We start from the raw sequence: 106650 nt of genomic DNA on the forward strand, positions 1-106650 counted from the left end.
ATCAGGCGCCAGGAGTAACGGTTGAGGCCTCTTCATCAGGTGCCAGGAGTAACGGCTGAGGCCTCTTCATCAGGCGCCAGGAGTAACGGCTCAGGCCTCTTCATCAGGCGCCAGGAGTAACGGTTGAGGCCTCTTCATCAGGCGCCAGGAGTAACGGTTGAGGCCTCTTCATCAGGTGCCAGGAGTAACGGCTGAGGCCTCTTCATCAGGCGTCAGGAGTAACGGCTCAGGCCTCTTCATCAGGCGCCAGGAGTAACGGCTGAGGCCTCTTCATCAGGCGCCAGGAGTAACGGCTGAGGCCTCTTCATCAGGCGCCAGGAGTAACGGCTGAGGCCTCTTCATCAGGCGCCAGGAGTAACGGCTGAGGCCTCTTCATCAGGCGTCAGGAGTAACGGCTCAGGCCTCTTCATCAGGCGCCAGGAGTAACGGCTCAGGCCTCTTCATCAGGCGCCAGGAGTAACGGCTCAGGCCTCTTCATCAGGCGCCAGGAGTAACGGCTCAGGCCTCTTCATCAGGCGCCAGGAGTAACGGTTGAGGCCTCTTCATCAGGCGCCAGGAGTAACGGCTGAGGCCTCTTCATCAGGTGCCAGGAGTAACGGCTGAGGCCTCTTCATCAGGCGCCAGGAGTAACGGCTCAGGCCTCTTCATCAGGCGCCAGGAGTAACGGTTGAGGCCTCTTCATCAGGCGCCAGGAGTAACGGTTGAGGCCTCTTCATCAGGTGCCAGGAGTAACGGCTGAGGCCTCTTCATCAGGCGCGAGGAGTAACGGCTGAGGCCTCTTCATCAGGCGCCAGGAGTAACGGCTGAGGACCCTTCATCAGGCGCCAGGAGTAATGGCTGCGGCCTCTTCATCAGGTGCCAGGAGTAACGGCTGAGGACCCTTCATCAGGCGCGAGGAGTAACGGCTGAGGACCCTTCATCAGGTGCCAGGAGTAAGAAAGTATCTGAAGAAACACAAGAAGAGACGGCAGAATAAAGGGGCAAGAGAGGAGGCGGGAGACACTACAACTCCCAGCATGCCCTGCTTTCTGTCACATTGTGCTTCTGTGTCAGCCAGAAAATTCTATGTAAATACTTTTATGCCCAGAAATGTGGAGGGAGGGAAACCTCAGCCGCCATCACTTCTCCACACAGCACAAGCTCCTCCCCCAGGTCACATGGTCACCATACAGGTCCTGCATCCACCACTGTCTACTGCTGAGCTCCGCCCACTCACGTGACTGGTCACATGGTGATGACATCATCACAGGTCCTTCATTCATCCAGATTAGCAGCTGAGGATCAGACAGGAGGATACACGGCGGAGGAAGGAGGTGATTATTGCTGCTTCTAGTCACCGTCAGGAGTCACATACGACATATCCAGAGGACGTACAGCTCTGCCCTTCACCGCCCTCCTCACATCAAACCTCCGACACTTTCCCTCCTCAGTCCTGACGTGTCGCCCGATCACCGACCTCAGCGCCGACGATCTACACAATTATTTCATAGAGAATATTCACCGTATCCGAGAGGGAATGTCCTCCCCATCCCCCAATATCGCAGCTCCTCTTCCATCACTTTGTGTGAAGATGTGACCCGGCTCTTCGCATCTTTTCGCCCTACTACCTGCACCAGTAATAATAATAATCTTTTTATTTATATACAATTCAGACAATTTACAGACATCATCACTGTCCCCATTGGGGCTCACAATCTACATTCCCTATCAGTCTCTGGAGTGTGGGAGGAAACCCACAGAAACACGGGGAGAATATACAAACTCCTGGCAGATGTCGTCCTTGGTGGGATATGAACCCAGGACCCCAGCGCTGCGAGGCTGCAGTACTAACAACTGAGCCACCGTGCTGCCCTGTGACCCTATTCCCTCACATCTCCTTCAGTCTCTTTCCCCTGCTGTCACCACTCACCTAACTACATACTTAATCCTTCCCTCTCATCTGGAATCTTTTCCTCCTCATTTAAACACGCCAGCATACAGCCATTACTTAAAAAACTCTCCCTTGACCAGAACTGTGCTGCTAACTACAGACCGGTCTCTCTTCCCTTCATCTCTACACTCCTGGAACGCCTGATCCACTCCCGTCTAATCCGCTATCTCTCAGATAACTCTCTTCTTAACCCTTTACAATCCGGTTTCTACTGTTTACTCCCCACAGAAACTGCCCTCACTTTAAGGTACCATCACACTAAAGCCCCCGTCTCACATAGCAAGATCACTGCTGAGTCACGGTTTTTGTGACGCAACAGCGACCTCACCAGCGATGTCGCTATGTGAGACACTTTGCAGCGATCAGGCCCCTGCTGTGAGGTCGCTAATCGCTGCAGAGTGTTCTGGACCATTTTTTGGTCCTTGACCTCCCGCTGGTCAGCACACATCGCTATGAGTGACCAGCGGGACCAGCGATCAGGCTGGTAACCATGATAAACAGCGGGTTACTAGGGGCACATGCGCACTTAGTAACCCGCTGTTTATCATGGTTACCACTCTGCTATGGTGAGCGGTAACCTCCCGCTCACCGTAGCAGAGTGGTAGCCATGATAAACAGCGGGTTACTAAGTGAACATGTGCCCCTAGTAACCCGATGTTTATCATGGTTACCAGCCTGCTCCTGCTTCAGCAGCAGGCTGGTAACCAGGAGCAGGACATCGTGGAAAGATTCTTTCCACGATGTCGCTGCTCCCCTGATCGCTGGTGAGCTGGCAGGGATCGTTGTTGTGTCGCTATGTGGTCGCTGGTGAGATGTCAAACAGTCAGATCTTCCCAACGACGCAGCAACGATACGGCGACCCGTAGCGACCTGTATAACGATGTCGGCGGTCGTTGGGACCCTGTCACATAGCAGCTACTCTGACGATTCAGACCTCGATCAGCGACGACTTCTCAGTTCTGAGTCGCCAACGAGGTTGTTGGTAAGGTGTCAAACACACCGATGCATGCTACCCAGCGGGACCTCAACGATCAAAAAATGGTCCAGGCCATTTCGACACGACCAGTGATCTCACAGCAGGGGCCTGGTCGCTGCTACGTGTCAAACGAGATCGCTGCTGAGGTTGCTGTTGCGTCACAAAACTTGTGACTCAGCAGCGATCTCACTTAGTGTGACGGGGGCTTTAGTCTCTAACGATCTATTAACAGCTAAATCTAATGGTCCCTGCTCTCTGCTGATTCTCCTGGATCTCTGCAGCGTTCCACACTGTGGATCACCTGCTCCTCCTCACTATGCTCCACTCTATCTTGCTCAAGGACACTGCGCTCTCCTTATTCTCCTATCTCTCTGACTGCTCCTTCATTAATTTGATAATAATTAGTACTATAATTTGTTGCAAACAATGATTGGTTGTTTGTTAGATGTCACCTGATGATGATTTTTGGCCCGTATAAGGTACTCAGACCTTGTCTTAGAATCTGCAGTCACTTTGGCTTTGTTTAATATTTGACCAGAGTAACTTCTCTCTCAGTTAATGCAATAGAAAGTTTATTCACCAAAGAGAGGAGGAGATAGATTGCAACTTTTCAGATTCAAAGAGGCTTCATGGATTTTAACATTGATTAGTCGTACCCCGTATGGAATGAATATAAAAATTGATATGATGTATACACATCTATATATATAATCGTCTTATCCCGTCTGTCTGTGTGTCTGTCTGTCCAGGAAATCCCGCGTCGCTCATTGGTCCGGCAGCGGCCAATCAGCGCCGGGGGATTTCTAAAAAAAGATGGCGGCCGTTAGCGGCTCATCTGCGGGACGGAGCTGAGCGGCGATGCAGCCGGGAGATGACCAGCGCGAGGCGCTCATCTCCCGGCCGGCAACAGCAGAAGGAACCCGACCGCCGGACCCATCTGCGGGACGGAGATGCAGCCGGGAGATGAGCGGCGCTCGGCGCTCATCTCCCGGCCGGTAGCAGCGGAAGGACCGCCGGCGCCGCTGACCTCCATGCGGAAGGGAGGACCGGGGAGCGGCGCTGCGAGTCCGGATACTTCAGCTGCCAGCGCCCGCTCATGTCCCGGGTTCTCGCAGCGGAAGTATCCGCACAGGCAGCGCCGCTCCCCGGTCCTCACCAAGACGATTCGATGATTGGTGGCGGTCTTCGGACCCGACCAATCACTGATCTTAGCGCAAAACTTAAACACTATTGTGCTGATTGGTCGCCGACGCTGCCCGCGACCAATCACTGATTTGGGCGCCAAATTTAAATATCGGCCGCGACCAATCACCACAGCGGTGTTTAAATGTGGAGCCAAGATCGGTGATTGGTCGCGGCCGACATTTAAATTTGTCGCCCAAATCGGTGATTGGTCGTGGGCAGCGTCTGCGACCAATCAGCACAGTAGTGTTTAACTTTGGCCGCAAGATCAGTGATTGGTGCGGCACATTTAAATAGCGGCCGCGACTAATTGGACCCGCAGCGCCGCTCCCCGGTCCTCCCTTCACGCCCTAGCCGCATGGATGTCAGCGGCGCTGCCTGTGCGGATACTTCCGCTCCGAGAACCCGGGACATGAGCGGGCGCTCGGAGCAGAAGTATCCGGACCCGCAGCGCCTCTCCCCGGTCCTCCCTTCACACCCTAGCCGCTGATGTCCCCACAGTACCTGCATGGTGTTACAAAGGTCCGGACATTTGTGTTAAAAAACGCTGATTGGTCGCGGGATCTGCCCGCGACCAATCACCGATTTCGGCACCAAATTTAAATATCGTCCGCGACCATTCACCGATCTTGGCTCCACATTTAAACACCGCTGTACTGATTGGTCGCGGACGCTATTTAAATGTGCTGCCCAAATCGTTGATTGGTCGCGCACAGCGTCGGCGACCAATCAGCACAGCGGTGTTTAACTTTAGCGCCAAGATCACTGATTGGTCGGGTGCGGAGAGCGCGACCAATCAGCGAATCGTATTGGTGAGCGGGGAGCGGAATCGTATTAGTGAGGACTGGGGAGCGCCGCTGCCTGTGCGGCTACTTCCACTCCGAGAAGCCGGGAGATGAGCGACTGCTCGCAGCAGAAGTATCCGGACTCGCAGCGCCGCTCCCCGGTCCTCCCTTCACACCCTAGCCGCTGATGTCTCCACAGTATCCGCATGGTGTTACAAAGGTCCGGACATTTGTGTTAAAAATCGCTGATTGGTCGCAGGCGCTGCCCGCGACCAATCACCGATTTGGGCGCCAAATTCAAATATCGGCCGTGACCAATCAGCACAGCGGTGTTTAAATGTGGAGCCAAGATCGGTGATTGGTCGCGGCCGATATTTAAATTTGGCGCCCAAATCGGTGATTGGTCGCGGGCAGCGCCAGCGACCAATCAGCTTTTTTTCACACAAATGTCCGGACCTTTGTAACACTATGCGGATACTGTGGAGACATCAGCGGCTAGGGTGTGAAGGGAGGACCGGGGAGCGGCGCTGCGGGTCGGGATACTTCTGCTGCGAGCAGTCGCTCATCTCCCGGCTTCTCGGAGTGGAAGTATCCGCACAGGCAGCGGCGCTCCCCGTTCCTCACTAATACGATTCCGCTCCCCGCTCCTCACCAATACGATTCGCTGATTGGTCGCGCTCTCCGCACGAGACCAATCAGTGATCTTGGCGCTAAAGTTAAACACCGCTCTGCTGATTGGTCGCGGCCGCTGCCCGCGACCAATCACCGATTTGGGCGCCACATTTAAATAGCGGCCGCGACCAATCACAGATCTTAGCGCCACATTTAAACACTGCTGTGCTGATTGGTCACGGACGCTGACCGTGACCAATCACCGATTTGGGCGCCACATTTAAATAGCGGCCGCGACCAATCACCGATCTTGCCGCGACATTTAAACACTGCTGTGCTAATTGGTCGCGGACGCCAGCCGCGACCAATCAGCGAGCTTGGCGCCAAATTTAAACAACGCTCTGCTCATTGGTCGCGGACGCCAGACGCGTCCAATCAGCGAGATTGGCGCAAAATTTAAACAACGCTCTGCTGATTGATCGCGGTCGCTGGCCGAGATCAATCAGCAGTATTGGCGCCAAATTTAAACCTCACTCTGCTGATTGGTCGCCGGCCGCGACTAATCAGCGATTTTGGTGCCAAATTTAAACACGCTCTCCATTCCTCACTAACACGGTTCACTGATTGGTCACGGGCGGCGGCCGCGACCAATCAGCGATTTTGGCGCCAAATTTAAACACCGCTCTGCTGATTGGTCGCGGCCGCCATCCGCGACCAATCAGCCAGATTGGCGCCAAATTTAAACAACGCTCTGCTGATTGGTCGAGGCCGGCGACCGCGACCAATCAGCAGAGCGATGCAGAGCGGGGTTTAAATTTGGCCCCAAAGTCGCTGATTAGTCGCGGCTGACGGCCGCGACCAATCAGCAGAGCGTTGTTTAAATTTTGCGCCAAAATCGCTGATTGGTCGAGGCCGGCAACTGCGACCAATCAGCAAAGCGGTGTTTAAATTTGGCGGCAATATTGGTGATTGGTCGCGGGCGGCGGCCGCGACCAATCAGCGAACCGTGTTAGTGAGGACTGGAGAGCGTGTTTAAATTTGGCACCAAAATCACTGATTAGTCACGACCAATCAGCAGAGCGGTGTTTAAATTTGGCGCCAATACTGCTGATTGGTCGAGGCCGCCGGCCGCGACCAATCAATCAGCAGTATTGGCGCCAAATTTAAACACCGCTCTGCTGATTGGTCGCGGTTGCCGGCCTCGACCAATCATCGATTTTTGGCGCAAAATTTAAACACCGCTCTGCTAATTGCGCCCCGTCGGCCGCATACCTATTCTAGAATACCCGATGCATTAGAATCGGGCCACCATCTAGTTGATTTATAATACTGCTGAATATTTATTAGGTGCGGAGTAAATTCTTTTTCACTTCGTAACGTCATTTCCTCTTTGGTTACTATTTAAACAGCACCTCTAAGCGTCAGAACTATGGCATACTAAGATTAAGAACAATCTATCTTCGAAATGCGTCAGTGAGCCTGACCCTGATCTCACGCCTTTTTTAAATAATCACAGTGCCGTATGCACCTTTTTCCAATTTTTGACATTTGTACACTTTGTACTGCATCTATATCACTTACATTCATATTGAATTTATTATACTTCCGATCATTATTACTGCCCCTCTATACACTATGTGCCCTAATCGCTAACATGAAGATTTTATCCTTAACCCTCTGTACTATATTCACCTGGATTCCTCCTTCATACATAATAATAATAATCTTTATATAGCGCTAACATATTCCACATCGCTTTACATACATTATCGTCGCTGTCCCCATCGGGGCTCACAATCTAGATTCCCTATCAGTATGTCTTTGGAGTGTGGGAGGAAACCGGAGAACCCGGAGGAAACCCACGCAAACATGGGGAGAACATACAACATCCTTGCAGATGATGTCCTTGGTGGGATTTGAACCCAGGACCCCAGTGCTGCAAGGCTTCAGTGCTAACCACTGAGCCACCGTGTCGTACATCAGCAGCACCATAAAACCCATGTCTTTAGACAGTCCGATCACTTCACCTCGATAATCTGTCTCCCGTTCTCCCTTCCATGCACTCAGTAACACTTTGTATCTGTACTATACACACGCTGGCTGGTCACCGGCTCGTACAGCGAGATTTGCATGCGCTTACTTATTATATTGATATCCAGCCCGTACACGACAAGCACTTAACTGTGTTAAATAATTGTTTGGGGTTATAGGATGAAGAAATTATGACAGTTGTGAATGTAGACAGACTTGAAGGTATAAATTTTTTTGCTTAATTATGATACAGCTTTCCTGTACGTGTGTGTTTCCAGCTCCTGGATGATAACCATAGCATTTTTGTGAGGTTGGTGTCAGGGCTGTCTATTGATTTATCACTTTGAGTCAATAGCCTATGCGAGTGTGGCATGCGCCCATGTCGTGGAGTGAAGATATGCTGGCCACCAGTAGAGCCAGAGAGTGTGTGTGTCTAGGAATTAGAGGTTTCTGCGGGAATGTACTAATTGTTGAACTTGGTTGCTAGTGAAGAGGACAGGGATGAGGATTGTGAGCAGGTGATGGTCAGATAGTGGGAGGTTACATAAGGTATAGAGGCGGGTGAAGAAGAACAGTAGTGTATGTCCAGATGTGTGGGTGGTGGTGGTGAACTAATGTGTGAGACCAAAGGATGAAGCAAGTGACGAGTTTGGAGGCTGCCGACTGGTGGGTATCAATGGAAATGTTCAAATCAGCCATGATGATGATGGGCAAACTGTAGGAGCTAGGTGTAGAAGTGGTCGAAAAAGGGGGTTGTGGAGCCTGGGAAGATGAGGTATGAGGAGATGAGGTTGGAGAAGGAGAGTACACAGCTTGCTTGTGTTTTAGGAGACATCGGAGGTCTATGAGCAGGTCTGCAGATGACGTTAGTGGTGTGGGAGCACTGGAGATACAGGAGCTTCTCACAAAATTAGAATATGATCAAAAAGTGAATTTATTTCAGTTCTCCAATACAAAAAGTGAAACTCCTATATTATATAGAGTCATTACACACAGAGGGATCTATTATATAGAGTCATTACACACAGAGGGATCTATTATATAGAGTCATTACACACAGAGGGATCTATTATATAGAGTCATTACACACAGAGGGATCTATTATATAGTCATTACACACAGAGGGATCTATTATATAGAGTCATTACACACAGAGGGATCTATTATATAGAGTCATTACACACAGAGGGATCTATTATATAGAGTCATTACACACAGATCGATCTATTATATAGAGTCATTACACACAGAGGGATCTATTATATAGAGTCATTACACACAGAGGGATCTATTATAAAGAGTCATTACACGCAGAGGGATCTATTATATAGAGTCATTACACGCAGAGCGATCTATTATATAGAGTCATTACACACAGGGGGATCTATTATATAGAGTCATTACACACAGGGGGATCTATTATATAGAGTGTTTACACGCAGGGGGATCTATTATATAGAGTCATTACACGCAGAGCGATCTATTATAAAGAGTCATTACACGCAGAGCGATCTATTATAAAGAGTCATTACACGCAGAGCGATCTATTATAAAGAGTCATTACACGCAGAGGGATCTATTATATAGAGTCATTACACGCAGAGCGATCTATTATATAGAGTCATTACACACAGAGGGATCTATTATATAGAGTCATTACACACAGAGGGATCTATTATATAGAGTCATTACACACAGAGGGATCTATTATATAGAGTCATTACACACAGAGGGATCTATTATATAGAGTCATTACACACAGAGGGATCTATTATATAGTCATTACACACAGAGGGATCTATTATATAGAGTCATTACACACAGAGGGATCTATTATATAGAGTCATTACACACAGAGGGATCTATTATATAGAGTCATTACACACAGAGGGATCTATTATATAGAGTCATTACACACAGAGGGATCTATTATATGGAGTCATTACACACAGAGGGATCTATTATATGGAGTCATTACACACAGAGGGATCTATTATATGGAGTCATTACACACAGAGGGATCTATTATACGGAGTCATTACACACAGAGGGATCTATTATACGGAGTCATTACACACAGAGGGATCTATTATATGGAGTCATTACACACAGAGGGATCTATTATATGGAGTCATTACACACAGAGGGATCTATTATATAGAGTCATTACACGCAGAGGGATCTATTATATAGAGTCATTACACGCAGAGGGATCTATTATATAGAGTCATTACACGCAGAGGGATCTATTATATAGAGTCATTACACGCAGAGGGATCTATTATATAGAGTCATTACACGCAGAGGGATCTATTATATAGAGTCATTACACGCAGAGGGATCTATTATATAGAGTCATTACACGCAGAGGGATCTATTATATAGAGTCATTACACGCAGAGGGATCTATTATATAGAGTCATTACACGCAGAGGGATCTATTATATAGAGTCATTACACGCAGAGCGATCTATTATATAGAGTCATTACACGCAGAGCGATCTATTATATAGAGTCATTACACACAGAGGGGTATATTATATAGGGTCATTACACGCAGAGGGATCTATTATATAGAGTCATTACACGCAGAGGGATCTATTATATAGAGTCATTACACGCAGAGGGATCTATTATATAGGGTCATTACACACAGAGGGATCTATTATATAGGGTCATTACACACAGAGGGATCTATTATATAGAGTCATTACACACAGAGGGATCTATTTCACCTGATTATTTCTGTTAATGTTGATGATTATGGCTTACAGCCAATGAAAACACAGAAGTCATTATCTCAGTAAATTAGAATACTTTATAACAGCTTGAAAAATAATTTTAAAATCCGAAATGTCTGTTCAGTAAATGCCTCAATACTTGGTCGCGGCTCCTTTTGCATCAATTACTGCATCAATGCGGCAATGTGGCATGGAGGCGATCAGCCTGTGGCTGCTGAGGTGTTATGGAAGCCCAGGTGGCTTTGATAGCAGCCTTCAGCTCGTCTGCATTGTTGGGTCTGGTGTCTCTCATCTTCCTCTTGACAATACCCCATAGACTCTCTATAATAGATTCTCTATGGGGTTAAGGTCAGGCGAGTTTGCTGCCAATCAAGCACAGTGATACTGTTGTGTGTAAACCAGGTGTTGGTACTTTTGGCCGTGTGGACAGGGGCCAAGTCCTGCTGGAGAATGACATTTCCATCTCCATAAAGCTTGTCGGCAGAGGGAAGCATGAAGGGCTGTAAAATGTCCTGGTAGACGGCTGCGCTGACTTTGGTCTTGATAAAACACAGTGGACCTTTACCAGCAGATGACATGGCCCCCCAAACCATCACTGATTGTGGAGACTTCACACTAGACCTCCAGCAGCTTGGATTGTGGCCTCTCCACTCTTCCTCCAGACTCTGGGGGCTTGATTTCCAACTGAAATTCAGAATTTACTTTCATCTGAAAACAACACATTGGAGCACTGAGAACAGTCCAGGTCTTCTTCTCCTTGGCCCAGGTAAGACACTTCTGGCGTTGTCTATTGGTCATGAGTGGCTTGACACAAGGAATGCGACACTTGTAGCCCATGTCCTGGATACGTCTGTGTGTGGTGGCTCTTGAAGCAATGACTCCAGCAGCAGTCCACTCCTTGTGAATCTCCCCCAAATTGTTGAATGGCCTTTTCTTTACAATCCTTTCAAGGCTGTGGTTATCCCGGTTGCTTGTGCATCTTTTTCTACTTTATTTTTTCCTTCCACTCAACTCTCCATTAATATGCTTGGATACAGCACTCTGTGAACAGCCAGTTTCTGTAGCAATGACCTTTTGTGGTTTACCCTCCTTGTGGACTGCGTCAGTGACTGCCTTCTGGACATCTGTCAAGTCAGCAGTCTTCCCCATGATTGTGGAGCCTACTGAAACAGACTAAGGGACTTTTTTAAACACTTAGGAAGCCTTTGCAGGTGTTTTTTGTTAATTATTCTAATTTACTGAGATAATGACTTTTGTGTTTTCATTGGCTGTAAGCCATAATCATCAACATTAACAGAAATAAACACGTGAAATAGATCCCTCTGCGTGTAATGACTCTATATAATAGATCCCTCTGTGTGTAATGACTCTATATAATATAGGAGTTTCACTTTTTGTATTGAAGAACTGAAATAAATTAACTTTTTGATGATATTCTAATTTTGTGAGAAGCACCTTTACATGGGGGGCTGAGGGAGGTTAGCAGTGAGGGGGGCACTGGAGATACAGGGGGGGCTGTGGGAGGTTAGCAGTGTGGGGGGCACTGGAGATACATGGGGGCTGTGGGAGGTTAGCGGTGTGGGGGGCACTGGGGATACAGGGGGGCTGTGGGAGGTTAGCGGTGTGGGGGGCACTGGAGATACAGTGGGGCTGTGGAAGGTTAGAGGTGTGGGGGGCACTGGAGATACAGGGGGGCTGTGGGAGGTTAGCGGTGTGGGGAGCACTGGAGATACAGGGGGGCTGTGGGAGGTTAGTGGTGTGGGGGGCACTGGGGATACAGGGGGGCTGTGGGAGGTTAGTGGTGTGGGGGGCACTGGGAATACAGGGCGGCTGTGGGAGGTTAGTGGTGTGGGGGGCACTGGAGATACAGGGGGACTGTGGGAGGTTAGCGGTGTGGGGAGCACTGGAGATACATGGGGGCTGTGGGAGGTTAGCGGTGTGGGGGGCACTGGTGATACATGAGGGCTGTGGGCGGTTAGTGGTGTGGGGGGCACTGGAGATACAGGGGGGCTGTGGGAGGTTAGCTGTGTGGGGAGCACTGGAGATACATGGGGGCTGTGGGAGGTTAGTGGTGTGGGGAGCACTGGAAATACTTGGGGGCTGTGGGAGGTTAGCGGTGTGGGGGGCAATGAAGATACATGGGGGCACTAAGGTATTTGGAGTTTGAGAAGCTTTTCTTATGAAGCTTAGACAAAGACCTCTGGATTGCATTTGAAACACGTTGCTTTTTCTCCGTAATATACTCTGATTGGAATAGGTGATAACTTGCTGACATTCCACCATTGGGACACACCGAGCTGCAGAACAAAGAACCTTTTTTCCATTGGGATAGATCAGGAGTGCGTATGCCCGACCACCGCCCCATACATAATGTATTGGGCTGTCAATCATTGTGTTCTGCTTTTTTGGGCATCCCCATAGTGAATGATTGAAGTGGCAGATGGGTGTCTGACTTGCCTCATCATTTTGTAATAGGGCTAAAGGTTCCCTGATCTGCCAATTGGTGCGGGTCCCAGCGATCAGCAAGTCAACACATCTACTGATAGATGTAAACTTGTATGAGTAAAATACAAGTTTTGTGGAAAAAGATTCAGTAGAAACAATATTAATCTGTTTTTTAAGTTCCTGTTATAAATCTTTCTGCATCTTCAGAGTTGGAAATATTCCTCTTACCATGTGGTAAAGATGGAGAAACTGTTTTTCTCAATGCTCAGTAAGTGCGGGTCTGCATTTCTCACATGACCTGGTCTCCTGAGTGATCAGGATCCTCTGTTTTGTCATTTAGGTGTCTGCAGGACTAGATGCCTTTTTCTAGCTGTAGTTTTCTCATGTTTTTCAAATAGGATGGACGAGGATGGGAAGGCAATCGCCAAAAGATTATTAAGCTTCACCCTGGAGATCATCTACCTGCTGACCGGAGAGGTGAGCAATTCGATATTTCCTTTATAGTAGTGGCACTAGTGGGTCTCCCTACTGGTTCCTGCTGCAAGTACAAACAACTACCACTGGTTGTCAAATGAAGTAATAAAATGATCCGATGTGAAACTTGCGCTGGATTCGTAGGAGTGAAGAATAAAATGGAGAGAAGTGGGTGTAAAAATAATAAAATGATTGGAGAACCTGAAAAAATAAGTTAAAAAAACACAGTTTTATTCGTTGGGTTTAAAACAAATAGTCGGAAGATTAAAATATATATATATATATATATATATATATATATATATATATATATATATATATATATATATATATATATATATATATATATATATATATATATATATATATATATATATATATATATATATATGGTTGGGGAGTTAAAAATAATAACCGTTGGAGGTAAAAGGTTCTTATAAAGGTTACATACTTACTATTAGATAGAAGAAGAAAAAGATTTCCCTAGTAGCATATACATCATCTGTCTGGAAACTTCAGCTGGAGAAGAGTTCAGCGATGGGCAGAGAATGCGTCCTAGGTCCTACACTGTGAAGAGCGTCCTCTTCACAGGTCCACAATGCTTCAGTCATAACTGAATTCTTCAACAGCTTTTATATTTTAGAAAAACGCTTACCCAACCTAATATTACGTAAGCATGAAAATTCATAGGTTGTTGTCCAACATTCCAATCCCGTGACCGTGGCCAGCTATCACAGATAAGCAATGCCGGACAAGACCTGTTCACGGACCATTCTACCTCTGTCATAATGTTTACATATGATAAGAGTAAATCCTACAACGGGTTATAAATCAGAACAAGGTTTTCTTCCCAGACAGTATATTGTGTTAAGAAGCTATGTATCAGTGAGATACATTCACAGATAAAGTATACCTTAACAAAGAATATATAATACGAATATTTAATTAAAGGTTGGATACATCATAATGGGTTTCAGACAGCCACTTATATTTTTGGTACTACAATAAGCTTCTCCATCTTAAGCCATATGCCTGTAGTCTTATTTACAATTTTGTGCAATCGTCTGTCTCTGGTTCTAGCAAACATAGCGTATACAAAAGGCTAATTCCCTTCAGTAATAAAGATTAAACCTCAGACTGTTAGCAAACTTAAACTAAAGCTATGTTTTAACATGTCTGGACTAATGACCCCTAGTCTACTGAGGTAAGATACCTACAAATGCTGACATGTCTGGTTCCTATTTTATTTCAATATGGATTTGAAATATAAAATAGCCATTTTTCATGTTCATACTACAAGGAGTGGGCCAAAATCCCTGCTGCAGTGTGTGCAAACCTGGTCAAGAACTGCAGGAAACATCTGACCTCTGTTCAGAGATAGAGATAGATAGCGATGAGGAACATAGATAGAAATATGACAGTGTGATATACAATCAGTGCGTTGCATGTTTTTTTTTTATTGTTTATTGTACTGCTTTTTCCCTGCCCTTAGACTGTGACTATAACAGAGACATTCTTCACATTTAGAGGAAAAAGGATTCATACACCAACAACGAAGGGGATTCTTTACTGTAAGAGCAGTGAGCTCTCTACCAGAGGAACTTGTCATGATGAATTCAGTTCAGTAGGGTCCAGGATGTCTTTGTTGACTGTAGTAATATCACAAGTTATGGATCCTAGATTACCGGAGATTTGTTATAGATTTAGATTTTTAATGTAAGTTGTTTTAACCAATGGAGACCAGATGATGGGGGGAAATACGTGATTAACGAGATTGAGTCAGTAGGAGGATCCGAATCATGTCATGAGGTGCTGATGTAATTCTTCCACAATGTCAGTAAGGTAAGTGGAGATATCTCCAGGCCTAGTTTGTAGATTAATGAGGGGAGTTTGGGTGGAATGAGACAGAATATAATTCTCTAGAAAGGTCTATGTGACATTATATAGTGTACAGGGGGTACGGAAAGTATTCAGACCCCTTTAAATTTTTCACTCTTTGTTTCATTGCAGCCATTTGGTAAATTCTAAAAAGTTCATTTTCTTCTCATTGAAGTACACTCTGCACCCCATCTTGTCTGAAAAACCCCCCAGAAATGTAGACATTTTTGCAAATTTATTAAAAAGGAAAAACTGAAATATCACTTGGTCATAAGTATTCAGACCCTTTGCTCAGTGTTGAGTAGAAGCCCCCTTTTGAGCTAGTACAGCCATGAGTCTTCTTGTGAATGATGCAACAAGTTTTTCACACCTGGATTTGGGGATCCTCTGCCATTCTTCCTTGCAGATCCTCTCCAGTTCCGTCAGGTTGGATGGTGAACGTTGGTGGACGGCCATTTTCAGGTCTCTCCAGAGATGCTCAGTTGGGTTTAGGTCAGGCCTCTGGCTGGGCCAGTCAAGAATGGTCACAGAGTTGTTCTGAAGCCACTCCTTTTGTTATTTTAGCTGTGTGCTTAGGGTCATTGTCTTGTTGGAAGGTGAACCTTTGGCCAAGTCTGAGGTCCAGAGCACTCTGGAAGAGGTTTTCATCCAAGATATCTCTGTACTTGGCCGCATTTATGTTTCCTTCAATTGCAACCAGTCGTCCTGTCCCTGCAGCTGAAAAACACCCCCATAGCATGATGCTGCCACCACCATGTTTCACTGTTGGGATTGTATTGGGCAGGTGATGAGCAGTGCCTGGTTTTCTCCACACATCCACACATACCGCTTAGAATTATCACCAAAAAGTTCTAGCTTCGTCTCATCAGACCAGAGAATCTTATTTCTCTTAGTCTGAGTCCTTCGTGTGTTTTTGAGCAAACTCTATGCGGGCTTTCATATGTCTTGCACTGAGGAAAGGCTTCCGTCGGGCCACTCTGCCATAAAGGCCCGACTGGTGGAGGGCTGCAGTGATAGTTGACTTTGTGGAACTTTCTCCCATCTCCCTACTGCATCTCTGGAGCTCAGCCACAGTGATCTTGGGGTTCTTCTTTACCTCTCTCACCAAGGCTCTTCTCCCACGATTACTCAGTTTGGCTGGACGGCCAGGTCTAGGAAGACTTCTGGTGGTCCCAAACTTCTTCCACTTAAGGATTATGTAGGCCACTGTGCTCTTAGGAACCTTGAGTAATGCAGAAATTCTTTTGTAACCTTGGCCAGATCTGTGCCTTGCCACAATTCTGTCTCTGAGCTTCTTGGGCAGTTCCTTTGAGCTCATGATTCTCATTTGGTCTGACATGCACCGTGAGCTGTGAGGTCTTATATAGACAGGTCTGTGCCTTTCCAAATCAAGCCCTATCAGTTTAATTAAACACAGCTGGACTCCAATGAAGGAGTAGAACCATCTCAAGGAGGATCACAAGGAAATGGACAGCATGTGACTTAAATATGAGTGTCTGAGCAAAGGGTCTGAATACTTATGACCATGTGATATTTCAGTTTTTCTTTGTAAATAAATTTGCAAAAATTTCTACATTTGTTTTTTCAGTCAAGATGGGGTGCAGAATGGACTTTACTGAGAAAAAAATGAACTTTTTAGAATTTACCAAAATGGCTGCAATGAAACAAAGAGTGAAAAATTTAAAGGGGTCTGAATACTTTCCGTACCCACTGTATATAATGATATTTATCAGCGTCTCTCCATACACAGGATTACACAATAGTGAAGAAGACATCAGGTGACTGTGTGACTCCCAGCAGCCAAGAGTCAGGAGGGCGGAGCAGTAGGCGGTGCCCTATCACAGACCCGCCCCCGCACTCCCTGATACATGAGAGGAGCAAGAAGAAGATCCTAGAAGTCACCAACAAGATGATTGAGCTGCTGACCGGAGAGGTGACTGCTGGGAATGCTGGGATATTATACAGGACTGGCACTGGAGGATTCTGGGTAATGACGCTATCATTGTATGTGTCAGGTTCCTGTAAGGTGTCAGGACGTCACCGTCTATTTCTCCATGGAGGAGTGGGAGTATCTAGAAGGACACAAGGATCTGTACGAGGACATCATGATGGAGGACGACCGGCCCCGCACATCACAGGGTAAGAGGAGACATAAATACAGAAAAAGCTCTTTGAGACAAGGTAAGTTGGTCTTCGGGGGCGGTGCACATTACATGCTGGAGCTAAAAACCTGTAAAGCAAAATCCACATCGCAGAAACCTCTCACCAGACATTCAGCGGCTCAAGCCTGAATCTGTGCCAGTCAGGATAACGTCACATGCAAGGTTTCCACCCAGTGTGGGTTTCCACGAGGAATATCTACAGATAAATTATACATGGAATCCATGCGTTGTGTCACAATCAAATACAAATATACTTCTCATCATCACTGCGGCGTGACCCACGCCTAACACTGTGCCGGTCCTACTAACTGGAAAAGATGCCGGTGATGCTGGCAGGGCGGTGGTTCACACCAGTGTACCATCCCCTGATGACGCCGCTGAAGCGGTGAAACGTGTTGGGAGGACGTGTGGTATAATAACTATTGTCCTGTTCTACCACAAATGATGACACCCTGCGGTATCATCAAAGCAAATATATGTAAATGATCATATAAACAAAATGATTTACATAGATTAGGGACCATCTTTTAATACCCTTTTATGCATTTTAATGAAATAACAGAATAAAAGTTAAATTTTCTAGCCCTATAGAGAGGGATATTATATGGGGTTCTCCCCATTTGGTTAATAATTGGATCATAGGGCCGTCCGGCTGCTTCCATATTGCTTTTTCCCTTTATGAACAAACACCAAACCTGTAGATATTCCACAAATAAGGATAATAATTTTTTCATGGCTAGAAGAAACTGAAGTCACTAATTCCTTAGGTCAGGGGTGGGGAATCTGTTTTCTAAGGGCCATATTTATACCTTCCTTCACAGGCCGTACAAATTGTGCACTAACCACCCACAAAGTATGTCCTGACACTGGCACTGGTGTCAGGACGTAATCTTTCATTGCACGATCCTCAGCATTCGCTAGTGAACCCTGCGTGCCCCTGCTCACAGAGCAAGAAGAAATTAATGGGCTGGCAGCCGTCAAAATACAGTGGCCGGCTCAAGCACTGCGGTCCTCGGGAATCTGTCCGGGGACTGCACAAAAGTCATCGAGGGACATAAACGACCCGTGGGCCTGAGGTACCCCACCCCTGCCTTAGGTTAAAAGCACCAAATTTGTTGGTATTTGTTAAAAAGCTATTGTCACGGATGTGTCAGGGTTGTCAGACAGTCATACGGTGTCCGGCTGTAGAAGGTCGTTGCGTTTGGCCTTACAGACATCTCCCTGATACTTTTATTATACCTTTCTCTTTAAGACTCAGCGGTGATCCTCACCTAGCTTGTGGATTATACCTTTCCCTTTAGGACCCAGAGGTGATCCTCACCTTGCTTGTGGATTATACCTTTCCCTTTAGGACCCAGAGGTGATCCTCACCTTGCTTTGGGATTTTACCTTTTCCTTTAGGACCATGTGTTATCCTCACCTTTCTGCTGTTAATCAGCACTTCCTTTCTGTTTCCTAAAATACATCCTCAGAGAGTTGCTGGTGATAGCGTGTTACACCTATTCAAGCCTGGGATTCTAGTAGTCGACTAGAATTACTTTGGAGTTTCTTCATGGATTGTTGCCGTGCTTTCTCCAGTGTCATCTTGGAGCTAAGTGTATTCCCCTGTTTGTTTCCCCTGTATGTTCTTTAGTTTTTAGTGGGGCTGACTCAGTGTTCACCCCTCCCACTCCCTTCCTAGGGCCTAGCCTTAGGGTCTACTAGGGCTATGTATCCTGCTCGGCCATAGGTGCAGAACCTCTTTAGGGTCGATAGGGGAGTTAGGGTTTGTCGGTAGCTCTGTTTAAGGGTCTCCACTCTCCCCTATTTTTAGGGCTCCCTCCCTTTTTCCCGTTGTTAGTTTCTAGGTTCTTCCCATTCCGAGCTTGACAGCTATTGATCCTTTAGTATAGAATACATAGGTATAAACTCTGGCACAACAGGCATCTGCCCCAAAAACGATAGTTTATGGAATTTTTTTTAAATTTTAAGTCTAACATTGTAGTGTTATAAACAGGCTGTTGGTTACCACTTATAATCCCTCTAGCCATAGACATACAGTCATGGTCGAAAGTGTTGGCACCCTTGAAATTGTTCCAGAAAATGAAGTATTTCTCCCAGAAAATTATTCTAATTACACATGTTTTGTTATACACATGTTTATTTCCTTTGTGTATATGGGAACAGCACAAAAAAACAGAGGAAAAAAGGCTAATTGGACATAATTTCCCACACAACCCCAAAAATGAGCCGGAGAAAATTGTTGGCACCTTTCCAAAATTGTGGGTAAACAACTTTGTTTCAAGCTTGTGGTGCTCGTTCAGATTCACCTGTGGAAAGTAACAGGTGTGAGCAATATGGAAATTACACCTGACACCAGATAAAAACGGGAGAAGATTACTCAATCTTTGCATTGTGTGTCTGTGTGTGCCACACTAAGCATGAAGAACAGAAAGAGGAGAAGAGAACGGTCTGAGGACTTGAGAACCAAAATTGTTGACCAATATAAACAATCTCAATGTGACATGGATAAATCATTTGACAGGGTAGACAGGAGGTCCGAGGTCAAATACCAGGAGGGCTCGTAGTACAGAGGAGTAAGACAAAGGCGTGGTCAGGTAACAGTCCAGGGTCAAAAGCCAGAAGGGTATGTCAAGATATGGGAGTGAAACAAACGAATAATCGGAGACTAAGACCGGAGTCAGATACCTGATGTCAGAGAGTGTCTGACCTTCTGTCCTTCTCCAGCACAGTAACCTGCCATCACTGTTACAGTTCACACTGCTATAGTCGTGAGAAAGTATTTATAAACTAAACTACTTTTCTGTAAACCTCTCCATGAATGCCCGGTTGTGCCTAAAGTACCTGCAGTGACTGATAGAGCCCAGACCATCTGCAGTGCCCATCACAGGGGATACGCGCTACAATTACAATATATACAAAGCAATTTACCTCCATCAGCCATAAAGTGCAGAGCATAAAGATAAACCTCCATTATTTAGAAGGTACCTGGGTCACCTTCCACCTGCTTACATGTGTCTCCCTCACAGATGGACTCATCGGAAGAAATCCACCAGAGAGACGTCCCAATCCTCCGTGTTACCAGGAACGTGCAGAAGAAAATCACAACGTCCCGGAGAATCATCAGGTAGATGAAGCTGAGCCACATACAAACTCTATACAGGGTTGTGTGGACCTTTAAGGTCACAGATGTAAGAGCTCTTGGGTGATTTCCTACAGTCAACTGGTTGCAATACTGTAGGAAAGGCTATGGCTTCTTTAGAGCCTATGAGAAAACGTATAAAACTTTTAAACTTTGATATAAAAGATACAGTTTACAGAAACACAGACAAAATGGGCAACAAAAACGAAGGTAAAAAAGCAGTGTGGATAAAATAAAAGCATAAAGTGACAATGTTATGTTGTGTAGCAACTCACTCGGGAAAATAGGTAATACACTAAAAAACTGCAGCTGACCCTTCTGTTTCCTGTACAGACTAGAGATCCTGACACCGCGGTCCCAGGTGGTTCCTGCGTGAGCAGAGAGAGCCCACAAACTAAGAGACGGCAACTCGGACCTATACAGCCTAAAAGGCCGTTGAGCGCTTTACGTTCCTCTTAAAGAACCAGAGATCAGACCAGAATGTAAATCACCTACAAAAGGGAAAGTGTTCTGAAATAGAAAAAAGCAGTGAGTAGAATAAACCACGGAATACACAGTAAAGTATAAAGTACATACTGTTAGACAATATGCCGCCTACTTCCAGTAAAGCAACAGAAGATAGGTGCAGCGTAAAGTACAGAAACTGCAAAGATATTAACCTTAGCTGGAATTTCACTAACTGGTTTCAACCCCTTTCCGACCTTGTCAGTAATAGTATGTAGCTGCGCACTGGGCCTATAGAGTGCCAGCTACGTACTACTACGCGCGCTGCGATCGCGCCCGCACGCAAGCGGTGCGATCACCGCCGGGTGTCAGCTGATTGTCACAGCTGACACCCGGTGCTATCTGCCAGGAGCGGTCCCGCACCGCTGCTGGCACATTAACCCCGCAATGCTGTGATCGAAGTCGATCACAGCATTGCGGGGTCAAGGGTAGGTAAGCGCCGGTACTCACCTCCTCTCCGGCGTCCCGCGGTGTCTGTGGCAGCTCCCAGATGTTGTCATGACAATCCGATGTCGTCATGACAACATGCTGGTCACCAGACAGCAAGCAGTGCACGACCAAAGTAACTTCTCCCTGTGCAGCGCTGACAGGCTGCATGGCATAGGGAGCTGCTGGTCTCTGTGCTATACAGCCGATCAGGCTGCAAAAGGTGAAAGTCCCATAGTAGGACAATGTGTAAAAGTAAAAAAAAGTGGCAGAAAGTGAAAAAAAAATTGTAAAAAAAAAATAATAATCCCCAAAAATAAAAATATATTGTACCCATAATATTTATTTATTATGAAAAAAATAAATAAATAAACCAATAAAAGTACACATATTTGGTATCACAGCACCCAGAACGAACTGACCTATAAAATTGTCCCCTTTAGTGAACACGGTAAAAGAAATCAATAAAAAACTAATCAAAAAACGATGCTTTATCATCATACCGCCAAACAAAAAATGGAATAAATCGCTATCAAAAAGACGAATGGAAATAAAAATGGTACCGCTGAAAACGTCATCTTGTCCTGCAAAAAACAAGCCACCATACAACTCCATCAGCCGAAAAATAAAAAAGTTATAGCTCTTGGAATAAAGCGATGCAAAAACAATTCTTTTTTCTATAAAATAGTTTTTATTGTGTAAAAGCGCCAAAACATGAAAAAACTATATAAATGTGGTACCGCTGTAAATGTACTGACCTGAAGAATAAAGCTGCCTTATCAATTTTACCACACCCGGAGCAGAATAAAAAAAAAAGAAAAAACAATTCCTGAATTGTTGGTTTTTGTTTATTCTGCCTCCCAAAAATCGGAATATAAAGCGATCAAAAAATGTCTCGTGCCTGAAAATGGCATCAATAACAACGTCAACTCATCCCACAAAAAACGAGCCGTCACATGACTCTTGGCCGAAATATGGAAAAATTATAGCTCTCAAAATATGGCGCTGCAAAAACTAGTCTTGGCAAAAAAATGCGTCTTTTAGTGTGTGACAGCTGTCAGTCATAGAAACCCCATATGATTCTGGTATCGCTGTAATCGCACCGACCCGAAGAATAAAGTCATCTAATCACTTATACCGCATGAGGAACGGCGTATAAAATAAACTCTAGGGTTGGGGTTGGGCTAGGGTTAGGGTTGTGCTAGGGTTAGGGTTGTGCTAGGGTTGGGGTTGTGCTAGGGTTGGGGTTGTATTAGGATTGGGGTTAGGGTTGTGCTAGGGTTAAGGTTGGGGTTGTATTAGGATTGGGGTTAGGGCTGTGTTGGGGTTGGGAATTTTACAAAAGTAAAGAAAAAAAAAATGACGACAATATGGCGAATAGTGTTGAGCTCACTACTTGAGTTTGTGACATGGCGTCCGCTTTTGATTCCAGACAAATTTGCGTTTAAAAAGTCACACAGTGCTCCTTCCCTGCTGAACCCTGCCGTGCGCCCAAACACTGTATTTTAAACAGAAAGGTCTGTGGGTTTTTTCGATGCAATGATTGCAAGATGTGTGAACAGATGAGCCCAGGAAAGTCGTTTGTTAGTGCTTCGACTGGTAAGAGGTTCTTTATAAGGGACTTTTGTAATTGTAAAACGGATAGTGTCATTTATAAAGCCACCTGCTGTAGTCCGCTGGATTATGTTGGGAAGACTTGTAGAAAATTTAGACGTAGAGTGGGAGAACACCTAGATAGGGAACAGAGGCGGGTGAAGATGAGGTCCAGCATGTGGCCGTCTTTGTGGGTGGGTGTGGAAGACCACTGGGTAAGACCAAAGGAGGAAGTGAGGGATAGAAGCTTAGAGGCAGCTGGGAGGGAAGTGTCAATGGGGATGTTGAAGTCGCCCATGAGGATAGTGGGGATGTCAACGGAGAGGAAATGAAGTAGCCAAGTGGTGAAGTGGTCAAAGAAAGTGGTGGTTGATCCTGGGGGGGGCGGTAAATGACAGCCAGTTGGAGGTTGGACGGGGAGTAGATGCTCACGCAGTGCACTTCAAAAGAGGGGAGAGTAATTGAGGGCGGCAGTGGGATATGGGTGAAGGAGCAGTTTTCTGAGAGGAGGAAAACTATCCATTATTGGGACTCTCTGGGACCAATGGAATCGGGGGGGGGGGAGGGGATGTATTTAAACACGATTAGTGGAGGGTTTGAGTTACCTACCCTAGTTCTGATTATCAAAATGGACTGATCACTAGCATGCATTTATATATTATATATCTATACCCTGGACATTCCTTTGTATCAGCCTCCTGAGGAACCTTACTTTGGGGAAACGCGTTGAGGCGATGGGACACTGATCATAGACCTGAGATATGAGGCTTTAGACTTCTATTATCTATCTGGGACCTTTTTTCATTTTTGGTCATAAGTCTCTCATTGGAGACACGGGGACACTGACCAAAGGCCGAAACCTTCGTTATACATCCTGGACCATCTCCTTATGGGCAAGATAAGTCATCTATTTATATCACTCATTTTTTTCTTGCTGTGTTTTATATCATATGCCTTAGATTGCATCGGAATGTGGTGCAATTAGGATATATTCCAGGGCGAGCCAGGATATATAGGGATAGCCGACGTTGAGCAGGGGTTCCAAAATAGCCAACTTTAATTAGGGTGCCAACCTCCGCAGATAGGCAAGAATCAGTATAGGTGGTAATTTAGGGCCTGGTCAGTGGTATCTTAGTGTAGAGGTCTATGCTACAGTGATCCCATCTGTTTGTTTGATTTATGGACTACAATCACTTTGTTCACTGGGTTGCACTTATTCTTGGGAGGTACTGAAAGACTCGCCATACGATTCTATATAATCCTTTCTATCTGTATAAAGGAGGGGATTATTGGATTATGATAAATGGTATACTAGTTGTGTGCGATATCCCCTTCTTTTTTGTCAATTAGGACTCTTTGGAATTAAACAGTAGAGTCCAGTACCTTTAGTGTGGTTTCACATTAATGTATATGTTTGTCTGCTTTTTAATGAGATTTTTCTGATTAAAAGTTTTTTTATTCTGAGGTTACATGTTAGCTACCCAAACAGTGTATTTTCCCCACATATGGGGTATCGGCGTACTCAGAAGAAATTGCACAAAACTTTTTGGGGTTCATTTTCTCCTCTTACCTTTGTGATAATAAAAAATTTGGGGCTAAAACATCATTTTTTGTAGAAAAAGGTTTTTGTTTTTTTTTATTTTCACGGCGCCATGTTATAAACTTCTGTGAAGCACCTGGGGATTCAATGTGCTCACCGCACATCTAGATAAGGTTCCCTGAGGGGTCTACTTTCCAAAATGGTGTCACTTGTGGGGGGTTTCCACTGTTTAGGCACATCAGGGGCTCGTCAAACACAACATGGCGTCCGCTAATTATTCAAGAAATTTTACATTCAAAAAGTCAAATGGTGCCCCTTCCCTTCCGAGCCCTGCCGTGCGCCCAGACAGTGGTTTTCCCTCACATATGGGGTATCGGCGTACTCAGGAGAATTTGCACAACAAATGGTATGGCGCAATTTCTCCTGTTACCCTTGTGAAAATGCAAAATTGGAGGCTAAAAAACATTTTTGTGGGAAAAATGTGAACATTTTATTTTTACGCTTCAATGTTATAAACGTCTGTGAAGCACCTGGGGGTTCAGGGTGGTCACCACACATCTAGATAAGTTCCCTGAGAGGTCTTGTTTCCAAAATGGTGTCACTTGTGGGGGGTTTCCACTGTTTAGGCACATCAGGGGCTCTCCAAACACAACATGGCGTCCGCTAATTATTCAAGAAATTTTACATTCAAAAAGTCAAATGGCGCTCCTTCCCTTCTGAGCCCTGCTGTGCGCCAAAACAATGGTTTTCTCCCACATATGGGGTATCTGCTTACTCATTTTGAGGTCCATTTTTTAATGATACCCTTGCAAAAATAAAAAAATTGGGGTCTAAAGTAACATTTTTGTGAAAAAAAAAATGTTCATTTTTTTTCCCACATTCCAAAAATTCCTGTGAAGCACCTGAAGGGTTAGTAAACTTCTTGAATGTGGTTTTGAGCACCGTTTTTAGAATGGTGTCACTTTTGGATATTGTCTGTCATAAAGGCCCCTCAAAGTCACTTCAAATATGATGTGGTCCCTAAAAAAATTTTGTTGTAAAAATGAGAAATCGCTGGTCAACTTTTAACCCTTATAGCTCCCTAACAAAAAAAAAAATGTTTGTTCCAAAATTGTGCTGAAGTAAAGTAGACATGTGGGAAATGTTATTTATTAACTATTTTGTGTGACATATCACTCTGATTTAAGGGCATAAGAATTCAAAGTTTGAAAATTGCGAAACTTTCAAAATTGTCACCAAATTTCCACTTTTTTTCACAAATAAACGCGATAGTGATATCGAAGAAATTTTACCACAATCATGAAGTACAATATGTCACGAAAAAACAATCTCAGAATCAGGGGGATCCATTGAAGCGTTCCAGAGTAATTACTTCATAAAGTGACAGTGGTCGGAATTGTAAAAATTGGCCTGATCACTACCGTGCAAACCACCTTGGGGGTTAAAAGGGATTAAACAAAAGAATGTCTGAACAGCCAAATGAAACTATCACCAGCAGAAAATGTCAATAGGGGGAAAGAATATAAAACCGCACCCGAAAGGTGATGGGGCAGACAAATGAAAACACTTGTGTTATGCTAAACAGACTGCAGCCAGAATAAAAGGTGTGTCCGCTGTGGCTCAGTGGAAAGAGAAGCTGATCACAAAACACAAGCTCAAAGGTTCGAACCCAGAAGCCTGACAGACAAATTTTGACCTGGGGAGGGTCCTCTTTAAAGCACACATTTTGTCTCTTTCACCAAGGGGTTTCTTTTTCGCTGTTCCAGTTCCTATTTTTACTCGTATATTGAACTGTGAGATTTTTCCATCTGTCAGGGTGAAGATCTGACGATTATTAAAGTGGAGTTCAAAGCAGAAGAAGAAAAGATGTCGGGCGACCCACCGCGTGTGAGTAACGTGGAAGAGGACGTTCCAGTAGATGTTACTCCAGGTACGTAACAGTGAATGAAGAGCGTGAATGCGTGTCCTGTCAGAGGCCTGGATGTTTTATATGGTCTTACTTTACTTTAACATTTTGGGGGCACTAACAGAAGTTTATAGTGTAAACTACAAGAACAAAGAATTAATCACATAAGAAATCATACAACAAACACAGGATTCTCAAATTACTAAAACATTCCCATACTCTGCCAAACCAAAATGTGTGCAAAAAAGGTTTGTCCTACAAGAATGTTTTTCTTTTTTAAATACTGTAGCTGCATTGAGTGAAATCGAACAAATCACCCCAAATTATATTTCAGAAGATTCAATTTGCATCAAATAAATTCTGTGTCTCCAACCAAAAAGAACGGGATGGCACCACCCATATAATCATAGGGGAGATTTACTGTAGATATCAAACAGCACAAAAACAATACAAAAGGACAGTGTGTATAAAGCAGCACACCCCAAAATATGAATGCTGGGAGAAAATATCGTGACATCTTCATTGCGAAAAGATACATTAACAATAAGACAGAGACATATTATAAGGCCCTATCAGAGGGGTAAGAGGTAGACTTGTAATAAGGGTCATAATAAACCCACACAAGACACCCCCAACATATAAATGTGTGATCTAGTGACAGCCTAATACAATTAACAATCCCAAATATCGACCAAGATTATCAGTAAAATTGTAGTATATACACACAAAACAAGTCACCAAGAAGGTAACAAAAAAATGAGATCATATCAGATTGTCGGGGAGGGGGAACCTTTTTTCTGCCAGGGGCCATTGGGATATTTGTTTTATCACTCAGGGACCATACAAAAATTATCAACTTGACATTTACCCTGCTCTGTATGGTCACACATGTAATGACCTCATCCCTGATGTGACGGTGGAACTGCACCTGTCAGGTGAGAAGAAGAGGAGAAAAAGAACATACGACATAGAACCCAAATAATGAAAAAATACAAAATGTTTATTAGAGATAATACATTAAAATACATGGAGCTTTTAGGCACAGAGTGCCATGTGTACAAAAAACAAGAGGACCCCACCAAAAACCCTCACAACAGTGAAAGCGTAGTATAGGCCAGCAGGTAAGTATATGAATTCTTAAAGACACTTATCTCCTAGACAGTATGAAGAGAACCAAGTATCATAGAAGGTAGACAGGATTATTACAATAATAGACTAGGCAAATATGGGGATGCGCCTAAATATTAGAAATAGACCGCATGGCAGAAAGTTCAGGAGGTGATGACTTAATAAAGTGTAGTCATAGTCATAACATACCAGAGGGGAAGGGGGGTCCACCCCTACGCACGTTTCGGACGCAGCCTTCTTCAGGGGGCATAAGGAGTAACACATATGGTGCCTCTTTATAGGGAATCAGGAATATGAGGGGGCCGCACGCAGCTGTTGGAGGTTAGCACTGAGGACCTGGGTGACGCTTACCGCGTCACGGTGGGCGGGGCGAACCGCGGCGTCGGCATCATGTGACGGTCAGCTGACCATCACACAGGTCCTCACAGAGAGATGCCGAGAGCCGCGGGACGCACGGCCGGCGTGCAGCGGAAGCATACATGGTCGTCAGGGCAACAAATGGTAACAGCAAATAGATAAGGATTTTTATGCATAGTAAATCGGTAAGCTGCGGGGGACAGCTGTGATGGGGGAACAGACCAGGGACAGAATATATAAATACACGTGGTAGTAGAAAGAAAGAAAAAGAAGAGCGCTGCACAATAGCAGTAAAAAGTATGATAGAAAGAAAATATATATTAGCATTAGTGGCAAAAATGCATATAAGGTTGGGTCAATATATATCACTACAAAAGCAAATAGTCATCATGGAGTCCTCATAAGTATAGAGGTCCAAGGAAATAGGCCCAGATTTGGTTTATAGTGCAATATTAGTATGATATAATAGACCCAAATAGTACATCATGAGTATAAATTAAATTAAATATAATAAATAAAAAGAGATAAATTAGAATATAGATTGTATAGATAATAAGTATACAAAGTAGGAAAATCCCCAAAGTTGAAGTAACAATCACAGCGGTTAACTATATATAGATGGAAAAAACAGTAGAGGTAGATGTATCTTCACAAACTGGTTCACATAAATCTTCAAAAAGAGGGTAGAAAACGATGCGATGTAGGATATCCTCAAATGATGAGAAAAGGAAGAGGACCAGACTGTGTTGGCCATAGCAGGATGAGTGCTAGAAAAAAAATTGTGGGAACAAATATAGACATTAAAAACAAGTTAAAAGCATTGAATGGCACACATGAGGTAAGGGAGGGGCGATCACAAGAAAGGGACAAAGCTAAGACACTCATTAAGACCTTTTGGATGGACTGTATCTAAAAGCCAAATCCAACGAGCCTCCAATTGTGCAAGTCGTTGACTTGTGTTTCCCCCACGTTGAGTATTAGTAAGTTGGTCGATGCCTCGTACGCGTAGAGCCGAGCTGTCACAGTTATGAAAAAGTTTAAAGTGGCGGGGAATGGTCCTGAACGTGGAAGCATCCCGGTGGCCAACGGCAGCCTGAATACCAAGGACATGCTCACGGACTCTAACTTTTAGTTGTCTTGAAGTAAGGCCCACATATATAAGTCCGCATGGGCAGGTAGCAAAGTAAATAACATGTCTCGAAAGACAGTTGATGGCCTTATTTATAGGATATATTTTAGACCGTGAAGAATTGAAAAATTGAGTCGCATGTTCAATATTGGGACAGGCAATGCCGTGGCCACAGGGCCTACTTCCCGGCGCAGGACCAACCCAGTCAATAAAGCCACTAGTAAGTGCCGGTTGGTAATGGCTGTGAATAAGATGGTCGCGTAAATTCCTAGATCTCCTAACTGTGATACTCGGGCTATGGGGTATAAATTTGGCAATAACGGGATCAGTTAGGAGGATCGGCCAGGCCTTAGCAAGGCAGTTGCGCATCCGTGAGAACTGGGCATGGTAGTTAGTGATAAATCTAACTTTGTTGTTTTTATTGATCACAGTTTTTTGTTAGTATAATAAATCCGAGCGTTTAGAATGAAGAGCCCGGTTGAAGGTCTTTTTTACTGTTCTCCTACTGTAGCCTCTCTCGTAGAACCGAGATTTAAGTTCCTCAGATTGTTTGAGGAACTCTTGGTCATCTGAACAGATTCTACGTAGTCGGAGAAATTGTCCGACTGGGACTGACTGGACCATGTACTTAGGATGTGCTGACGAAGCGTGCAGTAGGGAATTGCTGGCGGTAGATTTCCTAAAGATACTGGTCTGAAGAAAGTCATATTTATCCCTATGGATGGTTACATCTAGAAACGTAATTTTATTTTTGTCATATTGGTAGGTGATATTTATATTGATGTCATTAAGGTTGAGAGACTGCATAAATAGCTGCAGTTCATCCTCAGGGCCCTGCCAGATGAAGAGGATGTCATCAATGTACCGCATCCAAAGGGGGATGTGGTCCATTGATGACGGCCCATCGTGCAGGGCGAGATCGCGCTCCCACAGCCCCAGGAAAAGATTAGCATACGCCGGGGCAAAAGAAGCCCCCATGGCGGTTCCCGGGAGCTGGAGATAGTATGAGCCTTTGAAAGAAAAGAAGTTGTGCATGAGGGAGAATTCTAAAAGTTCCAAAATGAATGAAACTAGATCCACAGACAAATTAGAGTGAGAAAGGAAAAAACGTGTAGCTCTGATGCCATCAGAGTGCCTAATACTGGTGTATAGCGACTCAATGTCGCCGGCCACCAAGAACATGTCATCACTAAGGTTCAAACCATCGACTTTTTTAAGAAGATCCCCAGTATCCAACAAGAACGAAGGAACGAAGGAAGGGTTTCCACCAGTGGTTGCAGTTTGGATTCAATCCAAATGTTCACCTTTTCCAAGAAACCACCTGTGCCAGATATGATAGGGCGTCCAGGTGGTGTCTTAGGATTTTTATGTATTTTGGGGAGTAGGTACAAGGTCGCTATCGAGGGCTCCCCGACAAGTAGCGCCGAAGCCAGTTCATTAGTTATTACCGCATTATCACTAGCTGTTTTTAAGATTTTTGAAAGTTTGGCGGTGAAGGACCTAAGGGGATTAAAGGTTAGGCGTTTATAGCAAAGTTCATTAGACAGCTGGTGAAGGGCTTCTTTTTCATACATAGTGGTCGGCCATATAACAATATTGCCGCCCTTGTCGGCTGGCTTCAGTACCACGTCAGGGAGACCCCGAAGCGACCATGTACGCTTCCGCTGCACGCCGGCCGTGCGTCTCTCGGCATCTCTCTGTGAGGACCTGTGTGATGGTCAGCTGACCGTCACGTGGTCGTCACATGATGCCGACGCCGCGGTTCGCCCCGCCCACCGTGATGCGGTAAGCGTCACCCAGGTCCTCAGTGCTAACCTCCAACAGCTGCGTGCGGCCCCCTCATATTCCTGGTTCCCTATAAAGAGGCACCATATGTGTTACTCCTTATGCCCCCTGAAGAAGGCTGCGTCCGAAACGTGAGTAGGGGTGGACCCCCCTTCCCCTCTGGTATGTTATGACTATGACTACACTTTATTAAGTCATCACCTCCTGAACTTTCTGCCATGCGGTCTATTTCTAATATTTAGGCACATCCCCATATTTGCCTAGTCTATTATTGTAATAATCCTGTCTACCTTCTATGATACTTGGTTCTCTTCATACTGTCTAGGAGATAAGTGTCTTTAAGAATTCATATACTTACCTGCTGGCCTATACTACTCTTTCACTGTTGTGAGGGTTTTTGGTGGGGTCCTCTTGTTTTTTGTACACATGGCACTCTGTGCCTAAAAGCTCCATGTATTTTAATGTATTATCTCTAATAAACATTTTGTATTTTTTCATTATTTGGGTTCTATGTCGTATGTTGTTTTTCTCCTCTTCTTCTCTAGATGTTTATCTACGATACCCGTATACTGACTATCCTTTGCCCGCTCAATATGGTCTGAATTGTTTTTTATAATGCGGACTGCTCTGTGGTATCTATTTTGACCTGTCAGGTGAGGTCTGATGTTAGGTGTGATGGATGATGTTGCTACTCGCAATGGTTTTTCCATCGTTCTGGAGCGCAGGCAAATTTTTGCAATGAATTTTGAAAAGAACTTGCAGCAGTAAGTTCTGATCACCGATTTATATTACACATGGATCACGTTACATACAACTCAGCAGTGTGGTCTACTATATACATCACATAGGAGACACTGAAACTACTGTATATAAATCACATAGGCTACACAGAGACTGCTATATATACATCACAGAGGGGACACCAAGACTGCTGTGTATACATCACATAGGAGACCTGGGACTGCTATAAATACATCACATGAGAGATGCCAGAACTGCTATATTTACATCACATGGGAGACACTGAGACTGCTTTCTATACATCACATGGGAGACACTGAGACTGCTGTGTATACATCACATGGGAGACACTGAGACTGCTGTCTATACATCATATAGGGGACACCTGGCCTGATTATACATCACATAGGAGACACTGAGACTGCCATATATACATCACATAGGAGACACTGAGACTGCTGTATATACATCCCATAGGATACACCGGGGCTGGAGCATATGCGTCACATAGAAGACACTAGGGTATCCACATCACAGGAGAAACTGGAGCCACGCTCATCGCAGGGGACGCCGGGGCACACATATTACAGGAGGGACTGGGACATATACATTACAGGAGAGGCTAGGGCACATATATGAGATGCTGAGGCATATATATCACAGGAGGCGCCGGGGTCACATATACATCAGAGGAGACATCGGAGGAACATATACATTATAGGAGGGACCGGAGGAACATATACATTATAGGAGTGGCCGGAGGCCTATATACATTAAAGGAGGGGCAGGGGCTTCCGCTGCTATTGTCGTCAGTGGGACTGGAAAGTACAACCACAAAGTACGTCCTGATGCAGGATGCAATCCTTTATTCCAAGCCCCGAACTGCTCAGTAGTGAACACTGCGTGCGGTGCATGCAGCGTTAATGGCAGTTAAAGGGCCAGTGGCCGGCATTATGGCCGCTGGCCCGAGCAATGACATCCCTGGGAATCTGTTCAGGGACGAAAGAAAACAAGGACGCGCGGCGGAGGTTCCCCACCCCTGCTCTAAATAAATAGAACAATCTCAAATCTGATCATTAGATAAGGAACAATAAGAACACAGCCTTGCACGATAAATAATATTGCTAAAGAAAATGGGAAAGGAGAAAAAAAAATACTTAAGGATGCAACTAAATTCTAAGGATTCTAATTAAATAGGACAATGTAAAGTCCAACCAATAAATAAGGAACAATAAGATCACAGAGCTGCACAATAAGTGATGATGTAATTAAAAAATATGGAAAATGAAACGAGGTAAATAGTTAGAGATGGCACAGGGGGTGAAGGAAAGAAAAATTCTCTTGCATTTTCCTGGTAAAAACGCCAGCTTCCTTAGGGGCGCTAGTAAGTATAAAACTAGTTGAGATCACCGTTGTAGGTATCCACCATCGCATAGGTTTTGGAGGTCCAGCAAGCTCCTCGGCCCACTCAAGTAAATTCCATATAAAGACAAAAAGCCGACGTCTCCTATAAAATCTTGGCAGCTTTATTACACTTTCATTAAAATCTGGTCACAAACAGGACAGTATTCCGGTGTTGATACGTTTCGACTTGAAGAGTCTTAATCATAACAGACTGACTAATCTTCAATTTAATATGGACTTCATCAACAAATAGTTACCGATACCTGAGCATCCAGTATGGTGCACCTATGAAGCAGAAGGTTGCATATAGATGGTAGTTTTCTGTAACGACAACGACCAAAGGACACACGCGTGTTATAAAAGAGGAGGCTGCAGAAAGAAAGCCACATTCAGGACTCTCGGCACCATCTTTCTTTTGGCCTCCGCTGTGGCTTCCTTTATTGTGCATGCTCTTCTGCTGCCCTCCTACCTGTGAGCATCCCCCCAGCTCCTCTCTTGACTGGTAGGTCTGGCGTGATGTTCTCCTTGCAGCGTGACACACACACGAGGCTGGCTACTCAGAAGAGGAACTCATGATACCGACAGGTAGAAGACAACTCGCAGAGTTTTGTCCGGTAGTCACAGAATAAAGATGTGGCCACTGGTCCAGGACCCTGCGAATTTATTCACTCATTTCTAGCTTTTACTTCTCCTCCTGCCGGATCGATTTTTGGCTTTGACTCTAAAAAATACAAAAAGCCACAGTTGTGTTTCCAGCGTAATACGAGTGTTATATATTTGTCTACTTTGAGGCTTTAAACATAAATCACAAAATCTATGTTTAATCCTAACAGAAAATCCCAGTAAGATTCATGAAGAAACAAATATGTTATCACTCGACTATAGAGTAGAAGATCAAGATATCATGCAGCGCTCCTCAGCAGGAAATCGTATTACCCTTAATCTGCATCCAGGACTTCACAGTACCGACCCATCGTATAACCCCCCTCATTATGAAGAACCTTCTCCTGACCAATCACAGATTGGAAGAATTCACACAGTGGACCGGCCATACCCCTGTTCAAAATGTGGGAAATGCTTTATAGTTAAATCGCATCTTGTTACACATGCGAAGACGCACACAGGAGTGAAGCCGTTTTCATGTTCTGAATGCGGGAATTTTTTTACAACAAAATCAAATCTTGTCGCACATCAGAGAATTCACACAGGAGAGAAGCCGTATTCATGTTCAGAATGTAAGAAATGTTTCGTAAGTAAATCGCATCTGGTTACACATCAAAAAATTCACACAGGAGAGAAGCCGTATACATGTTCAGAATGTGGGAAATGTTTCACAGAAAAAGCACACCTTGCTTCTCATGGGAGAGTTCACACAGGAGAGAAGCCGTATTCATGTCCAGAATGTGGAAAGTGCTTTAAAGACAGAACAAGTCTTGTTAACCATGAGAGAAGCCACACAGGAGAGAAGCCGTATTCATGTTCACTATGTGGGAAATGTTTTAAAGATAAATCAAATTTTGTTCGGCATAAGAGAACGCACACAGGAGAGAAGCCGTATTCTTGCCCTGAATGTGGGAAATGCTTTACAGGTAAACCAAATCTTATTATTCATGAAAGAATTCACAGAGGAGAGAAGCCGTATTCATGTTCACAATGTGGGAAATGCTTTACAGATAAATCGAGTGTTATTAAACATCAGAAGAGTCACATACGGGAGAAGACATTTTGATTTTCAATATGTGGAAATGTTTTACAAGTAAATAATATTTTAGAACTTATCAGAGAATTCACTTTGCATAGAAACTATATTCTTGTTGGGATGTGTGAAATGCTATTATTATAGTAAAATTAGCCTGGTTCTGCCAAAAAAAAAAAAAAAAATAAGTGAATAAATTTACCTGATCTCTGACCAGGATTCTTGTAGAAAATGATTGTGCCGTTGTAATTTTCTATGCAGTGAAACTGAATTGTCGCCAACAAACGTTTCTTCTCATTACTGTATACATCGTTGCAGCTGGACAAAAAACATGAAAAATGTTCAAATTCTTTTCATTCTATTCTTCTTTGGTTATATTCCAGTTTTGGATTCCAAATACTGACGCAGTGTAATAACCAAAATACACAAGTGTGAATGAGGTCTGATTGCTGTCTGTTTCCTATTGTTTCCATCCATGAATAGTGCACACGGCCCATTTAGATTCTTCCAAGCATCTAGATGGGATTAGTCCGCTGCCTCAGAGCAAACTATATAACTAATATAACTATAACTAATATAACTAATATAAACTATGTAACTATATACTATGTAACTATGTAAACCTCGGCTCTGTCCTTCAAACTGCACATCCAAGCCCTCACCACCTCCTGCCGCCTCTAACGCAAAAATATTTCCAGAATCTGTCCTTACCTCAGCCCCCAATCTACTAAAATATTAGTCCATTGTGGGCCGTGCTAACCTGGTCAAAATGATCTGGATGCCACAACTGCTGTATGTTCTACACAACTCCCCAATATGGATAAATCACAGATTTTTCTTTCAAGTCGGTCAGGAGTTTAGAAAATTAATATGGGGCAAACAGACTCCGAGAATTAAACTGGAAACATTGCAAAGAAACAAAACAATGGGAGGGCTTGCGGTTCCTAACCCACGGGTATATTATGTGGCATCTCAGCTTCAACATACTCGGGGATGGGACTAGTGTTGAGCGAATCTGTTCGGCGAATGTTCGAAAGTTTCAAATTCGTCACGAATATGGCTAATGTGATCAAGCAAGCGCAGTGCACTTTTTCATTTAGTGGGGTTGAAATTGTGCTCTGCACGGTCTGCAGAGCTTCTTATTGCAGAGCACAAAATCTGTTTTTTTTTCTGTTGCTATTGTGATATTGAAAGCTGTGTGCACTAACGTTTTTTTTTAGTGTCAGATACTATTTTAGTGGAGTTGAACTTCAGGTGGTTTCAGAGTAAAAAATAATTTTTTTCTCTTAATACGCCCAATCCAAAAAATATTTTTTTCCTGTGCCAAAAGTCATACAGTGTTATAAGCGAGCTACTACGACAGTGGCGGTCAAAGTCAGCTGGTAGGCACAGTCAAACCTATATATATTTTTGGTTGGCAGGCAGAGTCCACCAAAGGTTTTTTACTGTGGCAAAGTTGATCCAGTCTGCTAAAAGGCAGATCCTATTTTAGTGGCATTGAACCTTCCCTGGTTTCACAATTAAAAAAAAACTTCTCTTACTAGTCCCAGTCCAAAAAATAATTTTTCCTGTGCCAAAAGTCATACAGTGCTATAAGCCAGCTACTACGTCAGTGGCAGTTAAAGTCAGCTGGACGTCGAGCTTATGCAGAGTAACCCAAAAATATTTTTTGCTCTGAGTAAAGTGATACAGCTGGCTAGATCTGAGCTGGGAATATTTTGGAGCATATATTCTATATCATACTGGCCTCATCCACATTGAAAAAAAAATTCATCTGTTTCTAAAGTAATACAGCAGGGTCATCTCAGTTTGAAATTGTTTGGAGAATATCTCGTAGGTTTTATCGGCCTCATGCACACTAACAAATTTCTTTTGTCTGTTAGTAACATTATATGGCAGGCCATATCTTACCTTGTCATTTAGTGTCGCTGAAAATCAGGTGTGTGCTGAGCTATTACACAGGAAAAAAAACGTATTTTTCTTTACTTAATTGCGTGCTCCTACCACTGTATCTGACCAACATGAGTGGCAAAAAGAGAGGGCGTGATGGAAGGGGGAATAGGCTTGGTGTTCAAGGTGTATGTGGGGTACGTGGTAATGTTAATGAAAGCACTAGTGAACCAACACAAACAGGTCCTATCCAAAGACAACTGAAAACTTATGTTAGTGGACGGCCTACTCCACTCCCTTCCTTTAGCAGCCGCACAGCGATACGCCTTGTTGATAAGGCCCAGAAAGAGCATGTGCTCCAGTGGATGGCAAGCTCTGCTTCCAATGGCGTCTCCTCTTCTTCCTCAACCTCAACATCACACGCAGTACAGTCCACAGAGGTGGCACCCCACTTACCCATGCTTCCCCCCGCGTCACAACTAGCCAACTGCCCAACTGACTGTAGCGAACCACAGATAGGCGAGTCTGTAGAACTAACTCTTCACCCATTCTACACCATGGGCATCAGAAGTGTACTCCAAACAGTCACAGAGTCAAAGAGAGGAGGAAAGCATCTGCACCGATGGCCAACATTTTTTTAGCTTGGATTCGGGGCAGGACGAAGTAGGGTCTGAGCAGGTTCCTGACCCTTGTCACCAGACGCTAACCGCAGAGGAGGGAGGTGATCCTGATGAGATTCAGATACCTGAGGCTCATGCGGACTGTACTATGCTGTCAGGGCAACAAGAGGAGAGGGGTTACTCTGAGGCCGAGGAATGGGATAACACATTGGATGATAACGAGGTTGAAGATCCTACTTGGTGTGAACCCAGAGTAACGCAGCCGAGTAGCTGATCTGAGGAGGTGGAGGAGCAAGACGAGAAGGTTACATTTCGCCCTATGGCGCAGACACAGAGTGATGCAAGCACGAGGAGCACTGCATCCTTAGCCACAACCGTGGCTGTGGCCAGCAGCGGTCACGTGTCTGCAGCTCACAGGGGTGGCAAGGATTGCCTAGCCTGGGCCTTTTTTGTCACTGCAAAGGATGAGCCAACTCACGTTATCTGCAAACTTTGTGATAAAAAACTCAGTAGAGGGAAAAACTGCAATAATTAGACTACTACATGCATGAACGTTCACATGCGCACACAACATTCTTTATTTCTTTATGCTGGGAATCTTACCGCTCTGAAATGCGGACCAGCGCACCTCAACAACCATCAGCTGCCCCATCAAACGCATCCGCTGCTTCTTCCTACTCCTCTGTTACCGTGCCAAGTATTGTCACGCAGGTCTCCCATCGCAGCAACTCCGGTTCTTTACCCGCTCCAGTCAGGCTGAGTGAGAGCCAGTCAGCTGTAACAGAAGCGGACATGCCTGCTGTGTTTGTTTCACCGAGCACACCGCATGTTTCTCAATCCACCGTAACATCTGCACCTTACGCACGCTCCACCAGTTTTTCTGGTTCACCATACTCCGCCCTCTCTCAGCACTGCAGCCAGCCCTCGGTCCCGCAGTTGTGGTCACATAAAAGATTCTTTCATCCTACGCATGACAAAGCTAAGAGGTTGAACTCCACCATCTCCAATCTGTTAGCCATAGAAATGCTGCCTTTCCGCATGGTAGATACAGATGGTTTCCGAAAACTGATGGCCGTCACAGTCCCCCAGTACCAGTTGCCCAGTCGCCATTACTTCTCTAAGAAAGCTGTGCTTGCGCTACACCAGCATGTCGCAGACAACATCACCCATTCCTTGTCTAAATCTACGTGTGCCAGGGTGCATTTCACCACAGACACCTGGACGAGTAAGCATGGCCAAGGGCGTTACATCTCGCGGACTGGGCACTGGGTGACTCTGGTGGCTGCGGGAGCAGGCGAGGAAGGGGCTGCTCCACAAATCTTGGAATCCCCAAGGCTTGCAGAAGAAACCTCTGTATTTCCCATTTCCTCCGCTGCTTCTGCGTCCTACACCTCCTCTAGGGCCTCCCCCCGCACTCAACCTCTGCCTTAACGAGACACGAGTTCCAAGGGTGCAGAGTGAATACACACCACCTCTGTACTGCACAGTCAGGGCTCACCGTAATCAGGCAGTCTTCAAATTAATATGCCTTGGAGATCGCAGTCATACAGGTGAAGAGTTGTGGGCAGCTCTCCAGGCTCAGTTTGAGCAATGGCTGTCTCTGCTGAACCTAGAGCCAGGGAAGGCCGTGTGCGATAACGGTGCGAACCTGTTAGCGGCCCTAGGCCGAGGCAAGCTCGGTCACGTGCCTTACATGGCTCACGTCCTCAACCTGGTAGTACAGCGATTTATCCACCACTATCCAGGCCTGGATGAGCTGCTTCACAAAGTACGGAAGCTGTGTGCTCACTTCCGTCGTTCGCACCCCTCATGTCATCGACTTGCATCGACACAGAGGTCTTGCCAGTTAACAGGTTGATCTGCGATGTGCCCACGCGGTGGAATTCCACTCTGCACATGTTGCAGCGACTGTGGCAGCAGCAACGAGCTCTGACGCAGTATGTCATGACGTATAGCCTGGGCCAACACAGTACGGACTTGGGGCATATCTGTGGCCAGGCTTCAAAGAAGACCATGATTTTTGCTATATGTAGCAATGCTATAGCATTGCTGTATATAGAACAAGCAATCAAATGATCGCAGCTTCAAGTCTCCTAAGCGGCTAACAAAAACAGTAAAAAAAAGTTTTCAAAAATAAAAAAAAACATAAAAGTTCACATCACCCCCCCCCCTTAATTAAAAAACTGGACATGTTGGGTATCGCCGTAATCGTACTGATGAGGAGAATCATACTGTGAGGTAATTTTTTTACCACAAAATGTACACTGTAAAAACAATTCCAAAGAAACAAGACCAATATTTCTAATATTCACAGATTCCATAACAGCCGGGTCTGTATCACAGGATGGAGGCAGAGCAAATTTGGTGACAATATTCAGAAAGGGGACAAAATCTGGAAATTATAGGCCTGTAAGTTTAACCTCGGCTGTGATTAAAATCTTTAAGGGTTTCCTAAGAGACGCAGTCCTGGAGTATCTCAGTAGGAATAACCTCATGACCCAACATCAACATGGCTTTTATGAGGGATCGATCCTGTCAGACTCATCTGATCAGCTTCTACAACCCCTGGCAAAAATTATGGAATCACCGGGCTCGGAGGATGTTCATTCAGTTGTTTAATGTTGTTGATAAAAAGCAGATCACAGACATGGCACAAAACTAAAGTCATTTCAAATGGCAACTTTAGGGCTTTACGAAACACTAAAAGAAATCAAGATTAAAAATGTGGTACTCAGTAAGAGTAATTTTTTTCAGACCAAGCAGAGAGAAAAAATTATGGAATCACTCAATTCTGGGGAAAAAATTATGGAATCATGGAAAACAAGAACACAAAAGAACACTCCAATACGTCACTAGTATTTTGTTGCACCACCTCTGGCTTTAATAACAGCTTGCAGTCTCTGAGGCATGGACTTAATGAGTGACAAACAGTACTCTTCATCAATCTGGCCCCAACTTTCTCTGATTGCTGTTGCCAGATCAGCTTTGCAGGTTGGAGCTTTGTCATGGACCATTTTCTTCAACTTCCACCAAAGATTTTCAATTGGATTGAGATCCGGACTATTTGCAGGCCATGACATTGACCTTACGTGTCTTCATTCAAGGAATGTTTTCACAGTTTTTGCTCTATGGCAGGATGCATTATCATCTTGAAAAATGATGTCATCATCCCCAAACATCCTTTCAATTGATGGGATAAGAAAACTGTTCAAAATATCAATGTAAACTTGGGCATTTACTGAAGATGTAATGACAGCCATCTCCCTAGTGCCTTTACCTGACATGCAGCCCCATATCATCAATGACCGTGGAAATTTGCATGTTCTCTTCATGCAGTCATCTTTATAAATCTCATTGGAACGGCACCAAACAAAAGTTCCAGCATCATCACCTTGCCCAATGCAGATTCCCGATTCATCACTGAATATGACTTTCATCCAGTCATCCACAGTCCACGATTGCTTTTCCTTAGCCCATTGTAACGTATGTTTGCCTTTAACAACCTTCCCATGTTGTTTGTATTTGGTCCAGATTTTAGACACAGCTGACTGTGAACAACCCACATCTTTTGCAACATTTCGTAATGATTTACCTTCTTTTAAGAGTTTGATAATCCTCTCCTTTGTTTCAATTGACATCTCTGGTGTTGGAGCCATGATTCATGTCAGTCCACTTGGTGCAACAGCTCTCCAAGGTGTGATCACACCTTTTTAGATGCAGACTAACGAGCAGATCCAATTTGATGCAGGTGTTAGTTTTTGTAAATGAAAATTTACAGGGTGATTCCATAATTTTTTCATCAGAATTGAGTGATTCCATAATTTTTTCCCTCTGCTTGGTCTGAAAAAAATTACCCTTACTGAGTACCACATTTTTTATCTTGATTTCTTTTAGTGTTTCTTAAAGCCATAAAGTTGCCATTTGAAATGACTTTAGTTTTGTGCCATGTCTGTGATCTGCTTTTTTTCAACAACATTAAACAACTGAATGAACATCCTCCGAGCCCGGTGTTGTCTATCTGGACTTTTCAAACGCATTTTATACGGTGCCACACAAAAGTTGGTATATAAAATGAGAATAATGGAACTAAGGGAAAATATGTTTAACTGGGTTATCAACAGTCTTCTCTGGAAATGCCAGCCCGCAGTGGTAGGTGCCCGCCTCAGTAAAGTGAAGTGGAGGAAAATGTCCGCCTAGTGAGGCGTGACGAATGAAAACAGGTGAAGGCGTTAATGATATGGGAAGGTGTGCTGGAAGAGACTCCACCCATTGAAAGGCGGAGTAATGACGTGGGATGCCGAGCGGTGAGATGGCCAGCTCCATTAACCGGTTCAGGACCGCCCACTGTACATAAACGTCGGCGCTGCCTGGGCTCTGTGCAGCGCCGACGTTTAAAAACGGTGGGTGGTCCCGCAGCGCTCAGGACCCCCAGGGTCCTGCTAGCGCTGCGGTACCGGTTCAGAGCGATAGCTCTGACATGTGGCATCATGGGGACCTGATTGGATCAGGTCCCCATGATGTTAACCTGTTCCTATCTTCTAGATGCCGCGATCCATAGCGATCGCGGCATTTAAAAGATAGGGACAGCCGGTGGTCGGTGATCGGGACCCCCCACATACCTGTCAGCGGCGGGGATCCCGGTGCTGTGACCTCTGACATCATCAAGACCTGATTGGCTCAGGTCTCGATGATGTCAGCGTCACACCAGCTAATCAGAGAGATCACCAGGGAAGTTTGTTTTAGCAACAAACTTTCCCGGGCGATCTGCCTGATAAATGCAGTTTCTCCTCCGATCTCAGTGAGAGAGCAGAGGAGAAACAGTGTGACAAGAGCTGTGTCAGCCTCGCCACTGTGAAAGTAAAAAAAAAAAAAAAAAAAAAAAAGAAAGTAAGAGTTAGGGTTAGTGAGTCTGTCAGTCAGTCAGTCCTGTCAGATCTGTCAGTCAGTCAGTCCTGTCAGATCTGTCAGTCAGTCAGTCCTGTCAGATCTGTCAGTCAGTCAGTCCTGTCAGATCTGTCAGTCAGTCAGTCCTGTCAGATCTGTCAGTCAGTCAGTCCTGTCAGATCTGTCAGTCAGTCAGTCCTGTCAGATCTGTCAGTCAGTCAGTCCTGTCAGATCTGTCAGTCAGTCAGTCCTGTCAGATCTGTCAGTCAGTCAGTCCTGTCAGATCTGTCAGTCAGTCAGTCCTGTCAGATCTGTCAGTCAGTCCTGTCAGATCTGTCAGTCAGTCAGTCCTGTCAGATCTGTCAGTCAGTCAGTCCTGTCAGATCTGTCAGTCAGTCAGATCTGTCAGTCAGTCAGTCCTGTCAGATCTGTCAGTCAGTCAGTCCTGTCAGTCAGTCAGTCCTGTCAGTCAGTCAGTCCTGTCAGTCAGTCAGTCCTGTCAGATCTGTCAGTCAGTCAGTCCTGTCAGATCTGTCAGTCCTGTCAGATCTGTCAGTCCTGTCAGATCTGTCAGTCAGTCAGTCCTGTCAGATCTGTCAGTCAGTCAGTCCTGTCAGATCTGTCAGTCAGTCAGTCCTGTCAGATCTGTCAGTCAGTCAGTCCTGTCAGATCTGTCAGTCAGTCAGTCCTGTCAGATCTGTCAGTCAGTCAGTCCTGTCAGATCTGTCAGTCAGTCAGTCCTGTCAGATCTGTCAGTCAGTCAGTCCTGTCAGATCTGTCAGTCAGTCAGTCCTGTCAGATCTGTCAGTCAGTCAGTCCTGTCAGATCTGTCAGTCAGTCAGTCCTGTCAGATCTGTCAGTCAGTCAGTCCTGTCAGATCTGTCAGTCAGTCAGTCCTGTCAGATCTGTCAGTCAGTCAGTCCTGTCAGATCTGTCAGTCAGTCAGTCCTGTCAGATCTGTCAGTCAGTCAGTCCTGTCAGATCTGTCAGTCAGTCAGTCCTGTCAGATCTGTCAGTCAGTCCTGTCAGATCTGTCAGTCAGTCAGTCCTGTCAGATCTGTCAGTCAGTCAGTCCTGTCAGATCTGTCAGTCAGTCAGATCTGTCAGTCAGTCAGTCCTGTCAGATCTGTCAGTCAGTCAGTCCTGTCAGTCAGTCAGTCCTGTCAGTCAGTCAGTCCTGTCAGATCTGTCAGTCAGTCAGTCCTGTCAGATCTGTCAGTCAGTCAGTCCTGTCAGATCTGTCAGTCCTGTCAGATCTGTCAGTCAGTCAGTCCTGTCAGATCTGTCAGTCAGTCAGTCCTGTCAGATCTGTCAGTCAGTCAGTCCTGTCAGATCTGTCAGTCAGTCAGTCCTGTCAGATCTGTCAGTCAGTCAGTCCTGTCAGATCTGTCAGTCAGTCAGTCCTGTCAGATCTGTCAGTCAGTCAGTCCTGTCAGATCTGTCAGTCAGTCAGTCCTGTCAGATCTGTCAGTCAGTCAGTCCTGTCAGATCTGTCAGTCAGTCAGTCCTGTCAGATCTGTCAGTCAGTCAGTCCTGTCAGATCTGTCAGTCAGTCAGTCCTGTCAGATCTGTCAGTCAGTCAGTCCTGTCAGATCTGTCAGTCAGTCAGTCCTGTCAGATCTGTCAGTCAGTCAGTCCTGTCAGATCTGTCAGTCAGTCAGTCCTGTCAGATCTGTCAGTCAGTCAGTCCTGTCAGATCTGTCAGTCAGTCAGTCCTGTCAGATCTGTCAGTCAGTCAGTCCTGTCAGATCTGTCAGTCAGTCAGTCCTGTCAGATCAGTCAGTCAGTCCTGTCAGATCTGTCAGTCAGTCAGTCCTGTCAGATCTGTCAGTCAGTCAGTCCTGTCAGATCTGTCAGTCAGTCAGTCCTGTCAGATCTGTCAGTCAGTCAGTCCTGTCAGATCTGTCAGATCTGTCAGTCCTGTCAGATCTGTCAGTCAGTCAGTCCTGTCAGATCTGTCAGTCCTGTCAGATCTGTCAGTCAGTCAGATGTCAGTCAGTCAGTCCTGTCAGATCAGTCAGTCAGTCCTGTCAGATCAGTCAGTCAGTCCTGTCACATCAGTCAGTCAGTCCTGTCAGATCAGTCCGGTCAGTCCAGTCCGGTCCCGTCCTTTCAGTCCGGTCCGTTCAGTCCAGTCAAAAAATATAAAAATAAAATGGCCCGTCAGACTTATACCGCAGAGGAGGTGTATGCCCTGCTGTGTTCTGACACTGATGACAGCGCAATCTCAGATGGAGATGTGGATTTTGAGGGCTTTAGTAGCGGCGACACAGAGCTCAGAAATGAGCAGTGATTCTGTTCCATCCTCAAGCCCAAGGACCAGTACAACAATAGGGGCAAATAGCGCTACTGGAGAAACGTCTCCAAATCAGGGACCACTGCCCAGTACAAGCGCTGTCCCTGCTACTAGTGAATTGGCGCATGCCAGTGTACAAGGGGCTTTGCCACATGATCTAGCATTTCCCAGATGGGAGGCTTCAGATTCGGCTGCTCCATTCAGCCCTGATTTCAACGCCATTCCTGGTATAAATGTGGAGGTGGAAGATTTTGGACCAATTCATTTTTTTAATTTGTTTTTTACAGACAGCTTGCTAGAGCATATTGTCGTGCAAACAAATTTATACGCGTCCCAATTCATAAGCCAGAATCCCCGATCTTACTATGCTAGGGCAAATTTATGGACACCAACTAATGTCCCGGAAATAAAAAAATTTTTAGGACTTACATTTGCCATGGGGCTTGTTAAAAAACCGAGCATTCGATCCTACTGGTCCAACCACCCTGTTCAAGCCACCCCTATGTTTTCAGTCATTCTGCCTAGGACCCGTTATGAAATGCTCATGCGGTTTTGGCATTTTAACGACAATAGTCAATGCCTGCCCAGAAATGCCCCAGAACATGACAGGTTATATAAAATCAGACCCATCATTGAAAATTTGTCAGAAAAATTCATAAACCTCTACACCCCAACACAAAATATTTCTATAGATGAGTCCCTTGTAAAATTCAAAGGAAGACTGCACCTCAAGCAATTTATCCCATCTAAAAGGGCAAGGTTTGGAATAAAGACCTATAAAATGTGCGAAAGTTCAACCGGATACACATCCGCTTTTCGCATATATGAGGGGAAAGATAGCCAACTAAACCCACCAGGATGCCCTACTTATCTGGGGACATCTGGAAAAATTGTTTGGGAGCTGATAAGTCCATTTTTTCAAAAAGGCTACAATCTATATGTGGACAATTATTACACCAGCATACCCCTATTTAAAAGTCTGGTTGAACACAACATCGGGGCTTGTGGGACCATCCGTAAAAACCGTCAGGGGTTTCCACAACCATTGGTCAACCAAAAGTTTCAAAAGGGGCAGTCAGGGGCTGTATGCAACGGAGAGCTGCTTGCCCTGAAATATAGGGATAAGAGGGATATTTTTGTCCTCAGCTCGATCCACACAGATGCCACAAGGGCCACTGTAGAACTAGGATCCACCACTCCGAAGCAAAAACCTGTGTCAGTCATTGACTACAACAAACACATGGGGGGTGTGGACCTTGCAGACCAGGTTCTACAGCCATACCAGGTATCAAGAAAGTCCTATACCTGGTATAAAAGGTTGGTTATTTATTTGTTTCAGGTGGCCACATACAATTCTTTTGTGTTGTACAAAAAAAGCAGGAAATTCAGATCCTTTTCTTGATTATCAAGAAAAGGTAATTGAAAATCTTGTCTTTCAAAGTGTTAGCCCCGCTCATCCATTAGAATCTGAGGATGTGAAAAGACTCACTGAGCGACATTTTATTGCACTTATTCCAGCAACGGAAACAAGAAGGAACCCCCAGAAAAGATGTCGTGTATGTACTAAGAGAGGAATGAGGCGTGATACCCGCTACTATTGCCCACAATGCCCATCATTGCCAGCCTTATGCATCACTGACTGCTTTAAAATCTTCCACACAGAACCACGTTTTTGAACTGTAAAAATGTATCCCAATTTGTCATTCAAACATTTGGTTCATTTAGTGAATGACATATTCGAGTAGAGCTCACTTAATTTCCAGGGGGGGTTCTCCAGAATCTAAACCTTCCATTGCGTGCTTGTTTCTGGAAATCATCCATTGAGTTAAAATGGTCACTAAACCCATAGATGAATTCCCAGAGGGGTTTCATTTCCAAAATGGGGTCACTTCAGGGAGGATTCTTTAGCTCTGGTACTCTGAAAAGTGCCAGAACAGCATAATCCCCCCTGAAGTGACCCCATTATAGAAATGACACCTCTGTGGGAATTCATCTATGGGTTTAGTGACCATTTACCTATCTACTTATTTTCCCACCACTAGATTAATTTATACAGAGGAGTAGATTGTAAAATTCGGTCACTTGTTGGGGGTTTCCTCTGTTTAGGCACCTCAGGGGCTCTCCAAATGCAACATGGCGTCCGCTATCCATTCCAGTCAAATTTCCATTCCAAAAGTCAAATGGCGCTCCTTACCTTCCAAGCCATGCCGTGCGCCCAAACAGTGGCTTTGCACCACATATGGGGTATCAGCGTGCTCAGGAGAAATTGCACAACACATTTTGGGGTCCATTTTTTCTGGCTGCCCTTGTGAAAATTAAAAATTTGAGGCTAAAGTAGCAGTTTTGTGTTAAAAATGTGTTTTTTTATTTTCACACTTCAACATTATAAAATTCTGTGAAGCCCCTGGGGGTTCAAGGTGCTCACCACACATCTAGATAAGTTCCTTGAGGGGTCTAGTTTCCAAAATGGGGTCACTTGTTGGGGGTTTCCTCTGTTTAGGCACCTCAGGGGCTCTCCAAATGCAACATGGCGTCCGTAATCCATTCCAGTCAAATTTCCATTCCAAAAGTCAAATGGCGCTCCTTACCTTCCAAGCCATGCCGTGCGCCCAAACAGTGGCTTTGCACCACATATGGGGTATCAGCGTGCTCAGGAGAAATTGCACAACACATTTTGGGGTCCATTTTTTCTGGCTGCCCTTGTGAAAATTAAAAATTTGAGGCTAAAGTAGCAGTTTTGTGTTAAAAATGTGTTTTTTTATTTTCACACTTCAACATTATAAAATTCTGTGAAGCCCCTGGGGGTTCAAGGTGCTCACCACACATCTAGATAAGTTCCTTGAGGGGTCTAGTTTCCAAAATGGGGTCACTTGTTGGGGGTTTCCTCTGTTTAGACACCTCTGGGGCTCTCCAAATGCAACATGGCGTCCGCTATCCATTCCAGTCAAATTTCCATTCCAAAAGTCAAATGGCGCTCCTTACCTTCCAAGCCATGCCGTGCGCCCAAACAGTGGCTTTGCACCACATATGGGGTATCAGCGTGCTCAGGAGAAATTACACAACACATTTTGGGGTCCATTTTATCTGGCTGCCCTTGTGAAAATTAAAAATTTGAGGTTAAAGTAGCAGTTTTGTGAAAAAAAGTTAAATGTTCATTGTTTTCTTCCACATTCCAAAAATTCCTGTGAAGCACCTGAAGGGTTAATAAACTTCTTGAATGTGGTTTTGAGCACCTTGAGGGGTGCAGTTTTTAGAATGGTATCACTTTTGGGTATTTTCTGTCATAAAGGCTCCTCAAAGTGACTTCAAATGTGATGTGGTCCCTAAAAAAAAATGTTTTTGTAAATTTTGTTGTAAAAATGAGAAATCAATGGTCAACTTTTAACCCTTATAGCTTCCTAACAAAAAAAAATTTTGGTTCCAAAATTGTGCTGATGTGAAGTAGACATGTGGGAAATGTTATTTATTAACTATTTTGTGTGATATATCTCTGATTAAAGGGCATGAAAATTCAAAGTTTGAAAATTGCAAAATTTTCGCCAAATTTCCGATTTTTTCACAATCAAACGCAAGTGATATCAAAGAAATTTTACCACTATCATGAAGTACAATATGTCACAAAAAAACAATCTCAGAATCAGGGGGATCCGTTGAAGCGTTCCAGAGTAATTACCTCATAAAGTGACAGTGGTCAGAATTGAAAAAATTGGCCCGGTCACGAAGGCAAAAACAGGCTCTGGCGCGAAGTGGTTAATTATCCAGAAGCCAGAGAGGGAGCAGTACTGTATAATGGCGTCGTCCAACGAGAGGATAAGAGACAGTCGGTTGCACCAACTAATGGAGTTGGTGGAGAAAGAGGTAAGGCTGGGTGGACTAGCGGAGAAGGTCACCAGGCCCTTACAAGATTACTAGAAACGGGGCTGAAGCCAGAGGTCGGACTCCTTAACCCGGCTTGGTTTGCGGCCCGCGGAAGGGCCAAGCAGCTGGAAGCCTTACAGTCCCGGATTGCAGTGTTTCCCACCAGATCCTCAACTGGCACCTACCCCTGAGAAGGCAGCCAAGACTACACTAATATTAAGATCCTGGGAAGCTCCATGCTTATTAGCACCCTCCCAGAATAATAACACCAGCCCGCAGCTGTCTGCTTTCCTTCAGCTGGTTATTAAAAATAAGGGGGACCCCATGCCATTTTTTTTCATTTAATTTTATATTTATTAGCTAAATACATGTACAGTAAACTACACATGCAAAGCACTGATTATATATCTCACTGACATCTTCCTATCTATTCTGATGGTTTGTGCTGTGCATTTATTGTACTTGGCTGATGAAACGTCGGGTTTCCTATGAGATGGGTGCATAAAAATCGGACGGCACCTACTTGGTCCGTGTGCAGTGTGATTTTTTTTTTCTCACACCCATTGACTTGCACTGGCGAGTCTCGTCAGATATACGCAGCCACTAGTAGCATGCTGCGATTGCTTTCTCAGTCCGATCGAAGCTGAGAAAAAAATGAACACTGAGTCAGTGAATAACATTAGTAAGAGCGCACTCAGATTTTTTATTGGATTGCATTAGTCCTTTTCATTAGCAGATGAGTATGAGCCCTTAGGCCTCATTCAGGCACCAGTGACATGCACATTTTTATCAGCGTTTTTGAGTGGAGGGGGTCACTTACAATGTGCGGGGGCTTCTCATCCATGGAGGGGGTCACTTACAATGTGCGGGGGCTTCTCATCCATGGAGGGGGTCACTCACAATGTGCGGGGGCTTCTCATCCATGGAGGGGGTCACTCACAATGTGTGGGGGCTTCTCATCCATGGAGGGGGTCACTCACAATGTGTGGGGGCTTCTCATCCATGGAGGGGGATAACTCACAATGTGTGGGGGATCACTCACAATGTGTGGGTGCTTCTCCTCCATGGAGGGGATCAGTCACAATGTGTGGGGGCTTCTCCTCCATGGAGGGGATCAGTCACAATGTGTGGGGGCTTCTCATCCATGGGGGGGGGGTCAGTCACAATGTGCGGGGGCTTCTCCTCCATGGAGGGGATAAGTCGCAATGTGTGGGAGCTTCTCATCCATGGAGGGGGTCACTCACAATGTGCGGGGGCTTCTCATCCATGGAGGGGATCAGTCACAATGTGCGGGGGCTTCTCATCCATGGAGGGGATAAGTCACAATGTGTGGGGGCTTCTCCTCCATGGAGGGGATAAGTCACAATGTGTGGGGGCTTCTCATCCATGGAGGGGGTCACTCACAATGTGCGGGGGCTTCTCATCCATGGAGGGGGTCAGTCACAATGTGCGGGGGCTTCTCATCCATGGAGGGGGTCACTCACAATGTGTGGGGGCTTCTCATCCATGGAGGGGATCAGTCACAATGTGTGGGGGCTTCTCATCCATGGGGGGGGTCACTCACAATGTGCGGGGGCTTCTCCTCCATGGAGGGGATCACTCACAATGTGTGGGGGCTTCTCATCCATGGAGGGGATCAGTCACAATGTGTGGGGGCTTCTCATCCATGGGGGGGGGTCAGTCACAATGTGCGGGGGCTTCTCCTCCATGGAGGGGATCACTCACAATGTGCGGGGGCTTCTCCTCCATGGAGGGGATCACTCACAATGTGTGGGGGCTTCTCATCCATGGAGGGGATCACTCACAATGTGCGGGGGCTTCTCATCCATGGAGGGGATCAGTCACAATGTGCGGGGGCTTCTCATCCATGGAGGGGATCACTCACAATGTGTGGGGGCTTCTCATCCATGGAGGGGGTCAGTCACAATGTGCGGGGGCTTCTCATCCATGGAGGGGATCACTCACAATGTGCGGGGGCTTCTCATCCATGGAGGGGATCACTCACAATGTGTGGGGGCTTCTCATCCATGGAGGGGATCAGTCACAATGTGTGGGGGCTCCTCATCCATGGAGGGGGATCACTCACAATGTGTGGGGGCTTCTCATCCATGGAGGGGGTCAGTCACAATGTGTGGGGGCTTCTCATCCATGGAGAACCCGCGGGAAATCCTCAAAAAGCAACAAAACCCAGAACTCCGAGCTCTGATGAGACAAGACCGGCCGACCGTCAGCCAGGATCTGCCCTGAAGCCGCATCAGCTGCCGAGGCGAGGGAGAGAAGTCAGGGTCAGCGCCACAGGCCCTTCCTCCACCATTTATACTCTACAGCTGAGCTCCGCCCACTCACATGACTGATCACATGGTGATGACATCATCACAGGTCCTTCAGCTAGTCAGGTCTTACACCAGGAGGGGAGTAGCTAAAAGAAATAGTCCAGGAGACAAAAGAAGATCAGCTGACATTGTAGAGTCACATGATCCCGGCGGGTACAAGGTCCTTCCAGAGAGCGCCGGAGCCCAGAGAAGACAGGTAGCATGCCTCCAACCATGAGAGTCAGGGAAGACGGAGATCTGCTGTGTGCAGCGGCTGGGGCAGCCTGCGACACCCCCTAATGTCTCCCGGTCCTGAATATGCCCCCACACAGGAATATCCTCCTAGGGAAGCCCACTAGTGTTCTACACAGTATGGTACCGCTTTCATGGCCCCACACACAGTATGATGCCCCCCACACACAGTATGATGCCCCCCACACACAGTATGATTCCCCCCCACACACAGTATGATGCCCCCATATTGGCCCCCACACACAGTATGATGCCCCCCACACACAGTATGATTCCCCCCCACACACAGTATGATTCCCCCCCACACACAGTATGATGTCCCCATATTGGCCCGCACACACAGTATGATGCCCCCCCACACACAGTATGATGCCCCCCCACACACAATATGATGCCCCCCCACACACAGTATGATGCCCCCCACACACAGTATGATGCCCCCCCACACACAATATGATGCCCCCCCACACACAGTATGATGCCCCCCACACACAGTATGATTCCCCCACACACAGTATGATTCCCCCCCACACACAGTATGATTCCCCCCCACACACAGTATGATGTCCCCATATTGCCCCCCACACACAGTATGATGTCCCCATATTGGCCCGCACACACAGTATGATTCCCCCCCACACACAGTATGATGCCCCCATATTGGCCCCCACACACAGTATGATGCCTCCCACACACAGTATGATGCCCCCATATTGGCCCCCACACACAGTATGATGCCCCCCTACACACAGTATGATTCCCCCCCACACACAGTATGATGCCCCCATATTGGCCCCCACACACAGTATGATGCCCCCCCAGACACAGTATGATGTCCCCCCCACACACAGTATGATGCCCCCCACACACAGTATGATGTCCCCATATTGGCCCGCACACACAGTATGATGCCCCCCACACACAGTATGATGTCCCCATATTGGCCCCCACACACAGTATGATGCCCCCCACACACAGTATGATTCCCCCCCACACACAGTATGATGCCCCACACACACAGTATGATTCCCCCCCACACACAGTATGGTACCGCTTTCATGGCCCCATACACAGTATGATGCCCCCCCCCACACACAGTATGATTCCCCCCCACACACAGTATGATGTCCCCATATTGGCCCGCACACACAGAATGATGCCCCCCACACACAGTATGATGCCCCCATATTGGCCCGCACACACAGTATGATGTCCCCATATTGGCCCGCACACACAGTATGGTGCCCCCCACACACAGTATGATGTCCCCATATTGGCCCCCACACACAGTATGATGCCCCCCACACACAGTATGATGCCCCACACACACAGTATGATGCCCCCATATTGGCCCCCACACACAGTATGATGCCCCCATATTGGCCCCCACACACAGTATGATGCCCCCATATTGGCCCACACACACAGTATGATTCCCCCCCACACACAGTATGATGTCCCCATATTGGCCCGCACACACAGTATGATGCCCCCCACACAAAGTATGATTCCCCCCCCGCACACAGTATGATGTCCCCATATTGGCCCCCACACACAGTATGATGCCCCCCACACACAGTATGATGCCCCACACACACAGTATGATGCCCCCACACACAGTATGATGCCCCCCACACACAGTATGATGCCCCACACACACAGTATGATGCCCCCATATTGGCCCCCACACACAGTATGATGCCCCCATATTGGCCCCCACACACAGTATGATGCCCCCATATTGGCCCACACACACAGTATGATTCCCCCCCACACACAGTATGATGTCCCCATATTGGCCCGCACACACAGTATGATGCCCCCCACACAAAGTATGATTCCCCCCCCGCACACAGTATGATGTCCCCATATTGGCCCCCACACACAGTATGATGCCCCCCACACACAGTATGATGCCCCCCACACACAGTATGATGCCCCCATATTGGCCCCCACACACAGTATGATGCCCCCCACACACAGTATGATGCCCCCCACACACAGTATGATGCCCCATACACACAGTATGATGCCCCCATATTGGCCTGCACCCACAGTATGATGTCCCCATATTGGCCCACACACACACTATGATGTCCGCACACAAACATCTCACTCGCCTGTGTGTCCTTTCACATCTCTGCTTCTCTAGGACTGCGCTGCTCTCCACTTGCTGTCTCGTGACCTGATGGTCCTTGCGTCTCTACCTAGACAGAATCTGATGGCTTGCTGCTCCACAATTGTGTTTAAGTGTGTGTGTATCCTGTAGACACAGATCCAGTGGAAGTCAGGACATACCCCCGTCCTCTCGAGTCAGCTCTCCAAATCTGGGACTGTTCTGTTGGACGTATTGCTGCGAGTTTGTATTGCAAGTACATTATATAGAGAAGACCTCCACATTCACCTACAGGATTTTATATAACCTCCCATTCTACATCCAGAGACATTAATATGGAGTCGCTTCTCTTTTCTGGGAAGAATTTCTACAAGATTTTGGAGGTGTCTGTGGGAATTTTTGCCCCTTCATCCAGAATATCATTTGTGGGGTCAGCACCTTATGTTGGGGGGAGGCCAGGCTCACAATCTCCATTATAGGTGTAGGATGAGGCTGGGGTCCGGGCTCTGTGCGGCTGCTCATGTTCTCCCCCCATGTCTGTATGGATCTTGTGCATCAAGCACAGTCATGGGGACAGATAAGGGTTTTCCCCAAACTGTTCCCACAAAGTTGAAGCTACAATTGTCCACAATGTCTTGTGCTGAAGATTAAGATTTCTCATCACTGGAGCTGAGGGGCCGCGGCCGCCCCCTGATATCAGCCCAGAGAATCATCCTCCTCCACCATCTGTACAGCGGCACAATGCAGTCAGGGGGTAACGTCCTCCTGGAATAACCAGACACCTCCATCAGACGCAGATAGAGAAGTGCGATCCATCACTGGACAGAACACGTCTCCTCCAGAGTCCAGTGGTGGCGGCTTTACACCACTCCATCTGACGCTCAGCATTGTGTTTGGTAATGTACAGCTGGGGCATAGTTTTTGTGCTGATACCAGAGGAGGTCTGGACTCTGCAGTTATGGGGCCAACAAGACTGGTGGTGACTTTTCTGCCCTGTGCTCCTCAGCACTCAGCCCCCCGCTCTGTAACCTTACGGGGTCTCCACTTTGTGGCTGAGTTGCCTCAGTTCCTCCCACGTCTTAATAATATCACTCACAGGTGATGGGAAAGTATTTAGGAGGAAAAGAATTTCACAAATTGACTTGTCACATACTCTTTATACAGCAGATAAGGAGACGCCTGTCAGTCAAGGAAAGCAGAGAAGGGACCTCCCTTTTGAACTCGTCATCCTAGTCACATCGTCAATGAACAGCTATTTAAAAATATGTTTTCTCTGAAACGCACATTGTTTCAGAGAGGTCATAATCACTACAGTAATGGAGTTGGTCTCTGAATCTTGCTGCCTGTGGTTCGGGCGAAATTAATGTCTGATTACCTTTTACTACCCGACCTGTTAGAACACTTCACTATAGTGCCCGGGCCACCTTGTTGTTCTGACCTTTGTTGTAGAGTTTCCTCTCTGTGCCCCCTTTACTTGTGCAGGTTATTCCACCTCTCCTCTTGCCAGAACTCACCTGAATGTTCCCTTTGCTTGCTTTTCTTTCGGCTGCCTCCAGAGAAAATCCATTTATCTTCAGACTGCAAGGTTCCTGTTGTGCAAACAGGAGCTTAACGGAGGACCTCTGTGCAGGAGCTGAACCAGACTGCTGGTTGCTTTTTTCTTTTTCAATATTTTTCATTACTGTACTGAATATAAACTGTCCTTTTTCACTAGCCATTATGATTATCTTATTCTTTATATGTCGGAATCCAGGAAGACGACGACCTGCTCGCTTTCAGTTGATACATCTTGTACTTGCACTAGTTGCAATACTACATTTCCGTGTATTCAATCTGATCCCCTCTGCTCTGCCTGTCCAGTTCAGGGATCAATATGTATGGAACTGCCGTCTCCAAAACCTGTCCCCACACACTGTGGACATTGGACAATATCTCTTCTTGTTTACCAATGTCTCCTGTGCCATGATGGGCCTTCTATGCAATGTAGCCAACCAGTACTCCTTTAGGTTGTCAATGTAACCTCAGTCTAAAGAACAAATATTATAGTAAGAAAAAGTCCAAGACTGACACTCCTCACCTCTAGTGATGATCGAGTATGTTTCATTAACCCTTTCCAGCGAGCATGCTCGGGATTTGTTTTACTGTCACCGCAGCTGCAAGTGTCACGGCTGTTAGACAGCTGCCGTGTTCCTGGAGCAGCACCTGGCGTCCATCTGGAGCACAGTCTAGCCCCACCTTCAGGTTCTCTAGCAAAGAGTCAGGTGTTCGTCTAGTCACGCACCTCCAGGATTTCTTCGGTCTGCGGCACAGTGGTTCCACCATTTTCCCCATTACAAATTGTTCGGGCCATGGAATCTGCTGGCTCTCAATCTTCCTCAATCTCTGACCTCTACCAGGAGGTCTTCCGCCAGAAAGACCAGCAGGACAAAATCTTCTATCTACGGACAGTGACCACGCGCTTGGACACGCTGACATCTGTGGCTGCATCTGCTCTTGTCCAACCTGCGGCAACCTCAGCCGTGAGTCAAAAGCCTACCAGCTATGTTCCTCGTTTTGGATCCCATCTGTCGGCTCCACTATGTTATGACAGTGATCCTACTCGCTGCCATGGATTCATTAATCAATGCACTCTGCACTTTGAGGTATTGGCACATCAGTTCGCTTCAGATCAGGCAAAGGTGGCATTCATCATGTCCTATCTTACTGGCGAAGCTCTGGCGTGGCTCAATTTCCTATGGGAGAGAGGTGATTCTCTTGTCTCCAATCTCCTAATATTTCTTGACACCTTCCGCAAGGTTTTGATGAGCCTGGTTGTATTTCTTCTGCAGCATCCGCCCTCCTCAGATTGCTCCAGGGAAACCTCACAGTGGGCCAGTACGCCGTTCGATTTCATACCTTGTCCTCCGAGCTCACATGGAGCAACAAGGCGCTGGTGGCCACCTTATGGGAGAGCCTTTCCGGGAGAATTAAGGATGACCTGGCTGGTCGTGAGATTCCCACCTTGCTGGATGACCTGGTGTCCCCGGCTACTCGGAGCGACATCAAGTTTCAGGTGCGTTCCAAGGAGGTGACCCACGAGAGAAGATCTGTGCTTTTGACTCCTACCTCTCAAAGGCCAATCATGCCACAGACCTCAGCTTCGACATCCTCCTCTAAATCCATGCTAATCGACCGGGTGAAGTTGGCCAAGCATCGTCAGGAGGTCTGTCGTGCCGAGGGGAGGTGCTTCTATTGCTGCAATTCTGAACATTTAATCCGCTTCTTCCCTGGAAAACCAGGAAACTCAAAAGCCTCTTGGTCTGTTGGAGAGGCTACCCTGGGCGAGGACTACTCCTCTCTTCCACTAACTCTGTTAGTATCCATTTTCTGTGGCAACATCCGTTTAGTTGAATCAGCCTATGTGACCTCTGGTTTCGCAGGAAATTTCATTGAACAGGCCATTGTGGAACGGTATCAGATTCCCATCCAACGTCTACAGAGTCCTTTGATGGTATCGTCTGGGAATTGGAAACCTCTATCTGAGGATGTTCTCTTTGTGTCCGAGCCTGTATTACTTCGGGTAGGAATGTTGCATTCGGAGAAGAGCCCCGTTTATGTGCTATCAAGTCTGTCCCATCCTCTGCTCCTGGGCCTGCCATGTCTATGAAAACAAGAACCTGTCCTGGATTGGAAATATGGAGAAGTGCTCGCTGGAGTCAGGCCTGTCACGAGAGATATCTTGTCCCCATTCATCCTGCTCGACCTCCGGCTACTCAATCAAATTTACCTGGCTTGCGGGAGGCTTATTGGACTTACGTGGATGACTTTGATAAGAAGGAGGCAGAGATGCTACCACCACACAAGGTCGTACAACTGTCCTATTGACCTTCTTCCTGGCTCTTCTCCTCTGCGAGGCCGTATATACCCTGTGACCCAGACTGAGACTTGACCCATGTCCGAATATATCAAAGACAAACTAGCCAGGCGATTTATCTAGAAGTCATCCTCCCCGGCTGAAGCAGGATTCTTCTTTGTAAAGAAAAAGTACTGCTCGCTTCATCCCTGTATTGACTATAGGGTTCTCAACCAAACAATGATGAAGAATAAATACCTTCTGCCCCTCATATCCGAGTTATTTGATTGTCTCAAAGGTTTCAGAGTCTTTACTAAACTTGACCTGCAGGGAGCGTGTAACCTGATCTAAATACGTCAGTGAAAGACTGCTTTTAACACCCGGGATGGTCATTATGAGTATCGGGTAATGCCGTTTCGGCTCTGTAATGCCCAAGCAGTGTTCCAAGAACTGGTGAACGATATTTTCTGGGCTGTTCGCTACTCGTGTGTGGTGGTCTACCTGGACGACAAATGGGTGTTCTCTCCCCATCTGCCCACACACAGGAGTGATGTCCGCCAGGCTCTGCAGAGATTAAGGAGGAACTGATTGTACGCCAAGTTAAAGAAGTGTGTCTTCGAGCAAAACTCTCTTCCTTTCCTAGGGTACATCATCTCTGAGACCGGGCCTAGGATGGAACCCGAGAAGGTGTCCACCTTCCCAAATTGGCCTCGTCCAGACGGCCTGAAAGCAATGCAGCGGTTTCTCGGATTTGCAAATTACTACCTCGAGTTCATTACACATTTCTCGTCTCACACTGCCCCAATTTCTGCCCTGACTAGCAAGGGAACAAACCCCAGGGCGTGGACTATGGAGGCTGAAAATGCCTTTGTTTCCTGGAAACAGGCCTTCTCCTGCGCCTTAGTGCTGCACCGACCTGATTATATTCATTTCTTTTAGGCGGTGGATGCTTCTTCGTCTGCTGCTAGAGCCATTGACACCCAGAAGTCTCCTTCCAACTGTATGGTAAATTGCGGTTTCTTTTTCAAAGTCTTCTTGGCTCCAGAACACAATTACTTGATTGGCAATCAAGAACTGTTAGCAATTAAACTGGCTTTGAAGGAGTGGTGCTTTCTGTTGAAGGAGTGGTTCATCCGGTAATTATTTACACTGACCACAAGAACTTAGCTTATCTACAGTCCGGACAGTGACTAAACCCATATCAGGCCAGGTGGTCTCTGTTCTTCGCCCACTTTGACTTTTTTCTTAATTTCCGTCCAGGGGACAAGAACGTCAAGGGGGATGCGCTTTCTAGGTCCTTTTTGTCTTCTGACCAGGATGAAGAGCCTCAAATTATCATTGAGTCATTTTGAGTAACCAAAATGGTTACTGTTGCTCTGGTGGCTTTGTCCCGGGTTCCCTGCCAAAAGACCTTTCTCGCTGAACCATCCCTGTGCAAAGATTTTGCGGATTTCGTCTCGACCTGCCCCTCCTGTGGCCAGATTAAGACTCTGAAACAGCTTCCGACCGGTCGGTTACTTCTGTTGGCCATGCCATCAGCATCCTGGCAGCACATTGCAATGGATATAACCGATCTTCCAGTATCAGCCAGATATACTGTTATCTGGGTAATTATGGATCGCTTCTCTAAGATGGCCCATTTTACTCCGCTGTCTGGTCTTCCGTCTAGTCCTGTGCTTGCAAGGAAGTTCATTTAACATATTTTTCGCCTCCATGGGTTGCCTCTCCATATAGTCTCTGATAGAGGCATCCAGTTTACATCTTGCTTCTGGAGGGCTACCTGCAAACTGCTAAATGTCACCTTGGACTTCTCTTCAGCCTACCATCCAAAATCCAATGGCCTGGTAGAGCGGGTCAACCAGATCCTGACCAACTTCCTGTGGCACTTGCTCACCACAGTGATTGGGCCGAACTCCTGCCTTGGGCTGAATTCTAGTACAATAACCATGTGAGTGAGTCCTCTGCTAAATCTCTGTTTTTTGTTGTGTTTAGTCAACACCCCAATTTTCCATTCCCTGTGGCTACTACCTCCTACATCTCTGCTGTCGAAGCTCTCACCAAGGGCTTCTCTCCTCCAACCTGTTATCTTAAACACCTTTTTCAAGGTCCTGGGTACACTTCTGCTCCAGTCGGCTCTGAAGATGTCTTTGAGGTAGAGAATATTCTGGCTACTAAGAGGATAAACCTTTTTTCTAGCAGATTGGAAGGAGTTCAGTCTTGAGGAGAGGTAATGGGAGCCTAAGGAGAATATCCATGCCCCTCTCCTCCTGGAGAATTTTCTTCCGGGCTTGAAGAAGAAGAAAAGGCGTAAAGGGGGGTACTGTAGCCCTGGCGTCCCTGCATGCTTCTCATCCTCCTCTCACCCGCCATGGACACCGCCTTACCGCCCCGGCCCTCAGCATGCACGTATTCCTCCTGCTTCACGGAGTCTGCACATGCCTGGCAGATCCGCAGGCACTGTGCTTAGGGTGCGCGTGCTCTCCGTCTCTGGGAGACAATTATTACTTAAGGCACCTCCACCTGTTGAGAGGTGCCTGAGCAACGTGTTTAGTCAGTTATTCTGCACGCTTGCTAGTTCTCAGGTCCCCTATCTGCCTGTACCTGCTAGTTCCTGCCTGTACCTACCAGTAGCTGCTTATTCTTGCTCGTTCCTGACGTTCCCTGCTTGTGCCTTTTCAGCATCTGCCAGTCTGTATACCAGCCATACCTGCCTGCATCTGCCGTGCCAGTCTGTCTACCAGCCGCACCTACTTGCACCTGCCGTGCCAGTCTGTCTACCTGCCGTACCTGTCTGGACTTGCTGTGCCAGTCTGTATACCAGCCATTCTTACCTGCACATGCCGTGCCAGTCTGTATACCAGCCGTGCCTGCCTGCACCTGCCGTGCCAGCTTGTATACTTGTCAAAGTCTACCCATTCCTGACCGTTCCAATTACCTGCTCTTTTGGGGTCAGCTGCCGTGTGTCTGAGGTCTGTCCTGGAGTAGCACCTGGCGTCCATCTGGAGCCAAGTCTAACCCCACCTTCAGGGGCTCTAGCGAAGAGTCAAGTGTTTGTCTAGTCATGCCCCTCCAGGCTCTCCTCGGTCCACGGCATCTTGGTTCCATCACTATCCCATTACATCAACTAGATGTATTAATTTTTTAAGCTCTTCTACCAAAGTGACCATCTTTTTTATGTAATTTCTTTGGTCTCACACCTGTCCAAGGCACTCACTAGCCCCTCACTAGATTTTATGCTTTAGTCTGACCTGACCTATTATTTAGAATTTTTTGCTTAGTCAGTAGGGATCAGCGAACTTGGATGGGAACGTTTAGGGGCTGTACTGGACACATAGTGAACACGGACTTTTTAATATACAGTGGGGAAAATAAGTATTTGATACACTGCAGATTTTGAAAGTTTTCTCACCTACAAAGAATGGAGTAGTCTGTAATTTTTATCGTAGGTCACTTCACCTGTGAGAGACGGAATCTTTAAAAAAAATCCAGAAAATCACGTTGCATGATTTTTATATAATTAATTTGTATTTTATTGCATGAAATAAGTATTTGATACAACAGAGAAACAGAACTTAATGTTTGGTACAGAAACCATTGTTTGCAATTACAGAGATCAGACTTTTCCTGTAGTTCTTGACCAGGTTTTCAAACAATGCAGCAGGGATTTTGTCAACTCCTCCATACAGATCTTCTCCAGATCATTCAATTTTTAGGGTTGTCACTGGGCAACATTGCGTTTCAGCTCTCACTAAAGATTTTCTATTGGGTTCAGGTCTGGAGACTGGCTAGGCCACTCCAGGACCTTGAAATGCTTCTTACGGATCCACTCCTTAGTTGCTCTGGCTTTGTGTTTTCGGTCATCCATTGTCATCCTGGAAGACCCAGCAACGACCCATCTTCAATACTCTTGCTGAGGGAAGGAGGTTGTTGGCCAAAATCTCGTGATCAATGACTCCATCCATCCTCCCTTCAATACAGTGCCGTCGTCCTGTCCCCTTTGCAGAAAATCACGCCCAAAGTATGTTGTTTCCGCCACCATGCTTCACAGTTGGGACAGTGTTCTTGGTCCTGGCCATGGTGGAGAGGTTGGAGTGTGATTGGTTCAGTGTGTGGACAGGTGTATTCTATACAGTTAACGAGTTCAAACAGGTGCAATTAATACAGGTAATGAGTGCAGAGTAGGAGGGCTTCTTAAATAAAAACTAGCAGGTCTGTGAGAGCCAGAATTCTTGCTGGTTGGTAGGTGATCAAATACTTATTTTATGCAATACAATGCAATTTTATTATTTAAAAATCATACAATGTGATTTTCTAGTTTTTATTTTTAGAGTGTGTCTCTCACAGGTGAAGTGACCTATGATAAAAATGACAGACCTCTCCATTCTTTGTAGGTGGGAAAACTTGCAAAATCGGCAGTGTATCAAATACTTATTTTCCCCACTGTACGTCCTGTTCGAGTTTGCCAGTCTAATAAAGCTTGTTCAAAAGCGGCAGCGCAGCCAATCAACATGCTTTTAGACTGTGGGCACTTCCGGAGCCATCACAGCCATGCAAAGTATTGGCATAGCTGTGACTAGCCAGCGCACCACGTGACCTGGCCTGTATAAAGGCCAGGTCACGAGTGCCGCCGCCATTCTGCTGTGATTACTGTAGGGAGAGGACGCAGCTGGAGTGAGGGACAGGTTCTGACTGCTTTTTCTGCAAAAAAAACTCTGTGTGTACTCTGCAAGCCATATCTGTGGGAGTACTGTGGTTAAAGCCGCTGTGTGTACTCTGCACCCCCCCGCCTATGGGAGTACTGTCCTTTAAGCCACTGTGTCACTGTGTGTATTCTGCACCCCCGTCTCTGGCAGTACTGTCTTTTAACCTGTTGTTTGTACTCTGCACCCCCCACCTCTGGGAGTACTGTCCTTTAAGCCACTGTGTGCTTTCGAGTAGTCTGAGAAATAAATAATTGCCATCAGCCGTATCAATGCTATTAGTAGGATAAAGGAAATAAAATTCAGGACCGGTGTGTGTTATTTAGTAATTTTGCAAATAAATATAACGCATAAGCTGTCTTGTTGTCATTTCTAGGGCCCAAAAATAATTTTTCTGGACTAGTGTGTTTTTTAGAAGTCTGAGAACTAAAGTATTTACATCAGCCTTCTAGTTTCCACTTCTAAAGCCCAAAAAATAATTTCTGAACCGGTGTGTGTTTTATAGTAGTTTTGAAAATAAATGAATCTACTCTTCCACTATCTGTTGGCAAGTAGTGTGCAGAAAAACCACTCGCAAAAATGAGGAGAGCATCAAATAGGGGACGTGCCCATGGTGGTGCTGGTGTAGCTGCTGATTGTGGTATAGCTGCTGCAGGGAGAGAACATACTCATTCTCTACCTGCTACGTGTCCAAATACAACACCTTCTTCTGGTGCATGCAGGCGACAGGGCGTTAAGCGTCCTTTTGTACGCTCAAATACCGCTGCACGAATGGTGAAACCACAAGATGTTGATAAGGTGTTAGATTGGATAGCTGAGAGTGGCATTATCTTCCACCTGATCCACAGCAGAAAGTACACAATTGGCACCTGAGGACCATGGTCATCTGGCTCCTAACCAGACCTGCTTGCCAATCGGCTAAGCAGTCTGAGCCCTAAGACATACAGCAGCCTCTTCTGCTTTTTGATGACTCCGCTGGCTGGGTTCTACCTGGCCCTGCCCCAGAAGTGGAAGAGACTGAGTGCACTGATGCCCAACAACTTGTTGAGTTGAAGGATCAGGACGTGGGAGGGCTAGTGCACACTGTCAGTGGTCCACTGCAGCACATTTCAGATGATGACGAAACTCAGTTGCATCTATCTGCAGTGTGCAGACCGGCAAGCGACTGGTGGTTTGCACTCTGTGCCATCAGACCCTGAAGCGAGGCATAAATGTTCTGAACCTGAGCACCACCTGTATGACGTGGCATCTAAATTCCAAGCACAAGGTTCAGCAGAGTACACACCTTAAAAAGCATGACACATCTGAACCTCCTCCTACTCCCTCTTCTGCTGTGGTCTCGGCCTCTTCCTCCCACTCACGATCAACAGGCCACCTGCCTCCCCGCAAAGAGATGATGTGACCGCACCACCTCCAGCAGTGTCACCAAGCATCTCCACACTATCCGATAAAAGTGTTCAGCTCTCTACCCTCCAAAACTTCGAGAGAAAGAGGAGCCCTGGTCCTGAATGATAACAATTCCAAATTACTGGCCCCAGAAGTGTAGACAGCAGTTATAAGACATTTATGTCATAGCTGGTGGATACATCATAAATCCTCTGTTGAACCTTCTCCTTTAATCCATGCGGAGAAAGCTCTGAGATGATTTTTCTCTGAATGCCGAATGAGCGAGATTTTGTATTTCATAAATAACGTCAGCGCATCTCTTATTTCATAAATGCCAGGTCCCTCCAGGTCATTCACTTGTCTTATATTCCCATCCAAAACGGTCCTTTTCCTGAATGACTCATGAAAGATGGACAAGGACCGGAATGAGATTACCAGAAGAATATTAAGTGTCACCCTGGAGATCATCTACCTGTTGACCGGAGAGGTGAGCGTCTCTATATTTCTATGGTTTTTATCTTATTATCTTAATTGTAACGTATGAAAGGGAATATATATATATATATGATAGGAAGTATCAGGAACAATCCAGTGTCTTGTAAAACGGCTTCCAGACATTACAGAACGTAATTGCATAAATTGTGAAAGGTAACAGTAATGATGTAGTGGCAATAAGAATGGCAAGTAGGCATCTTGTAATGAAGAGGAGAGAACCAAAAACCAAGAGAATCAGATGCTCTGAGTCTGGTCTAGAGGCGAAGAGATTTGCAAAAAGTTTCACTTTTAGAGAGGAGGCATCCTCTTTATCTACAGCAGGGGTCTCCAACCTTCAATTCTGAGCGATTGTTGCGAGACAGATTCTATCCGAGCTTATAATTCTCCATGTGCCCCCTTATAAAGTAATAATAGCTCTTTTACCCTCTTATAAATTATTAATGGCCCCAGTGCCCTCTTTTAAAGTAGTAATGTTCGTATTTTATAAAATAATACTGTCCCTTCAATGCCTCCTTAAAAATTGTAATGTTCCAAGTGCCCATCAATATTGTCCCAAGTTCTCATTATAAAGTAATAATACCACCTGAATGTCCCCCTCACAAGTACTAATAATCCCTGAATGTCCCCCTCACAACTAATTATATCCCCTGAATGTCCCCCTTACAAGTAATAATATCCCCTGAATGTCTCCCTCACAAGTAATAATATCCCCTGAATGTCCCCCTTACAAGTAATAATATCCCCTGAATGTCTCCCTCACAAGTAATAATATCCCCTGAATGTCCCCCTCACAAGTAATAATATCCCCTGAATGTCCCCCTTACAAGTAATAATATCCCCTGAATGTCTCCCTCACAAGTAATATCCCCTGAATGTCCTCCTCACAAGTAATAATATCCCCTGAATGTCCCCTCACAAGTAATAATATCCCCTGAATGTCCCCCTCACAAGTAATAATATCCCCTGAATGTCCCCCTCACAAGTAATATTATCCCCTGAATGTCCTCTCACAAGTAATAATATCCCCTGAATGTCCCCCTCACAAGTAATAATATCCCCTGAATGTCCCCCTCACAAGTAATAATATCCCCTGAATGTCCCCTCACAAGTAATAATATCCCCTGAATGTCCTCCTCACAAGTAATAATATCCCCTGAATGTCCTCCTTACAAGTAATAATATCCCCTGAATGTCCTCTCACAAGTAATAATATCCCCTGAATGTCCCCCTCACAAGTAATAATATCCCCTGAATGTTCCCCTCACAAGTAATAATATCCCCTGAATGTCCCCCTCACAAGTAATAATATCCCCTGAATGTCCTCCTCACAAGTAATAATATCCCCTGAATGTCCCCCTTACAAGTAATAATATCCCCTGAATGTCCCCCTCACAAGTAATAATATCCCCTGAATGTCCTCCTCACAAGTAATAATATCCCCTGAATGTCCCCTCACAAGTAATAATATCCCCTGAATGTCCCCCTCACAAGTAATAATATCCCCTGAATGTCCTCCTCACAAGTAATAATATCCCCCGAATGTCCTCCTCACAAGTAATAATATCCCCTGAATGTCCCCTCACAAGTAATAATATCCCCTGAATGTCCCCTCACAAGTAATAATATCCCCTGAATGTCCCCCTCACAAGTAATAATATCCCCTGAATGTCCCCCTCACAAGTAATAATATCCCCTGAATGTCCCCCTCACAAGTAATAATATCCCCTGATTGTCCCCTCACAAGTAATAATATCCCCTGAATGTCCTCCTCACAAGTAATAATATCCCCTGAATGTCCTCCTCACAAGTAATAATATCCCCTGAATGTCCCCCTCACAAGTAATATCCCCTGAATGTCCCCTCACAAGTAATAATATCCCCTGAATGTCCCCTCACAAGTAATAATATCCCCTGAATGTCCCCTCACAAGTAATAATATCCCCTGAATGTCCCCTCACAAGTAATAATATCCCCTGAATGTTCCCTTACAAGTAATAATATCCCCTGAATGTCCTCCTCACAAGTAATAATATCCCCTGAATGTCCCCCTCACAAGTAATAATATCCCCTGAATGTCCTCCTCACAAGTAATAATATCCCCTGAATGTCCTCCTCACAAGTAATAATATCCCCTGAATGTCCCCTTACAAGTAATAATATCACCTGAATGTCCCCCCTCACAAGTAATAATATCCCCTGAATGTTTCCTCACAAGTAATAATATCCCCTGAATGTTCCCTTACAAGTAATAATATCACCTGAATGTCCTCCTCACAAGTAATAATATCCCCTGAATGTCCCCTCACAAGTAATAATATCCCCTGAATGTCCCCCTCACAAGTAATAATATCCCTTGAATGTCCCCCTCACAAGTAATAATATCACCTGAATGTCCCCCTCACAAGTAATAATATCCCCTGAATGTCCCCTCACAAGTAATAATATCCCCTGAATGTCCCCTCACAATTAATAATATCCCCTGAATGTCCCCTCACAAGTAATAATATCCCCTGAATGTCCCTCTCAGAAGTAATAATATCCCCTGAATGTCCTCCTCACAAGTAATAATATCCCCTGATTGTCCCCTCACAAGTAATAATATCCCCTGAATGTCCCCTCACAAGTAATAATATCCCATGAATGTCCCCTCACAAGTAATAATATCCCCTGAATGTCCCCTCACAAGTAATAATATCCCCTGAATGTCCCCTCACAAGTAATAATATCCCCTGAATGTCCCCTTCACAAGTAATAATTTCCCCTGAATGTCTCCTCACAAGTAATAATATCCCCTGAATGTCCCCTTCACAAGTAATAATATCCCCTGAATGTCCTCCTCACAAGTAATAATATCCCCTGAATGTCCCCTCACAAGTAATAATATCCCCTGAATGTCCCCCTCACAAGTAATAATATCCCCTGAATGTCCCCCTCACAAGTAATAATATCCCCTGAATGTCCCCTCACAAGTAATAATATCCCCTGAATGTCCCCCTTACAAGTAATAATATCCCCTGAATGTCCCCTCACAAGTAATAATATCCCCTGAATGTCCCCCTCAAAAGTAATAATATCCCCTGAATGTCCCCTCACAAGTAATAATATCCCCTGAATGTCCTCCTCACAAGTAATAATATCCCCTGAATGTCCTCCTCACAAGTAATAATATCCCCTGAATGTCCTCCTCACAAGTAATAATATCCCCTGAATGTCCCCCTCAAAAGTAATAATATCCCCTGAATGTCCCCTCACAAGTAATAATATCCCCTGAATGTCCTCCTCACAAGTAATAATATCCCCTGAATGTCCTCCTCACAAGTAATAATATCCCCTGAATGTCCTCCTCACAAGTAATAATATCCCCTGAATGTCCCCCTCACAAGTAATAATATCCCCCGAATGTCCAATCACAAGTAATAATATCCCCTGAATGTCCCCCTCACAAGTAATAATATCCCCTGAATGTCCCCCTCACAAGTAATAATATCCCCTGAATGTCCTCCTCACAAGTAATAATATCCCCTGAATGTCCCCCTCACAAGTAATACAAGTAATAATATCCCCTGAATGTCCCCCTCACAAGTAATATTATCCCCTGAATGTCATCCTCACAAGTAATAATATCCCCTGAATGTCCTCCTCACAAGTAATAATATCCCCTGAATGTCCTCCTCACAAGTAATAATATCCCCTGAATGTCCCCCTCACAAGTAATAATATCCCCTGAATGTCCCCCTCACAAGTAATAATATCCCCTGAATGTCCTCCTCACAAGTAATAATATCCCCTGAATGTCCCCCTCACAAGTAATACAAGTAATAATATCCCCTGAATGTCCCCCTCACAAGTAATATTATCCCCTGAATGTCATCCTCACAAGTAATATTATCCCCTGAATGTCATCCTCACAAGTAATAATATCCCCTGAATGTCCCCCTCACAAGTAATAATATCCCCTGAATGTCCCCCTCACAAGTAATAATATCCCCTGAATGTCATCCTCACAAGTAATAATATCCCCTGAATGTCCCCCTCACAAGTAATAATATCCCCTGAATGTCCCCCTCACAAGTAATAATATCCCCTGAATGTCCCCCTCACAAGTAATAATATCCCCTGAATGTCCCCCTCACAAGTAATAATATCCCCTGAATGTCCCCCTCACAAGTAATATTATCCCCTGAATGTCATCCTCACAAGTAATAATATCCCCTGAATGTCCCCCTCACAAGTAATAATATCCCCTGAATGTCCCCCTCACAAGTAATAATATCCCCTGAATGTCCCCCTCACAAGTAATAATATCCCCTGAATGTCCCCCTCACAAGTAATAATATCCCCTGAATGTCCCCCTCACAAGTAATATTATCCCCTGAATGTCATCCTCACAAGTAATAATATCCCCTGAATGTCCCCCTCACAAGTAATATCACCTGAATGTCCCCTCACAAGTAATATCCCCTGAATGTCCCCTCATAAGTAATAATATCACCTGAATGTCCCCTCATAAGTAATAATATCACCTGAATGTCTTCCTCACAATTAATAATATCCCCTGAATGTCCCCCTCACAAGTAATAATATCCCCTGAATGTCCCCCTCACAAGTAATAATATCCCCTGAATGTCCCCCTCACAAGTAATAATATCCCCTGAATGTCCCCTCACAAGTAATAATATCCCCTGAATGTCCCCCTCACAAGTAATAATATCACCTGAATGTCCTCCTCACAAATAATAATATCCCCTGAATGTCCTCCTCACAAGTAATAATATCCCCTGAATGTCCCCCTCACAAGTAATAATATCCCCTGAATGTCCCCCTCACAAGTAATAATATCCCCTGAATGTCCCCTCACAAGTAATAATATCCCCTGAATGTCCCCCTCACAAGTAATAATATCCCCTGAATGTCCCCCTCACAAGTAATAATATCCCCTGAATGTCCCCTCACAAGTAATAATATCCCCTGAATGTCCCCCTCACAAGTAATAATATCCCCTGAATGTCCCCTCACAAGTAATAATATCCCCTGAATGTCCCCCTCACAAGTAATAATATCCCCTGAATGTCCCCCTCACAAGTAATAATATCCCCTGAATGTCCCCTCACAAGTAATAATATCCCCTGAATGTCCCCCTCACAAGTAATAATATCCCCTGAATGTCCTCCTCACAAGTAATAATATCCCCTGAATGTCCCCTCACAAGTAATAATATCCCCTGAATGTCCCCTCACAAGTAATAATATCCCCTGAATGTCCCCCTCACAAGTAATAATATCCCCTGAATGTCCTCCTCACAAGTAATAATATCCCCTGAATGTCCCCCTCACAAGTAATAATATCCCCTGAATGTCCCCCTCACAAGTAATAATATCTCCTGAATGTCCCCCTCACAAGTAATAATATCCCCTGAATGTCCCCTCACAAGTAATAATATCCCCTGAATGTCCCCCTCACAAGTAATATTATCCCCTGAATGTCCCCTCACAAGTAATAATATCCCCTGAATGTCCTCCTCACAAGTAATAATATCCCCTGAATGTCCTCCTCACAAGTAATAATATCCCCTGAATGTCCTCCTCACAAGTAATAATATCCCCTGAATGTCCCCCTCACAAGTAATAATATCCCCTGAATGTCCCCTCACAAGTAATAATATCACCTGAATGTCCCCTCACAAATAATAATATCTCCTGAATGTCCCCCTCACAAGTAATAATATCCCCTGAATGTCCCCTCACAAGTAATAATATCCCCTGAATGTCCCCTCACAAGTAATAATATCCCCTGAATGTCCCCCTCACAAGTAATAATATCCCCTGAATGTCCTCCTCACAAGTAATAATATCCCCTGAATGTCCCCCTCACAAGTAATAATATCCCCTGAATGTCCCCTCACAAGTAATAATATCTCCTGAATGTCCCCCTCACAAGTAATAATATCCCCTGAATGTCCCCTCACAAGTAATAATATCCCCTGAATGTCCCCCTCACAAGTAATATTATCCCCTGAATGTCCCCTCACAAGTAATAATATCCCCTGAATGTCCTCCTCACAAGTAATAATATCCCCTGAATGTCCTCCTCACAAGTAATAATATCCCCTGAATGTCCTCCTCACAAGTAATAATATCCCCTGAATGTCCCCCTCACAAGTAATAATATCCCCTGAATGTCCCCTCACAAGTAATAATATCACCTGAATGTCCCCTCACAAATAATAATATCTCCTGAATGTCCCCCTCACAAGTAATAATATCCCCTGAATGTCCCCTCACAAGTAATAATATCCCCTGAATGTCCCCTCACAAGTAATAATATCCCCTGAATGTCCCCCTCACAAGTAATAATATCCCCTGAATGTCCCCCTCACAAGTAATAATATCCCCTGAATGTCCCCCTCACAAGTAATAATATCCCCTGAATGTCCCCCTCACAAGTAATAATATCCCCTGAATGTCCCCCTCACAAGTAGTAATATCTCCTGAATGTCCTCCTCACAAGTAATAATATCCCCTGAATGTCCTCCTCACAAGTAATAATATCACCTGAATGTCCCCTCACAAGTAATAATATCCCCTGATTGTCCCCCTCACAAGTAATAATATCCCCTGAATGTCCTCCTCACAAGTAATAATATCCCCTGAATGTCCTCCTCACAAGTAATAATATCCCCTGAATGTCCCCTCACAAGTAATAATATCCCCTGAATGTCTCCTCACAAGTAATAATATCTCCTGAATGTCCCCTCACAAGTAATAATATCCCCTGAATGTCCCCCTCACAAGTAATAATATCCCCTGAATGTCTCCTCACAAGTAATAATATCTCCTGAATGTCCCCTCACAAGTAATAATATCACCTGAATGTCCTCCTCACAAGTAATAATATCCCCTGAATGTCCTCCTCATAAGTAATATCCCCTGAATGTCCTCCTCACAAGTAATAATATCCCCTGAATGTCCTCCTCACAAGTAATAATATCCCCTGAATGTCCCCTCACAAGTAATAATATCCCCTGAATGTCCCCCTCACAAGTAATAATATCCCCTGAATGTCCCCTTCACAAGTAATAATATCTCCTGAATGTCCCCTCACAAGTAATAATATCCCCTGAATGTCCCCTCACAAGTAATAATATCCCATGAATGTCCCCTCACAAGTAATAATATCCCCTGAATGTCCCCTCACAAGTAATAATATCCCCTGAATGTCCCCTCACAAGTAATAATATCCCCTGAATGTCCCCTTCACAAGTAATAATTTCCCCTGAATGTCTCCTCACAAGTAATAATATCCCCTGAATGTCCCCTTCACAAGTAATAATATCCCCTGAATGTCCTCCTCACAAGTAATAATATCCCCTGAATGTCCCCTCACAAGTAATAATATCCCCTGAATGTCCCCCTCACAAGTAATAATATCCCCTGAATGTCCCCTCACAAGTAATAATATCCCCTGAATGTCCCCCTTACAAGTAATAATATCCCCTGAATGTCCCCTCACAAGTAATAATATCCCCTGAATGTCCCCCTCAAAAGTAATAATATCCCCTGAATGTCCCCTCACAAGTAATAATATCCCCTGAATGTCCTCCTCACAAGTAATAATATCCCCTGAATGTCCTCCTCACAAGTAATAATATCCCCTGAATGTCCTCCTCACAAGTAATAATATCCCCTGAATGTCCCCCTCAAAAGTAATAATATCCCCTGAATGTCCCCTCACAAGTAATAATATCCCCTGAATGTCCTCCTCACAAGTAATAATATCCCCTGAATGTCCTCCTCACAAGTAATAATATCCCCTGAATGTCCTCCTCACAAGTAATAATATCCCCTGAATGTCCCCCTCACAAGTAATAATATCCCCCGAATGTCCAATCACAAGTAATAATATCCCCTGAATGTCCCCCTCACAAGTAATAATATCCCCTGAATGTCCCCCTCACAAGTAATAATATCCCCTGAATGTCCTCCTCACAAGTAATAATATCCCCTGAATGTCCTCCTCACAAGTAATAATATCCCCTGAATGTCCCCCTCACAAGTAATAATATCCCCGAATGCCCCCCTCACAAGTAATATCACCTGAATGTCCCCTCACAAGTAATACAAGTAATAATATCCCCTGAATGTCCCCCTCACAAGTAATATTATCCCCTGAATGTCATCCTCACAAGTAATAATATCCCCTGAATGTCCTCCTCACAAGTAATAATATCCCCTGAATGTCCCCCTCACAAGTAATATTATCCCCTGAATGTCATCCTCACAAGTAATAATATCCCCTGAATGTCCCCCTCACAAGTAATAATATCCCCTGAATGTCCCCCTCACAAGTAATAATATCCCCTGAATGTCATCCTCACAAGTAATAATATCCCCTGAATGTCCCCCTCACAAGTAATAATATCCCCTGAATGTCCCCCTCACAAGTAATAATATCCCCTGAATGTCCCCCTCACAAGTAATAATATCCCCTGAATGTCCCCCTCACAAGTAATAATATCCCCTGAATGTCCCCCTCACAAGTAATATTATCCCCTGAATGTCATCCTCACAAGTAATAATATCCCCTGAATGTCCCCCTCACAAGTAATAATATCCCCTGAATGTCCCCCTCACAAGTAATAATATCCCCTGAATGTCCCCCTCACAAGTAATAATATCCCCTGAATGTCCCCCTCACAAGTAATAATATCCCCTGAATGTCCCCCTCACAAGTAATATTATCCCCTGAATGTCATCCTCACAAGTAATAATATCCCCTGAATGTCCCCCTCACAAGTAATATCACCTGAATGTCCCCTCACAAGTAATATCCCCTGAATGTCCCCTCATAAGTAATAATATCACCTGAATGTCCCCTCATAAGTAATAATATCACCTGAATGTCTTCCTCACAATTAATAATATCCCCTGAATGTCCCCCTCACAAGTAATAATATCCCCTGAATGTCCCCCTCACAAGTAATAATATCCCCTGAATGTCCCCCTCACAAGTAATAATATCCCCTGAATGTCCCCTCACAAGTAATAATATCCCCTGAATGTCCCCCTCACAAGTAATAATATCACCTGAATGTCCTCCTCACAAATAATAATATCCCCTGAATGTCCTCCTCACAAGTAATAATATCCCCTGAATGTCCCCCTCACAAGTAATAATATCCCCTGAATGTTCCCCTCACAAGTAATAATATCCCCTGAATGTCCCCCTCACAAGTAATAATATCCCCTGAATGTCCCCTCACAAGTAATAATATCCCCTGAATGTCCCCCTCACAAGTAATAATATCCCCTGAATGTCCCCCTCACAAGTAATAATATCCCCTGAATGTCCCCTCACAAGTAATAATATCCCCTGAATGTCCCCCTCACAAGTAATAATATCCCCTGAATGTCCCCTCACAAGTAATAATATCCCCTGAATGTCCCCCTCACAAGTAATAATATCCCCTGAATGTCCCCCTCACAAGTAATAATATCCCCTGAATGTCCCCTCACAAGTAATAATATCCCCTGAATGTCCCCCTCACAAGTAATAATATCCCCTGAATGTCCTCCTCACAAGTAATAATATCCCCTGAATGTCCCCTCACAAGTAATAATATCCCCTGAATGTCCCCTCACAAGTAATAATATCCCCTGAATGTCCCCCTCACAAGTAATAATATCCCCTGAATGTCCTCCTCACAAGTAATAATATCCCCTGAATGTCCCCCTCACAAGTAATAATATCCCCTGAATGTCCCCTCACAAGTAATAATATCTCCTGAATGTCCCCCTCACAAGTAATAATATCCCCTGAATGTCCCCTCACAAGTAATAATATCCCCTGAATGTCCCCCTCACAAGTAATATTATCCCCTGAATGTCCCCTCACAAGTAATAATATCCCCTGAATGTCCTCCTCACAAGTAATAATATCCCCTGAATGTCCTCCTCACAAGTAATAATATCCCCTGAATGTCCTCCTCACAAGTAATAATATCCCCTGAATGTCCCCCTCACAAGTAATAATATCCCCTGAATGTCCCCTCACAAGTAATAATATCACCTGAATGTCCCCTCACAAATAATAATATCTCCTGAATGTCCCCCTCACAAGTAATAATATCCCCTGAATGTCCCCTCACAAGTAATAATATCCCCTGAATGTCCCCTCACAAGTAATAATATCCCCTGAATGTCCCCCTCACAAGTAATAATATCCCCTGAATGTCCTCCTCACAAGTAATAATATCCCCTGAATGTCCCCCTCACAAGTAATAATATCCCCTGAATGTCCCCTCACAAGTAATAATATCACCTGAATGTCCCCTCACAAGTAATAATATCCCCTGAATGTCCCCCTCACAAGTAATAATATCCCCTGAATGTCCTCCTCACAAGTAATATCTCCTGAATGTCCCCCTCACAAGTAATAATATCCCCTGAATGTCCCCTCACAAGTAATAATATCCCCTGAATGTCCCCCTCACAAGTAATAATATCCCCTGAATGTCCCCTCACAAGTAATAATATCCCCTGAATGTCCCCTCACAAGTAATAATATCCCCTGAATGTCCCCCTCACAAGTAATAATATCCCCTGAATGTCCTCCTCACAAGTAATAATATCTCCTGAATGTCCCCCTCACAAGTAATAATATCCCCTGAATGTCCCCTCACAAGTAATAATATCCCCTGAATGTCCCCCTCACAAGTAATATTATCCCCTGAATGTCCCCTCACAAGTAATAATATCCCCTGAATGTCCTCCTCACAAGTAATAATATCCCCTGAATGTCCTCCTCACAAGTAATAATATCCCCTGAATGTCCTCCTCACAAGTAATAATATCCCCTGAATGTCCCCCTCACAAGTAATAATATCCCCTGAATGTCCCCTCACAAGTAATAATATCACCTGAATGTCCCCTCACAAATAATATCTCCTGAATGTCCCCCTCACAAGTAATAATATCCCCTGAATGTCCCCTCACAAGTAATAATATCCCCTGAATGTCCCCTCACAAGTAATAATATCCCCTGAATGTCCCCCTCACAAGTAATAATATCCCCTGAATGTCCCCCTCACAAGTAATAATATCCCCTGAATGTCCCCCTCACAAGTAATAATATCCCCTGAATGTCCCCCTCACAAGTAATAATATCCCCTGAATGTCCCCCTCACAAGTAGTAATATCTCCTGAATGTCCTCCTCACAAGTAATAATATCCCCTGAATGTCCCCTCACAAGTAATAATATCCCCTGAATGTCCTCCTTACAAGTAATAATATCCCCTGAATGTCCTCCTTACAAGTAATAATATCCCCTGAATGTCTCCTCACAAGTAATAATATCTCCTGAATGTCCCCTCACAAGTAATAATATCCCCTGAATGTCCCCCTCACAAGTAATAATATCCCCTGAATGTCTCCTCACAAGTAATAATATCTCCTGAATGTCCCCTCACAAGTAATAATATCACCTGAATGTCCTCCTCACAAGTAATAATATCACCTGAATGTCCTCCTCACAAGTAATAATATCCCCTGAATGTCCTCCTCATAAGTAATATCCCCTGAATGTCCTCCTCACAAGTAATAATATCCCCTGAATGTCCTCCTCACAAGTAATAATATCCCCTGAATGTCCCCTCACAAGTAATAATATCCCCTGAATGTCCCCCTCACAAGTAATAATATCCCCTGAATGTCCCCTTCACAAGTAATAATATCTCCTGAATGTCCCCTCACAAGTAATAATATCCCCTGAATGTCCCCTCACAAGTAATAATATCCCCTGAATGTCCTCCTCACAAGTAATAATATCCCCTGAATGTCCCCTTCACAAGTAATAATATCCCCTGAATGTTCCCTCACAAGTAATAATATCCCCTGAATGTCCCCTTCACAAGTAATAATATCCCCTGAATGTCCCCTCACAAGTAATAATATCCCCTGAATGTCCCCTCACAAGTAATAATATCCCCTGAATGTCCTCCTCACAAGTAATAATATCCCCTGAATGTCCCCTCACAAGTAATAATATCCCCTGAATGTCCCCCTCACAAGTAATAATATCCCCTGAATGTCCCCCTCACAAGTAATAATATCCCCTGAATGTCCCCCTCACAAGTAATAATATCCCCTGAATGTCCCCCTCACAAGTAATAATATCCCCTGAATGTCCCCCTCACAAGTAGTAATATCTCCTGAATGTCCTCCTCACAAGTAATAATATCCCCTGAATGTCCCCTCACAAGTAATAATATCTCCTGAATGTCCCCCTCACAAGTAATAATATCACCTGAATGTCCCCCTCACAAGTAATAATATCCCCTGAATGTCCCCCTCACAAGTAATAATATCCCCTGAATGTCCCCTCACAAGTAATAATATCCCCTGAATGTCCTCCTTATAAGTAATATCCCCTGAATGTCCCCTCACAAGTAATAATATCCCCTGAATGTCCCCTCACAAGTAATAATATCCCCTGAATGTCCTCCTCACAAGTAATAATATCCCCTGAATGTCCCCTCACAAGTAATAATATCCCCTGAATGTCCCCTCACAAGTAATAATATCCCCTGAATGTCCCCTCACAAGTAATAATACCACGTACAGACACCTATACAATTAAGTGGCACTCACGTAAGCATTCAGTGGAAGGCCTCACATTTGTGGCCACAAGCTATATGTTCCTCATTAGTCACTGGTTGGGGATCCTCGATCTAGAGGAAACAACATTTCTCCACTAACATGATGTAGTTCTTCTCTGTGAGAATGGTGAGCTGTGGTCTCTGCCAAAGAAAGTGATCGCAGTGAATTCGCTAAAAAACTTCTAACGTTTCCATCTCTGTATTGAGTGTAAGATTATGACAAGCTATGGCGATTACATTCATGCGGTTTGGTCTTTTATGCAGGTTTATTCCAATTGCCCATTTGGAGTTGGAAAGAACTTTTATCCTTAAGATGAGGGAAATTGGCTTTTCTCTCCATCTGGATCATCATTGTAGTAGAATAGGCTGAGTTGGGCGGACAGATATCTATTTTTTCAGCCTTATAAACTACAGTATGTCACAATGTTAATCAGCTGGAAACTGGCCAGGTTCCTTCTGTAGAAGCCGGGCATCGTGGTTTGATGGTGGCTGTAAATTCCTCTTTGAGATGTTAAGGAAGTTGTTGAGTCTAAAAAGTCAAGATTGTAGGAAAAGTGTATATTCCCTGGGAGAATCTGCAGTATCGTATCACAATGTACAATAGTTATAGACTTCCACAATATCAGTAAGATTTGCAGAGATATTTCCATGTCCACTATGTAGATTGAAAACAGGAATTTGTGTGGAAGGAGAAAGATCTAGTGAATGTGACTAAGTGTGTGTGTGTGAATATAGTGATATTTATCAGCGTCTCTCCATACACAGGATTACACACTAGTGAAAAAGATGTCAGATGACTGTGTGACTCTCTGCAGCCAAGAGTCAGGAGGGCGGAGCAGGAGGCGGAGCCCCATTACAGACCCGCCCCCGCACTCCCGGATACATGAGAAGATCCTGGAACTCACCAATAAGATGATTGAGCTGCTGACCGGAGAGGTGACTGCTGGGAATGCTGGGACATTATACAGGGCAGGACTGGGGGATTCTGGGTAATAACGCTATCATTGTGTGTGTCAGGTTCCTGTAAGGTGTCAGGACGTCACCGTCTATTTCTCCATGGAGGAGTGGGAGTATCTAGAAGGACACAAGGATCTGTACGAGGACGTCATGATGGAGGACGACCGGCCCCGCACATCACAGGGTAAGAGGAGACATAAATACAGTGATAGTAATGAAAGCCAACCGTCCAGAATTGAAATAAAAGATGTTTTCAAGGACAGTGTCCTTCTCAAAGAAGACAAGAAGAAGACGGCCAGTATGTGCAATATATGGTGGGACTAAGATCGAAGCCAAATCCACAGCTCAGAAGTGTTTCATCAGACGTTCAATGGTTGATGCTTTATTCATTGTAAATTTATTCCACAATGTAGGAAAATACATCTGGTCACATTTTACACCTCAAATAAATGCATTGTCCTGTTATACGGTGGAAAATCACAAAAACATATAATAGGAAGTATATAGAAAGCAAATGCTTAGACACTGAGTGACCACAGTATCACAGACAACTACCTCGCCCTTTAATGTTTAAGGATTCTGTGAATAGAAATTTAAAAAAACAAGTGGCTTCCTTTCCCTTTTCCCTTTGTGTTGCACCAAGTCTTTCCCACATCTTGCGTCGTGGGTTCTGTCACTGTGTCCTTGTGTCTCCCACAGTTCGATCCAGAGGAAGAAATCCACCAGAGAGATGTCCCCGTCCTCTGTATCCCCAGGACCGTCCAGAGGAAAATAAAAACGTCATGGAGAATCATCAGGTAGATGACGCTGGGCTCTGTACTAAATCTGTGGTCACAGATCTCAGAGATTTTGGGTGTTTTTTATCCGTCCAAAGGTTTCTACTCTCGCCGAGTAGGTAGAAAGTGCTGGGTACGAAGCACAAGGGTCAAACAACTCACATATTGGATCTAAGTCTCAGGCTGTTGTGTTGTCCAAGTCTTGGGCCGGTTTCACACAACCATGAAACGTAGACCTGGTCTTACAATCTGAGCAGGGTCTGACCACCTGGCCTCCACATCTTGGCTGACATATATGCCTATGAAGGAGTTTACTCATGTCGGGAGGTTGGCGATCGGCTGCTCTGTGTGTCACAGGTCCATGTAACCGGCCTGATTTTCGCCCCTTTGGCTTTCGGCTCTGGTTTCTAGAGCTGCCCACTAGTTTGTCAGGCCAGTGAGGAAAGTTGTGGCTTTGGCTCCCTTGTGTGAGAAGATGTGGTTGTTACTTTGGGTTACAGGTAACAGACTGTAAACCTTTTATTTTTTTATTGTTTTTGTTTGGTTGAGGAATAGTGAAAAAAAAATCTAACAATTCTGCATATTTACAATATTTATTTTTAATGAGTGGTGGCGGATAATTACAGTGATCAGCTTTGGGTATAATTAACATCCCTCGACTTGCTCTGCTGATTCCATTATTTTTGTGGCATTTTAATTTTTTTTTTCGCACAATGAAATTCTTAATTTTTTGTGATTGCATTACAAGATCTCGGCCACGTTATCTCCTCAGTGATTTATGAGGACTTGTTTCTTGAGAGTTTTTTTTTGTTTGTTTTTATTTACAGTTTGTTTCTACTACTTTTAGGAGCAGAACATATTCCTGTACCTAGAATATCATTATTTCGCAGTTCTGAACATTTTGGATACGGCAGTACCAATCATGCCTTGAGGAATTTTTAAATGTTTTTGTATAAGACAAAACTAATTTTGGGGGATTTCTTAATTTTTTTTTTTTACAAGGCACTACTCTTAATTACTCTTAATATATGTTTTTGTTTTTCTTTAGGTCCTGAAAAGTAATATTTTTTCCATACTAGTTTAGTGGAAAACATTATGCCTGTCCGTTTCATACTGACAGGACAAGCAGTTTAATAGAAAAACTAAAAGGATTCCCTAAATCACCTAGAGGCCATTTTTAGACTTTCGGCCGTAATAGCAGCTTATTGAGATCCTGTTCCAGGGCCGGCTCCAGGTTTTTCTGGGCCCCGGGCGAAAGAGTCTTAGTGGCCCCTTTAACACATACCTGTTATGATCTGCTACAAGCACTAAGGAAAGACAGGAGATCTGTCCCGAAAATAGAACTAAGCTAGATCCCTACAATGTAACGGGGAACCTGATCCTGCGATCAGACCCGCTAAAGTCCTCAGCTAGTCTGAACGAAGACCTATAGATGTGAGGGAGGGATCCCTACAAGAACTAGGGACTGGGAGTAAGATGGACACCTCCTAGCAGAAATTGTAGCAGTAAAAAGACAAACAAACAACATAGAACATAGAGGTCAAAAGACCTAGCTAAACTGACTGAGAAAGGTTACAAAGCACCTGGCTAGCTTAAGAGTAGAAATTACAATGAAGTCCAGCATGGCCAGAAGGGCGGAGCAGGATTAAATAGGCAAAAAAGGTCATGTGACCAGCAAAATAGAAAAAACCTAACAGGAGAGTTCTAACAGTACCCCCTCTTCTATGAGGATCCTCCGGATCCCCTAGGCCCAGGCTTATCAGGAAACCTCTTGTGAAACGCTCTGACAAGTCTGGAAGCAGAAACATCATCCGCCCTCACCCATGAGTTATCCTCGGGTCCGAAACATTTCCAGGCCACAAGATACTGCAAACTACCTCTATACCGTCTAGAGTCAAGGATGCGAGAAATTTCATATTCCCCGTCCTCCACCACCGGAGGAACAGAGGCAGTGGCGTCTCTATCTGATACATCAGCTTTTTTCAATAGAGAAACATGAAACACCGGATTAATCTTCCAGGAGGTAGGAACCTCCAACCTAACAGCAGATTGGTTAACTACTTGAAGCACCTTAAAGGGCCCTACAAACTTGGGACCCAATTTTTTAGAAGGAATCCTCAACCGCAGATTCTTTGAGGACAACCAAACCATGTCACCAACTGTAAACAAAACCTCTTGACGTTTCCTGTCAAAGTACTTCTTAGATTTTTTGTTAGCTTTCCTGAAGATTACCACGCACATCCGTCCAAACTCTCTCCAAATCACCCGAAAAACTCTCCTCCTCAGGCACAGCCGATACCAATTTGGAGAATGACCCAAAAGACGGATGTCCCCCAGAACAGCAAAAAAAAGGGCGAACACCCAGCAGAAGAGGATGTATGGTTGTTAAGAGCAAATTCAGCAAGCGGCAGAAACTCAGACCACCCCTCTTGATTGTCTGCCACAAAACAACGCTAGAACTGCTCAACATCCTGATTCTTCCTTTCTGTCTGGCCATTAGACTCAGGATGATATCCAGATGAAAACGACAAATGAACTCCCAACCTGTCACAAAAGGCACGCCAAAAACGAGCCACGAACTGAGGTCCCCTATCAGAAACAATGTCAGTAGGAACACCATGTAGTCTGACAATTTCCTTGACAAAGGCCTTAGCGAGTGTCTTAGCGCAGGGCAGTTTGATGAAGGGAACCAAGTGACACATCTTGCTAAAACGGTCCACGACCACCCAGATGACCTTGAAACCCTCAGAGGAGGGAAGGTCAGTAATAAAGTCCATAGCCAGATGTGTCCAAGGTGCACTAGGAACCTCCAGAGGGCAAAGCAACCCCGCAGCAGGAGTATGTGAAGACTTAGATCTAGCACACACAGTACATTGACGCACCCACTTAATGACTTCCTTCTGCCATCCAGGCCACCAAAAACTGCGACCCACAAGTCTCTTGGTCTCAGAAATTCCTGGATGACCTGCCAACCGAGACTCATGACACTCAACAAACAAATCTCTCCTAAAGGTCCTAGGCACAAACAACCTCCCATGGGGAGTGTTAGATGGGGCATTCTCCTGTGCTTTAAGAATCTCATCTTCCAAAACGGAGTCCAATGTAGCAATCATAACACCTTCTTGTAAAATGCTCTCATCCTCCTCAGCACCGACCATGGGAGAAAAGCTGCGAGATAAAGCATCGGCTTTAACATTCTTGGTACCCGGGATGTAAGTAACGGAAAAATTAAACCGCAAAAAAAAAAGTGCCCACCTAGCCTGACGGGCATTCAAGCGCTTGGCAGCATCAAGATAGATCAGATTTTTATGATCAGTGAAAACCTGAATGGGAAATTCAGCACCTTCCAAGAGGTGACGCCAGTGTTCAAATGCGAGTTTAATAGCCAGCAATTCCCGATTACCAATATCGTAATTAAGTTCAGTCTCAGAAAATTTTTTTGAAGAAAAGGCACAGGGATGTACTCCATCCTTGTTTTCCTGAGACAACACCGCACCGACCCCCACAGAAGAAGCATCAACCTCAACCAAAAACGGCTTAGTCACATCAGGCTGCATAAGGATGGGAGCAGAGGTGAACCTCTCCTTTAGAAACACAAAAGCTTCAATGGCCTCAGAAGTCCACTGAACCGCATTAGCACCTTTCCTGGTGAGATCGGTCAGTGGTTTAACAATAATAGAAAAAAATTTAATGAATTTTCTGTAATAATTGGCAAAACCCAAAAACCTCAGTATCGATTTCAAACCAATAGGCCTAGGCCATTCCTGCACAGCTTGAACTTTAACCGGGTCCATCTCGAAACCCTCACTGGAGATAATGTAACCCAAAAAACTAATTCTCTGTACAGCGAACTCACATTTCTCCAGCTTAGCAAAAAGGGAATTGTCAATTAATAACTGTAATACCTCACGTACGCTCCGCCAATGAGACTCCAGATCAGGCGAATAAATCAAAATGTCATCCAAATACACAACCACATTTTTGCCGATTAAAGGTCTAAGGATGTCATTAATAAGATTCTGAAAAAAATGCTGATGCATTGGTAAGACCAAAAGGCATCACCAGATTCTCAAAATGACCCACAAGAGTGTTAAAAGCAGTCTTCCATTCATCACCCTCCTTCATGCGCAACAAATTGTATGCCCCCCGGAGATCAATTTTAGAGAACCACTTGGCCCCCACTAACTGGTAAAACAAATCAGGAATCAATGGCAGTGGGTAGGGATTGCGTACAGTAATTTTATTAATCTCGCGAAAGTCCAGACAAGGACGTAAACCGCCGTCCTTTTTTTAACAAAAAAAAATCCAACCGCCACAGGTGACTTAGAGGGTCTGATATGACCGGCGGCCAAGCTCGTCTGTATGTATTCCTCCAAAGCCTTTCTCTCAGGAATAGTAAGATTAAATAAACGACTTTTAGGAAGAGTCGCTCCAGGGACAAATTCAATGGTACAATCATAGTCTCTATGGGGAGGCAAAATTTGCGACTCCTCCTCAGTAAAAACTCTCCAAAAATCCTGAATAGGTACAGGTAATTCCCCTTTATCCACAGCAGCAATGCGCCCGTTACAACACTTGTCATAACACTTAGGGCTCCAGGACTTAATTTCATTAGTAGACCAATCCAGTACAGGATTGTGCAATTTTAACCAGGGTAACCCCAAAACTACTGGAGAAGGCAAATTATGTAATACCACCAAATCCAAATTTTCTTGGTGAATACCATTAATAGTGAGGGGAAATTCATAAACCTTGTGAGTAACACATTTCAAGGGAGAGCCATCGACAGAAACCACGGCAATAGGGGATGACAAAGGTTTGGGTTTTAATTTAAGATTTTCCAAGAATCCCCCATCAATCACATTCAGAGTAGAACCACAATCCACAAATACCCGAAATTCAATTAATTCTTCCTGAGCTGCAGTAGTAGCAGAAAGAAATACCCCCTTAGTGTTTAAACAGGCTATACGGGCGTAACTGACCTTTTTTTTTTCTTTGTTCATATGAAGCACACAGTTCTTAATGAAATGGTCAGATTTTCCGCAATAAAAGCACAAACCTTCAGAAAACCTGCGGTCTTTTTCCTGAGAGCGGGGTGACATCGCCCCAATCTCCATCGGCTCTCCAATGTCAGTACAGACCCTCTCAAGACTAGGAGCTGACATGGCAAAGGATTTACTCTCCTTAACCCTTGCACGCAGTCTCCTGTCCACCCGTATAGCTAATTGCATTGCCTCCTGCAAGTTTCCAGGTGTAGGATAAGCAATAAGCAGATCCTTAACCCTTTCACCTAGCCCAGCAAGAAACAAACTTTTCAGAGCTGAATCGTTCCACCCCACCTGAGCAGACCACCGACGGAAGTGAGTACAATAATTTTCCACATTACCTGATCCCTGCCTCAAAAGTCTCAATTCCGTCTCAGCTGATGAGACACGATCAGGATCATCATACAACAACCCCAAAGCAGAAAAAAAACTATCCACTGATCTAAAGCACGGATCACTAGGTTGGAGAGAAAAGGCCCATCCCTGAGGTTCTTTGCGCAAAAGTGACATTATGAACCCTATGCTTTGTGATTCATCACCAGAGGATCTGGGTCTCAAACGAAAATACAATAAACAAGCATTTTTAAAGGAAAAAAAATCTTGTTGTTCACCAAAAAATAAATCAGGCAATCGTACCTTTTGGCTCCACAAAATGCGCTCCAGAACAGCTACTCACGTGTTGTTGGAGCTCGGCCACCTCCAGAGAGAGTCCCTGCAGGCGTTGAGCCAAATCCTGAACCGACACCATGATGGAAACTGGAGGTCTTTCCTTAGAGATATTTTGGGCTGGACTTACTGTTATGATCTGCTACAAGCACTAACGAAAGACAGGAGATCTGTCCCTACAATAGAACTAAGCTAGATCCCTACGATGTAACGGGGAACCTGATCCTGCGATCAGACCCGCTAAAGTCCTCAGCTAGTCTGAACGAAGACCTATAGATGTGAGGGAGGGATCCCTACAAGAACTAGGGACTGGGAGAAAGATGGACACCTCCTAGCAGAAATTGTAGCAGTAAAAAGACAAACAAACAACATAGAACATAGAGGTCAAAAGACCTAGCTAAACTGACTGAGAAAGGTTACAAAGCACCTGGCTAGCTTAAGAGTAGAAATTACAATGAAGTCCAGCAAGGCCAGAAGGGCGGAGCATGATTAAATAGGCAAAAAAAGGTCATGTGACCAGTAAAATAGAAAAAAACTAACAGGAGAGTTCTAACAATACCACGATTCATGATGCACAGATACCGCAGAAAAATATACAGTACAGACCAAAAGTTTGGACACACCTACTCATTTAAAGATTTTTCTGTATTTTCATGTCACTCCCCCCTTATAATGCCTCATGCAGGATGTCACCCCCCCATATAATGCCTCATGCAGGATGTCACCCCCCTATATAATGCCTCATGCAGGATGTCACCCCCCATATAATGCCCCATGCAGGATGTCACCCCCCATATAATGCCCCATGCAGGATGTCACTCCCCCCCCTCGCTTATAATGCCCCATGCAGGATGTCACCCCCCTTGCCTATAATGCCCCATGCAGGATGTCACCCCCCCTCCCTTATAATGCCCCATGCAGGATGTCACCCCCCCTCCCTTATAATGCCCCATGCAGGATGTCACACCCCCCTCCCTTATAATGCCCCATGCAGGATGTCACCCCCCCTCCCTTATAATGCCCCATGCAGGATGTCACCCCCCCTCCCTTATAATGCCCCATGCAGGATGTCACCCCCCTCTTTATAATGCCCCATGCAGGATGTCCCCCCTTATAATGCCCTATGCAGGATGTCACACCCCCCCTCGCTTATAATGCCCCATGCAGGATGTCACTCCCCCCCCCCCTTATAATGCCCCATGTAGGATGTCACCCCCCCCTCGCTTATAATGCCCCTTGCAGGATGTCATACCCCCCTCCCTTATAATGCCCCATGCAGGATGTCACACCCCCCTCCCTTATAATCCCCCATGCAGGATGTCACCCCCCCATATAATGCCCCATGCAGGATGTCACACCCCCCTCCCTTATAATGCCCCATGCAGGATGTCACACCCCCCTCCCTTATAATACCCCATGCAGGATGTCACCCCCCCCATATAATGCCCCATGCAGGATGTCACACCCCCCTCCCTTATAATACCCCATGCACGATGTCACCCCCCCCATATAATGCCCCATGCCTCCATACAATAAAAAAAAAATCAAATACTCACCTCACTTCTCCTCACCTTCTGCCGCTGTTCCGGACTCCTCACGCGCGCCGGAGTCTTCCCGCTCTGTGCTGTGACGGCTCAGGAGAGGGCGCGGTGGAAAGACGTCACCGCACCCTCTGACCTGAGACGTCACAGTGCAGCAGCTGCAGAGGATGCAGGAGCTGCTGTGCTGCGGAGGCTTGGGGAGAGGTAAGTATTGCTCCGGGTGCCAGGGCCCTGAGCAAGCAGGGGGAGCAGGCGCTAGCACCGCTCTCCTCCGCTCATGAGTCCCATAGCGCTGCGGGGTGCCCAACGGCGAGTGGGCCCCCCGCCTGCTCAGGGCCCCGGCACTTGCCTGGCTGCTGCATAGCTCGGTCATAAGGCCCTTTATGGCAGCAGTAAAAAGGCATAATATGGTCAAGAGGTCACTGTAGTTCATTCTGTAGTTTGGGCAAACAGATGACCGTCTTCTGAATTACTTCCTACTTGTTACAGGACTCGCGCGGTCTCCTCCATCCGAGGGTTTCTATTACTAGTTACATTCACAGACAACTTGCTTTACTGTTATGATGAACAATGAGATTTTTCCATCTGTCAGGATGAAGATCGGACCATTATTAAAGCGGAGGTCAAAGAAGAAGAAGAAGAAATAATGATAGGCGACCCACGGCGTGTGAGTAACGTGAAAGAGGAAATTACAGTGTGTGTTACTCCAGGTACGTAACAATGAATGTAGAAAGTGAGTCCATGTCCCTTACTGGCACAAAAGAAACAACGTTACACTCAAAATAACATAAAATTATCCAATAAACATAATCGTCTCAAATTACTATTTATCAGAAGTCAACGTCATCTTTTAGATGCCGGCGCACCTGCTGAGTCTTCCCAGGCGAAACCACTTGGGTTGTTGTCCTGAAACGGTTTTGCCATCATTCTAGGCATCTTTTCCTCCAGACTTTTAGATATATATAATGAGAGCGTCACTTCTTTTCAGCAACCCTGAAGCGGTTAATAAACAGAACGTGCACAATGTCCTTTTTCACATTGTTGTGCATTATGTACACTTTGTGGGGTGATTTTTCAGGCAGAAACCGGGTGAAAATGATGTTGTGTCCACATATCCTAAAACAGTACAAAACATATTCAGACAGGTTCTTAAGTGCAACCCAAAATGATACGTTAAAGCTCATCCCACAAAAAAAAACAAGGTCTTTAATAAGCTGCAGGAAGTAGTTTAAAAAAATTGCAAAAATTTCTGTTTCTGTTCATCGGATTTTTGAGCTGAAGAAGGAAGTGGATCCGAAAGGGATAGAAAATATAAAGGAAAAGCTTCTCCTCCTGCTGAAGCCACTTCTGGCTTTGGTTCTAACAATACATACATGGGTCGTTCTTGTGTCCTTGGTAATATTTTAACTTTGGTTAAAAAAAAAATCAGTAATTCAATTTTTTATTTTTTTATTCCTAACAGAAAATTGTAGTAAGAACTCTGCAAAAAACGTTATTTCATCGAAAAATAATAAAGGAAAAGATAAAGGTAACAGTCAGCGCTGCTCAAGAGAAAAGCTCATTAACAGTAAGGCCCGTCCAGGACTTCACAGTACAGATCCATTGGGTAATCCTCCTACTTCTGAAGAACCTTCTACTGGTCAATCACCCCCGGTTAGAAGACCTCCTGCCGCGGAGAAGCCGTATCGGTGTACAAAGTGTGAGAAGTGCTTTACAATTAAATCACTTTTCATTACACACGAGAGAACGCACACAGGAGAGCGGCCGTTCTCATGTTCTGAATGTAGAAAATGTTTTACAAGTAAATCGCATCTCGTTACACATCAGAAAATTCACACAGGGAAGAGGCCGTATTCGTGTTCAGAACGTGGGAAATTTTTTGCAAGTAAAACGCATCTTGTTACACATGAGAAAACTCACACAGGAGAGAAGCCGTATTCTTGCTCACAATGTGGGAAATGTTTTACAGCTATAGCAAATCTTGCTTCACACGGGAGAATTCACACAGGAGAGAAGCCGTTTTCATGTTCAGAATGTGGGAAATGTTTTATAAAGAAATCTCAGCTTGTTAGACATCAAAAAATTCACACAGGAGAGAAGCCGTATTCATGTTCAGAATGTGGGAAACGATTTACAGAAAAAGGAAATCTTGCTTCACACAAGAGAATACACACGGGAGAGAAGCCGTATTCATGTTCAGAATGTGACAAGTGCTTTAAAAACAGAACAAGTCTTGTTAACCATGAGAGAAGCCACACAGGAGAGAAGCCGTATTCATGTTCACTATGTGGGAAATGTTTTAAACAGCATTCAAATCTTGTTAGACATGAGAGAACGCACACAGGAGAGAAGCCGTACTCGTGTTCACTTTGTGGGAAATGCTTTACGGGTAAACCAAATCTTGTTATACATGAAAGAATTCACAGAGGGGAGAAGCCGTATTCATGTCCTCAATGTGGGAAGTTCTTTACAGATAAATCAAGTGTCATTAAGCATCAAAAAATTCACATACGGGAGAAACCAGTTTGATTTTCTATGTGTAAAATGTTTTAGAAGAAGATCATAGTTCATAACTGACTAGAGAATTATTATTGAGTAGAAACCATATTCTTGTTGGAATGGGAGAAATGCTACACGAGCAAAGGATGATTTTAGTAGAATTCGATTGGATCTTTAATAAAAAGCTAACAAAAAAATTGATTAGCACTGTACTATATATGGGACAACACGGTGGCTCAGTGGTTAGCACTGTCACAATTCCTAATGAGTGTGCAATCTAGGAACGGGGCGTGCTAAGCTGTCAATGTGTGGAGTGACAGTTTAGCCGTCCAATCAGGAACGAGATGGACCGGGGCTTCGTGTCTGTTGTATAGAGTATCACAACCAAAGAGGAAAAGGATAGCCTTGGAGGAATGAATATACAAATAATGAACCAAATGGGAAAACCCATATAATTATCCCTCTCTAAACAGGCTATAAAATGTAACTTTTAATCTTTATATTAAAATGTGAATGTAGAGGGTATTAAAATATTATCCCTAATCAGCCAAAATGATAAATAGACTAAAATCTATGACGTTCTGATGGTACCGTGGGGTATCATCACTAGAGCTGAATGGGTTCATCTATTGTATAGCGTAATTACCTGGCTATTTAACCAGCTCTCTGCCTTTGATTGCTGCCAGTTGTAGCTTTGCTCATGAGGTGAGCGCTTGCTCTGCTCTCTTTGTCTGATATTCTAATCTTTGTTGCTCAACCTAGGATTTGTCTTGACCATCCGTTTGCCTAGCCCGTTTGTTGTGATCCACTACCTTCTTGGAATATTGACTTTGGGCTGTTTCCTGACTACGCCTTTGTCTCACCCCTCTTTCTATGACATACTCTCTTGACTTTTGACCTCGGATCTCTTGACTATTCAGCCTTACGGGATATTCGTGAGTAGTGATTAGCGTCACAAGCGCTCGGGTCCTGGGTTTAAATCCCACCATTTGGAGTACATACCGTGACAAGTAAAAGTTTGGGCACCTTTGGTCAAAATTACTGTTATTGTAACAGTTAAGTAAGTTGAAAATTAAATGATCTCTAAAAGGCCTACAGTTAAAGATGACACATTTCCTTTGTATTTTAGGCAAAAAAATATTGTCATTTTTTTACATTTTAAAAATTACAAAAAGGAAAATGGGCCTATGCAAAAGCTTGGGCACCCTTGGAGGTTTGTGTGCTCAGATAACTTTGACCAAGGTTTCAGTCCTTAATTAGCCTGTTAGGGTTATGGCTTGTTCACTATCATTGTTAGGAAAGGCCGGTCATGCAAATTTCCCAGCTTTATAAAACCTCCTCTAACCTTGTGCCATAAAACAGCAGCCATGGGATCTTCTAAGCAGCTGGCAGCACTCTGAAAATGAAAATGGTGGAGACCACAAAGCAGGAGAAGGTTATATTGCCCTTTCCTCATTTTGAAATGTAATTAAGAAATGGCAGTTACCAGGAACAGTGGAGGTCAAGATAAGGTCTGGTAGACCAAGCAAAATTTCAGTGAGAGCTGCACGTAGGATTGCTAGAGAGGCAAATCAGAACCCTCGCTTGACTGTAAAAGACCTTCAGAAGGATTTAACAGACTCTGGAGTTGTGGTACATTGTTCTACTGTTTAGAGACACCTGCACAAATATGGCCTTCATGAAAGAAGTCATCAGAAGTAAACCTCTCCTGCGTCCTCACCATAAAATTCAACGTCAGAAGTAGCAAAAGAACATCTAAACAAGCCTGATGCATTTTGTAAACAAGTCCCGTGGACCGATGAAGTTAAAACAGAACTCTTTGGCCACAATGATCAAAGTTATGTGTGTAGAGAAATGGGCACAGAATTTCAGGAAAAGAACATCTCACCCACCATTAAGCATGGGGGTGGATCAGTCATGCTTTGGGGTTGTGTTGCAGCCAATGGCACGGACAACATTTCACGAATAGAGGGAAGAATGGATTCAATGAAATTTCAACAAATTCTTGATGCAACCATAACAGTATCTGTAAAAAAAAAAAAGCTGAAGTTGAAAAGAGGATGGCTTCTACAAATGGATAATGATCCTAAACACACGTCAAAATCCAAAATAGACGACCTCACAAGGCGCAAGCTGAAGGTTTTACAATGGCCCTCACAATCCCCTGATCTGAACATCATTGAAAATCTTTGGCTAGACCTCAAAATAGCCGAACATGCAAGACGACCCAGGAATCTCACAGGACTGGAAGAATTTTCCACTGAAGAATGGATGAAAATCCCTCAAACAAGAATTGAAAGACTCTTATCAGGCTACAAAAAGCGTTTACAAGCTGTGATACTTTCAAAAGGGGGCGCTACTAGGTACTAGCCATGCAGGGTGCCCAAACTTTTGCATCTTCCCATTTTCCTATTTGCAATTTTTAAAATATAAAAAATGACAGTATATTTATTTTTTTGCCTAAAATACAAAGGAAATGTGTCATCTTGAACTTTTAGAGATCATTTCATCTTCAACTTGCTTAACTGTTCACAATAACAGTAATTTTGACCTGGGGTGCCCAAACTTTTACATGCCACTGTATATGTAGACATGTTTTGTGAAACTTAATTTTTTGAGGGAAGAGGATATGTAAAACAACAGCTCTTACATTGAAGAGCTTCGTCCTCTTAACTCCTGTGACTTTCTAATCAGTTGCCACAGCCCTAATCTTCTCGTTGGTACCTGTTCAATATCACGTGATACAGGTTTTTTTTTTAATAATTGTAAGTTTTATTGAAAGATTTTCATATTTAACAAGGAGCAGATTTGAAAAGAATAATATAAATTAACAGATTACAATGAAAACAGTAAACCAGCTTTGTGGCATAGATGTAACATATTATAGTGAAATTCAAATTTCTTATATACAGTGGGGAAAATAAGTATTTGATACACTGCCGATTTTGCAAGTTTTCCCACCTGTAATTTTTATCGCAGGTACACTTCAACCGTGAGAAATAAAAAAACAGAAAATCATATTGTATGATTTTTAAATAATTAAATTGCATTTTATTGCATGAAATAAGTGTTTGATCACCGACCAACCAGCAAGAATTATGGCTCTCACAGACCTGTTATTTTTTTCTTTAAGAAGCCCTCTTACTCTGCACTCATTACTTATATTAACTGTACCTGTTGGAACTCATTACCTGTATAAAAGACTCCTGTCCACACACTCAATCATACTCCAACCTCTCCACCATGGCCAAGACCAAAGAGCTGTCTAAGGACACCAGGGACAAAATTGTATATCTGCACAAGGCTGGGATGGGCTACAGGACAATAGGCAAGCAGCTTGGTGAGAAGGCAAGAACTGTTGGCACAATTATTAGAAAATGGAAGAAACACAAAATGACTGTTAATCTTCCTCGGTCTGGGGCTTCATGCAAGATCTCGCCTCGTGGAGTAAGGATGATTATGAGGAAGGTCACGAATCAGCGCAGAACTACATGGGCGGACCTGGTCAATGACCTGAAGAAAGCTGGGACCACAGTCTCAAACATTACTGTTAGTAACACACTACATCGTCATGGATTAAAATCGTGCAGGACACGCAAGGTTGCCCTGCTCACGCCAGCACACGTCCAGGTGCATTTGAAGTTCACCAATGACCATCTGGATGATCCAAATGTAACATGCAGAAGTAATGCTGTTGCAGAGTGTGACATGCAGAAGTAGTGCTGTTGCTTTAAAAGCATTCAGCAACTATTATAAGTAACACAAGCACAGGAGACAGGAAGTGTTGTGCTCCAGAAGCATCCAGCAACTAGAGGGGTCAACACAGGGGAAGGGGAGTGTTTTAGAAGAGCCCCAGGGGGATTGTGGGGAAGTTGTTTACTGTCTTGCTGGAGCCGAAGAGAAAGGTGTGTATGTTCTGTATCTCACAGAAGCACCCCTGCAAGTGAAAAGGATTCAAGTCAGGAGTGAAGCTAAGCACAGGTCAGGTAGAGTTCCTGAACTAGCAGTGCAGAGTATTGTCAGGCAAAAAGATAAGGACTGGAAGAAATTGTGTCACAGGGATCATCTCCCTCAGCAAACCCCCTCCCTCCTCCACCTCACAGTGCTATAAAGAATGCTGTGTTCATTAATGTGCCTTTGCATTAGAACTGTGCTGTCCTGTACTACTGGGAAGACTGTGAACTGCTGTGCTGCTAAGGAAACTGTACTGTTTGTCACTGGAGCCTGTTACTCATAAGACTTAACTTGCACTGGCTGTGCAGCTTCTTATTAAATGCTACTGTTCTACCGTTTATGAGGACTCTTGTCAAGTGTGTCTGGTCAGCAAGTAAAACAACCTACGTGTCTGTGCCTGAGGGTCAATACCCCTGTGTGCCTGAGAGAAGATGCAGCGCATGGTCTATGGTCGCCCTGAGTAACGGTTCCCCTAGGATTCCAAAGAATTCATGTAACCTGTATCGCCTCTATCTGAACCTAGCAGCATGCGGGTAACACAGAGGAGGCATGGGAGAAGGTCATGTGGTCAGATGATACCAAAATAGAACTTTTTGGTATCAACTCCACTCGTATTTGGAGGAAGATGGATGAGCACAACCCCAAGAACACCATCCCAACCGTGAAGCATAGTGGGGGAAACATCATACTTTGGGGGTGCTTTTCTGCATAGGGGACAGGACGACTGCATCGTATTGATTTGGCCAACAATCTTCTTCCCTCAGTAACAGCATGGAAGATGGGTCGTGGCTGGGTCTTCCAGGATGACAATGACTCGAAACACACAGCCAGGGCAACTAAGGAGTTGCTCCGTAAGAAGCATTTTAAGACCCTAGAGTGACCTAGCAAGTCTCCAGACCTCAACCCAATAGAAAATCTTTGGACGGACATGAAACTCCAGCAACATCCCCGAAATCTGAAAGATCTGGAGAAGATCTGTATGGAGGAGGGGGCCAAAATCCCTGCTGCAGTGTGTGCAAACCTGGTCAAGATATACAAGAAACATTTGACCTCTGTAATTGCAAACAAGGGTTTCAATGCCAAATATTAAGTTCTGTTTTTCTGTTGTATCAAATACTTAGTTCATGCAATAAAATGCAAATGAATTATGTAAAAATCATACAATGTCATTTTCTGGATGTTATTTTTAGATTCTGTCTCACAGTTGAAATGTACCTATGATAAAAAATGATGGACCTCTCCATTCTTTAAAGGTGGGAAAACTTGCAAAATTGCCACTGTATCAAATCCGTATTTTCCCCACTGTATAAAGCAAACTAAAAAGGTGATATACACGAGACCTACAAATAGACTGAGGATGAAGGGGATGAGTAAAAGTGTTAGGAGTTGAAGGGTGAGAATAAATATATGACCTAGTGAACAAGGTTCTTAAATACTCAGGAGCACTCAAAAGGTGTCCCAGGAGGACCAAACGAGGTGGAATCTTTTGGCCGTTTCATCATTCAGAGCAAAGCCAGATTCAAAATCTTTGATCCTAGTGTATGTCATAAATAGACGGGGTGGGAGGTTTGTTTCTAATGAGCTATCAAACCAAGCTATCAAACATCTTGCAGCCATTAATAGGTGTAGAAGTCTAATGGTTCTTTTAGATACTGTATATTCTGCGGGAAAATATTAGGAACGTAGGCTGAATAATGACCTCGGTCCATCAAGTTCAACCTTACTCCCTACACTAACTTACTCGAACTAGACCTTAGTTGTCATTACTGCACTATTACAATTACAAATCAACCAGTTTATAATTTTTTAATTAGTTTTATTTTTTTGTATTACTGTTATGGTATTACTAAAATCCCTATACCTAATTCTCTTGATCCAGAAGAAGGCAAAAACCCAAGGATACATTCAGCCAATTTGCATCACAGGGAAAAATTCCTTCTTGACCCCGAGAAAAGGCGATCAGTCCTAGAACCCCGGATCAAATGTACTACTATAGGCGTAACATATTGTCTAATTTAACTGTAGCCCACAATATTATGTTTATCGAGGAAATCCTCCAGCCCTTGTATAAAGCTGTTATAGTGTCGGCCCTTGTATAAAGCTGTTATAGTGTCGGCCATTACTACCTCTTGTGGTCGGCATTCCACAGTCTGACTATAAAGAACCCTTTCCTGTTTAGGTGCCGGAATCGCCTTTCTTCCACCCATAATGAGTGCCCCCTGGTTCTTAGTATAGTCTTTGAAAGGAATAAGTCGTGCTAGACCTTCGTACTGACCACATATACAGGTCCATCTCACTAAATTAGAATATCATCAAAAAGTGAATTTATTTCAGTTCTTCAATACAAAAAGTGAAACTCCTATATTATATAGAGTCATTACACACAGAGGGATCTATTATATAGAGTCATTACACACAGAGGGATCTATTATATAGAGTCATTACACGCAGAGGGATCTATTATATAGTCATTACACGCAGAGGGATGTATTATATAGAGTCATTACACGCAGAGGGATCTATTATATAGAGTCATTACACACAGAGGGATCTATTATATAGAGTCATTACACGCAGAGGGATCTATTATATAGAGTCATTACACGCAGAGGGATCTATTATATAGAGTCATTACACGCAGAGGGATCTATTATATAGAGTCATTACACGCAGAGGGATCTATTATATAGTCATTACACGCAGAGGGATGTATTATATAGAGTCATTACACGCAGAGCGATCTATTATATAGTCATTTCACGTAGAGGGATCTATTATATAGAGTCATTACACGCGGAGGGATCTATTATATAGAGTCATTACACGCGGAGGGATCTATTATATAGAGTCATTACACGCGGAGGGATCTATTATATAGAGCCGTTACACACGGAGGGATCTATTATATAGAGCCGTTACACGCGGAGGGTTCTATTATATAGAGCCGTTACACGCGGAGGGATCTATTATATAGAGCCATTACACGCGGAGGGATCTATTATATAGAGTCATTACACGCGGAGTGATCTATTATATAGAGTCATTACACACAGGGATCTATTATATAGAGTCATTACACGCAGAGCGATCTATTATATAGAGTCATTACACACAGGGATCTATTATATAGAGTCATTACACGCAGAGGGATCTATTATATAGTCATTACACGCAGAGGGATGTATTATATAGAGTCATTACACGCAGAGGGATCTATTATATAGAGTCATTACACGCAGAGGGATCTATTATATAGAGTCATTACACGCAGAGGGATCTATTATATAGAGTCATTACACGCAGAGGGATCTATTATATAGAGTCATTACACGCAGAGGGATCTATTATATAGTCATTACACGCAGAGGGATGTATTATATAGAGTCATTACACGCAGAGCGATCTATTATATAGAGTCATTACACGCAGAGGGATCTATTATATAGAGTCATTACACGCAGAGGGATCTATTATATAGAGTCATTACACGCAGAGGGATCTATTATATAGTCATTTCACGTGGAGGGATCTATTATATAGAGTCATTACACGCGGAGGGATCTATTATATAGAGTCATTACACGCGGAGGGATCTATTATATAGAGTCGTTACACGCGGAGGGATCTATTATATAGAGCCGTTACACGCGGAGGGATCTATTATATAGAGCCGTTACACGCGGAGGGTTCTATTATATAGAGCCGTTACACGCGGAGGGATCTATTATATAGAGCCATTACACGCGGAGGGATCTATTATATAGAGTCATTACACGCGGAGTGATCTATTATATAGAGTCATTACACACAGGGATCTATTATATAGAGTCATTACACGCAGAGCGATCTATTATATAGAGTCATTACACACAGGGATCTATTATATAGAGTCATTACACACAGAGGGATCTATTATATAGAGTCATTACACGTGGAGTGATCTATTATATAGAGTCATTACACACAGTGATCTATTATATAGAGTCATTACACACAGAGGGATGTATTATATAGAGTCATTACACGCAGAGGGATCTATTATATAGAGCCATTACACGCAGAGGGATCTATTATATAGAGCCATTACACGCAGAGGGTTCTATTATATAGAGCATTACACGCGGAGGGATCTATTATATAGAGTCATTACACGCAGAGGGATCTATTATATAGAGCCATTACACGCAGAGGGATCTATTATATAGAGCCATTACACGCAGAGGGTTCTATTATATAGAGCATTACACGCGGAGGGATCTATTATATAGAGTCATTACACGCGGAGGGATCTATTATATAGAGTCATTACACGCGGAGTGATCTATTATATAGTCATTACACGCAGAGGGTTCTATTATATAGAGTCATTACACGCAGAGGGATCTATTATATAGTAATTACACGCAGAGGGATCTATTATATAGAGTCATTACACGCAGAGGGATCTATTATATAGAGTCATTACACGCAGAGGGATCTATTATATAGTGTCATTACACGCAGAGGGATCTATTATATAGAGTCATTACACGCAGAGGGATCTATTATATAGAGTCATTACACGCAGAGGGATCTATTATATAGAGTCATTACACGCAGAGTGATCTATTATATAGAGTCATTACACGCAGAGGGATCTATTATATAGAGTCATTACACGCAGAGGGATCTATTATATAGAGTCATTACACGCAGAGGGATCTATTATGTAGAGTCATTACACACAGAGGGATCTATTATATAGTCATTTCACGTAGAGGGATCTATTATATAGAGTCATTACACGCAGAGGGATCTATTATATAGAGTCATTACACGCAGAGGGATCTATTATATAGAATCATTACACGCAGAGGGATCTATTATATAGAGTCATTACACGCAGAGGGATCTATTATATAGAGTCATTACACGCAGAGGGATCTATTATATAGAGTCATTACACGCAGAGGGATCTATTATATAGTCATTACACGCAGAAGGATCTATTATATAGAGTCATTACACGCAGAGGGATCTATTATATAGAGTCATTACACGCAGAGGAATCTATTATATAGAGTCATTACACGCAGAGGGATCTATTATATAGAGTCATTACACGCAGAGGAATCTATTATATAGAGTCATTATACGCAGAGCGATCTATTATATAGAGTCATTACACGCAGAGGGATCTATTATATAGAGTCATTACACACAGGGATCTATTATATAGAGTCATTACACGCAGAGGGATCTATTATATAGAGTCATTACACGCAGAGGGATCTATTATATAGAGTCATTACACGCAGAGCGATCTATTATATAGAGTCATTACACGCAGAGGAATCTATTATATAGAGTCATTACACGCAGAGGAATCTATTATATAGAGTCATTACACGCAGAGGGATCTATTATATAGAGTCATTACACGCAGAGGGATCTATTATATAGAGTCATTACTCGCAGAGGGATCTATTTTATAGCGTTATTACACACAGAGGGATCTATTATATAGAGTCATTACACACAGAGGAATCTATTATATAGAGTCATTACACACAGAGGGATCTATTATATAGCGTCATTACACACAGAGGGATCTATTATATAGAGTCATTACACACAGAGGGATCTATTATATAGCGTTATTACACACAGAGGGATCTATTATTTTGAGTCATTACACACAGAGGGATCTATTATATAGAGTCATTACACACAGAGGGATCTCTTATATAGAGTCATTACACACAGAGGGATCTATTATATAGGGTCATTACACACAGAGGGATCTATTATATAGAGTCATTACACGCGGAGGGATCTATTATATAGAGTCATTACACGCGGAGGGATCTATTATATAGAGTCATTACACGCGGAGGGATCTATTATATAGAGTCATTACACACGGAGGGATCTATTATATAGAGTCATTACACACGGAGGGATCTATTATATAGAGTCATTGCACGCAGAGTGATCTATTATATAGAGCCATTGCACGCAGAGGGATCTATTCTATAGAGCCATTGCACGCAGAGGGATCTATTATATAGAGTCATTACACGCAGAGGGATCTATTATATAGAGTCATTACACGCAGAGGGGTCTATTATATAGAGTCATTACACGCAGAGGGGTCTATTATATAGAGTCATTACACGCAGAGGGATCTATTATATAGAGTCATTACGCGCAGAGGGATCTATTATATAGAGTCATTACGCGCAGAGGAATCTATTATATAGAGTCATTACGCGCAGAGGGATCTATTATATAGAGTCATTACACGCAGAGGGATCTATTATATAGAGTCATTACACACAGAGGGATCTATTATATAGTCATTTCACGTAGAGCGATCTATTATATAGAGTCATTACACGCAGAGGGATCTATTATATAGAGTCATTACACGCAGAGGGGTCTATTATATAGAGTCATTACACGCAGAGGGGTCTATTATATAGAGTCATTACACGCAGAGGGGTCTATTATATAGAGTCATTACACGCAGAGGGATCTATTATATAGAGTCATTACACGCAGAGCGATCTATTATATAGAGTCATTACACGCAGAGGGATCTATTATATAGAGTCATTACACACAGAGGGATCTATTATATAGTCATTTCACGTAGAGCGATCTATTATATAGAGTCATTACACGCAGAGGGATCTATTATATAGAGTCATTACACGCAGAGGGGTCTATTATATAGAGTCATTACACGCAGAGGGGTCTATTATATAGAGTCATTACACGCAGAGGGGTCTATTATATAGAGTCCTTACACGCAGAGGGGTCTATTATATAGAGTCATTACACGCAGAGGGATCTATTATATAGAGTCATTACACGCAGAGCGATCTATTATATAGAGTCATTACACGCAGAGGGATCTATTATATAGAGTCATTGCACACAGAGGGATCTATTTCACGTGGTTATTTCTGTTAATGTTGATGATTATGGCTTACAGCCAATGAAAACACAAAAGTCATTATCTCAGTAAATTAGAATACTTTATAACAACAGCTTGAAAAATGATTTTAAAATCCGAAATGTCTGTTCAGTAAATGCCTCAATACTTGGTCGGGCTCCTTCTGCATCAATGCGGCAATGTGGCATGGAGGGATCAGCCTGTGGCATGGAGGGATCAGCCTGTGGCTGCTGAGGGGTTATGGAAGCCCAGGTGGCCTTGATAGCAGCCTTCAGCTCGTCTGCATTGTTGGGTCTGGGGTCTCATCTTCCTCTTGACAATACCCCATAGATTCTCTATAATAGATTCTCTATTGGGGTTAAGGTCAGGCGAGTTTGCTGCCAATCAAGCACAGTGATACTGTTGTGTGTAAACCAGGTATTGGTACTTTTGGCCGTGTGGACAGGGGCCAAGTCCTGCTGGAGAATGACATTTCCATCTCCATAAAGCTTGTCGGCAGAGGGAAGCATGAAGGGCTGTAAAATGTCCTGGTAGACGGCTGCGCTGACTTTGGTCTTGATAAAACACAGTGGACCTTCACCAGCAGATGACATGGCCCCCCAAACCATCACTGATTGTGGAGACTTCACACTAGACCTCCAGCAGCTTGGATTGTGGCCTCTCCACTCTTCCTCCAGACTCTGGGACCTTGTGGAGTGTCAGTGACTGCCTTCTGGACATCTGTCAAGTCAGCAGTCTTCCCCATGATTGTGGAGCCTACTGAAACAGACTAAGGGCCTTTTTAAACGCTTAGGAAGCCTTTGCAGGTGTTTTTGTTAATTATTCTAATTTACTGAGATAATGACTTTTGTGTTTTTATTGGCTGTAAGCCATAATCATCAACATTAATAGAAATAAACTCGTGAAATAGATCACTCTGTGTGTAATGACTCTGTATAATATGAGTTTCACTTTTTGTATTGAAGAACTGAAATAAATTAACTTTTTGATGATATTCTAATTTAGTCAGATGCACCTGTATATTTAAACATGTAAATGAGATCCCCTCTGAGGCATCATTTTTCTAAGCTAAACAAGTTCAACTTTTTCAACCTCTCATCATATGAGAGTCCTCTATCCCGTGTAATGTAGGAGAGGCCTCCATCCCGTGTAATGTAGGGGAGGCCTCCATGCCGTGTAATGTAGGGGAGGCCTCCATGCCGTGTAATGTAGGGGAGGCCTCTGTGCCGTGTAATGTAGGGGAGGCCTCCATCCCGTGTAATGTAGGGGAGGCCTCTGTGCCGTGTAATGTAGGGGAGGCCTCCATCCCGTGTAATGTAGGGGAGGCCTCCGTCCCGTGTAATGTAGGGGAGGCCTCCGTCCCGTGTAATAATCTAGTTGCCACCTTTGAACTGACTCTTAACTTCTGAATATCCTTTTTAAAATGTGAAGCCCAAAATTGGATCCCATATTCCAGCTGTGGCCTCACCAGTGATTTATAGAGGGGTAACAATACATTGGGATCGCGGGATTTATATTTCTCTTTTTATACATCTTAAAATCTTATTCCCTTTTGTGGCAGCTGCCTGACATTGAGTACTGCTGCTCAGCTTACTTGTAACCAGAATCCCCCGTCCTTCTCCTGTTCTGTAGTCCCGAGTATATCCTCCCATTTAATATGTATGCAGCAATAGGATTACTCCGTCCTCGGTGCATTACTCTACATTTATCTATATTGAACCTCATCTGCCGAGTGTTTGCCCATTCAGTCTCTTATCCAGATCGTTCTGCATTATCGTAATGTCAAGATCAGATTTTAATATCCTACATAGTTTGGTGTCGTCAGCAAAGACTGATACTTTACTCTCAATCGATTCCGCAAGGTCATTAATAAAGAGGTTAAAAAGAATCGGTCCCAGTACAGATCCCTGCGGTCCTCACCGCTCCCGGTACAGATCCCTGCGGTCCTCACTGCTCCCAGTACAGATCCCTGCGGTCCCCACTGCTCCCAGTACAGATCCCTGCGGTCCCCCACTGCTCCCAGTACAGATCCCTGCGGTCCCCACTGCTCCCGGTACAGATCCCTGCGGTCCCCACTGCTCCCAGTACAGATCCCTGCGGTCCCCACTGCTCCCAGCACAGATCCCTGCAGCCCCCATTGCTCCCAGTACAGATCCCTGCGGTCCCCCACTGCTCCCGGTACAGATCCCTGCAGTCCCCACTGCTCCCAGTACAGATCCCTGTGGTCCCCACTGCTCCCAGTACAGATCCCTGCGGTCCCCATTGCTCCCAGTACAGATCCCTGCAGTCCTCACTGCTCCCAGTACAGATCCCTGTGGCCCCCACTGCTCCCGGTACAGATCCCTGCGGTCCCCACTGCTCCCGGTACAGATCCCTGCGGTCCCCACTGCTCCCAGTACAGATCCCTGCGGTCCCCACTGCTCCCGGTACAGATCCCTGTGGTCCCCACTGCTCCCAGTACAGATCCCCGTGGTCCCCACTGCTCCCAGTACAGATCCCTGTGGTCCCCACTGCTCCCAGTACAGATCCCTGCGGTCCCCACTGCTGACTATGTCCCATTTAGAGAATGTACCATTTATGACGACCTTTTGTTTCCTATCATTTAGCCAATTCCTTACCCATCTACATATAGTTCCCCCAGTCCCGGCTTCTGTAGCTTCAGTATAAGGCTGCTATGTTGTACAGTATCAAATGCCTTTGCAAAGTCCAGATAAATCACATCAGCCGCATTACCGACATCCAGATTTGCACTTACCTCCTCATAGAACCCCAACATGTTGGTCAGACACGACCGATCCTTCATGAATCCGTGCTGATTATAATTTATTATATTATTCTCTGTGATATAACTCTGCAGCTCATCTCTTATGATGCCCTCAAAAACTTTGCACACTACTGATGTCAGACTTACTGGACGGTAGTTACCTGGATCCACGTTCTTACCTTTCTTAATTATCGGTACCACGTTGGCCTCCTCCAATCCTGTGGCACTACCCCTGTTACCAGAGAGTCTAGGAATGCGAGATACAGCTGTTTGTCAATTACTGAGCTTAATTCCCTCATTATCCGTGGATGAATACCATCTGGGCCAGGGGATTTGTCAATGTTTAATTTGCTCAGATGCAGGCGTACTTCTTTTTGTGTTAAACTTTGATTTTTGCCCTGTTGAAAGATTCATGGAACAGACAGTTTGTTGGTTAACACGGATGAAAAGTGCCTGTTTAATATCTCAGCCTTTTCTTTGTCCTCTATAATGATCTTGTTATTATCATCTTTTAAAGGGCCTATACCATCTTATATTGAGTAAAAAGAGTGTGATACAGTTTTAATTCTAACGGTCGTCATTCAATGCAATGTATATCCTTGTTCTTATTGTAATGTGCACATTGTAGATTAAGACCGAAGGCAGCAAAACCAGGAAGAAACAAATATGGAAACACAGAGTAAAGAAACTTGTGAACTCAGAATATGCGCTACCCATCAGATTCCTCATGTACACCCTTTTACTCTGATGATAGCTTTAAACCCCCTTGACATTCTTTCTGCAGCTTCGTCAGGTCGTCACTGGAAATAGCTCCAACAGTCCTGGAGGCATTCACGGAGATGATGAACACTTGGCTGCTTTTCCTTCAGTCTTCATCCAACTCATCCCAAACTATCTCCATTGGGTTGATGTCGGTTGATTGTAGAAGCAGTGTCATTGGATGCAGGATCCACACCCCTCCTTGGTCATGTAGCCCTTACGTAGCCTGGAGGGGTGTTTGGGGTTTATTATAACACAAATGATGGTCCTAATAAGTGTAGATAGGATGGTGGTCGTTACAGAACACTGTGGTCACCATGCTGGGTAAGTGTGTCTTGCATTTGGAATAAATTGCCAACAGTGTCACCAGCACAGCACCATCACACCTCCCCATCCATGCTTCTTGATGGGCATCACACATAAAAATCATCCACTCACCTTTTCTGCATCTCACAAAAACATAGCAGTTGGTACCAAAAATCTCAAATTTTGACTCTTTAGAACACGGTACAGATTTACACTGGTCTAATGTCCAGTCCTTGTGTTGCTTGACCCAAACTCTTGTGGTCCTCAATAGTAGTTTTTTGTTGCAGATATTTAACCAATTTGCAGCAATTTTTCACAGTCTCCTCTGGACAGTTGATGTTGAGATGTCTCTGCTACTTGATGTTTGTGCATCATTTATGAGGGATGTTATCGGAGGTGCTGTTTTGTATTTTCTGAGGCTGGTAACTCTGATCTTATCCTCTGCAGCCGAAGTAATTCCTGTTCTTCTTTTCCTGGGCTACAAGATGGTATCAATAAAAACTTGATCTCATCACACACAAAAAAAATCATGACTTGCGTCCGACTGTCAACGGTAAAATAGGATTAGACGTGACTGGTATTTCAAAGGCTTTGAAAAAGGGACATGGCTCCCAAATACCAAAACTCCCAAAGCCAAGGGCCCCTCTCTGATCTGAGCCTTGCCATTGCTGCAGCGGGTTGAACCCACTTAATTTACAGGGTGCATGTTTCCAGAAGCACAAGCTGGGCACGAGGTATCGAACACCAAAAAGGCTTATTTGCAATTTTCACTCTATAACATTCATTGAGTTCTTATTTCTAGAAAACACAGATGAGGTCAAAATAGTCACATCAGTCGTAAATGAATTCTCTAAGGGGTGTAACTTCCAAAATGCTGTCACTTTTGAGGGTATTTTGCTGATCTGGCACCGTAGGGGCTCTGCCAATGGTAAATGTAAACTAAGCCAGCAGAATCTGTGCTACAAAAGTCAAAATAGCGTTTTTCCCGTCCGAGCCGTACTGTGCGCCCAAACAGTCGGTGGGGAAAATGTCTTTTTTTTTTTTTTTCACTCCACTTTGCAGTAAATTCTGTGATGCACCTGAAGGGTTAACAAATGTTTTTAATTTGCCTTCTTTCGAGGGGTGCCGTTTTTAAAATGGGAGTTTTCTCTCATAGAGGCCCCTCAAACGTACTGCAAAAGTGAAAAAATATCGCTGCTCCATTTTTAACCTTTCCAATTTTAACCCTTTCGCAACCTTGGGTTTTGTCGTTTTTGCTTTTTCCTTTTTTGCTCCCCTTGTTCCCAGAGCCATAGCGTTTTTATTTTTTGGTCAATATGGCCGTGTGAGGGCTTATTTTTTGCCGGACGAGTTGTACTTTTCAACGCCATTACTAGTTTTACCATATCATGTACGGGAAAACGGGAAAAAAAATCCAAGTGCGGTAAAATTGCAAAAAAAAGTGCAATACTACAGTTGTTTTTTATTTATTTTTTTTACCACGTTCACTGAATGCTAAAACTAACCTGCCATTCTTATTCTACAGGTCATTACGAGTTCATAGACACCAAACATGTATAGGTTCTTTTATATTTAAGTGGTGAAAAAAAAATCCAAAATTTGGTAAAAAAAAAAAAAAAATAGTGCCATTTTCCGAGACCTGTAGCGTCTCCATTTTTCGTGATCTAGGGCTGGTGAGGGCTTATTTTTTGCGCGCCGGGCTGACGGTTTTACTGATAACATTTTGGCGTAGATCTGATGTTTTGATCGCCCGTTATTGCATTTTATTGCAATTTTGCGGCGACCAAAAAACTTAATTCTGGCGTTTAGAATTTTTTTCTCGTTACGCCGTTTACCAATCGGATTAATTCTTTTTTTATATTGATAGATCGGGCGATTCTGAACACGGCGATACCAAATATGTCTATGTAGGTTTTTTTTTATATATATATATATATTTTTTATTTTGAATGGGGTGAAAGGGGGGTGATTTAAACTTTTATATTTTTTTTATATTTTTAAAAACTTTTTTTTTTTCACTTTATGCTTTCTTCTATATTCTCCATAGGAGACTAGAAGCAGCAACTGTCCGATCGCCTCTGCTACATACAGGGGATCACCAGATCCCCTGTATGCAGCAGAAATGGTCCTGTGCTATGAGCGCCGACCACTAGGTGGCACTCATAGCGACCAGATCATGACAACCACAGGCGTCTGCTGCAGACCCTGGGTTGTCATGCCCACCCATCGGTGACCCGCGATCACGTGACGGGGTCGCCGATGGGCGGGACTTATGACGCGCAACCCGGAAGCGCGCGTTAAATGCCGCTGTCAGAGATTGACAGCGGCATTTAACATGTTAACAGCCGCGGGTGGATTGCGATTCCACCCGGGGCTGTTGCGGGCACATGTCAGCTGTAAGAATCAGCTGACATGTGCTCGGTTCAGTGCGGGCTCAGCGCAGCAGCCCTCACTGAACGGGGGGTACGCAAATGTGCGTACTAAGACGTCATGGGTTGGAAAGGGGTTAACCAAATAAAAGGGACGTTTTTGAAAATGATGACGATGTAAAGTAGACCTATGCAAAATCCTGTCAATTAACTATTTTGTGCGTCATCAGTATCTGTTATAAGAGTATGGAGGCAAGCAATTTTAGTTTTTGTTCTAATTTTTTTTTTCCTTTCCTTTTCAAAATGCCATAACTTATTTATTGAGTCGTCCCCATAGCCGCTCGAGGGCTTGTATTATGCGTGACGCGTTGTAGTTCTGAATGACATCATTCATTTTGCTATATAGTGTATAGGGAGATGGTAACTAAAAACTCCAGAGAGGGTAAAATGGTTAAAAAATGCAATTCCACCATTGTTTTTTGGGCTGTATTTTTAGGATGTTCACCATACAGAAAACCTCTCCAGGTCTGTCACACTGTCACAGAATACTGGAGGTAGGGGGCCTAAGCTGACCCTAAGCTGGGGCCCTGACTAATCCCTCAACCTGGAGGTACTGTTAAAGGTACAGAGGTCCAGGCCGCCAGCGTAACCCCTACCTCCTGAGGATCCCTGCACCTCAGTAATCTAGTCCTGAGAAGGACCCCGATCACAACAATTGGGAACCAGAAATAATATGCCCACACACAGTATTTAGACGAACGAGACAGTACAAGGGAAAAACCAAAACCACCTTGCATACAACTTCTACACAACTACAACAGAGGGAACACCAACGGGAAAGGAGATAAATGATAAAGCGAGGAAAGGGAAAAAACACTTCCAAATACACTTATCTCAGCAACTCCAAACACCACGATCCGCTCTGTAAGTCTGAATGAAAAGCTTTCACCGACACCTCCCAAACAGACCTGCAGGAATATGAAGGAGTCTCACTAAAGAAGCATTGATTGCAGCTGGGCGAGGCTGGACCTCAGCTAGCCCAGAGAGAGAGAGAATTAACTCCTTCACTGCCGAAAAAACACAAAGCACCAACAAGTCAGCTGCGAGAAGTCAGGCTGTGTACTCGTGACGATCTTCGTGGCAACACACCCGTGACAGTACCCCCCCTTCTACGAGGGGCCTCCGGACCCTCAGGGCCAGGTTTATTCGGGTGAGTCGTGTGGAAGGCCCGAACTAATCGGTCTGCGTTAATATCCGACGCAGGAACCCACATCCTCTCCTCAGGACCATACCCCTTCCAATGAACCAAGTACTGAAGGGACCGGCGATTAAAGCGTGAATCAATGACCCTCGATACCTGGAACTCCAAGTTACCATTGACAACCACAGGAGGGGGAGGTAAAGGTGACGGTACCACCGGCGCCACATACCTCTTAAGCAATGATCTGTGAAACACGTTGTGAATTTTAAACGTAGGGGGGAGGTCAAGACGGAATGCCACCGGATTAATAACAGAACTGATTCTGTACGGCCCGATGAACCTGGGACCCAGTTTCCAGGAGGGAACCTTAAGTTTAATATTCCTGGTAGACAACCATACCTGATCGTTCACACTTAGGTCCGGACCAGACACTCTCCTCCTATCAGCCATACGTTTGTATCGGTTCCCCATAGTATTCAGATTCTTCAGCACCCCTCTCCATACTGAAGCGAGAGATGAGGAAAATCGTTCCTCCTCCGGAACCCCCGAAGAGCCCCCCCTACTGAAAGTACAAAACTGGGGGTGAAAACCATATGCCCCAAAAAACGGGGACTTACCAGTGGACTCGCTCCGCCTATTATTGAGAGCAAACTCTGCCAGGGGTAGGAAAGAAGCCCAGTCCTCCTGGTTCTCTGACACAAAACACCGAAGATATGTCTCCAAGCTCTGGTTCATACGTTCCGTCTGACCATTGGTCTGAGGATGAAAAGCCGACGAGAATGACAAATGCATCCCCCGCCGTGCACAAAACGCCTTCCAGAACTTGGACACAAACTGAGACCCCCGATCAGACACCACCTCGGAGGGTACCCCGTGAAGCCTCACAATCTCCCCAATGAACACCTGCGCAAGAGTTTTAGCATTAGGGAGAGCCGGAAGAGCGATAAAATGTGCCATCTTGCTGAACCTGTCCACTACAACGAGTATGACCGTTTTACCCGAAGACGGAGGG

At 44.4% G+C, this 106650-nt stretch overlaps 1 protein-coding gene across 1 annotated transcript; it reads left to right on the forward strand.

Annotated features, from left to right (window-relative positions):
* Nucleotides 1-1222: 1222 nt before the first annotated feature.
* Nucleotides 1223-87490, forward strand: LOC141266110 (uncharacterized). Its single transcript, XM_073680050.1, has 9 exons — nt 1223-1313; nt 13101-13179; nt 16805-16987; nt 17070-17193; nt 20246-20343; nt 26237-26351; nt 33705-34574; nt 56232-56245; nt 86524-87490. The coding sequence occupies exons 2-9, from the start codon at nt 13102-13104 to the stop codon at nt 87373-87375; spliced, it is 2334 nt and encodes a 777-aa protein (XP_073536151.1). The 5' UTR covers nt 1223-1313; nt 13101; the 3' UTR covers nt 87376-87490.
* The last annotated feature ends 19160 nt before the right edge of the window (nt 87491-106650 follow it).

This window comes from Phyllobates terribilis, unplaced genomic scaffold (assembly GCF_046119375.1).
Source record: "Phyllobates terribilis strain yellow unplaced genomic scaffold, ASM4611937v1 Scaffold_4__5_contigs__length_816908805, whole genome shotgun sequence".
Classification (NCBI taxonomy): Eukaryota; Metazoa; Chordata; class Amphibia; order Anura; family Dendrobatidae; genus Phyllobates; species Phyllobates terribilis.

Excerpts from the sequence above, each read along its gene's own strand:
- LOC141266110 (XM_073680050.1), top strand. The coding sequence starts at position 13,102 with ATGGACGAGGATGGGAAGGCAATCGCCAAAAGATTATTAAGCTTCACC. Across the intron at positions 16,988-17,069 it reads TTGAGCTGCTGACCGGAGAG|GTTCCTGTAAGGTGTCAGGA; the intron begins GTGACTGCTGGG and ends TGTATGTGTCAG. Across the intron at positions 20,344-26,236 it reads ACGTCCCGGAGAATCATCAG|GGTGAAGATCTGACGATTAT; the intron begins GTAGATGAAGCT and ends TCCATCTGTCAG.